The 138,849-nt window shown below is 43.2% G+C and overlaps 1 protein-coding gene and 1 long non-coding RNA gene across 7 annotated transcripts; one reads left to right on the forward strand and one right to left on the reverse strand.

Moving 5' to 3' along the window:
• Positions 1-491: 491 nt before the first annotated feature.
• On the reverse strand, positions 492-7,472 carry LOC149442436 (uncharacterized). Its single transcript, XR_016307191.1, has 3 exons — positions 7,254-7,472; positions 5,118-5,216; positions 492-675 (listed from the first exon to the last, which is right to left on the reverse strand). It is a non-coding gene; the product is annotated as an uncharacterized LOC149442436 (long non-coding RNA).
• An 18,204-nt stretch (positions 7,473-25,676) lies between these two features.
• Positions 25,677-113,238, forward strand: LOC149442437 (cytosolic phospholipase A2 gamma-like). Of its 6 annotated transcripts, none has more exons than XM_089656100.1 (18): positions 25,677-25,870; positions 40,115-40,153; positions 44,775-44,809; positions 52,618-52,702; positions 55,312-55,457; positions 57,665-57,866; positions 60,955-61,045; positions 62,156-62,296; positions 66,393-66,446; positions 73,512-73,565; positions 79,191-79,226; positions 83,250-83,303; positions 98,847-98,966; positions 100,965-101,018; positions 102,175-102,342; positions 105,122-105,267; positions 109,519-109,678; positions 112,942-113,238. In XM_089656100.1, the coding sequence occupies exons 1-18, from the start codon at positions 25,838-25,840 to the stop codon at positions 113,175-113,177; spliced, it is 1,854 nt and encodes a 617-aa protein (XP_089512226.1). In that variant the 5' UTR covers positions 25,677-25,837; the 3' UTR covers positions 113,178-113,238. The 6 variants fall into 6 exon arrangements, with proteins under 6 accessions (XP_089512226.1, XP_089512231.1, XP_089512228.1 ...); XM_089656104.1 differs by having other exon boundaries at positions 25,680-25,870; positions 102,247-102,342; XM_089656105.1 differs by lacking the exon at positions 100,965-101,018 and having other exon boundaries at positions 25,678-25,870; positions 102,247-102,342.
• The last annotated feature ends 25,611 nt before the right edge of the window (positions 113,239-138,849 follow it).

A 138,849-nucleotide genomic window follows, 5' to 3' on the forward strand; every position in this document is an offset into this window, starting at 1 on the left:
CCTTATATTGTAAAGCGCTGAGCAAACTGTAGGCGCTATATAAATCCTGTATAATAATAATAATAATACAAATCAAAGGGAATACAAAAGCAGCTTGGAGTCAGTTGATGCAGTTTAGAAGGAGATCAAATGCAGATCAAATACACTTGTCAATAAACTCAATCACCTAGAAGGCCTCTCTTTTCAAATGCAAATAGAAAACACATAAAAGCAAGCCCTATTTGCCTGTCCACACAAGCCATTGATTTGCCAACAATTTTAGTACAGGGACCACCCAAATGCATGTAAATTTAATGAATTGTCAAGTAGGCCCTCACCTGACATAGTTGTTGGTAAATTAATTTGTAACAACTGTTTCAATTTATAATGGTTTTATATACTGATGTGAATATACAATATAGGTATATAAAGCGCTGCCTAAACCGACAGCGCTATATAAGTACCTGTAATAAATAAATAAAATAAATTTCTTCAATAATTATGGTCAAGAATTAAAAGGAAACATTTTGTAAATCATTTTTTTTAGCTGCTTAATTATAAAATATTGACTAAAGAAAAGTATGTATTCCCAGATCCATGCAGCAGGTCAAGTTCATATCTACTTTTCACCTGTTCTCCTGTTTTCCTTTCACCCGACAGTAATAACGTGTTCTCTACAGAGCTCAACAGCGTAATCTGAAACAAACACAGGCAAGTAAATGAGTCAAAGCAGTAATTCCTCCCTTATCAGAGGTTTCAGACAAAGTAAGCCCAAACTAACTCATAGTGCTCCAGGAATCCATTGTCATATGCTAAATGTTTATACAAAGATTGTATATGTAGTAACAATACAGATATAGAACATCAGTTTAGTCATCATGCACTTTGGATGTTTTTACAGCGGCTGCTTTTGGTGTTTTTTTTCTACAGCCAGTAAACTCCCCAGCATGTTATCCTATGTGTCCATGCACACAGACTGTAATAAACTTTTTTTGGCAGGGACATTTTTTGTCTGGAAAAAAACCCCAGGACTAGTGGATTTCTAGAGGAGTTTTTTTAGCTGTAAATGCTGAAAAATGCAGCAAAACGCAGTACAAAAACAGCATAAAACAGTAAAAAAAAGTTTTTGGACGTTTTTTGAGCAAAACATATTTTTTTGTAAAAAAAGCTAAAAAACTTGGCAAAACGCCGCTAAACACTAATGCAAAAACGCTGAAAAACTCATGTTATTAATGTGATTTTACACAGCTAACATTACCAGAGTTATTAAAATGCTCAGTGTGCATGGAGCCAAAACATGAAAGCCCAGTTGAACTATTTACTACTGTGATCCTGTATATGCCCTGTCCCAGCTCCTGATAGAGTTTCCACCTCATCTCTTTAAAACCAAACGCATATTCTGGGGCTAATTCATTGCAGATAACGCACTATGTGAGTTTAATTACCACCTTAATCAGCCACAGAACCTGTGTAATTAATATGTGTTCGGGTTTTAAAGGGATGAGGTGGCAACTCTTGCTCCTGTCCTATTTACTACCTCTGTGATTGCTATGTCCCTTTTGTCTTAAAATGTTTTATAGATAAGTGCTAGGTCACTTAGATTTCACAGTTAGCTACACATGCATTTTATTGTGTATAGATTGTTGTTTGTACTTAACCACTTGCCCTCCAGAGGGTTTACCCCCCTTTCTGACCGGGCCATTTTTTGCATTATGGCGCTGCGTTACTTTACATGACAATTGCGCAGTCATGCAACACTGCACCCAAATGACATTTATGTCCTTTTTTTCCCACGAATAGAGCTTTCTTTCGGTGATATTTGATCACCTGTGCGTTTATTTTTTGTGCTATAAACAAAAAAAGACTGACAATTTTGAGGAAAAAAAAACAATATTTTTTGCTATTAAACATGTCCAGTAAAAAAGTTTAAAAAAAAAATCAAATTTCATAATAAATTTAGGCCAAAATGTATTCAGCTACATGTCTTTGCTAAAAAAAAAATCCCAATATGTGTAAATTAATTGGTTTACATGAAATTTATAGCGTTTACAAATGGCAGTATATACTGGCATTTTTTTTTTTACAAGTAATGGCGGTGATCAGCGACTTATAGCGGGACTGCGGCAGGCATTCTGACACTGGGTGGGAACTGACTTGGTGTCACTGACAGTGATCAGTGCTAATAAAAAGCACTGACACTGTACTCTACGCACTGGGCAGGAGGGATTAAGATGTGGGGCAATCAAAGAGTTAACTGTGTGCTGTTTTACACTGTGTGGCTCTGTTTGTGCTTCACTGTAAGCACACTGCTTTGCATGGCTGTGCTATGCAGAGTCATGCAAAGCAGTGTGCAGGAGCTGACAGGGGAGATAACTGTTTTGTTTACAAACAGTCCCCCCCCCCATCAAAGATGCTCTGCAGTCACCGGGCGCCAGTGAGTAATCACCGGCCGGAACCCAGTGATTGACAGCCGTGTCTGCGAATGGCGGCGTGGGTAGGGCACTCGTGCGCCCCCTACCTGGAAATGCAAAATCATGTATATATATATATATACACATGATTTTTCGCACCCATGCCGACCTGTAGCAGTACTTCTGCTATAGGGTGGACGGGGGGAGGTTAAGTTCACAGGTCCCTGAACTCAGATCCAATCACATACCTCAAAATTTTTGAACTCCAGAATGAGGGACACTTAAGGGAGGAAGTGACCTGCAGCGTGCATAGCATGCTGTGGCAAAAATGGGTGTGGCCAAATGTGTAACAGTGGAAGGGGCCTAAGGGGTGTGGTTAACCAAAACGCAGGCTTCCTTGTACCTATAAAATATGCTTTGATTGCTGTGCCACAAGCAAGAGTCTCACAGACACAAACCCCAGCACAATCATTTAAAAAAAAAAAAAAGAAGAAGAAAAAGTTTCCATTACAAATGGTTTTGCACAAACTGTGGAAGAGTGCATAACAAAGTGAGGAAGGATTCAGGAGTGCGTTACATACAGAGTGCAGAGTTCAGGAGTGCGTTACGTACAGAGTGCAGGGTTCAGGAGTGCGTTACGTACAGAGTGCAGGGTTCAGCGGTGCGTACGTACAGGGTGCAGGATTCAGGGGTGCGTTACGCACAGGGCGCAGGATTCAGGGGTGCGTTACGCACAGGGCGCAGGATTCAGGGGTGCGTTACGCACAGGGCGCAGGATTCAGGGGTGCGTTACGCACAGGGCGCAGGATTCAGGGGTGCGTTACGCACAGGGCGCAGGATTCAGGGGTGCGTTACGCACAGGGCGCAGGATTCAGGGGTGCGTTACGCACAGGGCGCAGGATTCAGGGGTGCGTTACGCACAGGGCGCAGGATTCAGGGGTGCGTTACGCACAGGGCGCAGGATTCAGGGGTGCGTTACGCACAGGGCGCAGGATTCAGGGGTGCGTTACGCACAGGGCGCAGGATTCAGGGGTGCGTTACGCACAGAGCGCAGGATTCAGGGGTGCGTTACGCACAGAGCGCAGGATTCAGGGATGCGTTACGCACAGAGCGCAGGATTCAGGGATGCGTTACGCACAGAGCGAAGGATTCAGGGATGCGTTACGTACAGAGAGCAGGGTTCAGGAGTGCGTTTCATACAGAGTGCAGGATTCAGGGATGCGTTATATACAGAGTGCAGGATTCAGGGATGCGTTATATACAGAGTGCAGGATTCAGGGATGCGTTATATACAGAGTGCAGGATTTAGGGATGCGTTATATACAGAGTGCAGGATTTAGGGATGCGTTATATACAGAGTGCAGGATTTAGGGATGCGTTATATACAGAGTGCAGGATTTAGGGATGCGTTTCATACAGAGTGCAGGATTTAGGGATGCGTTATATACAGAGTGTAGGATTTAGGGATGCGTTATATACAGAGTGCAGGATTTAGGGATGCGTTATATACAGAGTGCAGGATTTAGGGATGCGTTATATACAGAGTGCAGGATTTAGGGATGCGTTATATACAGAGTGCAGGATTTAGGGATGCGTTATATACAGAGTGCAGGATTTAGGGATGCGTTATATACAGAGTGCAGGATTTAGGGATGCGTTTCATACAGAGTGCAGGATTTAGGGATGCGTTATATACAGAGTGTAGGATTTAGGGATGCGTTATATACAGAGTGCAGGATTTAGGGATGCGTTATATACAGAGTGCAGGATTTAGGGATGCGTTATATACAGAGTGCAGGATTTAGGGATGCGTTATATACAGAGTGCAGGATTTAGGGATGCGTTATATACAGAGTGCAGGATTTAGGGATGCGTTATATACAGAGTGCAGGATTTAGGGATGCGTTATATACAGAGTGCAGGATTTAGGGATGCGTTATATACAGAGTGCAGGATTTAGGGATGCGTTATATACAGAGTGCAGGATTTAGGGATGCGTTATATACAGAGTGCAGGATTTAGGGATGCATTATATACAGAGTGCAGGATTTAGGGATGCGTTATATACAGAGTGCAGGATTTAGGGATGCGTTATATACAGAGTGCAGGATTTAGGGATGCATTATATACAGAGTGCAGGATTTAGGGATGCGTTATATACAGAGTGCAGGATTTAGGGATGCGTTATATACAGAGTGCAAGGTTCAGAAGTCAAACCGCAGAGACACCAATTAAACATACACTTACATTCTAAAATCTTGATTAACAGCATACAGGAGCCAAGGCAAGAATGCCGGCATCAGATGGATAACAAATGAGTGCAGCCGAGCAGGACCTGCAGCAGTGTAAACATCTAGCACAGCCAGGGATTGGCAAACCAGCCGGGGGGGGGGGGGGGGGGGAAGAGTGCAGCTGTCAAGTCCAACCTGTGATGTCAGGATGGGCGGGAACAATATGCATTTCAGGGGCTCCACCCCCTTTTAAAAACAACCTGTTCATAGGGAAACAGCCGGCATTTATACAGTGCCAATCGGGTAAAAGGTGGCAAGGGGCAGGACCAATTGGAATTACTACATGTGCATAATTCGGTGTATAATTCAGGTCTTCCCTGGCCAGCATTGTATAAATGCCAACTGTTTGTCTATGCAGTGCTTGCTTAAAGTGTTACTAAACCCACAACAGTAAAATCAGTCTGTATATGCAGCAAAGCATGCTTGTTATACTCACTGTGGAACCTATGGAGTTAATCCTCTTCATTGTGTAAAAATGTTGTTTGATCCTGTCTTCTGTGATCCTCCCCTTCTTCCAGTGTCCTCCTCTTATCTCCTAATAAGACATATTGTGTGGAGTCACTCTGCAGGCCAGCATCAGGTCATGACTGATTTAAAGAGAACCTGTCCTGTCTCTAAGCAAATGAAACCAGCACTCAGCTGCAAAAGAAGAGAGTTATTCTATTCTCTACATTGGCGTGGAACTCCTACTTTGGTCCATTCCCTTGCTGCGTCCACCATTAGTGTCTTCAACATTCAATACTACAAGGAGTGTTAAATGTTTTTGTCCACCCCTCCCCGCCCCAAAACATGCTACTTCACTGCCCCTTGAAGTGATACAGAAAGTCACAGGAAGGATCCATAATGTGTGGTGAGGGGATACATGCATCTAACAAACCAAGATACGTTGAATGCTGAAGACATTGAAGGAGAATGCAAGTGGAAGACATTCGCCATCAGAGAGGCAAGTATACTCCTTTTGCAGGGGAATACTGAGACCCACTGGTGGACACTGGAATTGCACCATTCCAGTTCAGAAACTACAGTGCCCCCAGCAGGTACCCTGGCTATCCTGCATGTTCTCTATACCTCCAGAGATAGGCTAACCCAGTGGTTCTTAACCTTGTTGGAGGTACTAACCCCCACCAGTTTCATATGCGCATTCACCGAACCCTTCTTAATTGGAAAAATAAAATATGATTTTTCAAATTCAAAACATAGGTATATATTTAGGTATATATTTATACATAGGTGCACAAAATGAACAAAACCATTAAGAACAAAGAACAAAACCATTAAAACATGATTTTCACACAAAAACAAAAACATAATAATGAATATTTACTGCACGAATCATATGAGTCGGGTGTGGGTCTTCACCTTTGCCGAACCCACGAGACTGACTCACCGAACCCCTGGGGTTCGATCGAACCCAGGTTAAGAACCACTGGGCTAACCCATGCGTGGGCAACCTTGGCACTCCAGTTGTAGTTAAACTTCAAATCCCATCAAGCCTCTAAGAGTCATGCCTGTGGCTACCAGATTCTTGCAATGCACCATGAAATCGATGGTGTCACTACAGCTAGAATGCTGAAGTTGCCTAGTCCTGGTAACCACTGGCGTCCTCTAGAACAATCAAGAAGGTGGTATGGGTAATCAGCCCACCGGAGTTCACCTGTGACTGAAATATCTCTGCTGGGTGGACTGACCCCAAGTAAATGACAGTTTCCAGAATCCTGCACAATGCCATCAAGAACGATATGTGCGCAATTCATACGCAGCATAAGGACGAGAAGTCCCAGAAGATGCTATCTCCCTGTATCTAATTATAATGTTTTTGCATAACATCACACAGTCACAGTTGTTCAGATTAAACATACAGTGTTTGGTCTCATGTAGATGTCACTGGAAAATCTATTCATTATTCTTTGAATAATGTCCTCCTGTCACTGGTGTGAAAGCATTATGAATACATCCTACATTATTAATGTCTCTTGAATAAGCATGCCTCCAGCTAACTCAAATGAAAGGCAGAGCAGGGATTGAGTATTGAACAAAGGCTCATTCTGTTCACCATTGGGATTGTGTAAAGGATAAACGTACCATAACCCCTAGCAACTTGTCAAAGATAAGCTCTCAGCAGTTCAGTATACAGAGACTTTGTACCCGATCTGTCATTTGTCTGTAACAGACAAGAAGTCTAGAACGTGTCCAGGTCTGATACCGCTGAGCAGATTGATGAGTCACTTTGCAAAAGTGCAGGGATTGCAATTTTTTTTCAGTAAAGCAGTTTTAAAATGTGCAACAATTATTCTGTGTAGATGGGCCACTATGGTGAGAAATATCCAGTAACACTCCTTGAACAAATAAATGGTTTTTCAAATTTGAAGGAGTGTTACTGGATATTTCTCACCATAGTGGCCTACATACACAGAATAATTTAGTACAGTATTAAAGCACAGCTCTTACTTGGCAAAAGCATAATAAATGTTAAAGATACCTATACTTTTGTTTATTTATCCTATTTAATTATCCTATTTAATTCTCTCCCCACCCCAAATTGCCCCCTTCCCCTTGCAGGTCTTATACTTACCTGTCCATGCTTCAGCAAGATCCATTCTGTGTGGCCCATGAAGGACTACAACAGCAAACTCTACATCATAGTTCTCTGCGTCTTCTGTAGATATAGATATAGCATCTAGAATGTATAAATATGATACCATGATAAGGAGCCTGTTTATAAGAATGAATGGGATTTTTCTGCACATGCCCAGAAGATCCAAGATAGAAGACAGTTATTTGCAGAGGAGGCTGTGTGGCTTGCCATGGGCCACGTAAACAGGGGGCATATATTCCATGTGCATCTTACTCTAAAAGCTAATTATAAATTGGGCTGGTTGCCCTGGCATGGAGACACACTGGACACCTTCAGCTGCCAATGGTGCATACCTTTACTCTATATCAGTGGCCTCCAAACTTCGGCCATTTGAATGCCATTATCCGGCCCTTGGGGCACTATTCCTCCTTCTGACATTAACAATGGGGCATAATTCCTGCCATTGACACCAGCAATGGGGCACTATTCCTCCCACTTACACCAATAATGGGGCACTATTCCTCCCACTTACACCAAAAATGGGGCACTATTCCTCCTACTGACACCAATAATAGGGCACTCTTCCGCCTAATGACACCAATAATAGGGCACTATTCCTCCTAATGACACCAATAATAGGGCATGATTACTCCCAATGACACCAACAATAGGGTATTATTACTCCCACTGACACCATTAATGGAGCATTATTTCTCTCACTGACACCAATGATGGGGCACTATTCCTCTCACTGACACTAATAATGCAGCACTATTCCTCTCACTGACACCAATGATGAGGTACTATTCCTCTCACTGACACCAATGATGGGGCACTATTCCTCTCACTGACACCAATGATGGGGCACTATGCTTCCCACTGATACCAATGATGGGACATTATTCCTCTCACTGACACCAGTTATGCAGCAGTATTCCTCTCACTGACACCAATGATGGGGCAGTATTCCTCTCTCACTGACACCAATGTTACAGAGAGGACATTTTCTACTCCCACTGGCCACAGTCTGGCTCTTCTAAAGTCTGAGGGATAGTAAACTGGTCCTTTGTTTAGAAAGTTTGGAGACCCCTGCTCCATCATGGAGACTTGCGTAGATTAGAATTAGGACCACACTATCCAAAAAGGCCTTGACCAGTCAGTGCGACTTCCACATATATTTTCATATGTTGTTCAACTAAAATCTCTGTTTTTAGTACAAGTTGCTGGACAGTGTTGTTTTCTTTGCTGGCTTGCTGGTAAGTGTTCTTGGAGAAAAAGTATATAAAACTTGGAACATAAAGGATAAATATATGAAACCATGGTTATCTTTGAAATTGAGCTCCAGGTAAACAGTTATATATACAGATAAAACACATACAGTATATAGGAGCTTGATTTACATTTTGTCCATCCAGTTCTGTGACTTACACATCCCTGCCAGTGACCTGATTTTGCTCTGCTGAAGCAAAGCTTGCCAACCTCTGCACTTGATTGGATAGTGAGAGAACAGCAGCAGATAATAAGGTCATTTTTGTCCTCCCCCTATTGGTATTATTTTCCTTGTCAACAGATGCAGCAAGTCTGATTGGCTCTTTGGCTCTCTGTCCCTCCCAGCCTGAGTGCTGCTGTATTGGAAATAACTAGTCAAATTTGGATATGTACACTAGAAGTATGTATTCATTTGTTTTATTGAAAACAATACTGAATTAACTGCCCAGTGTTCAGTTTTAGCTATGTGACCTAGAGCTTGTCAGAGAATGCAGATGTATCTAAATCATAGGGCTCACAATGTTACCCTATTGCTTCATCTTTCCCTTTGGGGTAGTTAGTGGTACTTCTCCAGGGGCGCAGTATTTTCGGTGACTTTTCTTTGGATTGTTTGCAAGACATGCTAGCCCATGGCTTGAAAGGGACCATACCGAGTGTCACGGAGCTGGTCCTTCCTTCCCCATCCTCCAGGTTTGCTGCCTGCCACCCCCCACTCCTCAGCAGCCCCTCACTCTTCTGTCCCGTCCATGCTGGGACTTCTAGTCCTCCGTGTCTCTGACACAGGCAGCCCTCAGCAGCCCCTCACCCCCCTGTCCCTGGCAGTCTGGCCCCCTGCTGAGGGAATCCACAAACAGGCCCCCTCCTCCCTTCCCCCTCATGCACATCTTCCCAGGCTCCGTGCCGAGGCCGTGTTCCCTGGGTGGGTCTGGAGGCCTGGGAGACAGGACCCGTTGCCATGGTAACCCGACAGGAAGTTTTGGGTTACCACTGCAGCAGCAAGTTGCTCCGCTCTCTACTTAAGAGAGAGCAAGGAAACCCCCCCTTGTGTTCTCCTGGCTGCGTGTGTGAGAGAAGGCTGTGCTGATTGCCAGCTTCTCTCATCCGACCATCCCCCGTCCTCCTCCTCATCTCCCTGGCTGACCGGTCTGCTACTGGATCCTCTCCGGTGTGTGGTGAACTCTCTGCTGCCTGGAACCTCTTCCCTGCCTGGACTTACCTCTTGTTCCCTGTGAGCCTGCGGGCTGGACATTTTCCCTGCCTGGACTTACCTCTTGTTCCCTGTGAGCCTGCGGGCTGGAGATCTTCCCTGACTGGAGCTGCCTGTGTGGATTAACCCTGTGTTGTCGGTGTGGACTGTAGCCCTTTGTGTCCGGCTCCCTGCATCCAGTAAGTGGACTAACCCCGTGCTGCCCAAAGGACTGAGCCCAATTCTCCCCAGGAACCCGAAGTTCCACAAAACCACCCTGCCCTTGCCTTACTGAACCCTGTGGATTACCATACCCCTGTTGTTCCATATTGCCTTCCCAAGAACTTTACTGTGTTACTGTGTCTGGTGTGGAGCTGAGGACTAACGGAACTGTTGTCTGTGCCCCAAAAACCACCCCAATAAAAGCCCGCACGTTGGGTTCCGTGCAATCTGTCTCCGTGTGCTCTCTGGTTCTCTTGACACTGAGTGCTAAAATATATCATTTTCCTACACCTAGAATGTCTTGGTGATTTGTACACTCAGCAGCCACTTTATCAGGTACATCTTGCTAGTGCCAAGAAAATCTGCCCCACACCATGACACCACCACCACCAGCATGAACCTTTTATTCAAGACAGGATGGATCCATGCTTTCATGTTGTTTACGTCAAATTCTGACCCTACCTTCTGAATGTCGCAGCAACCAGTCTGCCCATTCTCCTCTGACATCAACAAGGCATTTTTGTTCACACAACTGCCGCTCACTGGATATTTTCTCTTTTTTGAACGATTCTCTGTAAACCCCAGAGATGGTTATGCGTGAAAATGCCAGTAGATCAGCAATTGTTGAAATACTCAGACCAGCTCTTCTGGCACCAACAACCAAGTTATGTTCAGTCGCTTAAATCTTCTTTCTCCATTCTGATGCTCAGCAAGTTATCTTCACCACATCCAGATACCTAAATGCATTGAGCTGCTGCCATGTGATTGACTGATTAGCAATTTGTGTTACCAAGTTGAACAGGTTTACCTAATAAAGTGGCCTGTGAGTGTATATACTCATCACTGGTGAGCCAAAAGATCTGCCAGGCACAGATCTTAGAGCATTGTTCAGCAAAGTGGCCAACTCTGCAAGCCACCAGTGCACTACAGATGTTTAGATGAGACTTTTTTAAACCTTTTTAACATGCAGTAACCTTTAAAATAACTTTCCGGGCTCGAGAAACCCCTGCCAATCATTACTATAGCTACAGCTCACTGGTAAGAATGCTCCTTGCATTCAAGGTTAGACATCTAAAAGATCATTGATGTCAGTGGTTACCCATCTGAAAAGCAGAAGTTGCTCATTGCTCAAGGAACCCGTAGCCACTTTTTGTGGAACCCTAGGGCTCATGGAATCCTGATTAAGAAAGGCTGGTTTAGGAGCATCCTCTTACAGGTTGCCAAGTATTGTTCAAATTTGTGGTTATTTGAAAGAGTCATTCTAGATACAAAAAAATTGTGATGTCAGGTTCCTGTATACCATATAACTGCTTTACCCTGCAAAATGTGATGCACATTTTTGGGTAGTACATTGGCTCGTCTTGTGGCCTTGTAGCACGGGACTACTGAGTTCCATGTCCATATACAAACCTAGCTGCATGGAGTTTGTATGGTCTTCCCGTGTAGGTTTCCTTTCAGGGATGAAGTTTCCTCCTACACTTCAAATACTCTGGCTTCCATCCAGATTGGCCACAGTGTAGTTATTGTAGTAGGAAACAAGATTATACATTTCTTTAGAGAAAGGGTATTATGTGTCCCTGCAGGGAAGCTTAAGAAACATAAAGGGCCAGATCCAAGTTCAGCTTTAATCAGAAAAGTCATATGACTTCAGCTGCCGATTTTCTAATTATTAATGATATGTTTCACGTTAATATTTATAAGTGTTTAAATAAAAAGAGACAACTGTGCTTTTAACTAAAATCTTAGGGAAGGTTAACAGGATAAAGCAGCTTGAGTCAGCCTGGTTAATAGGTCAGCCCAAGTGATAATGAAACACATCCTTTGTAAGGAACAGTATAGGCTTTTGCAAACAGCTCATTTCTAACAAATGTAGTTGAGCACAGCTGGAGACAGACAGCTAACTGCAAAAAGGCTACAAAAGAAACCATCCAGCAGACTTATTATCTATGCAGTACATTAAACTGGCCAGAGAAAGACTAATGCATTGACAGGTCTTTCACTGAGAATCTGTCTATCCTCAACTTGACTGCAACCCTGATGGGAATTTTCTTAGATTTGGGTAATTTCTTTCAGGCTGGGTAAGCCGTAGAACAAAAAAATGTCAGAAGGAAGAGGGCTTACAAACCATTAGATGCCAAGAAGAATAGGAGCACAAATTCCTGGATGCCATGGGAAAGTTAGACACAAGCACAAGCCAAGTATAATTAAGGAACAAAGGCACTAAATTCCAGGGGGGGATATAGGCACAAAAACAATAAAAGCCAGGCAGAATTCAGGCAAAAGATATTAGATGCCAAGTAGAAGACCAGCACAAACCCAATAGGTAACTTGAAAAAAAGAAACCCAAAACTGCCAGATGCCAGGGGAAATTCAGGCACAAGGCCACTAGATGTCAGAGGAAATGCAAGAACAAAAGTACTAGGGGGTATAGAGACACAAACAAGCACTACATGTCAAGCAGAATTCAGGCAAAAGACATTGGATACCACAGAGAAGACTGGCACAAACCCATTAGATGAATTTGAGAACAGAGACCCCAAACTGCTAGATGCCAGGGGAAATGCAAGCATAAGATCACTAGTTGCCAGAGGCAATGCAAGAAGACTACTGTCACAAGTTAGCCTGCAGTTTCCTGCTTGTGTATTCTTACCTCCTTGCTGCAGTGATTTTCCTACCCTGATTCCTTGTATGGTTAACTGTGCTCACCTTTGGGCGTTGCCTTCTATTCTGTGGGCTTTTATTTCCTTCCCTTCCTGGCCCGCCTCCTACTTTGCTTGCTTATATAAGACATGCTTATTGTAGGCCACATTGCCTGAGAAACCTCACAGTTCTCTGAGCTCCTGGTCACATGTTACTTGTGTATCCTATGACTGACTACCTGTGTACCAATCCTGGCTTAGTTTACCGGATGTGCTTGTTTGCTGCCCATCCTGACCTGGCTTGTCTCCTGGATTTCCTTTGTCTCCTGCTGTGTGCACTCTGCACACGCGAGTGATCTCCATATCCTCAGCTGGGTGTACCTTGGGGCTACGACTTGGTTCCATCCCCACCATCAGGGGTTCTGGTGAAGAAACAGGCTGGGCTTAGACTCCACACTTTGGGAAACTCCGAGTTGGCTGTCTATAAGAGTTCATGTCCACAGGCGCTTGACAGTTTGCTCAGACAATGAGCTCCTCGGAGACACCGCAGCCGCTTCTGGAACAACTTCAGTGTTTGGTGCAGAGAGATGATGTCCAGCAGGCCTATCAAGAACAGATTATGCAGTGTCTGCAGGAACTTTCCTCCCATTTGGATCAGCTACAGGTTGTTTCCACTTCCTCACCCTCCATTCCGGCTCCTGTTCTGGTTCCTGCCACTCCGGCTCCCGCTGTCCCTCCAGGGGAGAGCAGTCCTTTGAAACTCCAGCTGCCTCATCTGCCTTGCTTTTATGTTGATCCTAAACCTTGTCTGGGCTTCATCAATCAGTGTTCGATTCACTCCAAGCTAACGGGCCACCATTTTCCTACTGATCGTTCCAAGGTGGTATATATGATATTGCTCCTTTCTGGAGATTTTCAGGCGTGGGCCTTGCCACTGTGGGAACATCAAGAGGCCCTTACTGCAACTTTTTGACAGGGTCTAGTGGATTGTATTAAAGATGAACCATACCCACAACCTGATCGCCCTTGGCGTCCAAATCGATGTCCGATTTCATGAACAAGACCTGGAAAGGGCTGGTCCACGTCACCCCTCAGTGGGTCACTAAGCTTCTGATGTCCAGAAATCTCCAGAACAACCTATCTCTGCAGTTATATCGCCATATAAAGAACTTATGCAATTTGGCCAGAGACGCCTCACTCCACAAGAGCGGTTGCATCTTCTGAGACTTGGCCTATGTCTTTACTGCGGAGCGGACGGTCATATAATAAGGACCTGTCCTGTCCATTAAGGAAACGTTCGGGTTCCTTGATTTATCATACCTGTCTCCCTTCATTGGGTACTGAACTCGTATCAAGTTTCTTCATATGTGGACTCTGGGGAACTTCATTGAGCAGTCCCTGGCTGCTGAATTGGGCATTCCTCTTCTTCCCTTGGCAATGCCTTTATCAGTATCTACAGTTGATAGCTTTACCTTGGCTTAGGACACCCCTCTAAACAACCTCCACCACTATGCATGTCTATTCTTCATTGTGAGGAAATCTCCTTCCTAAGTCTTCTAGTCCCATTATTCTTGGACTTCTGTGGTTACAGAAACACTCACCCTACCTGGATTGGAACTCTGGCCAAGTGTTGTCTTGGGGGTCGTAATGCCATCAGACTTGTCTCCCTAAAGTGCACCCACATCTCTGTGTACCTGTGGCAGTGGTCACACCTCTCCATTCAGGCTTTCCAAGACATTTTTTGTAAAGAAGCTGCTGACAGTATGCCTCCACATCTTCCCTATGATTGCACAATTGACCTCCAACCTGGGATTACTCCACCCTGAGGTCAAGTCTACCCTCTCTCCATCCCTGAGACTCAAGCCATGTCTGCATACTTCTGGGAAAATATGCAGAAAGGATTTATCCATAAGTCCAATTCTCCTGCTGGGGCTGACTTCTTCTTTGTGGAAAAAAAGGATGGCATGCTCCAGCCTTGCATTGATTATAGAGGTCTCAATGAATTGGTACCCATTACCCTTGATTTTTGAACTTTTTCACAGGCTAAGAGATGCTTGAATTTTCACTAAGTTAGACTTCCGAGGAGCATACAATCTGATTAGGATATGAGAGGGTGATGAATGGAAAACAATTTTTAACACTAGAGACAGGCATTATGAATACCTTGTAATGCCCTTTGGCTTGTGTAACACCCCAGCTGTCTTTCAGAACTTTATTAATGACATGTATCTGGATTACATACTCATCTTTTCTCCAGATTTGATGACACTGGTCATCAGCACGTATGTACAGTTCTTCTACAACTTCGGGACCACCGCCTGTATGCAAAGTTGGAGAAGTGTCTCTTCGAGTAAACCCAGGTTCCTTTCCTAGGTTACATAATCAGGAATAAAGGCCTGCTTGTGGATCCAGACAAACTTCTATCACCAGTTCATTCCTGATTATTCCTCTCTAGTGGCCCCAATCACTTCTTTGACCCGGAAGGGTGCTAATGCCAGAACCTGGCCTCCTGAGACAGTCGGGGCTTTACAGAAGCTCAAAATGGTCTTTCTCTCTGCATCTATTCCCATATGTCCTAACATTCTCCAGCCTTTCTTCTTGGCGGTAGATGCTTCATTTTTGGGAATGGGGGCTGTTCGTCTCCAAATGCATTATAGTAAACTTTGACCCGGAAGGGTGCTAATGCCAGAACCTGGCCTCCTGAGACAGTCGGGGCTTTACAGAAGCTCAAAATGGTCTTTCTCTCTGCATCTATTCCCATATGTCCTAACATTCTCCAGCCTTTCTTCTTGGCGGTAGATGCTTCATTTTTGGGAATGGGGGCTGTTCGTCTCCAAATGCATTATAGTAAACTCCGTCCTTGTGCCTTCTACTCTAAGAAGTTTTTGGATGTGGAAAGAAATTACACCATTGGGGATCAGGAACCCCTGACTATCAAGCTGGCACTGCAAGAATGGTGACATCTACTGGAGGGCTCTCCCCAAAGTATCCTGATCTGTATCGATCATAAGAACCTCCAGTATATGCAATCTGCCCTACGTTTGACTCCCAGACAAGCACAACTGGCTCTCTTCTTTAATTTTGACAACACCTTCCGGCCCAGTTTTAAAAATTCCCACACTGATGCCATTGTCTAGATCATTTGACATTGCTGACTCTGAGTGTCATGTTGAACTAAAACCTATTATTCCTTCCAATTGTATTCTGGCTTCCACCCATCTTCAGTCATCATGTATCCCGCCCAGAAAGACCTTTGTGGTGCCCTCCCTTCACTCCAAGCTTCTCAAATGGGCACATGACTCTAAACTCTCAGGACATCCTGGTTTGCAATGTACCTGTGCCTTCCTGCAGCATTACTATTAGTGGCCCTCACTTCAGAAGGATGTTGAAGAATATGTCCATGCTTGCTTCATTTGTGTACAGTCTAAGTCCTCCATGTCTGGTCCAGCAGGTCTTCTTTTTTCTCTACCTGTTCCAGATGTACCTTGGCATTGCATCTCCATGAACTTTATCTATGAGCTACCCTCCTCAGCGGGCTCCACCTTTATCTGGGTGGTTGTGGACAGGTTTTCTAAATTGTGTCACTTAACTCCACTTCCAGTAATACCCTCTGCTGTCACTTTGGCTTCCATCTTCACTAAGGAAATGTTCCATCGTCATGGTATGCCCTCACACGTCGTCTCTGACAGAGGAGTTCAGTTTACAGCCCGCTACTGGGTGGCTCTGGCCACATCCTTTGGAATCAAGTTGGACTTCTTCTCAGCCTTTCATCCACATCAAATGGGAAAACTGAAAGGGTCAACCAGAATGTATAATGGTATCTTTGCGCCTTTGTTTCTGCCCATCAGGATGATTGGGTAAACGTTTTACCCTGGACAGAGTTTATCCTCAATAACCACACTAGTTCCAGCACTGGTGAGCCTCCCTTTGTCACGGCTATGGTCGCCATCCTTCTGTAACATTTCCTGTTCCCATATCTACTGTGGTGCCTGTGGCTGCCGAGACGCAACAATCTTTTAACTCTATCTTGGCAGATGTTTCCAAGAATTTACATCTGGCAGCTTTCAGCTTTATTATATTATAATATATTTACTGAAGCTATTAAATCAGGAAAACAACCAGGGAACCAGCATTTTCTGATTTTCTGCAAGAAGTTGGCAATGAAGCTGATATAATTTTCTTAGCATAGGGTTCACCCCAAACCTGAGGTACACCCCAGACACCAATACTGCAAACCAAGATATCTCTATGTTTATACCCTGCATACTGCAGAGATGAATATATTACAAAATCTTTTGTACTCCATCCTATTTGTACATAAATATAGGTGCCCTTATGCTGTTTATTAAAGACTGACATGTGACCATGTTTAATGGAATGGTATGGAGAGTATATGTATGAGCATTATGACTATAGTGGAAAGATGCAATATGTGTGTTCACAGATTTGTACATTACATTGGATCCCTAAAGGTTACATAGTTACATAGTTAGTCTGGCAGAAAAAAGACAAAAGTCCATCCAGTTCAACTATTTAAAAAAAAAAAAAGTTATAATCCTATACCCATAGCTGATCCAGAGAAAGGCAAAAAAACCCAGCAAAGCATGATCCAATTTGCTCCAGGCCTTTTTTTAAAGCAATCCACTGAGCTGGCTAGAACCAACTCTTGAGGGAGTCTATTCCACATTTTCACAGTTCTTACTGTGAAGAAACCTTTCTGTGTTTGGAGTATAAATTTCTTTTTTTCCAGACGTAAAGAGTGCCCCCCTTGTCCTCTGTGATGACCTTAGGGTGAATAGCTCTACACCGAGTTCACTATATGAGCTACTGATGTATTTATACATGTTGATCATATCCCCCCTTAATCTCCATTTCTCATGAGAGAATAAATTCAGTTCCTCTAATCTCTCCTCATAGCTGATCTCCTCCATGCCTCGTATCAGTTTGGTTGCCCTTCTCTGTACTTTCTCCAGTTCCCCAATGTTCTTTTTGTGAATTGGTGCCCAAAACTGAACTTCATATTCCAGATGAGGTCTTACTAATGATTTGTACCGGGGTAATATGATATCTCTCTCTCTGGAGTCTATACCTCTTTTAATACAAGAGAGGATTTTGCTCGCTCTAGAAACTGAAGCTTGGCATTGCATGCTATTATTAAGCTTGTGATCTACCAGAACCCCCAGATCCTTCTCCACCATTGATTCCCCCAGTTGTACCCCCCTAGTATGTATGATGCTGCATATTCTTAGCCCCCAAGTGCAGAACCTTACATTTATCAACATTAAACCTCATTTGCCACATATTTGCCCAATTAAACAGTGCATTGAGGTCAGCGTGTAAGTTGAAGACATCCTGTAAGGATGTTATTTCACTGTATTTGTTTTTTCATATTTTTGGATGCTGATATTATTGTGTATATACTGTACTAACACTAGGATGTACTTCATGAGATAATGTTATAATCTGTTGTGTTTTTCCTTGTCCTGAAGAAGCAGACAAGATCCAAAGAACCACATAGTGTTTCCAAACCTTTTTTCAGTCAAGGTACACTTTGAATTCTGCAAAATCTTGAGGCATCCCATTCTAAAATGTAAGAACTAAACCAAAAAGGCGTACATAATGCAGCAACATCCACACATGCAAGACACCCAACGTTAAAGGTGATTTATTCTTACAAATGCACACTGGTACTGACTAGTATTCTAGTGTTTCTTTTCTCCCTCAGTTTCTCTCTCTCGCATAAGCTAATGTGACCCCAGTGCTGACTGACACGGATGGTGGAGGGGCAAAAAAGGATGCTGTGCAGGTGTCTGATGTCCTTCCTATCCACTGATGACATAATTGGTTGTTGGGATGCTGGTGGCTAGAAGGTTGTGATGGTGTACAATGAATACCTGTGGCTTTATATAACTAAAAGGCAGGCTTGTTCCACCCTTTGGCTTTATATACAATTTTTGGGATTTTTTTAGGCATTTTGCCAAGGCACCCCTGAAGAAACCTGAAGGCACCCACCTTGGTTGAAAAAGGCTGACATACACATATGGGATAGCTTTTTTGATGATGCATATTATATCTGGTATTTATTTCTGATTTAAATGACACTTTATGACTATCCTGCATCTAATTTACAGTTATGTGGACATTTCATGTATCCTGAAACAAAGCTAAAAATCTGTGCAAATGATTTTAATGTTCCGGGAAGTGTTCTCAACTCCCAGCCTTTTAGGGTTTTCATATATGGTTAATAAATGTGATGCATTTTTATTTTTGAGTTATTTCATAATTTTGTTCAATTGCAAGTGTTGATGTGCTTGATAACCTAATTTTCTGGACAAAAAAAACTGGCTTTAGTATATAGTACTTTGGAGGTGACCAACACAGCAATATAAGGGAATTAAGGATCACTAAACCAGTGTTTCTCAATCTTGTTACAGTCAAGGCACCCTTTACAATTATGGACAGTCCCGAGGCACCCTTTAAAATTATGGACAGTCCCGAGGTACCCCATTCTAAAATGGGGTGCCTCAAGACTGTCTATAATTTTAAAAGGGCATGCCATTCTTAATTTGAAAAACGATTCTAATAGTTTTATAGAACCAGCAACATCCACACATGTAGGACACCCAATATTGAAGGTGATTTATTCTTCCAAAGCAAATATAGTTTTGCACACTGGTACTGACAGCAACATCCGGACGTCCGGCGAGAAGGACGTGCGTCGGCGAGCTCCTGCTCCCCTGGCCCCAATCCGCTGCCATCTGGGCAGCAGCGGACCCTAACGGGGGCCCCACGATCCTTCGGTCCCTGCCCATCAGCCAGGTAAGGCCACTGCACCTTTTCCCCGGACCTCCGGGACTTGCGGCCTACCCGGCACCCGAAGCCGCGGCCTCGATTTTTGGCGCGGCCGACCCGGATCGCCGGGCATCAGCCCAGGCCGCCGCTGCTCTGTTCCCCGGTCCCCGCCGATCAGCCAGCCTCCCCAGGGCCCCCCTCACTGGCCCTGGGTCCATCCCGACCACCGGGTACCAGCTCGCCCGGAGCAGCCACGTGCTCGTCAGCTCCGGCGCCCCCGCGCCCGATCCGCTGCCATCCGGGCCCCTGAGCCTGCTGCCGATGTCCCCACCAACACCCTGAAGGGGACACAGACACTCCGTCCCTCCAGCGGAGCTCCGGCGGTCCGAAGCGGCTTGAGGCCTACCACGGCACCCGAAGCCGCGGTGTTTCCTGCCGGCCGTGGCTGGAATCGCAGCGGGACGCCTCCGCTCCTCCGGGGAAGCTACCACCACCAGCACCAACGGTCCTCCTAACATAGGAGGGATCCACCTCCACCCCGACGCTCCAGGACATCAGGTACTCCACCAGGGGCACCCACTACCCATCAGGGAGCCCAACCACCATCCCACCGCCAGCCACCAGGGATCCCACCACCCACCAGAAACCCTAACCACCAGGGACCCCTAACCACTATCCCTCCAGGGATCGCTACTAACCCACCAGGGATAGCACGGCCACCATCCCACCAGGGATCCCCTGCCCTCCACCCCACCTGGGACTACCAGCCACCTCCCACTGCGTTTCGGACACTGCTTCGCCATCCCTGACCAGCACCCCCTCACCCACCCTGACCCTTCCTGCACCCCGCTCACCCCAACATGCCGCCCGCGCTCCTCCTCCTTGTCCTCCTCTCCTCCATCCCTAAAACCGCCTTCCTCTACCCACCCACCCCCGCTAAGCAGCTCTATATCGCCCCCTCACTTCTCCCCTCTCCCCACTACGGCACCCACCACCTCCTCCTGCTACTCCACTTCCCCGCTGACCCACTTGCCACCACTTTCAGACCCAAGCGCTCCTACACCTCCCGTTCCCACGCCACCTTCCTCACCCTCCTCCTTCTCATATCAGCTGGGGACATCTCCCCAAACCCTGGCCCCTCACCACCTCACACCCCCCCTAGAGCCCCCCCTGCTCACGCCAGCCGACGCGACCCCCTCAACCTCATACATGTACCCCTCCTCCCCATATCTATCCCCCCTCTCTCGGTTGCACTCCTGAATGCTCGTTCGGTTTGCAATAAGCTTACCGCCATCCATGACCTCTTCATCTCTCGCTCCCTCAACCTCCTAGCAATCACCGAAACTTGGGTACAGGCCACCGACTCCACCTCCCCTGCGGCACTCACTCATGGAGGTCTCATCTGGACCCATTCACCAAGACTGAGCGATCGCAGAGGTGGTGGTGTCGGCTTGCTCCTGTCACCGCTTAGCACCTTCCAGGTCCTCCCTAACCCACCCTCTCTTTCCTTCCCCTCCTTTGAGGCGCACTGCATCCGACTCTTCTCACCCACCCCCCTAAGGATCGCAGTGATCTACAGGCCTCCCGGACCCATAGCCCGCTTCCTGGATGACTTCGCCGCCTGGCTTCCCTTCTTCCTCTCCTCTGAGCTCCCCACCATCATCCTCGGGGACTTCAACATCCCCATCAACGACAACACCCCGGCTACTTCCCAATTCCTCCACCTAACCTCCTCTTTCGCGCTCACACAGCACACTCAATCCTCCACCCACCTCGGAGGGAACACCCTGGACCTCGTCTTTTCCCACCTCTGTACCCTCAACCAGTTCGCGAACACCCCCTTCCCTCTCTCCGACCACCACCTCATCACCTTCTCCATATCCCCTTCCCCCAACTCCCCCCCTCAAAAACGCCAAACCATCACCAGCCGCAACCTCCGCAACCTGAACCCGGCCCCCCTCCACTCTGCCGCCGACTGCCTACACGACAGCATCCTCTCACTGTCATGTCCTGACATAGCCACCACCTTGTACAATGACTCACTGTCAGCTGCCCTAGACTCTCTGGCACCCCTTACCACACGCATCATCAAACCCAGACCGCTTCAACCCTGGCAGACCGACAGCACTAAACGCCTCAAACGTCGCAGTCGCGCACTGGAGAGACTGTGGCGCAAAACCAGGTCCCCTCATACTTTCTCCCTCTACAAATCTGCATTTCTTACCTACACCTCCTCCCTCCACGCCGCCAAGCAGGCCTACTTTGTTAACCTAATAAACACCCTCTCCTCCTGCCCCCGCCGACTCTTCTCCACCTTCAACTCCCTGCTCTCCCCCCCCCCTCCTCCACTCAGTACCTCTCTCACCGCCCACGAAATTGCCACCCATTTCCACAACAAGATTGACGCTATCCGTAAGGACGTCGTCAACTTGCAATCTACCTCCCCACCTAGCCTCCTCGCCCCCGTCACCCCTTCATCTCCCCCCTCCTCTGCCCTCACAACCGCACTGCCCCCCTCCTCTCCCAATGCCCCGCCCACCATAACCCCCCCCGCACTGCACTCCCTCAGCCCTGTCACTACTGAGGAAGTCGCCAAAGTCCTCTCAAAAGCCCGCCTCACTACCTGCCCCCTGGACCCTATCCCCTCTCAACTCCTCCGGTCACCCCCCTCTTCCCTCATCCGCTCCCTCACCCACATCTTCAATCTCTCCCTCTCTACTGGCGTATTCCCCTCCCCCCTAAAGCACGCGCATATCACCCCCATCCTCAAAAAGCCCTCCCTGGATCCCGCGGACCCCAACAACCTCAGACCCATCTCCCTGCTGCCACTCACCTCCAAGCTCCTTGAACGCTTAGTCTACGATCGCCTAAGCTCCCACCTTACTGACAATAACCTCCTTGACCCTCTACAGTCCGGCTTCCGTCCCCTACACTCCACTGAAACCGCCCTCCTCAAAATCACTAACGACCTACTCAACGCCAAAGCCAAGGGCGACTACTCTGTCCTCCTTCTCCTGGACCTCTCTGCGGCCTTCGACACAGTTGACCACCCCCTCCTTCTTAATAAACTACTCTCCCTTGGCATCGGAGATGCTGCTCTCTCTTGGTTCTCATCCTACCTATCCCGACGCTCCTTCAGTGTCACCTACAATGGTGCCACCTCCCCCTCCCTCCCCCTCTCTGTTGGGGTCCCCCAAGGCTCTGTCCTTGGACCCCTTCTCTTCTCCATCTACACCTCCTCCCTGGGCAAACTCATACAATCTCACGGCTTCAACTATCACCTCTATGCTGACGACACCCAAATCTACCTCTCCACCCCTCTATCTCCGCCCGCATCACTCACCTCCTAAATGACATCTCAGACTGGATGTCGCTACATTTCCTCAAGATTAACCTCTCCAAAACCGAGCTTCTCGTCTTTCCCCCTGCCCACACCCCCCCCCCCATCCTATCCATCATCACCAACAACTCCACTATCACTTCCGCCCCGCAAGCCAAAGTCCTTGGCGTCATTCTTGACGCGAACCTCTCCCTCCAACCGCATGTCAAATCACTCACAAACACATGCAGGCTCCATCTTCGCAACATTGCCAAGATCCGCTCCTTCCTCACCCCAGACACCACCAAACTTCTAGTACACTCCCTCATCATCTCACGCCTTGACTACTGCAACTCCCTCCTCACTGGCCTACCCAAGTGCAGGCTCTCCCCGCTCCAGACCATCCTGAACTCAGCTGCCAGACTCATCCACCTTACCACCCGCTCCACCTCTGCCACCCCCCTCTGCCTCTCCCTCCACTGGCTCCCGATTGCCCAACGCATCAAATTTAAACTCCTTACCCTGACCTACAAAGCCGTTCACAACACTGCCCCTGACTACCTCACCAATCTGATCACCAGGTACCACCCTACCCGTACCCTTCGCTCCTCTCAGGACCTCCTTCTATCCTGCTCCCTGGTCTCCTCCTCCCATGCACGACTGCAGGACTTCTCCAGGTCCTCCCCCATCCTCTGGAACTCACTGCCCCAATCCATCAGACTGTCGCCTTCTCTATTCACATTCAGGCGCTCCCTCAAAACCCATCTCTTCAGGGAAGCCTACCCCACCCTCACCTAACGGCCATCCTCCCTCATTCCTCCTACCACTTCATCCCCCCCAGCCACTTCCTACTGTACCTTTACCCCCTCCCTCCTAGATTGTAAGCTCGTAAGAGTAGGGCCCTCTTACCCCTCGTACGCTGTCTGTCTTTGTTGTACTGTGCCATGTATTGTCCCCCCCTATTGTACAGCGCTGAGCAGACCCTTTGGCGCTTTATAAACTCGATGTAATAATAATAATAATAATAATTTTCTGCTCCCTCGGTTTTTCTCCATCACTGAGCTAATGTGACCCCAGCACTGATGGAGAGAGGCAGGGGAAGATCAAACTACGATGCTGTGCAGGCAGCTGACATCCTCCTTATCAACTAATGATGTCATTGGCTGTCAGGCACCGGCAGCTAAAAGGTCGTTATGGTTCATAATGAAAACCTGTGGGTTTGTATAACTAAAAGGCAGGCTTGTTCCACCTGCTGGCTTGTATTTAAGTTTTGTGCAATTTCTACACATTTTTCCAAGGCACCCCTGAAAGAACCTCAAGGCACCCTAAGGTGCCTGAGCACCCTAGTTGAGAAAGGCTGCACTAGACTATTATGTATTCAGGGGATATCATATCACAAAGTCTATATTTCATTTCCATCACCTTCAGATCCTGAAGATAATCACAGTTTAAAACTATATCCTTACCTAAAGACTTCAGCTTCCCTGTGGTGTTAACTTAAATGAAATTTATATGCTGAAAATATAAAAGAATTCTTTCTACTGAAAACAGACAAATAGATTTTATAAATTGTGTACAATAATCCTAATATTATAGCTTCTGGAAAATTGCAGAGGAAAGCAATAGATTTTCTTTGAAGCAGAACTAGTCTTTTTTTTATTGCTAGTAGTTAGGCTTTTATTGTGCAAAATAGTTTGTGTCTCTTTTGTCATAGAAACCTCTGCCTTACCTGCTAGCAGTTTTCTTCTGACCGTACACTGAGCCGCGCATGTGCAGCTCTTTGTACAATCTTGGCATGGCTTGGATGCAGGAATTAATTAACTCTGGTGCACAACAATGGGAGTTACATCGTCCAGGGCAGCCAATGAAACCGGGAAGAGAGGTCAGCGGAGGCGATGAGGGAGATCGCAAAACATCGCCCCCTCCCTTGAGTGTACTGAGCATCGTCACACATAGTTGCACCCGCATCAATGCCTGTTCCTTGAATGGTCTGTTTTGAATAGTTTATCTAAAGCAGTGTTTCTCAATCTTTTTTTCAGTCAAGGCACCCTTTAAAATTATGGACAATCCCGAGGCACCCTTTAAAATTATGGACAGTCTAGAGGCACCCCATTCTAAAATGGGGTGCCTCAAGACTGTCCATTTTAAAAGGGCACCCCATTTTAAAATGTGAAAAACTATAGTTTGATATAACACAGCAACATCCACACATGTAGGACACCCAACATTACAGGTGATTTATTCTTCCAAAGCAAATACACTTTTGCACACTGGTACTGACTAGTATTCCAGTGTTTCTCTTCTCCCTCAGTTTTTTTCCATCACTGAGCTAATGTGACCCCAGCACTGATGGAGAGGGGCAAGAGAGGGTCACACTAGGATGCTGTGCAGGCAACTGACATCCTCCTTATCAACTGATGATGTCATTGGTTGTCAGGATGTCGGTGGCTAGAAGGTCATAATGGTGCACTATGAAAACCTGTGGCTTTGTGTAACTAAAAGGCAGGCTTGTTCCACCTGCTGGCTTGTATACAACTTTTGGGCAATTTTTAGACATTTTGCCAAGGCACCCCTGAAGACACCTCAAGGCACCCCAGGGTGCATGGGCACCCTGGTTGAGAAAGGCTGATCTACAGTGTTAAATAGAATATGGACTGTCAGAAGTTACCATCTGAGTCCCATAGCGAAGATTTCCTTGCATTGACTGCCCTGTACACGAATCTTCCCAAAATTAAGTAAATCCCTTCTTAGATAGCTGTCACTAGGCAAATGTCCTCATTGAAAGATTTCCCCTTTATTCCTGTTTTGGTGACAACAAAAACTTTGGATTTTCTCTCACTTTCTGACAGTGGTCACCAGGACAAATAAAGCAGATGAGCAGCTTTAAGATATAGCATCATAGTTGCCAAGTCCCATAACAACTTTGTCCTGGCCTTCGTCCCGGAAATTACATCAGGGCCCGGCCAGACAACAGGCAGTGGGTTCTGCCACTCTGGATTGCCTGTGGGCGGCCAGCACAACAAATCAGCTCACTGTGCTCACTGAAGGTTGTCACTTGTCATTGAGGACTCCGGCATCCCCGGCATCCCCGAGGTAGAGAGGCTTTGCAGTGTGAGTGGGTGCAGCCAACCTCAGATAATCGCGCCCAGCCCCCATGCATTCGTCTGGTGAAGTGTCAGCAATGGAGGTAAGCTCTGTGCCAGTGCTATGGATCTCCAGATGATCAGCAAAACTGCTGTTGAAGTGAAAAAAGTCTGCAATGGGCATCTCTCTTGTCTTTTCATGTAGCATTAGCAGTGACTGTGAGAAACCAGGTTTAAAACTACAATGTCCAGTTTCTCACAGTCGGGCCAGTGCTACATGAAAACTGAGGTTTTTTTACTTCTATCTAAAATTTTAGAAAAAGTGCTGTTAGCTGACAAAGATGGTATCTCCATTTTCATGTAGCATTGTTCTGACTGTGAGAAATTGGACAGTGTAGTTTTAAACCCAATTTGTCACAGTCAGTGCTTGCTGACACTATCACTAAGGCCCCGTTCACAACTGGGTATTTTGTATCTCCATCGCGATCCCAAACCACTCAGCAAAAATGACAAATCGCACCACGTATGTTCAGGTGCCATTCATTTTCAATGGCACCTAAACACAGTGTGGTTCTGCTGGCATTGTCATGCAATAAATAATGTTGCATTCGCAGCAAACCACATTACATGACGTTTGTCACCCAAAAAGGAGCAAAAGCTTCTTTTGGGAGATTAGCTTCGCACAGTCAAGTTTGCCACGATTTATCGCATGGCAATCACAACAGAACTGCACCGCATATAGGTGCCATTTAAAAAGGAATGGCACCTGAGCACATGTGCGATTTGTCATTTTTGTAGAGCATTTTTGGACCTGCCATGTGTAAAGAGCCTCAGGCTCCATTCACATCTGGGCATTTTGTATTTCGGGAAGAATTGCCACAATTCTGCCCAAGATGTAAAACCCCCAGATGTGAATGGGACCTGAGCCTACTTTCACATGGCAGGTCCAATCAAGTCTGTCTGTTAGCTTTTGAGGCAGACCTGATCAGACCCTCCATTCATCCCTATGGACAGGCCGATGTACACAGACTTGTGTCTGTTTACACCCACCTACCTCCAGTCTGATCAGGTCCGCTGAACAAAAAAAATGGGGATCCCTCCACTTCTGTTTAGGCAATCAGCAGGGGATCTGTCAGCTGATTGCCTGCTGACGCCTACATACTACAGACCTCTGGACACTGCCTTATATGCTACAGATCGTTTGGACACCACTCTACATACCACTAACCTCTGGACACCGCCCTATATCCTACTGACCTCCAGGGCCACCATGGGGAGGGGGGACAGCCCATACACATGTAGGGGGTGGAATGGGTTGGGGAATCTGCGTGTGCAGGTGCCAAAGGAGCATCTTCACCCCCAGACATCATGAATGACTCAGACAGTCTGGAGAGCATCTATACCACTCTAGCCCCAACCCAGCCTACACTCCAGCCACCTGCATGCAATGCACACCCTGCTGTAGGCAGCAGGGTGGCAGTTTTGAAACAATAACTGCCACAGCCCTGGGGGAGGCCAGCCTGAATGGGGGAGGCATATTTAGTGAGTGAGCCTTCTGCGCAGAGGACAGCCCCTTATCTCCTGCCCACCCCTTTTTGCTCTGCTCCTTCTTTTTCCGCTTTTTCTCCCCCTTTCTCTTTCTCTTCCTCCCTCTCTCTTCCTCCTTCTCATCCTGCTCTCTCATTCTCTCCCTCCTCTCTCATTCTCTCCCTCATTCTCTCTCTCCCATTCTCTCCCTCATTCTCTCCATTGTTCTCTCTCTCTCTCCCTTATTCTCTCATTTTCTCCCTAATTCTATCTCTCTTTCCCTTCCTCATTCGCTCTCTTTATTTCATGCTCTCCATCATTCTCTCTCTCACTCTCTCTTTTGTTTGCTCTCTCTCTCATTCTCTCCTTTGTTCTCTCTCTCTCTGGACTGGAGGGGGAGGAGGACATGGGATGGGGAAGGACATGAGATGGAAGAGATGAGACAGGAGGAGGAGGACATGGGATGGAGGAAATGGGACTGGAAGGAGGAGGAGGTCTTGGGATGGAGGAGATGAGACTGGAGAAGGATATTGGATGGAGGAGATGGGACAGGAGGAGGAGGACATGGGATTGAGGAGATGGGACTGAAAGCAGGAGGAGGAGGACTTGGGATGGAGGAGATGGGACTGGAGAATGGCATGGGATGGAGGAGAGAGACATGGGATGGAGGAGGAGGAGAATATGGGATGGGTGAGATGAAACTGGAAGAGGAGGACATGGGATGGGGGAGATGGGACTGGAGGTGCAGGAGGAGGACATGGGATGGGGGAGATGGGAATGGAGAAGGACCTGAGATGGAGGAGATGGGACAGGAGGAGGGCATGGGATGGAGCAGATAGGACAGTAGGAAGAGGACGTGGGATGGAGGAGATGGGCCTGCAGGAGGAGGAGTACATGGGATGGAGGAGGAGGACATGGGATTAGGGAGATGAGACTAGAAGAGGAGGGCTTGGGATGGGGGAGATATGACTGGAGGAGCAGGAGGAGGACAAGGGTAGGGGGTAGATGGGACTTGAGGAGGCCATGGGATGGGGGAGATGGGACTGGAGGAGGATATGAGATGGGGGAGATAGGACTGGAGGAGGAGGACATTGAATGGAGCTGATAGGATGGAGAAGGAGGGGGACATGGTATAAAGGAAAGGTAACTGGAGGAGGAGAACGTGGGATAGAGAATGTGGGATTGGAGGGGGAGGGGATGGGACTGGTGGAGGAGAAGAGGGGACTAGAGGAGGAGGAGGATATGGGATGGAGGATATATTATGTTTTAGGAGTGTTTAAATAAAAGTGGGTGCACTGAAGGATTTGATGGGATGGCCAGTGGGCGGGCCCTGGGGAATGTTGGTGGTAAGACCCAGGGGGACCCAGGCCTAAAACTGTGTAAGGGGCCCCAAAACATCTGATGGCTGCTTGCCAACCCCTGTACACTGCTCTACATCTTACTGACCTCTGTACACTGCTGTATATACTACTGACCCCTGTACACCCCCCCTACATCCTACTGACCTCTGTACACTGCTCTACATACTACTGACCCCTGTACACCCCCCCCCCTACATCCTACTGACCTCTGTACACGGCTCTACATACTACTGACCCCTTTACACTGCACTACATACTACTGACCCTTGTACACTGCTCTACATCCTAATGACCTCTGTACACTGCTCTACATACTACTGACCCCTGTACACTGCCCTACATACTACTGACTCCTGTACACTGCTCTACATCCTACTGACCTCTGTACACTGTTTCACATACTGCTGACCCCTGTACACTGTCCTACATACTACTGACCTCTGTACACTGCCCTACATACTACTGACCTCTGTACACTGCCCTACGTACAGTATATTTGACTATTTAACATTACCACATTCTCCACTATGTAAGTCATCTCAGACTCTGTTTAACCACACCCATTTAAGCCACACCCAATATTTTAGCATAATTGAAACCACCTCCATCTTTCGCTGAATTTTTTATGATTTATACTGAGCCACATCCACAATTGAACTCTCCACCCCTAATTAAAATGATACATTACTCACACTCCCTTTTTGGACAAAAAAAAGTGCTCCTAAAAATTTTTGGGAAATGTTGGCAACTATGTAACATAGGCAAATAAAAAGTAAAAAAACCAAGTATTTTATTTTTACAAATGTCACTTGTTTATGATACACAGTGCCTTAGCAAACTAAACGTGAATAAAGTGGAATTCCAGGCTAGATCTAACTAAGCTTAAAATTGCTCCCACCCCCTTCTAATATTACCCTGTAAAACGAGTGCTCAACCTCTTGAAGAGAGAGGGCCACTTAAATTATTTGGTAACTGGTTGCGGGTCTCATGGAATTGAAATGGTTCAGAATTTAAAATGGTTTATTTTGAATAGAATAATGAACAATTTCCTCCTGCAGCCACTGAATGCCAGTGGGAGGGAGAGGAGTAGAAGCCATATTTCAGCAAAATCTAGAAGAAAATGGAGAGGATTGGTTCCTGTATTTGCCACCCTTGCCGCCCCTCCTTTACAAGCTTCTGCTGGCTTCAGGCTGCTTGAAAGGTCCCAGGCACTTGATATCACTTCACCTGAGACAGGAGCTGGCGATACAGAGAAAGCATCAGCTTATGTGGCTCCTGCTCCCTTTGTGGCCTTCTGCATCTTGATGCATTCTGATGCTCTGGGATGGTGGGTTGGCAAGCCCAGATCCTGATCAATGCGTACAATGCACTGGTTTGAGGTCGAGGGACACATCGGAGGGGTCCAAGGTCACATGTGGCCTGCGGGCAACAGGTTGAGCACCCCTGCTGTAAAAGGAAGATGCTTATACTTACCTATTCTCAGGGTGCTCCGTTCTGGTCATATGATCTCCCCAGTGGCTAGCTTCAGGGTAGAGATCGCTGAAAAGGATGAAATGCCTGGATGGTGACATCACCCTTAGACTTATTGTGGAACATCCGTTATTGGCACTCCCTCCTCTCCCCTGAAGCATTCACTGGGAGCCGATCACATGATTGGAGTACCCTGAGAAAAGGTAAGTGTCTTTGTTCTACAGGGTAGTTACAGGGTAGGAGTGGGAAAAGTTTTAAGCTTAAGTTAGATCATGCCTAGAATTCCACTTTAAATATAGGTGTACATTTACTTTACCTGCTTGGCGACTGCCTACCGCAGATATACTGTGGCAGAGCGGCCAAGCTGCGTAGGATTATGTACATATACATGACTTGGATCTTCCAGGTAGCGGGCGTGTGTGCGCTTCCATCACCCCGGTTGTGCTGTTATTCTCTACAGCACAAGCCGATCAGTGGGTCCTGGCCAATGATTCATGGCTGGAACCTGCTGATCAGCTGAGCAAATTACAGTAGAGAGCCTTGTGTTGGTAAACACAGGGCTCTCTACAGACAGCAGCAATGTGACTGTTTTTATCTTCCTGCAAAGCAGGGAGATAAAACAGTGACATTGCTTAGTAAAATCAGCACACTTTACACACATTACATTTGTTACACAGTTAACCTTTTGATTGCCTCTAGATATTAACCCCTTCCCAGCCATTGTCAATAGGACAGTGACAGTGTATAGCAGGCGTATTGAATTAAAATTCAAGGAGGTCCAGTCACTAAAATTTTCTTCTGGCCAAGGTCTAAATCTCATGTTTGTGCTATGACTCAGAATGTAGTCATTGTATGTCTATAAAAAAATGAGAAATGCACAATTTCCATAGCAAGGAAGGGGTGGGTGGAAGGAAGGAAGGAAGAGTGGAAGGTAGGAGGGGTGGAAAGAAGGAAGGGGTGGATGGATGGATGGATGGATGGATGGAAGGAAGGGGGTGGGTGGAAGGAAGGAAGGAAGGGAGGGGTGAGTGGAAGGGAGGGGTGGGTGGAAGGAAGGGGCGGATGAAAGGGAGGGCAGGGTGGAAGGAAGGAAGAGGTGGGTGGAAGGAAGGAAGGGAGGGTTTGGTGGAAGTTAGGAAGGGGTGGAAAAGAAGGAAGGAGTGGGTGGAAGGAAGGAATGGGTGGATGGAAGGAATGGTGGGTGGAAGGAAGGAAGGAAGGAAGGAAGGGAGGGGTGGGTAGAAGGAAGGGAGGGAGGGGTGGGTGGGTGTAAGGAAGGAAGAGAGGGGTGGGTGGAAGGAAGGGAGAGGTGGAAGGAAGGGAGGGGTGGAAGGAAAGAAGGGAGGGGTGGGTGGAAGGAAGGGAGAGGTGGAGGGAAGGAAGGGAGGGGTGGAAGGAAGGGAGGGGTGGAAGGGAGGGGTGGGTGGGTGGAAGGTAGGTGGGACTCACGTGGCTCATTCAGATGCATCAGAGCTGTTGGCTGCTGTGCTCAGTTTCCTGCCCACAGATCCTCTGAAGCTGCACAGACTGGAGTGTGGGCGGGCTCAGGGGGAAGCAAAGCAGAACCAGCCTCTCTCCCCTCTTCTCCTATTAGTGTGGAGGATTGAAGGAGGGGCTGGGCATTAAGAAGAACACAGCGGCGGTGGGAGGGGGGGGAAGAAAGAAAAAAGAGCAGTCAGGTATGTTCTGTGCAGCGGTGGGGGCGGTGACAAAGCAGTGATCTCCTGTATGACTTTCAATGAAGCAGCTGGAAGCCGGATCTCCTCTCCCTCCCCGCGGCTTCCAGCTGCTTTATTGAAAGCCATACAGGAGATCGCTGCTTATCACTGCCTTCACCACCACCCCTCCCACACATCTCTTGTCCCGGCACTGCTCACCGCCCCCACTTGTGGGCGAGTGGAAGTTTGAGGGCTGCAGGGATGTTTGGCAATCACTGATCACTGTTTAGTCCAGTGTAAATACCATGTTTGTAGACGCTAAAACTTTCATGCAAATCAATCAATATTTTTTTTTACTAAAGACATATAGCAGAATACATTTTGGCCTAAATTTGTTAAATTTATATTTTTTTATTGGATATTCAAAATATTGCTAAAAGTATTGGGACACCCCTGAAAATCATTGGATTCAGGGTTCCAATCACCTCCATGGCCACAGCTGTATAAAATCAAGTACCTAGGGATGCAGACTGCTTCTACAAACATTTGTGAGAGAATTGGTCGCTCTCTGGAGCTCAGTGAATTCAAGCGTGGTACCATGATGGGTTGACACCTGTGCAATAAGTCCATCCATGAAATTTCCTTGCTACTGAATATTCCACGGTCAGCTGTTAGTGGTATTATAACAAAGTGGAAGCAACTGGGAACAACAGCAACTCAGCCACAAAGTGGTAGGCCAAGTAAAATAACAGAGCGGGGTCAGCACATGCTGAAGCACACAGTGCACAGAAGTCGCCAACTGTCTGCAGAATCAATAGCTAAAGACCTCCAAACTTCCTGTGGCCTTAAAATTAGCACAACAACAGGGTGTAGAGAGCTTCATGGAATGGGTTTCCATGGCAGAGCAACTGCATCCAAGCCTTACATCACCAAGTGCAATGCAAAGCGCCAGATGCAGTGGTGTAAAGCACGCCACCACTGGACTCTAGAGCAGTGGAGACGTGTTCTCTGGAGTGATGAATCATGTTTCCCTGTCTGGCAATCCAATAGATGTGTCTGGGTTTGTTGGTTGCCAGGAGAACGGTACTTGCCTGACTGCATTGTGCCAAGTGTAAAGTTTGGTGGAGGGGGGATTATGGTGTGGAATTATTTTTCAGGGGTTGGGCTTGGCCCCTTAGTTCCAGTGAAGGGAACTCTTAAGGCATCAGCATACCAAGAAGTTTTGGACAATTTCATGCTCCCAAAATTTGTGGTAGCAGTTTGGGGATGGCCCCTCCTGTTCCAAAATGACTGTGCACCACAAAGCAAGGTCCATAAAGACATGGATGAGCGAGTTTTGGGTGGAGGAACTTGACTGGCCTGCACAGAATCCTGACCTCAACCTGATATAATACCTTTGGGATGAATTAGAGCAGAGACTGCAAGCCAGGCCTTCTCATCCGACATCAGTGCCTGACCTCACAAATGTGCTTCTGGAAGAATGGTCAAACCTTCCCATAGACACCCTCCTAAACCTTGTGGACAGCCTTCCCAGAAGAGTTGAAGCTGTTATAGCTGCAAAGGGCGGGCCAACTCAATATTGAACCCTATCGACTAAGACTAGGATGCCATTAAAATTCATGTGTGTGTGTAAAGGCAGGTGGCCCAATACTTTTGGCAATGTAATGTATTTTATAGCAGAAAGTCAAAAATATTGTTTGTTTGCAAAATTTTTGGTGTTTGTTTATATAATAAAAAGTTAAAAACCCAAGGGTGATCAAATACCACCCACAGAAGGCTCTATTTGTGTGGAAAACAATTATTTAAATTTCATGTGTGTAAAGTGTTGCATGGCCGCGCAATTGCCAGTTAACGTACAGTGCTAAATAGCAAAAAATGGTCTGGTCACAAAGGGGCTAAACTCTTCTGGAACTGAAGTGGTTTACTAACACCTTTCTGTCTCATTTATATCCTTTTCAAATATTTTATCTCTTTGTGATCTTTGAAGGTATTATTCTTTGTACTTTATTACATAGCATGGTCTCATTATCTTAAAAATATTATAGGATAAGTTGAAAGAGAACCAACCATATAAAATATATATATAAATTTGGAGCAAGCAGCAATAAAAATAGGCGTGGATATTAACTAATAACGTCCTATGAGCACAAGATTATAAAACCAAAAAAATGCTATTTACTAAACCAACATAAGCACATTTGTAAATCTCATAACTTGTGACCAAAAATATCTATTTATTACAGGTACTTATAGAACACCATCAATTTACTTAGTGCTTTACATATATTATTATTATACAGTATTTATAAAGCGCCAATAGTTCGCTCAGCGCTGTACATTACAGAGGGGGACAGAACATGTGACAGAACAATACCAATACAATACATGAGGGGATCATACATTCACATCAGTCCCTGCCCTCAAGGAGAATGCAATCTAAGGACCCTAACTTACATTCATATATACACATATTAGGGCCAATTAACCTACCAGCATGTCTTTGAAGTGTGGGAGGAAACAGGAGTACCTGGAGAAAACCCACACAGGCATGGGAGAACATGCAAACTCCAGGCATGTAGTGTTGTGGTTGGGAATTGAACCAACAACCTTAGGGCGACCAGGCCGAAGTGCTAACCACATAGCCACCATCATATGTGAAGACACAGCAAATAACAAATTAAAGTCTCTTGTGTCCACAAAAGCTTGTCTGTTCAAATCCTCTGTACTCTGTGGAACCAATGTGGTTTTACTTTGTATCATACACAACAGTACTTTAAACTGCATCAAAAGTGTATGTTTTTTCTTCTTCTACCTAATTCATAAACAGAGTTGTAAACAGCCTTTAAACTTGCGCCCAATTCATGTACCTCTCAGGTAGCCTTTAGGACTTGGGCACTGAGGTTGGAGTATCAATACTGGACACTCCTTCCTCAGTGCACTCCCTGTCTGGTCGCTGCTGCCATCAACTGACAGGTGCATGACCGAGAAGTTTTTTTAGTAGGAGTGGGCAAAGCTTTCCACCAACAGCACACGGCAGTGGGCGAATCCATAGCCACTATTCCGTCCAGTGGCAGCTTTCAAATCCACCCACTGCCATCTGCTGTCAATCAGAAGCAAGGTGACTTGACGGGGACCTGGTCTCTTGGTTCCCCATAAGCTCTGATCACCCAGTTTCTCAACTTGTTTCCCAAATATGGATAATACCATCTTTGGGTAGTGACATAGCCAGTAGCCATGTCCCCTTTGTTTACATTCATCCATCTGGGTAACAGCTGAATGGGGCCAGAAATGGAGCCCTGTGCAGGTTGATGTCACATTTGTGACAACTTCCCAACACAGCACTGGTGTACCTCCATAAGCCAGCTCAAAGTTAGTCTTAATCATGACCAATTTACTAATCGACGAACATATCCCTAAAGTGGCAGTAGTAAGAACTACCTGAATTTGGCGCATATGCTGGTAATGTTACTGAAACTGGCACAAATGCTTGCCTGAATCAGGCACATATGGTTTTAAAGGGCACTACCACAGGCAGGGAACTACTGCTTTATTGAATTCCCCAGTCCATGCTGTGCCCAACACCTTCTATGATGAACTTGTAAGCAACCTGGGTTTTCTGCCACTTCTCGCCAAAGCTGGCCAGGGACCCCACAATGCATCTTCATGAGGTAGGGTATGCACATGTCTGTCTTTAGCAGAAACTCCGCCATTTTCTATCCCACATACTTTAGACCTTTCTTGCAGTACTCACATTTTTCTGGCTCAAGGCCCACCTTCTTGAATAAAGAATATTCACACAGGATGATTTTCAATGGTTTACTGAATGAGGGGGTCAAGAACTTGGTACAATAGCTTCTCAACATTATCATTTTCCATTCATAATGCAGAACGCATCAGTGCCACCAACTCAAACTCCTAAAGTCCAGTCATCTTTCCACATGCTTTCATGAGTCCCCCAGCAGTGGGTCCTCACATGAAGTTTCTCCCTGGGCCTAGACTCAGAAGGCCCACTGTTCTCTAGGCTAGAAACCTACAGTATATGCTGTAAGTTATGGGTAGCCAGGTCCTATACACCTTCCACTGTGAGTCTACCTGCTGTGTTTCTTCCAAAGCTTCCTGTCAGTCCAGCTCTGAAGGGATCTCTCTCTTGTAGGTCACACACCTACATAATGTAAATTAGGGGTGACCTGTTCTGCTGCTCCACTCACCATGGTTTAGAAAGGGGGTACCGATTCCACACACCAACCACTCAGGCAAGGAACCTTACTAAACCAACCCCTGCCTACAAACTCAAAAGAGCATATAGACCCTACTAGATATTCAGGTCAAACATTGCTTCCATACTATATCACACTCCTTCCCGATATTTTAACCATTGCAAAAGAAAACAAATCTCCATATAGCATAATCCTGTTATCCTTGTTTTATTAAAACACAAAGAGACAAGACAAAAAGAAGACAAGAATTAAATAAAACCTTTACAACAATTTTCTGACATTAATTATTTTGAAAGCTACCAGTGCCTACTTCAGGCAAGCCTTTGTATCAGTTTTAGTAACATTACCAACACAAGCCCCAATAGTTCTAATTACCACCACTTTAAGAACCTGTCTCTATGGCAGTGACAGATTCCTAAAGATTTACCACCAGTTCATATTAGAAAACTGGTGTCAATTAAGACCAGATCAGAGCTGTCATATGAAGGTACACCAGTACTCAGAGGCCCCATTCAGCCCCACACCAGTACTCAGGGGCCCCATTCAGCTGTCAGCCAGGAGATTTCCTGGTCCAAAGCTGAATGTAAACAAAGGGGATGGGATACTGACAATGTAATTACCCAAATATAGCAATGCCCATATGTGGGAAATGAGGAGCTCACAGAAGAGGCGGACCTGATGGGGAACTATTCCCCATGGCCACAGAGTTGTTGGGTGGGCAGAGCCTATTGGGGAACTGAGAGACTAGTTCTCCATCAGGTCAGCATTGCTTTAGATTGGGATCTCCAAACTTTTTAAACAAGGGGCTAGTATACTGTCCTTCAGACTGTAGAGGGGTTGGACTGAGGCAAGGGCGGACTGAAAACTCATGCGGCCCCCGTGCAATAGGGCAGTGTTTCTCAACTCCAGTCCTCATGGACCCCCAACAGGTCATGTTTTCAGGATTTCCATTATTTTGCACAGGTGATTTGATCAGTTTCACTGCCTTAGTAATTACCACAGCTGTTTCATCTGAGGGAAATCCTGAAAACATGACCTGTTGGGGGTCCATGAGGACTGGAGTTGAGAAACACTGCAATAGGGGATCATGGGGCCCCTGTGTCCTTGCCCAAACTCAAAAAAGCCTATGAAAAAGGTACCAGGGGCATCTCAGGGGGCCCCCTACTGACCCGACTTTCCAAATGGTCAGTCCACCCCTGGACTGAGGCCAGCGGGACTAGAAATTGTCCTGGTGTCAGTGAAACTAAACAATACCCCATCATTGGTGTCACTAGAAGGAATTATGCCCCTTCATTGGAGTCAATGGGAGGACATACACCTAATTGTGGGTGTCAGTGAGAGGAATATTGCCCCATCATTGGTGTCATTGGGAGCAATCATGCCCTACTGTTGGTGTCATTGGGAGGAATTGTGCCCTGTTGTTGGTGTCATTGGGAGGAACTATGCCCCTCCATTAATGGCAGTGGGGGATCATATGCCCAATTGTTGGTGTCAATGGGAGGACACAAGTCCAAGTGTTGTTATCAGTGAATGGCATACTGCCTAAAGGGCCAGATAAAATTAAGCAAATGGCAGCATCCGGCCCCCAGCCCACAGTTTGTAGACCACTGCTTTAGAATGACAGAAGTAGGAGTATTTGAAAATCACTATTGGACTGAATATCAGCTATGGATCCACCCATCATTGTGCACTGTCAGTCAAAAGGAAGGCAGACCTGATAGGAAACAGGTATTTTCTGTTTTAATGTGGAATTAAACATACTTCACCCCGTACCGCTAAGCGTATGAGCGTGGCCTCATGGAAGTTTATGTGTGCAGCTGCATATATGCTACTTTGTTTGTGCTGGGATCAAGCTGCTCAGTGCGCTCCCAGCACAGAGACTGAGCTGTCACCGCTAATTCTGGGTCTCATACTAACGATCACCTGATCACTGTGAAAACCTATGATTGGCTATCAAAGTGATTAGTCACTGTACAGCCTGCCCATGTTGTTTTCTCCTCTTAAATGGAGAAAAAAGATACGTTGTATCTTTTTCCACTGCTAGAGAAAAATGTAAACAAAAAAAGAACATGCGTAAAAAAATAAAAATAAACTAGCCAGATCAGGATTTGATCTAGGTCAATGTCAGGGTTACGATTGGGGTTAATGTTAGGGTCAAAGGTTATGCTTTGAGTCAAAGTCAAGTCATTTTAGGTGGGATAAAAAAACGCATTTTAAATGTACTATCATTGTAAGTTAATGTCCATGTCAGTGTGATTTAGGTAGGATAAAAAAAGGAAAATGTGCATTATTTTTTTCTGGGCCCTACTCTTGGTACAGACAAGAAACAACATACAGGTATGTCGCATCCCTGCAATCATTCGGAGTAGGAAAATTTGTTTTGGGTTGTTCTTTGGTGGTAGGTCATGGTAATAGCAAGACTGCTGAATTTTGTTAAATTATATTTTTTTACTATATTGAGCCAATTTTCCCTTGATAATAAAAAAAAAGTCAGGAGATATTCAAAACTATTTTACACCAAATGAAAGCCCAATTTGTCTGAAAATAAGAAGGTATAATTCACCTGGATAACGTAAGTGGTTGATATGTACAGTTTTACTAACACATATCAAAGTTACAAAACTGTAATCAGGCATTAGGATTTGTTTTACCTTCATCATGAAGTGGTTACAGCCAGGGGCGGACTGACCATTCGAGCACTCGGGCACTGCCCGAGGGCCCGTGGTCAGTAGGGGGCCCCATCTAATGCCTCTGGTACCTTTTTATAGAATTTTTTGGGTGTGCTTTGAGTGTGGGCAAGGACACAGGGGCCCCATGATCCCCTATTGCCCGGGGGCCCCATGAGTTGTCAGTCCGCCCCTGGTTACAGCATAAGTAAACCCTATTGATTCCCTGTGTCATACATTTTTCTATAAATCAGAAACGAATTCTCCTGCGCTCTAGAACCCAGGTGGGTGGCAAATGGATGGAACCAGACCTGGAAAAATCGACCACCAATGCATGTAGAATTGTGCAGCTCCAAACAAGGCTGGGGAAGCCCGACCAATACTGCAAAACAAAATGAAAACAAGAAGCGCACCAACCTTGCGCATTACCTCAGTAACCAAAATGTATTAATTATAAAATGATACTCACAAACAGTGAATAAAATCAGGCATGTAAGTCCTCAGTTTCAAAGGGCTCTGATGAAGAAGGGACGCCCTTCGAAAAGTGTCAGCTGTACTGAGTATCCACCCCCTTGATGGGATTCGCGCTGGCTCTTTATCCTTCAAGTCCCTCTGAGGACTTACATTCCTGATTTTATTCGCTGTATGTGAGTATCATTTTATAATTAATACATTTTGGTTACTGAGGTAATGCGCAAGGTTGGTGCGCTTCTTGTTTTCATTTCGTTATACATTTTTCTATGCCTCTCAGTGTTTGTGTACATTAGTTGTAAACCGTACATTGAGTCAGAACCCAGAAGGAAGACCAGGAGGAGATGGCAGCTCCTGGGACTGATGGGTGCGCTGACAGCGCAGTGCTTAATGTGATAACCTGCCAAGTAAGCTTGCCATAATGTGGTAATATGCTGTGTATTCTATTACATTATGACTAAAAGTTCCTGAAGCCCATTAAAAATTGTCTCCGTTTAATTCTGCTTTAAATCAATGAAAAACATTCGACTAGCACAGGAAAAAGCCTAATAACATTTGTTTTTTTTTGCCCCATTCACACAGAACCAATCTACATCCATTGCTATATGAATTTTTTACAAATAAACTCTTAAGTAAGATCACAATGGTTGCACAGAATACAGAGACAAGGAACTTTTGTAGGCACAAAAACCTTTCTTTTTTTTATCATACCTGATGGTATAAAGATTTTTTTTTGTTACAAGTTATGAGGTTTACAAATGCTCTTATGTTTGTTTAGTTGACAAGATAATAAAAGACACCGAAGCCTAATAATTGTCACTCTAACTGCATGACCATGATTCTGTCATTGGTTTATTATTAGCAAAGCCATTTGTCTCTGCATCTTGTCACAAGCATATAGGAATGTGTCCCGGAGTCTCCATGCTGAATTTTGGTTTTGGTGTAATTATTATTTTTATTTTTCTGGTTTTATGGAAGCTCAGTGGTGCAAGAGCAACAATTTTACCAAACAGAAGGGTGAGTGAGTGTACTACTTTATTTATTATCAGGTATTTATTTATTTTTTATTTTAGGTACTTATAAAGCGTCGTCAATTTACATAGCACTTTACATATATATTGTACATTCACATCAGTTCCTGCCTTCAAGGAGCGTACAATCTAAGGTCCCTAACTCACATTCATATATACACATACTAGGGCCAATATAGACAGGAGCCAGTTAACCTACCAGAGGACTTATTCTGCTAAACAGTGCAAAGTGGAATGTGTAGTGCCACAGCAATAAAAAAATCTTGTAGTCTTTGACATAATAAAGAAAGAAAAAGATGTACTATTTTAGTATATACAGTTGTGTTCAAAATAATAGCAGTCAGACATCACTAACCTGATCAATCACTGTTTTTGGTAGAAATGATATTTCTACATGGCAAATAATTTACTATCAGGTGTAGTAGAGTAATAGAAATCCAACAGACCCAACAGTCATGACATGCATGCTGCTGATTCTGTGTAATTGAATCACTAATTGAAAGGGGCATGTTCAAAATAATAGCAGTGTGGAGTTCTATTAGTGAGGTCATTCATTCTTTGAAAAACAGGTGGCAATTATTGCCCTTATTTAAGGAAGGAAGGCAGCAAATGTTGTACATGCTGGTTATAGTGCATTTCTCTCTGAAATTCTGAGGAAAATGGGTCGTTCCAGACACTGTTCAGAAGAACAGCGTACCTTGATTAAAAAGTTGATTGGAGAGGGGAAAACATATAAAGAAGTGCAGAAAATGATAGGCTGCTCAGCTAAAATGATTGCAAATGCTTTAAAATGGCAACCAAAACCTGAAAGACGTGGAAGAAAGCGAAAAACTGCCATTCGAATGGATAGAAGAATAGCCAAAATGGCAAGGACTCAGCCAACAATCAGCTCCAGGAAGATGAAAGAAGGTCTAATGTTACCTATGAGTACTGTTACAATTAGAAGACGCCTATGTGAAGCCAAGCTATCTGCAAAAAGCCCCCGCAAAGTCCCATTGTTGAAAAAAGACATGTGCTGAAGAGGTTACAATTTGCCAAAGAGCACATTGACTGGCCTAAAGAGAAATGGCGCAACATTTTGTGGACTGATGAAAGTAAGATTGTTCTTTTTGGGTCTAGTGGCCGGAGACAGTTTGTCAGACGACCCCCAAACACTGAATTCAAGCCACAGTACACTGTGAAGACAGTGAAGCATGGTTGCGCAAGCATCATGATATGGGGATGTTTCTCATACTACGGTGTTGGGCCTATTTATCACATACCAGGGATCATGGATCAGTTTGAATACATCAGAATACTTGAAGAGGTCATGCTGCCTTATGCTGAAAGGAAATGCCCTTGAAATGGGTGTTCCAACAAGACAACGACCCCAAACACACCAGTAAACGTGCAACATCTTGGTTCCAGACCAACAAGAGTGACGTTATGGAGTGGCCAGCCCAATCCCCGGATCTTAATCCAATAGAAAACTTGTGGGTGACATCAAAAATGCAGTTTCTGAGACAAAACCAAGAAATGGAGAAGAACTGTGGAATGTAGCCCAATCATCCTGGGCTGGAATACTTGTTCACAGGTGCCAGAAGTTGGTTGACTCCATGCAACACAGATGTACAGCAGTTCTCAGAAACAGTGCTTATACAACGAAATATTCATTAAGTGATTCAAAGGAAAGCAAAATCTTCAAACATTTTTCAGTTTATATAGTGAATGTTTGAGTTTGTAAAGAAGAATACAAACACTGCTATTTTTTTGAACAGTCTAATATTCACTTTTCTATTATTTTTTAGAGGAACAACACAAATTTGATATATTTTTCTTCATGTTTTGATTTGGAATAGAATATGTAGTGTTCCCAATGCATTTGTGTGTATGGAAATAAAAGCTATTTAAGGATTTTGAGCTTTATTCACTTTTTTCAACACACTGCTATTATTTTGAACACAACTGTATATATATATATATATATATATATATATATATATATATGCATTGCCAAACCTTAGTTGACCTTCCTACAAATGCTTGAGTTCAGGTGTGTGTGTTTTTTTAAGGTGTTAGTGCTACAGCATAAAAAAATATTTTAGAAAATTGTATGCTTCCAATCTTGTAGCAGCGGTTTGGGGTAGGTCCTTTTCTGTTCCAGCATGACTGTGCTCCGTACACAAAGCCAGCTCCATAAAGACAGGGTTTGATGAGTCTGGTGTTGGGGAATTCAAGTGGACAGCACAGAGCCCTGACATCAACTCTGCTGAGCACCTTTCAGATGAACTGGAACCCCAAATTTAATCCAGATCTTTTCCTCCAACATCAGACCTGACCCCACAAATGCTCTTATGGTACAAATTCCCACAGAAATCCTCCAAACTCATGTGGAAAGCCATCACAGAAGAGTGGAGGCTATTAGAGTCACAAGGGGGAGAGGAAGGCAAGGGGGTGGGAATGTCTTATTACTGCCCGTGGTTTAGGAACGAGAAGTCCACCAAGCTCATATGGGTGTGATGGGCAGGTGTTCACAAAATGTTTTTTTTTTTTAGTCGGGTAAATATGAACTGTTGTATATGAGTATGTCACGCTTACTTTTCCATACTGCAGATGTTGCTTCAGGCTTCATGTGTGCAAGGTTATCTTTACCTGTTTTTTCTGCTGTTTACAGAACTTAATCTTAAGCTCAAGTTTCAAGGAAACCATCGCCGGCACAGGGAAAACATGCAAACTCCAGGCAGGTGGTGCCGTGGCTGGGATTCAAATGAAACATGAATGTAGCTGTCCAAACCTAGGAGCAGATCTTAAAAATGATTATTAAAACTCCCTGCCACTATTTGAACTCTGTCAGTGTTTTTTGCCACCAGAGCACTCCTGGAATCAGAAACCAACTGCATGGCAGTTTTGCAATTTGCATTAGGCGGAATATGTATACACCTTGAAAATAATAACTGATGTAAATTCTATCAGGAGGTAAAAGGTATAATGTACTTTTACCAGAAAACTGCCTATGCAGATAAGGGGTGTGCAACTTTGACTTTAGGAGTAGGCCATTTTTTGTACCTAATGAAGTCTTACTGGAAAACTCCTATTAGAGCTCAACAAAAGCCTCCCCTGAAAAGGTAACAATCTTATCAGGTATACCTCTATGAAGCCATGTCTCTGTAAAAACAAGGATGTAACACTCTCCCAAGTGTCTTTGTTTGGCAATATAAATTTGTAGCTCCTCCATTTTCCCCTCCAGGGACACCACCTTTGCCAGAAATAAGCTGGAAGGTGGTGTAAGTTTAGGTCCAAGGCATCTGAGCTTTACTCTCAGTCCAGCTCTTTCTTCTATTCTTGGGTCTGACGCATCTCCTCTTCGGCTTCCACCCCCACCAGCCCCTACTCTTGTAGACCCTATCCTGGCCTCTGCTCAGCCTTATTTGTCTGGCTGGCACTTTGTACCCTGATCTATGCGTCTTCATTTGGCACTTCCAGACTAGCTCCAGTAGACTTAGCTATTTCGCACATAACAGCTGCTGCTGCCTTCCTCCTTTCCCATTTCCACAACTGTAACTTTTCTGATTCCCTGGCCAACTGTCGGATTGCTCAGAACACTGCTCACCACTCTCCAGATCAACTGGCACTACAGCTCTCTTGGCTCCTGCTTCGCTGTTCCTTAAACTCCAGGGTATCCAGTGGCTGTGACCATATTCCTCTGCAAAGTACACCCAGAGCTGCAGCCGCATCAAGAATGTCCACCCCCACAGTGAGTCCCACACAGCTGCCTCTGATATTTGCCTGTCCGTCCAACACAGTCCAAGCACCCTGAGGACACACATTAAAACAGCCACCCACCACCATAACTTAGGGCTACTGGCCACCATACATGCTTTCTTCACCATCTTGCTAAGCATTAGATTTCTGCAGATACACAATGGGATTTCCAGTCAGTGAGGCGCAGTGTACTACAGTATGTATTAAATGTTTATTTTTAAAATAAAGCTTTCATATAAATAATGAAAAAAATCAAACATCAGTTTGAAAATGTAAATTAATAAAAAACAGCCCCTAAACCATTAGAGTTCCCCTTTAAAATCTCTGAATGGATTATTCTTGAATGAAGATGAATGATAATGAATTAAAAACTACAGCAAAAGTTTTATAAAATGCATTGAAGTAAAGAAGCCTTTAAAGTGTATGAAAAGGCAAAACATGATATTTATCCCCATACAGCTGAAATGATATGCATCTTTAAAAAACTTCCTACTATGTACAATGTCTAATTTGCTCATTACCTTTTATTAATTTGTTTTGACTCTGGCTATGTTTCTTAACAAACTAATTTGACAAATAGTTTACAAAATAAAATGAAAGAATTCACCTGCATCAGCCCCCTGCTGGTGGAATCTGGTATTAACTCACGGCCATATCAGTGCAGTGTTCTCACCATTTCATCAGATATAGTTGCTGTAAACAACATTTGGAAATGAGACAACATGGGATCCAAGCTACAGCATTCTACTAAGGGGGTCCAAGGCAGCAGAGGGCTTATAGTTGACCTAAAAAATTAATTTTGTCCTTTGATGTGTGCTTTACAAGATTTCTTATAAACACCACCCTTGTCTTTTGTTTCTCTACAGAAAAGTCCTGACGTTACAGATTGTTCTCCTTCAGAGTGAGTAACTATTAATAATATTTAGATTTATTAGAGTATGTAACATCCTATAATTAACAAGAAATAGGTCACTTACTGCTCATTTGTAGAAAGTCCTTCTTTCCTTCCTTCCTTCCCCCACTTTGGCTTTAATTGACTGCCTTTTCAGTTTTAAACAGGGTGTTGTACTGCTATTACTGGCAAGGGCGGACTGACAATTCATGGGGCCCCCGGGCAATAGGGGATCATGGGGCCCCTGTGTACTTGCCCAAACTCAAAAAAGCCAATGAAAAAGGTACCAGGGGCATCTCATGGGGCCCCCTACTGACCCCGGGCCCTCGGGCAGTGCTCGAGGTTCCAAATGGTCAGTCTGCCCCTGATTACTGGGCATTGTATGCTTATTTGTAAAATAAAGATTTATGTACAGTATTTATGCAGGACAGACTTTTTACACATAAAGGTTTGGATAGTTGAATACCAAGTAATCTGCCTTAAAATTAAAAAGTCAAAAGAGCATGACAAAATGTGAGCATAAGTAGGGTTATGTAACATGCGTAACGCAATCAACATTTTCAGGCGCCCTGACTTGTGCATTTACGTGCGTATATATGTGGGGGTGGGAGAGGGTTACAATTTTTTTTTGGGGGGGGGTGTTATGTGCTTGGGTGTACCTCTTTATTTTGCAATAAAAACATTTTATTAACTTTTTTTTATCGCATAGGGGACACATGATGATTTTTGGGTGACAGGTTTTCTTTATTGAGACATGCAGGGTCTAAAAGACCCTGCATGTCTCCTTTGGCCTCCACTCAATGTATTGCTTTGCTTCTCGGCTGTGCTATCTGAGATAGTGACAGCAGTGACCCAGAAGTGACATCACACACATCACCTTCCGGGCCACAGAAAGAAGGGGAGGAGAGCGGACTCCTCTTTCCCCTCCATCTGCCAGCACCCGCCATGCATGGTGGATACATGGTGGGAGCATGCATGAGGGGGGGCACCGGTACTGGGGGCTATGGAAGGGATTGGGTGGCAGTGCAGCCACCCGATTACTTCCTCCTGACAGGCAGGAATTTTCCTGTCGTTTTATACACAATTCCAGTGGCCAAGGCCAAGGCCAGTGGCCAAAAACCCCCACTGTCTAGTACGTACGCCATGACTATGTGACAAATGATGTTTAATGTTGATAAATGTTAGGTTATGCACTTGGGGGCTAAGAATATGCATGCTTAATATTCTAGGATAGATGGTGGGCCCGCAAGCCTTTATTTTCCCTACATACCCCTCTGGCCCCAGTCTTTTGTAATCCTGAATTCACACCTGGTTTAACACCATCTGTGTTTCAATGGGGGATCAATAAGGGGTTTTTGCGTATCGGGGATTATTTGGAAGGACTTCGTCCATATTCTTTCCAATAATTTCAGACAAAATGCCACCTGTCTTTTAGCGAACTGTTTTGCTATCATCAAATCATGTCTTTTATCAAAAGCAAGCTTAAATTACTAACGAAACCCTGTATGCTCACCCCTCTCAAGGTCTCCTGTGGGGCTTCAGGGACAGTGAAAGGTTGTCTATCTAATATATATGCTTCCCTTTTTGGTCCAAATATTAAGCTTTCTTATATGGTGCACAAGGGATTTAAATATTTTTCTGGAGTTAGACACTTGGCGGAATACGGCTAATGCTTTATATAAATCTCAATTAACACTATACTCATTGAATCTAACTACAAAACGCTTCTTTGGTGGTATTTGGTCCCTACACGTCTTGCTAAAATGTACCCTTCTGTGTCACCCAGCTGTTTTCGACATTGTGGACAGGAGGGTACTATGCTCCATATATGGTGGAAATGCCCTGTGGTGACTAGGTTTTGGATCCGTTTATTTAATTTCCTTTACTCGGTAATGGGGGTTAATATTCGTAGATCCCCTGAAATAGCTCTATTTCATTTATTGCCTACTGATATTCCCAAGAAATCGGTTAAATTGATTCTTTATATCCTGTTGGCGGCAAGAGTTACGATAACCAAACATTGGAAACAGTCAGCAATCTCGCTGGACTTAGTCAAACAGAAACTTAATTGGATTGTGATTAATGATAAACTTACTAGTATACTTAACAATACTTCTAAATTTGAGAGCACTTGGAACCCATGGATTCGGTATATTTCTGTTATTTAACGGACTCTTGGCTGGCCCTCTCTCTTATTTCTTTTCAGGGTTTTATTCTTTACTTTTCTTCCTCAGTTCTTTCCTCACTTTTTGTTCTCTCTACGTTTGTCTACTATTTTAATGATATTATTTGTACCACTCTGTACATGATGCAATTTGCTCATAATCAATCAAAATCTTAATGTGCTACCAGTGTATTCCTCTCATTACGCTTCATTGGTCGATTTTGTTGTTGTGTTGCTACACATTGTACTTGAATATACTGTTTCATTGCTTGATGTTCTACAACTTGTCATGTTGGTGGGTTGCATTTCCTGTCTTTCTGTATGTTTCTAAAAATCCTTAATAAACATATGGAAATATAAGAATATGCATACATCATACATACTAGGGGGGTACAACTGGGGGAATCAATGGTGGAGAAGGATCTGGGGGTTCTGGTAGATCACAAGCTTAATAATGGCATGCAATGCCAAGCTGCGGTTTCTAAAGCGAGCAAAATCCTCTCTTGTATTAAAAGAGGTATAGACTCCAGAGAGAGATATCATATTACCCCGGTACAAACCATTAATAAGACCTCATCTGGAATACGCAGTTCAGTTTTGGGCACCAATTCACAAAAAGAACATTGGGGAACTGGAGAAAGTACAGAGAAGGGCAACCAAACTGATTAGAGGCATGGAGGAGCTCAGCTAAGAGGAAAGATTAGAGGAACTGAATGTATTCTCTGTTGAGAAGAGGAGATTAAGGGGGGATATGATCAACATGTATAAATACATCAGTGGTTCATATAGTGAACTCGGTGTAGAGTTATTCACCCTGAGGTCATCACAGAGGACAAGGGGGTAAATAGGTAAAGTTGATCCAGGAAATATCCGATCCGATATCCAATCAGGAAGGAATTTTTTTTCCCCTGCAGGAGCAAATTGGATCATACTTGCTGGGTTTTTTTAACTTCCTCTGGATCAACTGTGGGTGCAGGATTATAACTTTTTTTTTTTTTTTTAATGGTTGAACTGGATGGACTTTTGTCTTTTTTCAGCCAGACCAACTATGTAACTATGTATGGACCTGGCAACGAAAGGGTTAAATAGAACCTAAGCCTAGTCTATGCCACAGTCCCTAAATATACAAAATACTCCTAATTTCTGTGTCACAAGTGACACTTTCACATACATGCATAAACTTCAGGACAATGGATATTAAAAAAAAAAATACATTTCAATTGTACATGTTTTTGTGCACACAAAAAGGTTAGAGGGTAAGAGAGAGAGAGGAGGGAGAGAAGGTAGAGTGGGAGAGGATGGGGAAAAGAGAGGCGAGGGAGAGAGGTAGTTGGAGGAAAGAAAGGGGGGAGATAGGGAGATGGGAGGTAGGGAGGTGAGGGGGGGAGATGGGAGAGAATTGAGGAGAGAGGGGAAAGAAGGGGGTGAAAAGGGGGCATTAGGGAAGGTTGGAGGAAGGGGAAGAGAGTGGAGGTGGGGAAGGAGAGAGAGAGTGGAGGAGAACGGAGAGGGATAGAAGAGGGAAAGGGGTGGGGGGATAGGGAGTGAGAAGGGGCAGGGAAAAAAGAGAGGGAGAGTGTTTGGGTACCAAAGCCCTCCCAGGCTGGTCTCTCTGAGACTCAGGCAATGGCAATTAGCAGCCAGGATCAGCTGCATCCAATTAAATCTACTGCCCTGCACACATAGATCCCTATCACAGGCACAGTGCATATGTTAGATTAATTCATTGCAGGCACGGTTGGTGTGCTAGTTGGAGTGGACACAGGTGATAGGACAGGAAGCAGAGTGTGGGTCTGGGCAGACACAGGTGATAGGACAGAAGGCAGAGTGTGGGTCTGGGCAGAAACAGGTGATAGGACAGGAGGCAGAGTGTGGGTCTGGGCAGACACATGTGATAGAACAGGAGGCAGAGTGTGGGTCTGGGTGGACACAGGTGATAGGACAGGAGGTAGAGCATGGGTCTGTGCAGACACAGGTGATAGGACAGGAGGCAGAGCTTGGGTCTGGGTGGACACAGGTGATAGGACAAGAGGCAGAGTGTGGGTCTGGGCAGTCACAGGTGATAGGACAGGAGGCAGAGTGTCTGGCTGGATGGACAGAGGTGTCAGGGATCGCGGCTCCGTAGTCCCGGATCGCGGCGCCGTCCCCCACGCATGCGCACTGGCGGCAGATCACAGGCACTAGGTCCTGGCGAGCCGCGGCTGACAGGACGCCGCGCATGCGCAGTAGGAGCCGCGGGCGCGCCTCAGGCGTCCAATGACAGCCGGGGGCGCGTCCTAGCCGGCCAATGACAGTGCAGGGCGCACTATTTAAAGATGCCCTGCACTGTCACAGATTGCCGCAAGGTCTTTCTGGTCTTTCTGTGCTTCTGAGTTCCTGCACCCGTCTAGTGACCCTGATTGACCCTGACTACGCTGCCTGCCCCTGTGATTGACCCGGATTGCCCTGACTACGCTGCCTGCTCCTGTGATTGACCCGGATTGTCTTGACTACTCTGCCTGCTCCTGTGATTGACCCGGATTGCCCTGACCATTCTACGGACTGACTTACCCTGCTGATCCTGCGTGTGACCCGACTACTCTTTGCCCACCGATTCTGTACCCCGCTTACCCTCACGGGCCCACGATCCGTTACTACCCTGCCGGGGCCGCCATCCTCTTCACATCTGGCTCTCCCGGTACCTGCATACATCCCCGGAGGTCTCCTCAGCCACTGGTGGGCCTGCTCGGAGGTCGTGACCTGGCCCGGGACTGTTTCAAGTCCATCCCCACCATCAGGGGCCCTGGTGAAAGCACAGCCCGGGCTTAGACCCCATGCTTTGAGTAGGTCTGTCAGTTGGCAGCCTGAGGCACCACCTGGCGGATCATAACAACAGGTGATAGGACAGGAGGCAGAGTGTGGGTCTGTGCGGACACAGGTGATAAGACAGGAGGCAGAGTGTCAGTCTGTGCGGACACAGGTGATAGGACAAGAGGCAGAGTGTGGGTCTGGGCAGTCACAGGTGATAGGACAGGAGGCAGAGTGTGGGTCTGTGCGGACACAGGTGATAAGACAGAAGGCAGAGTGTCAGTCTGTGCGGACACAGGTGATAAGACAGGAGGCAGAGTGTGGGGCCGTATGGACACAGGTGATGGGAGAGGAGGCAGAGTGTGGGTCTGTGCGGACACAGGTGATAAGACAGGAGGCAGAGTGTGGGGCTGGATGGACTCAGGTGATAGGACAGGAGGCAGAGAGTCAGTCTGTGTGGACACAGGTGATAAGACAGGAGGCAGAGTATGGGGCTGGATGGACTCAGGTGATAGGACAGGAGGCAGAGTGTGGGTCTGTGCGGACACAGGTGATAAGACAGGAGGCAGAGTGTCAGTCTGTGCGGACACAGGTGATAAGACAGGAGGCAGAGTGTGGGGCTGGATGGACACAGGTGATAGGAGAGGAGGCAGAGTGTGGGTCTGTGCGGACACAGGTGATAGGACAGGAGGCAGAGTGTGGGTCTGTGCGGACACAGGTGATAAGACAGGAGGCAGAGTGTGGGGCTGGATGGACTCAGGTGATAGGACAGGAGGCAGAGAGTCAGTCTGTGTGGACACAGGTGATAAGACAGGAGGCAGAGTATGGGGCTGGTTGGACTCAGGTGATAGGACAGGAGGCAGAGCGTGGGTCTGGGCGGACACAGGTGATAGGAGAGGAGGCAGAATGTGGGTCTGGGCAGACACAGGTGATAGGACAGGAGGCAGAGTGTAGGGCTGGACGGAAACAGGTGATAGGACAAAAGGAAGAATGTGGGGCTGGGTGAACACAGGTGATAGGACAGGAGGCAGAGTGTAGGGCTGGGCAGAAACAGGTGATAGGACAAGAGGCAGAATGTGGGGCTGGGATGATGGTAGGATGGGAGGTGAAGCAGTCACAGCCTTCATCCTCTTCATGCAGCAGGCTGGGAGAGGGTGAAATTCTGTATATTCTGCACTGACAGAAGCTGCTGACAATGCCGGCACACTGCAGAGCCGCCGATCAAATATACTTAACCCTCTCAGAGTCTAGCCATTCTCCAAGAAATACAGCCCTGATGAAGGGGGAGGCAAGGCCCCTGAAACGCGTTGGCTCTACTTGTTTACTTTTATCTTCATTAAACAACTATAAAACTCATCAAGTGAGACTTATTTTGGACATCGGGCGTGCCTCTCTAATCACTCAAATTTTATAAATATGATGGAAAGTGGTTTGTGAATACACTCGCAAAAGTGGTATTTGAGAAAATGGTGCAAAAATGTCATGGTACCAGTTTTTCTTAAATAGGCCTCACAAATCCATTCACATCAGTCAGTGTCCCACTAGGGAGCTCACACTCATACAAATGCTAGGGCTTGTTTGTGCAGAAGTCAATGATCATACTGACATACTGTAATTCTGCATTGTGGTAGGTAAACTAAGCAGAAACTCTCAATGCCTACCTGAGAGGTGAAAATTGGAGAATATCATAATTCTGCATTAGGTGTAAGGAAACCTTTTCTCAGTTTCCCATTCCCATCAGTGATCATTTAGGCCGAAAAGTCAGGGCTGTAGATAAAGGAGTGCCACAAGTCCTCCTGTACAGGGCCCAGGCCAGCAGGGGGATTCACCCAGGCAGCTGGGTGAATCAAGTGTAGGCAGGGAGGGTGATTAGCATGGAGGGGGGGGCAATTACTGGAACGATCCCCTGTATGGCTCTCTCCGCAGCAGCTGAAAGCTGACTTCTTCTCCTCTCCCTGCTGCTGTCTTTCGGCTGCTGCAGTGGGAGCCATACAGGGGATCGGTTCCAGTAACTGCCCCCTGGTGCACCCATCACCCTCCCTGTGCATCATACATTTCCTCCTGCTGCCCAGGCCCCCCTGTGTGGCCCCACTCGCGCAGTGCTACCAGCTTTCCTCCCCTCCTTCCCACAAGCAGCTGCAAGGCCACAATAGGATCGTTCAGGATGGAGAGTTGGGGAAGGGTCCTCTAAATATGCCTCATTTGCCAGCCCCTTCCTTTTCTGAATGAACACAAGAAGTGATTGGTACCAATCACTCACAGTGTTCATTCATAACTGAAGCCTAGTAAACTGGTTTTTTTTGTGAGGGGGGTCCCTGTCAGGTTGGCTGTATGGGTCCCCATGGTTTCTAACAGCAACCCTGCATACAGTGTAACTTTATGGTTATTTACAAGACTATAGGCAGCAGTAGGGGCTGATCTACATAAGACATTAGTACACAACCAAGAACACAAAGGCTTCTGCTCAAGCACAGAGATATACATGCTTGAGTAATTTATGAGATGTTTATAAGATGAGTTATGTAGATGCTGGATGATGCCATAACAAAGATGGTGCTGGCCTTCTAGAAAGAAAAGCAGATAAAAGTATTGTCAAGAATTGTGAATAGTGTGAGAGATTAGAAATACTTTTGAGTGCACTTTCATATGAAAAAATATATACTTGAATGTAGGTCCTCTATGAGTGATTCAATCTCTACAAATACCTATTTACATTTTTCTTGCTTCAGTAAAGTCATTGAAAATTGTATCAATAAAGAAAATAATGTCCTTGCATGAAATAAAGTATGCTTTGCTGGGAAAAGCTACAAAACCTTTGCTTGTAATACTGTATTTTTTTACATGACTCTACATTTACCCTAAACAGATCAGAAGGGGAAAAATTATCTGTCCAAGCTAGGAAGAGAATAGTAGCTAAGAGCCTTTTATCCCAGGGCATGAATTCTGCAGAGGTAAGTGTCTACATCAGTGGGGATGAACCAAGTGATTTCAACATCATTTCTTATGAAGTCACATCATAAAATGGAAATAGGAGACTCTGAATTTCATTTATTGACTCACATATGTGAAATTTGTTTTGTCTACTCATTCTCTGCTTTTTTTTCTTTAGAAACATTGTATCGAGAATTGGGAATATATTATTGGTACACCCACAAACGAAAACCACAAATTATTTTACAAGCAATTAAAAAAAACAACAAAATTTTATTTTTACAGATAAAAAAAACACAGTGAAGGTGTCCAATATGAAAATCCCTATGTAATTAAAGGGCAACTCCACTTTCGTGGGAAAAGAATCACAAAAAAAACCCAAAACAAATAACAAAAAAAAATATATACAAAAAAATATATACAGTTGTGGCATATGTTGTATTGTAATTGCAGTGCTGTTTTTTTCTGGTAAATGTAATGCAATATGGCAACCTGGAGGCCTTCTGTACACAAATGGTGTACAGACCACCCAGTGGAGTATTGAGGTTTTGTGCTGTCCTAGGCAACACAAGAATCATCTGCCCCCACGGACACCGACCAACACCACCCCCCTTCCACCTCACGTGCAGAGAGCCTGCCATTGGCCAACAACACACCTGCCCCCCACCTGGGAGAGCCTCCACCCCCCGGTGATAGAGAAAAAGACACTCATCTTCACAGCTTCAGACATCCCCGGGAACAAGAGTCAGGCTCTGCATACACCACCAAACAGCCTGCAGCCTCTCTCGGATCCCACCTGGTTCCTATGGCGTGCGTGTCCCTTATTTCATCCCTTCTTCGGGGGAGAGGTGCTGCCCCCTGAAAGATGCCACCCTAGGAAAGTGCCTTGTTTACCTTGTAAATATGCCTCTGAGACCACCCCCCAGAAATGTTATGTCTTGCTTGTGTGATTGGCTTACTGATTTTCCCAGATGTCTGCATCAAGATACAAGTCAGCGTTTGGTCATCCCCTTCAAAACAAATTTTGTTTTTGGAGAGATACTCCCAAAGGGAAATCAAGTCTAAAGGGTTGCAGATCCCACAACGTTTCTCATTAGAAACCTGCATGAGCATCAGCTGATTGTTAATTATAAAATTACTCCCATTCACATTAACTTTGCACATGGACGCTGCAACAAAGTTTGTTAAAATCCTTGCAAAGTACATAGATCCCCCAGAGGAGAAAGTTTTTTTTTCTCAACAAAAGTGGAGTTACTCTTTAAGGTAGTTTAGTGTTCTTTGTGTTTGTGTGGCATTTTTATGTACTGTTGCTTTTAATTTTTTTTACATTTTTTTCTGTAAGGTAACTGTAAATAATTAAGTACTTTCTTTCCAAAAAAGGGGAGTTTGGGAGAGGTAAACCAGTCTGCCTGCAATTCTCAGATACCCACAAATCTACAGATCCAATTGTAAAAATGTGCCTAATCTTTCTGTATATGCCTAATGTTTTGCAGTAAGGAATAAATTAAAAATGTAACTAACACAAAGAATTATATTCTATTGTCTACCATCATTTCGATCAATCAAAATCTCAACAGACTTTTCCCTAAACAGGTTTTATATACGTTTTCATATTCTAGTTGAATATATATTCTATTAACATTTTATACATACATTACATTCAACAAGCAATACTAAATACCATAGAAAACAATTATTTGTATAAAAAAATGAGATAAAACAGAAAGAAAAAGAAAAGGAGGGGAAATGTTGTTTAAGTTAGTAAGTACAATATCCTTGGTCAGTACTAAACTTCCCTTAAATATCCTCCAACTTGTTCACAATTCCAGAAATCTAAGATTTATTAATGCACCTTCTCTATCTATAGGCATTAGTAAATTACCAAAATACTGCAGCATCCCACAGAAGGAACTCCACCTATAGAGATTATGCTCAAATAAGTTGTCAGTCTCCTAGACTCCTGTGGGTCCCCCAAAAGGACCAGGTTGAATGCACCCGTTGTGTCCTTCTTTTGACCAAGGCCACAAGTAACTCCATAGCCATTGCAATATTGAAGTCATCCACCCACTCTGCTAATAAAGGTGTTGTGTCCTTTGCATGATGTGAGATTACCACTCTAGTGGCCTACAAATACCATAACATATGTTCTTTTTACATTACTTTTACCTATTTTTTTTTGGAAATAAGATGATATCGAAAGAGGATGAGGCAACAAGAATCATTTCTTCCATTCCTCCACAGATAAAACCATCCCTAACTGGTTCTCTTGTTTAGCCATAAGAGGAGGTCTTTTTTGAGAACCCCCCCCCCCCTCCCACCACCACCCTCAAACAACTGTACAACTAGAATGTAGGCATATAATAGTCTCTAGGAATAAAAATTCCTCCAAGAAAGTGAGCTGTAGTCATAAAGACAGACAAGAAGGTACTGCAGAAGAGCCAATCTAGGGAATCCTATATTATATAGTAAAGGTCCGAAAGTCCTACAACGACCTGCATGATAATTCACCTTTACGAAAGGTAAGGTCATAATGTAAACAACTGCCTCGAGCTATTTGTACTTTCTGTTGCTTTGGTGTATTATTATAGACCAGCCTGTACTGAGGTTCTTTATCTTTGTTTTGCTATAGAATTTGGATCCCCCCGTAATTGCAGTTCTGGGGTCTGGAGGTGGACTCCGTGCAATGATTGCTTTTCTGGGTACCCTTTCTAAGCTGTCTGAACTGAAGCTTTTAGATGTTGTTACATATGTCAGTGGAACATCTGGATCAACTTGGTATGTACATCCATTGCACCTACCTAGTATTTGTTGAACTTTCAGCAAGAAAGTTTTTAGTAAGGGGCTTGCATTGAAAACAAATAAAAACTCCTTAAAAAAAAAAAATATATATATATATATATATATATATATATATATATATATATATATATATATATATCCCATATGATAAAGCATCCTCCTAACTCAACACATGCAAAATGTAACCTGAGTAACCTTACCCTTAATATGTATGTAAACCTAGGGTCTATTTTTCAGAATAGTTGAAAATCATGTCTCCCTGTATATTGTTTTCAAATAAAATGAAGCCTGTTTCAAACTTTTTTTACCTGGGGAACCAGGTACAGCACTTCCTGTTGCAAGCTGAACACATTAAACTACTGCCTTGTAATTAGTAGCAGTGTCGTTACCCTGCCATGTATGCTCTTTCCATTGTTCATCAAGCTGATTATCTTGTCTGTTGCATAGGCAACGCAATGGCCAACTGAAAGAGCTTAAAAAACAGGCTGACAGGCTGATCGCTCAGTTCTCAGTTGCTGCTATTTGTGAGGTAGTGGCTTAAAAGAGAAATATGGGCTAAAAAAAAAAGTATACTCACCTAGGTGGGTGCAACATTGGTCTGATGCTGCATCTGTTCCCCACAGGCATTTAAGACTGAAAACGGAGCATTCAAAGACAGCTGATCGCTCAGTTCTAAGTCGCTGCTATTTGTGAGGTAGTGGCTTAAAAGAGAAATATGGGCTAAAAAAAAATTATACTCACCTAGGTGGGTGCAACATTGGTCTGATGCTGCATCTGTTCCCCACAGGCATTTAAGACTGAAAACGGAGCATTCAAAGACAGCTGATCGCTCAGTTCTAAGTCGCTGCTATTTGTGAGGTAGTGGCTTAAAAGAGAAATATGGGCTAAAAAAAAATTATACTCACCTAGGTGGGTGTAGCATTAGTCTGATGCTGCATCTGTCCCCCACCGGCATTAAAAGAACTGATCGCTCAGTTCTCAGTCTTCAGTGAGCAGAGAGCTGGTGACAGTCAGTCATTGGCTCTCTGCTCTGCTCTGGTGCTAAACACCCCCATTACTAAACATGCATGGCATGTGGGCACCAAAACACTTACCTAGTCCTCAACACAGTGCTCTGGTCCCTCAGCACAGAATCTATGAATTTACAGCTTTGAGAAGGGAGAAGGAGAGGATGACTTACATGGACTGTGTGTTTGAATGGAAGCATTCATGCAAGGATGTCTCCATAGAGCCCATCAAGGAAAAAGAGACACCCTGAATCAGAATATCATGACTAGGGCTGGAAAACCAACTGAAGCAGTTTGGAAGAAACATTTTTCAACAGCAAAAGGCAACAAAAGGCAGAAGGTCAGGTGAATTTTATATTTGAGAAATTAGGCTTTAATATCACTTTAGCAATTGACCCCTAACACACTACTGCTGCATACTTATTGCCCTTATTTCCTGCATTGCAAGTAGCTGCATAAAGAACAAGCAGGTCCTGCACCAAAAATCTTGCCACATCTATTTCCAGGTGCCATAAGAAACTTAGAGAAAAGGAGAACAATTTAAAAGTAAGCCTGCAGAATTAAAAAGTTTGAATACTAAAATTATAGCTTAAGAGTAGGCCCCATAGGGTGAAGAATCATACATTTATGTTGTGGTAAGGGACATCATGGTGCTGAGATTTCTAGAGTTCTTATGCAAATGTCAACTTTTTGAAAAATACGCCCCCCCAATCAGGAAAGTATTATGGAAAATAGGAGGGCTGTTCAGGTTTTCTAGGAAGCTTTGGATGTGCTCTGAGAAGTCTTACTGATGACCATATGATATGTTTCTTACTGTTAACCTGCAATCTTATTTTTCAGTACACTAAGGTTCACTTTAAAAGCAACCTTTGCCAATAGAAATATGGGCACTACCATTACTGACTTGTTTTAAAAGGGTGCCAGATCCCAGGCTGCCATCCTGATTCCACTTTCACTATACCATTGAACTGAAATACTACCACAGTTAGAGTTTAGATGAAAGTGAAACCAGGTTTATCCCTGTAATCTGCATCTTTAGAAACAAGTCAGCAGTGCCTACTTATATATTTCTGTCCTCACAGGTTGAGCTTAAAGCCAACCCCATTAAACCAAATAAAAATATACATTGTATAATGGTTAAAAATATCAAACATTTAATAACTTTAAACCTTTTAGGTGTATGGCATCATTATATAACAATGAAAAGTGGTCAGACTTTTCATGCATGGAAGAAATGGAGAGGCAGTTATATGGTCGGCTTCAATCTACATGGGACTGGGACAAGTCATGGGAGAAGTTAGAGAAAGCATTTTTGGAAGAAATACACTCACTGACTGATTTGTGGGCCTATGTGGTTGTTTACTGGATGACTAATGAAGTAAGTACAAGTGATAATGTACCCAGAATGATGATTAAATTTGCATAGCTGATCATTAGTCTAGTATTAAAAACATTAAACTGTTTTGACGCAATTCGCCCCCTAATGGGGCATAATCGTAGATTGCTTTGCTTCAAGTGGAGTTCCACTCACCCTGTCAAAAAATAAAAGTCAGCAGCTACAAAAACTAGCTGCTGACTTTTAAAAAACAGCCACTTATCTGTCCCTCGGTCCCGCGGTGTGTCCCCCACAGCCTGCTTCACCGGCAGTCCTGAATTCCTGGAGGCCGCCATCTTCAACGTAGGCACCCGGCTGTGATAGCTTGCGGCTTCACAGTCGAGTACCCACTGCGCATACGTGAGTAGTGCTGCGCTTCATGAATGGTCCTGTAGTCTTCTGGGACCTGTCACGTGTCCCAAAAGACTACAGGGAGGGAGGGAGGACACTTTCTGCTTCAGGTCACCTAGGCGATCAGACTGGAAGTGGGAGCGGGTACCTGTCAAATTCGGATACCCACTCTCCCCCACCCCCCAAAGGTGCCAATCCTTAATGGGTAGCAGGGGATGAGTCCTTAAAGTGGAACTTCCCCTTTTGGGTGGAGCTCCGCTTTATGCTATAGTATTGTGGGGGGTAATGTGTTAGTGGGAGGACATGGATGTAGTGTTTCTGTCAGTGTTGTAATAAAGTTGTTCAGGCAGAGGGAGAAAGTTGTTCGTGGCTTCAAGTGTTATATGCATATGTTATGATGGGAAGTGATGACATTTGCTGGCACCCATGTGGGATGAGAAAGATGCATGACCTAGGAGCAGTATTAAAGTGTTAGAAATTCTGTATATAGATCTACAGAACAGACAGTGCACAGTCCGCATGAACTTTTTTTCTTCACTGCAACAAGGAAACAGGAAACTTTCTACAGAGAAAAGACATAGAGTTTACCATAGATGCAACTACAAACTTATAAACACTGCCATCTACTGGTTGAAGAATATATCTCTACTGAATACTGATATAGTTGTTGCACAAAATACATGAACACTGTATTCCAACAGAAAGATATGTAAGTGAGCTTCTTATTGGTCTGTTGGCTGCTAGAGAAGGAACCCTTTTTTCTTTGATTATGATTACCTCTCTCATTTGCTTTATAATCTGCTTACGGTTCCCTATGAGGTGTAAGCAAAGTCAGCAACCCCTCAGTACATCTCAAAGGGGGTCCAGAGACATTAGAAGATTATCAGCCAGTTTGATTTCTTGTAGTCAGATAGAGAGACAATTGTATGTCTATGGGTACTCCCCAACCTCTCTAGACTTCCCCTGGCTGATTGCCCTGAGGAGAAGGATCAGCTCTGTTGGATTTTCAATATATAACTATTGTTTTCCTGCATTTTAAGTTGATACAAGGGTAGGTATGTCATCCACTGTCCCTTCTTACTTTTCCATTGACATACAGTGAAGGAAATAGGTATTTGATCCCCTGCTGATTTTGAATGTTTGCCCACTCACAAAGAAGTGATCAGTCTAAAAATTGAATGGTAGGTGTATTGTAACAAGATCTCACCTCGTGGAGTGTCAATGATCATGAAAACAGTGAGGAATCATCCCAGAACTACATGTGAGGATCTTGTTAATGATCTCCAGGCAGCAGGGACCACAGTCACCAAGAAAACAATTGGTAACACACTACACCGACAAGGACTGAAATCCTGCAGTGCCTGCAAGGTCCTTCTGCTCAAGAAAGTACATGTCCGGGCCCGTCTGAAGTTTGCCACTGAACATCTGAATGATGCAGAAGAGGACTGGTTGAAAGTGTTGTGGTCAGATGAGACCAAAATCGAGCTCTTTGGCATCAACTCGACTCACCGTGTTTGGAAGAGGAGGAATGCTGCCTATGACCCCAAGAACACCATCCCAACTGTCAAACATGGTGGTGGAAACATTCTGCTTTGGGGGTGTTTTTCTGCTAAGGGGACAGGACAACTGCACCGCATCAATGAGACGATAGACAGGGCAATGTACCGTCAAATCTTGGGTGAGAACCTTCTTCCCTTAGCCAGGGCATTGAACATGGGTCGTGAATGGGTGTTCCAGCATGACAATGACCCAAAACACACGGCCAAGGCAAAAAAAGGAGTGGCTCAAGAAGAAGCACATTAAGGTCCTGGAGTGGCCTAGCCAGTCTACAGACCTTGATCTGATTGAAAATCTGTGGAGGGAGCTGAACGTTTGAGTTGCCAAACGTCAGCCACCAAACCTTAATGACTTGGAGAGGATCTGCCAAGAGGAGTGGGACAAAATCCCTCCTGAGATGTGTGCAAACCTGGTGGCCAAATACAGGAAACGTCTGACCTCTGTGATTTCCAACAAGGGATTTGCCACCAAGTACTAAGTCATGTTTTTTGAAGGGGATCAAATACTTATTTCCAACATGAACATGCAAATCAGTGCATAATTTGTTAGACATGCATTTCTTTTGAATTTTTTGTTGCTATTCTGTCTCTCAGTGTTACAATACACCTACCATTCGATTTTTAAACTGATCATTTCTTTGTGAGTGGGCAAACATTCAAATCAGCAGGGGATCAAATACTTATTTCCTTCACTGTATACATGCATATATAGGTGACATTTGCATGGGTGGTAATCTTGGATGAGGTAGATTTTGTCATGGTTGGATGGTAGCTATATGTTTGACAACCATCCGATCTCTTTGTTCTTGCTGTAAGTTATGTGCCCAATGACATTCTAGTTCATTCCTGCCACTTTTAGCTATCATCTACAGTACATTTGGCCTGAGTCTTGCCTTATCACGTCTTGTTTTGTAATGACTTTTCTGATGGTGACATTCATCTATTACCTATTTTTTGTACGTATTTATAAGTTTGTTAGCTTCACTCAACACTCATGACTTGTGCTGTGTGCTTCATGTTCTTCTTCGGAGTTATCCTTAATGGTTATATCATTTCCTGGAATGACCTGTTATAATTTTTTTCAACCTTTTTAATAAAAGCAATATAACCTAACAAAGACACTACAATATACGTGCTTGTTATAGACAGTTATTTTTGTATCATGTATGTCTCTCTTCCTCCAGATACATGAAAGAAATCTGTCGAATCACAAGGATGGGTGCGAGAATGGGGTAAACCCATATCCAATCTACTCTGCTATTGAAAAAGCAGAAGGTGATTGTGCCAAATATAAATTGCTAGTAAAGAATAAAAGCAGCCAAAGATGTTGAAACTGAACTTCAGGCAATTAGTTAAATCCTAGCTCTAAAATGTATATTTCTATCTGTCCAATCCTGAAATGTTCACAGACCTGTCACACAGCACAACTAGCTGGTGAGCTGACTTTTCTCTGCTGCAGTTAAAGAGGAACTATAGTTAAAACTTTTTTTTTGTTCATTTTGAGTAGAGTAAGGGAGGGTTGTAACCCCTGGCAGTTTTTTTTTTTTGCCATCTGTGTCCCGTTGGAGAGATTTATCTTCACTTCCTCTTTCATAGCCAAAGCAGGAAGTATAGGAAAATCCCTGCAAATTAAGGGAATTCCTTGGGGCCCCATTGAAAAATGTCCCCTTTATTATTTTTCTGGGGACAATCCAAAATTTGGAGTTTTCTTTTACTTTCATGCTTGAGTATAATGGAAAACAGGACAAATGGGGAGGGTGAATTTCCCTAACGGGGGCACAGACTGCAATAAAAACCTAATAGGTGTCCCAATCCATCACAAATCTGTCAAAAATAATTGCCTTTAGTTATATTGTACTTTAAAAAGGACCTTCAACCATAGAAAGATATTCGCCCTCCTGGTTCCATCAGGGCTGTCTTAATGCATGGGTATCCCTGGGCACTGGCCAGGGGCTCCAGGTACATAGAGCCCCCATCAGGGGCGGACTGACCATTTGGAAAGTCGGGCACTGCCCGAGGGCCCGGGGTCAGTAGGGGGCCCCATGAGATGCCCCTGGTACCTTTTTCATAGGCTTTTTTGAGTTTGGGCAAGGACACAGGGGCCCCATGATCCCCTATTGCCCGGGGGCCCCATGATTAGTCAGTCCGCCCCTGGACCCCATGATAATCTTGCATCACATCATGCCTAAAGGTACACAATCTTAGGTTAGTTGGTATAGGTTGTCTTTAGCTACTATCATTGAAATTAAAGAGGGTAAAACCTTTCAAATGAAATTCAGCATTTTCTCCCTATCAAGTAGTAAGTTTGAACGGTGAAAAACAACAATTGTATTAAATAATAAATCTCTGAATGAACAATAACTGAAGGAAATATTCTCATTTCAGGAACTTGGTTTGAGTTTACCCCACACTTGTGTGGATTTCCTGCTTACAAATGTTTTGTGAAGACTGAGTTTTTAGGCAGTAAGTTTGAAGCAGGACGTTTATTGAAGAAACAGCCTGAGAAGGACTTGTCGTATCTTAATGGTAAGCTGGAATATACATTGTTAACTAATACAGCAGAAAAAACAATATGCAGTACATGCGCAGTTAACGAGCAGCAAGTTAGGTGTCACGGGACAATTTTGGCACGGAAAGCAAAAGTACCATTGGTTGATACAGGAATTTGCATTTCTACCCTATGCCACTGACTCTAAACTTTTATGTGTTCCCCATAGGAATACATTCAGCACTTTCAGGGGGGTACTCCTGCCTTATGTTAGAGCAAGTTCTCTGTAACAATTTACAGCTTTAACAAATAAAATTTTTGATGTAAAAAAAAATCTTGCCAGGAATTTAAACACATAAAGGATTTGCACACATATATGAAGTGCTGACTGCTTGAGATAAGGCAACCCACAACAACAAAAATGGAGCATACTCAGGTGTGAGCTCCAATCAAAACTATGTCACTGTAAAGCTAGGTACACACTATAAGAAGATTGGAAGAAAAATTATGTACAAGGAACGATCAGTCAATTATCTGATCGTTAGTATAGTGCTTTTGACAGACAATTCTTGAGCTAAGGCAACCCACAACATTGGTCAATTATCTGATTAGCATTAATATCTGATTAAGCATCAATTATCTGATTAAGCATTAGTATAATGCTTTTGACAGACGATTCTGACTGTTCAGACAAAAAAAAACAAAAAAAATGTGCAAGCAAAATGCATGATCAGAATCAAAGAACGGCCCAGAAGAAGAAGGCAACGAACATAGAAACCCTATACATGAAAAGAGAGAGGAAGGGATATAATACACAAAGTGCCAACATCCCTAACGAATACAAGATGGAGAAAGTCCTCTTTTTTGGTGGGACTTTAACGGCACAATTTAATTGTATGATAAATTTCAACAATTCAAAAGAGATTTTTTATAAAAACAGTATGAGATTTTATTTTTATAATCTTCAAAAATAAATATAAAGCTACAATACATATTGCGGCAGTGTCACCAGAGATGGTATTGCAAATCTAATCATGGATCATGCATGGTTCGCACTTGACACGTTTCGAGATCAACAAAAATCTCTTCTTCAGAAGTACTCAAGAAGGCATGACGTCTGATTCCATGTGAGGTAAAAACCACCAGGTAATATTAAAAACAAATTGTTATGTGAACACAGCCACGGATTTCTCATATATCTCAGGCAAAAACGATGAAACAAAAATTAATAAAGAAAAAGCTGAGACCAGTGGATGAAAAATGCCGCCCAAACGCTTCCTGAAGGGGCCCCGCCCAAATGCACCATCAACAAGATCACCTTCTGGTTGGTACTGATAGGGCTGTGTATGAGTGCAAAGCGATGGCCACAAGGAAGTGTTGATGACCTGATAAAAATCAGGATTGAGATGTGAAAGACAGCTCAATATGGGGCAATATACCAGGTCTATCCCAAGAAGCATGCTTGATGGCTGTGAGCCAGAAATCCTATACATGAGAGAACGTTTGACTTTGTCGTTTGAGACTTTTCATACAAGTTAATACCATTCTGGGTTACATCTTGATCCGCACCTTCGTGAAAAATCAGAGTGTATGTACAGGCTTTCTTTTAGTTTTAGATAGAGTAGGGCAGGGGTGACAAACTGGTGGCCCTCCAGCTGTTGCCAAATTACAAGTCCCATCATGCCTCTGCCTTTGGGAATCATGCTTGCACCTGTCAATCTTGCAATGCCTCATGGGACTTGTAGTTTGGCAACAGCTGTAGGGCCGCCAGTTTGACACCCATGGAGTAGGGTAAGGTTGGACTCGGTCAAGTTTTTAAAAGTTTCATCTTTGCTCTGGATAATTTCTTCCCTCTATTTGTACTGGTGACCATTTTCACTGAGACAGTGAGAAATCTAAAAATTTTGAGTTTTCATAAGTGCATTTTTTCCCCTAATTTCCTGTCCAGATGACAGGTGTTGGTACACCACTGTCTTATGGCCTTTCAGGAGGTTTGAGTTAAACTATTATTACTTGTCTACAATTAGAGATGAGCGAATCGAACTTGGCGAAGTGGAATTCGTTTCGAATATTAGGAAAAATTCGATTCGCACCGAATCCGAATTTTAGCAAACTTCGGATGCACGAATCAAATTTTTCCCGATCAGCCGGCAAAAAGTGTCACTGCAGAGAGCTCCGCTATTTCTGACAGTTCTCTGACAGTTCCTTCACATTTACAGCGGTTGAAACATTGTATCTATTTGTTTCCATTTAGGATACAGATGTTTTTATTCGGAAACAAATAGATACAATGTTTCAACCGCTGTAAATGTGAAGGAACTGTCAGAGAACTGTCAGAAATAGAGGAGCTCTCTGCAGATACACTTTTTGCTGTACTGGAATTCTTCTTCTTTTCATTCTTCTTCTTCTTTTCATTCTTCTTTTCATTCTTCATCTTCTTCTTTTCATTCTTCTTCTTCTTCTTCTTCTTTTCATTCTTCTTTTCATTCTTCTTCTTCTTCTTTTCATTCTTCTTCTTTTTCTTTTCATTCTTCTTTTCATTCTTCTTCTTCTTCTTTTCATTCTTCTTCTTCTTCTTTTCATTCTTCTTTTCATTCTTCTCATTCTTCTTTTCATTCTTCTTTTCATTCTTCTTCTTCTTCTTTTCATTCTTCTTCTTCTTTTCATTCTTCTTTTCATTCTTCTTCTCATTCTTCTTTTCATTCTTCTTCTTCTTCTTTTCATTCTTCTTCTTCTTCTTTTCATTCTTCTTCTTCTTCTTCTTTTCATTCTTCTTTTCATTCTTCTTCTTCTTCTTTTCATGCTTCTTCTTCTTCTTTTCATTCTTCTTTTCATTCTTCTTCTTCTTTTCATTCTTCTTTTCATTCTTCTCATTCTTCTTTTCATTCTTCTTTTCATTCTTCTTCTTCTTCTTCTTTTCATTCTTCTTCTTCTTTTCATTCTTCTTCTTTTCATTCTTCTTCTTCTTCTTTTCATTCTTCTTTTCATTCTTCTTCTTCTTTTCATTCTTCTTTTCATTCTTCTTCTTCTTCTTTTCATTCTTCTTCTTCTTCTTTTCATTCTTCTTTTCATTCTTCTTCTTCTTCTTTTCATTCTTCTTCTTCTTCTTCTTTTCATTCTTCTTTTCATTCTTCTTCTTCTTCTTTTCATTCTTCTTTTCATTCTTCTTCTCATTCTTCTTCTTCTTCTTTTCATTCTTCTTCTCCTTCTTTTCATTCTTCTTCTTCTTTTCATTCTTCTTTTCATTCTTCTTCTTCTTATTTTCATTCTTCTTCTTCTTCTTTTCATTCTTCTTTTCATTCTTCTTCTTCTTCTTTTCATTCTTCTTCTTCTTTTCATTCTTCTTCTTCTTCTTTTCATTCTTCATTTCATTCTTCTTCTTCTTCTATTCATTCTTCTTTTCATTCTTCTTCTTCTTCTTCTTCTTCGTCGTGCCCCGTGACTGCCCAAATGAGTGAAGTGTGCGGTGATTCTAAGATCGACGGCACTCATCTGCATGTCATACTGACTGACAGTATTATTTCTCTTCCCCAGCAGACTCCAAGGGCATTTAAATTAAAGGTACACTGTTCTGCACTAATATAAAGGCTCTCTGAAGCCTAGAAACCCTTTTAATAAGTTAAATTCGCAGCGAATAAATTCGCATCGAATCGAATTTCTCCCGCAAATTCGGCGAATCAGCCGAATCGAATTTTTGAATAATTCGCTCATCTCTATCTACAATATTAACTAATAAAAATCTCATAGCATATAGGCAAACAGCTTGGCCTCGCCACCTTCACCTTCTGAGCTTCTCTATTGTCTTTCTTGTGGTGGATGGCCTCACTGACCAAGATGGAAAGACACGTGGGGCCTAAGTAAGTTTCTACTAGAAGACATAAAAACTGCTCACAAATTAAATTGGGTCCATTGACCAACATAGTTTTCAATGAATGCAACATTAGCCTATACATTTATCATCATATGATCACTGTGAATTGCACAGGTTTGTGATAGGTATGCTCAAATTATTTTCTTAACAAATACAGTGGAAATGTTAAAGTGGCTTCCACACCATGCCTGTTAAATTGATGTAGTCATCTATGCAAACCAAATTGATGAATAATACAAGTGGATTTTTCGGTTATTCCACAGGACTGTGGGGCAGCGCGCTTTCAAGTGATGATCTCATTCGTGAAATTACTGAAAGTAAGAATCTTCAAAATAACAATGTTAATTGTATGCAGACATGTTTAATGGAGGATATTAAAGACAATTTTCCAGTTACAAACTAAGATATTATAGCCCAGGGGGTTTAAGACACACATCTCCTCCACTACAAGTATATTCAATTTATATGGTAATTCTAGTTATTATTGACGTTATCTCATTTCACAGAAGTCTCTGACTTGAATGAGGTGACACAAACATATGTTGCAGACTGGTCTACATTGTTCACTAGGTGATCTGACATTTTCCCATGAACTGTAATGATGCCTTGACAATCAGACAATCGTATATCCATGAACAACTATATATTCTTTTAACCTTAAGGTTTGAGTAGCAAGGTCCTGCCTTGAGTTCATGTAGCAATGAACCCCTAAGAAGAAGTTTGACAGACCCCCCCCCCAGGCCTTGCTACTGGTGATCTGGCCACAGTTACTCCATAGCACTCACTGACCCACCGTTAGGCAACCAAATGACCATAATCCATGCGGTCAATCTTTGCTTGCAGGTTGTATTGGCTCAGTGTGCAGGAGAGAGATGACGAGGGTTTACAGGATACTAAAGCAGTAGCAAAAATCCCTCTACTCAGATTAAAATAACTTCAGTCCCTCTCATAGGTCAAGGATGTACCTTTAAACTGAGACCAGCAATTTCACAGTGTGAGTCTTTTATACCAGCAATTGACTGAGCAAGCTTTCTGAAGGTGCCCACGTTTTCTAGCCACCTTCTTAGCTTTCTTGCCGTAGCATAGTCTAATTTCCGGTTCCCTGGGACTGGATTCTAAAGCCGATTAGGCCTCCCAAGATATTGGGCATGAGAGGTAAGAAGGCTTCTCACTGTGGATTTCCTCGCCAGACATTGCATGGGAGGCAAAGACCCTTCTAAAAAGGCTCCCCGAATATTTGATTCCATCCCTAGCCCACATCACTGGCATTAAACCTTCCTGAAATAAATATTCATAATTCACAACACTTTATCTTCAGCTCTATCTGCAGACAGGCAGAAGCAAACAATGCTCTAGACCAGTGGTCTCCAAACTGTGGCCCTTTGCTTGTCTTTATCAGGCCCTTGGGGCACTATTACTCCCACTAATATGATACACTATTCTGTGAACACCAACAGAGGAGCACCATTTCTCCCACTAACATCAACAATGGGGCATTATTCCTCCCCCTAATACCAAATGTGGTGATATTTACTCCCACTGTTGCCAGGAAAATTTCCACTCCCACTGGCCCCAGTCTGGTTTCTTAAGTCTGACGGGCAATAAACTGTCCCCTTGTTTAGAAAGTTTGGAGACCGCAGCTTTAGACTTAGGAGAAACCCAACAAATGCAGAAAACTAAAGGATAAGTTCACCTTTTGACCAAAAATAATACATGCACATTTTTTTGAAGGTAAAAAAATGTGCATTTATTATTTTTGGTTGGAGGACCCCATAAGGCATTGGACCAGTGGTCAGCAGATTGCTGGTGCCATGCAGATCTCCTGAAGACCCCTCAGTAGTATATCTGCTTGCCTCTACAGGATGTATGGGAAACAGATATACTGACAGGAAGATTCAATGAACTACCACAGCGCTCCACAGCACCATGGTAGTTCATTAAGAACCAAAAGCAGACTGCTGCTAAGGCTGTCAGAACTTGTAGTTCATTCATTCACAGAACACTGTGAATGAATGATGCGGCCATGTAGGCGAAGCCCCGCACGCCCCCACTGTTTTTAAAAAGTGACAGCTAGCACGGGGAATTTATCCCTATACTGCAGTCACAGGGAGGGGAGGCAGCAGCTACAGCATTGGGAGCATGTCACATATTCCACCCTAAAAGGGGTGAAACATGTAACATGTTCCCAAAGGTGAACTTATCATTTAACATAAGTAGCACTTAGGCTGGATATAGTCTAGCTACAAACACTAAATTTGGACTAGAGGCATTCCAGCTTCAGCAGGGCTGTTACACTTGTGCTCTAATAACTCTTAATATCTGGAGTAGCTGGACCAGCACAGAGATTAATAAGGCACTTCTGAAAGAGGGGAGGACTGTGACATACAAGAAGGAAGTGGGCTATGCTAGGGAAATGACTCTCCTGCAGTAATCAAAATTTCTAGCAAGTCCAATGGAAGTGATTACCTCTTTCCCGCCGGCCACACACATATATGTGGCCGCATATATGCGTACCCAAAAAAAAAGAACTGTGCTGAGAGCACACACCGTGCGTACTCCCGACACAGTTAATGTGTTACTAAACCCAGGACCCTGCATTCACTATATCTGATCTCCCACAGTACACAGAATATGGAAATGCAATTATTACAGTAAATATAAAAAGCTAAATACCTTTTCTCATCAGCAGTTTATTTATTTATGGTACTTATATAGCGCCGTCCATTTAAGCAGCGCTTTTACAAATATATTGTACATTCACATCAGTCCCTAACCCTCAAGGGGCGTACAATCTAAGGTCCCTAACTCACATTCATACACATACTACGGCCAATTTAGACAGGAGCCAATTCACCTACCAGCATGTCTTTGGAGTGTGGGAGGAAACCCATGCAGGCACAGGGAGAACATGTAAACTGCAGGCAGGTGGTGCCGTGGTTGGGAATCGAACCGACGACTCTAGTACTGCCAGGCGGAAGTGCTAACCATTTAGCCACTGTGCTGTGCTGTGTATCCACTTACAAGTTACCATCTCCTGGACCATCATAATTCTAGCTGCCCAGTTAGAGCAGTCTTGTGAATTCTATCAGTGTCCAGCTGAGCACTAGCTAAAGCTTGTAGGAGGAGTTCCCTTTCTGCTCTAGGAGGATGCAAAACCCCTGACCTCTGTCTGACCAGTGCTGATTGGCCCTGTGCTCTCTCCCAAGAAAAAAAAAAAAAAAACCTCTCTAGCAATACACACCAAACTGAGCATGTGCAAAATGCCTATAGTTCAGTCTGTCTTATCAGGAGATAAGAGGTGGTCACTTGAACAAGAGGAGGAACAGAGCACTGAGGATCAAAGGGCCTTTTTACACAATGCAGAGGATTAACCCCTTAGATTCCACAGTGAGTATACCAAGCATGCTTTCCTGCATATACTGCCTGATTTTACTGTTGTGTGTTTAGTAACACTTTAACAGCGGCTAACGGAAAGCTCCAGATCTTTACCTGTGATCGGGAGCTTTCCGATCATGTGGTCCCTGTGACAGCCAATCACGGTGGTCACATGATGACAAACCCTGCCCGCCTCCCAGCATCTAAAACCCCTTAAATGGCTGGGAGGCGCTGACGCCACAGGGTTAAAAAAATAATTTATAAAAATGAAAAATGCTGGAAGCAACCATTGTAAATACCGGATTTTTATGTGCATTTACCTGTCATTTTTAAGTTGCTTACAGAGTTTATTTAATCGGAGATTCACCTCAACTTATTGTATGATTATAGGTACTCTGTGACTAAGGTTCTAAATCACGGATGTCAAACTGGCGGCCCACCAGCTGTTGCCAAACTACAAGTCCCATGAGGCATTGCAAGATTGACAGTTACAAACATGACTCCCAAAGGCAAAGGCATGATGCAGGGGCGGACTGACAACTCATGGGGCCCCCGGGCAATAGGGGATCATGGGTCCCCTGCGTCCTTGTCCACACTCAAAAAAGCCTATAAAAAAGGCACCAGGGGCATTTCATGGGGCCCCCTACTGACCCCGGGCCCTCGGGCAGTTCTCGAATGGTCAGTCAGTCCCTGGCATGATGGGACTTGTAGTTTTGCAACAGCTGGAAGGACGCCAGTTTGACACCCCTGTTCTAAATCCTTTGCTGAACTTTGATTACCTGGCTGCCTGACCTGGCTTGTATTAGGAACTGTTCTGTCTAAATGAATCTGTTATCCCCCTATTACAAACTTCAGAGCAGCTGACAAACCTCCTTCCACTGCTGGAGCCTTCACCAGATCCGTTGCGTCTGCAGTCACCTTCCTGAGTGGGCAGCTGTGACTTATTTGGCAGATGGCTTACAGACCAGTCAGTGTCAGATAAAGTTGACCTCTGTCCCTCATATTGATTCAGCTGTGGCAGTTTCCATATTTTCCATTTATTTGCATATATCCCATGCTGACAGATATCTTTTAAAGGACTGACTGTACATTCCCATCATCTCTTTTTCCAGCTGCTCTTGGCAGGACACAATCATCTGATATTATCTGATATTCAAAGTGGTCTTAGTTAATCCCTTCATAGCTTTGCAAACCCCATACATGAAATAAGAACAAAGTATATCATCCTATAATGTGTACTTGTCTCAAGAGCACTAAGTGTCATTTCTGTCTTCTGCCCCATTCCTCTGTTATCTACATGAGTCACTTCTGACAAGTTTTCCTGACACCAAGAGAAAAAAGACAGGGAGGGACTTTCAGCACACAGCCTGTGTTTGACAGCCTCAGCTCTGTTCCTGTATGCTGTATGAGGGGGGGGGGTGTCCCTTTCCTCCAATCAGCTCTCAGAGCCCCCTTATTGAGCTCTGCAGAGTGTTACTTCAGCTCCCCACCCTCTGCTTTCTGATAGCACAGGCAAGTTGTTTAAATTCTGGACTTTGAAAGGCTGTAGAGGAGAGAGAGCTGCAGATAAACCGGTCAAAATCATGTAGGAGGATTTGTTTAGTCTCTGTGTATCACCTGAGACCAGGCTTTTCACTGGGTATATGGAAGGGTTTACAACCTCTTAAAGTGTTCAGCCACGTACATATTAACTCAACTTTGTAGGTGGACTGCATGTGTATAAAAGTCTCTGATGCAAAGTGCATTTGAACTAATAGCCCCAATGTGAGCAATCTGTACTATAATACACAGTATATATGCTACTCTTGTAGCTGCCACTGGATAGGATGTATACGCTGTTCTTTGCCCTGATCTTTTCTAGAACCTCAGACCCTGTGACACACCAAGTTGAGTGTACAACATATAATATCACAGGAAATCATTGAAAGTAATACTCAGTACCCAATAGTAGTACTATATCAAAGAAAACGAGAAAAAGAAAAAGAGCACCAAAACCAGGTAGTAACGGTAAACCTAATATATTGTCACCCAATATGGTTTCTAACAAGGCAAGCACAAAATGGAGTAACAATATAATAACATAATTTAGAATACAAAGCGATTAACAGTAAGGATTAGGCATAAAATGACATTTACGTTTTCAAATCAGCATAAAGAGTAGCAAAGCCACTTGAAGTGCAGCAGTGAACAGTAATAAAGTTTAATCTACTGAGTGCTGGAACTATACTGCCAGAGGACATTTATGGCAACTATGTTAACCCCTAGGCCAGGGGTAGGCAACCTGCGGCTCTCCAGCTGTTGCAGGACTACAAGTTCCATCATGCCTCTGCAAGTCATAGCTGTAACTGTTAGTTTTGTAATGTTGCAATGCCTCGTGGGAAATGTAGTTCCACAATAGCTAGAGAGCCACAGGTTGCCTACCTCTGCCCTAGACCAACTGGGTATGCACTGTCCAAAAGAAAAGTAGGATGGCAGCAGAGGTGGCAATGGAACAAAGGGGGCTTGTAAAGTAATTACTATGCAAAAGGCAGCTCTTGAGATCTTCTTCTACTAGCTATCGTTGGAGCCCTTTAAGAGCGTTGGTGCACTTAATGACAGTCCCAGCAAGCAGTATGGGTACAATATAGTCTTGGCACAGGTGCAAGGTTGATGTGGTTCAGATGTGGTAAAGGTTCAGTATAATACAGTATAGGGTTGTTATAGGTGCAGTATAGAGTGCAGTATGGATTGGGTACATTTGGTGTACTGCTCTCAGTGGCTCAGTCCCTGCTATCAGAATCAGCAAAGGGCGAATAGCCCTCTCATCAGTCCCTGAAATACTGTGATGACCTCTCGCTGTAGAAGGGCCCCACTTGGTCTCTCCCGAAGGCCTCCAGTGATCAGCAGTGGGTAGTAGAGGGTGAGTGGATGCTCCAGTCTCCAACAGTGGTGCAGGTGCTGTGATGTCGGCTGTGTTGTGCTCCCCCCAGGCCGGACAAAAGGGGCAGCTACCCTAGGCCCATTCACTTTTGAGGAGATCAAAGCAACTGCCCCATATTTGCTAAATGTCCTGGTTTACATACCCTTGTCCCCTGAAATCTTCCTCCTGCACTGTGTCCATCCACATGATGTAAAAGAAAACGTGATTCATCAGACCAGGCCACCTTCTTCTATTTTTCCGTGGTCCAGTCCTGATGCTTATGTCTCCCATTATAATGTACAGCGCTGAGCAAACTGTTGGTGCTATATAAATACTGTATAATAATAATAATAATATATGCCCACTGTAGGCACCTTTTGGCTTGGGCACCCTGACCAGTCTTCAGCTATGCAGTCCATACTCAACAAACTGTGATGCCCGTTTTTTCTGTTGTCAACACATCAACTTCAGGGACAACATGTTTACTTGCTGTCTAATATATCCAAGAAGCAGAGGTATTACCGCTCAGGCATACAATCCAAGTCAAACCAAGGCAGGTGCAGACTCTGGCTCACCACCACACGTGATGCAATAGGAAGAAGGGTTAGCCCCACACCTGAGGATTGATGAAATGTAAAGAATATTTATTGATACATAGGACGCACAAAACACCAGGACATCACGTGCTTATTGATCGTGTGAAACGCGTTAACAAGTTCTGTACATATGTCCTGGTGTTTTGTGTGTCCTATGGATCAATAAATATTCTTTGCATTTAATCAATACTCAGGTGTGTGGCTAACACTTCTTCCTATTGCCTAATATATCCCACCAACTATCAGATGCCTTTGTAACAAGATAATGAATGTTATTCACTGTACCTGTCAGTGGTCATAAAGTTATGTTTGATTGAGATATATATATATATATATATATATATATATATATATAAAACAAGGAAAAAAATATAAAAAAAATAAATAAATTGGTTTATCATATATATTGTGTTACTATTGAGTTTTGTATAGAATTATGATACATTAAATCACAATTGCGTTGTATGCAGAGCATCATTCTAATTAAAGCAAATGTATTTTGTTTTCCTTAGAATTCTGGGGCAGCGCACCTTCAAGCAACAATCTTTTTCATGATTTTATTAAAAGTAAGAATGCCCAGAATGACACTGCTGATTGATATACACAAAATGATGAAGGACAGGGATATGAATGCCTAGCAGTAAACAAAGACCCTGTGTGCACAGGTGGTACTCAAGTTGCCGATATCCACTACACCAAGGTTACCAGATTTTCAAAATTAAATCCAAAGACACCTTACTGACCACGCCTACAAAACCACACCTGCATTTGTAGGCATTTGTAGTCACTCCCACAAATTCACACCCTCATTTTTAACCACTTGCCCTCCAGATGATTTACCGCCATTCCTGACCAGGCCATTCTTTTGCGATACAGCACTGCGTTACTTTAACTGACAATTGTGCAGTCATGCAACGCTGCACCCAAATGAAATTGATGTCTCTGAAATCTCATAAATGTCCAAACAATTTCTTTTCCACCTCCAAATCACATCGTGTCACGCTGTTAATGGTAGTCCAACGTATTGTATCCCAACATTCGTGAACCTCAAAAAAAAAATATATAAACTAGAAATAGTGTATTACCTTTTTTACTGGACACACCAGTGCAACAAATAGTGTGTCATGCACACTGCATATCATGTGTACAGTAAAAAAGGTAATACACTATTTCTAGTTTATATATTTTTTTGAGGTTCACGAATGTTGGGATACAATACGTTGGACTACCATATACAGCGTGAAACGATGTGATTTGGAGGTGGAAAAGACATTGTTTGGACATTTATGAGATTTCAGAGATATTTATGGGACTTTATGTGAATTAATATCTATACATATATATATATATTTTTTTTTTTGATGTGCAGATGATGGGATTGGGTTAGATTATATTTGAAAGAAGAGCTCACAGATTGTATTACTTTCAAGGGTGAAAGGTTTTCTCTCTCTTTTTTGGGGGGGGGGATAGGAGTTATATTGTCTTAGTTGGGAGTGTGCACAGCTATTGGTTATCAAATGAAATTGATGTCCTTTTTTCCCCACAAATAGAGCTTTCTTCGGTTTGTAATTGATCGCATCTGCGTTTTTTATTGTTTGCGCCATAAAAAAAGTCCGCCAATTTTGAGAAAAAAACAATATTTTTGACTTTTTGTTATTAAACATGTCCAGTAAAAAAGTTTAAAAAATCTAATTTCTTCAAAATTTGGGCCAAAATGTATTGTGCTACATCTTTGCTAAAAAAAAATCCAAATACGTGTAAATTAATTGGTTTATCTGAAAGTTATAGCATCTACAAATGGTGGTATAGATGCTGGAATTTTTCTTTTAATACTGTATATACTAATAATGGCGACGATCAGCAACTTATAACGGGACTGCAGGACTGCGGCAGGCATTCTGACACTGGGGGGAACTGACTGTCACTGACTTTCCAGTGACACTAATACAGTGATCAGTGTTAATAAAAAGCACTGACACTGTACTAATGGCACTGGGCAGGAACGGGTTAACGTGGGCAATCAAAGGGTTAACTGTGTGCTGTTTTACTGTGTGTTATGTGTGCGCTTTCCACTGTAAGCACACTGCTTTGTATGGCTCTACTATGTGGAGCCATACAAAGCAGTGTGCAGGAGCTCACTGTTTACATACAGGTCTCTCCCCTGTCGGTGATACACGGCGATCGCCGGGTGCCGGCAGGGAATCACACAACAGGTGAAGCCGCCAATGGTGGCGCGAGTAGGGAGCGTGTACGGCTTGCACGCACCCCCTACCTGGAAATGCAGAATCACGTATATACGTTAGGTCCATATATATTTGGACACAGGCACAATTTTAGGTTTTTTCAGGTATTTACCAAAACGTATTCAAGCTATAGTTCTTTAATGGATATGGGTTGAAAGTGCACACTCTCAGGTTTAATTTGAGGGTATGTACATCCAAATTGGAGGAAGGGTTTAGGAATTACAGCTCTTAAGAGTAGCCATTCCCCCCTTTTTCAAGGGACCAAAAGTAATTCAACAATTGAATATAATCATAAATAAAATGTTCATTTGTAATATTTTGTTTGAGAATCCTTTACTGGCAATGACTGCCTGAAGTCTGGAACCCATGGACATTACCAAAGACTGGGTGTCCTCCTTTCTGATGCTTTGCTAGGCTGTAACTGCAGCTGTCTTCAGTTCTTTGTTTGTGGGTCTTTCTGCCTTTAGGTTTGCCTTCAGCAAGTAAAATGCACGCTCAATTGGATTGAGATCAGGTGATTGACTCGGCCATTGCAGAATATTCCACTTCTTTTCCTTCAAAAGCTCCTGGGTTGCTTTTGCAGTGTGTTTTGGATCGTTTTCTATCTGTACTGTGAAGTACCGTCCAATCACCTTTGCTGCATTTGGCTGAATCTGGGCTGACAGTATATCTCTAAACATTGCAGAATTCATCCGGCTGCTTCTGTCACATCATCAATAAACACCAAAGGCCCAGTGCCACTGGAAGCCATGCATGCCCATGCCATCACACTGCCTCCATCATGTTTTACAGATGACGTTGTGTGCTTTGGATCATGAGCTGTTCCAAGCCGTCTCCACACTTTTTTCTGGTACAGATTCATCCAAAGAATGTTTTCCAGAACTGGCCTGGATTTTGAGATGTTTTTTGGCAAAGTCTAATCTGGCTTTTCTATTCTTCAGGCTTAGGAATGGTTTGCACCTTGTGGTGAACCCTCTGTATTTGCTCTCATGAAGTCTTCTCTTGATTGTAGACTTTGACAATGATACGCCCACCTCCTGGAGAGTGTCCTTCACTTGTCTGGATGTTGTGAATGGGTTTTTTTACCATAGAGAGGATCCTGCGATCATCCACCACTGTTGTCTTCCATGGACGTCCATGCCTTTTTATGTTGCTGAGCTCACCATTGCGTTCTTCTTTCCTCAGAATGTACCAAACTGTCGATTTGGCCACTCCTAATGTTGCTGCTATCTCTCTGATGGATTTGTTTCATTTTTGAAGCCTTACAATGGCCTGTTTTACTTGCATGGACAGCTCCTTTGAACGCATGATGTAGGTTCCCAGCAATAGATTCCAAATGCAAATACCACACCTATGGAGGCCATAGATGGGTCGAAAATCGGCCGATTTTTGCACCGTTAGTGGGTTAATTGGTCGGCCATTTTTTCGGGGTTTTGACACTATTTTTTATCGGTCATGTTGGAAAATTTGCAGCCGATTTTGACGATCGGCCAATTTTCCCGGCAATGATGGGCAAATCGGCCGATTGTTTTACCGATATAAAATCTGCGCATGAGCCGTGACCTGCAGGAAGAAGAAAATAATGAGAAGAAGAAAAATAAGAAGAAGAACAAAGAAGAAGAAGAATTCCAGTCCGCTATTATATTTTATATGAAAAAGTCTTGCGGTTGCAACCAACTACCGTTGGTGGTAATGTCGGCCGATCGAACGACCGCTTTTTTTTTTTTTTTAAACGGACAGTTTTCGACCCGTCTATGCTCAACGTTAGAATCAACTTCAGACCTTTTACCTGCTTAATTGATGAAGAAATAATAAAGAAGTAGCCCACACCTGGCTATGAAATAGCTTTTGATTCAATTGTCCAATTACTTTTGGTCCCTTGAAGAAGGGGGGATGGCTGCTCTTAAGAGCTATAATTCCTAAAACCCTTTCTCCAATTTGGATGTACATACCCTCAAATTAAACCTGAGAGTGTGCACTTTCAGCCCATATCCATTATATAACTATAGGTGAATACGTTTTGGTCAATATCTGAAAATTCTGAAATTGTTCCTGTGTCCAAATATATATGGACCTAACTGTGATTTTGCACACCCCTACCACCCTATAGCAGTATTTTCTGCTATAGGAAGTCAGGAAAGCGGTTAAACATGCCCTGAAACAACAGATCACAGACTTTTTGGAACAAGAGGCAGGCTTTGGATGTATAAGACAAAGGGGTCACTACACTGAGAGTTAAATAATGACTGAAAAAGTGCTGTAAAATAATGCATGTAGTAAATTGTTTGCAAATGTGCAATTCACTAAGAATTTTGTGGTAAATAACTCCCTAGCTGGTTGTTAAGGAAGTCAATGTTGATTGAGATAGTGAAGTTCAGCTTTAAATTGCACTCTATAATATTCCCCTTTACCTCTTCAATAACAGCTGCATAAAAGATTATGTAGGGAGGGGAAGGTTCATGAGCTGGGCCAGCACATTCAGTAATTCCAAAAGAGGAGAGGACTGTGCTAGGGAACCAACTCCTACTGGAGAGGTCAAATTCCCTAGCAAATTCAAAGGCACTTTGCAAATATTAATATTTTTTATTTTATTTTTTTCTTCATACGATGGTCTAGATTTGGTCAGTAGAGACAAGATCCAGACCCTCCCCTTCTAATAGTGATCTATTGCTGGCTTCGGTCAGCCTGCAATGGGTTACTGTAGCAGTGATCTACTGCTGTTTGTAGAGGAGGGACAGACACTTGTGACATCACTTTCCTTTCTGATGTACAGTAAATACAAAACAGAAGTGTTCTGTTTACTTTCGATTGTAGAGCGTGCCCCTATTTAGTGGTCTGTAAAACAGTCGGAAGGCCAGGAGCTGACTGTTTCAATCTTTGGGCTTATTGCAGGACCCCAGCTGTTACAGGGCCTCTGTGCTTCTTTATGCAACACAGACAGACCATGGCTGGTGAAGGGGCCAGAAGGGTGCTATACCTAGCATCCTGCCTCAGTACTCCTCTCATCAACAGCCCCCAGCAGGGGTCTATTTACCACATGGCAAACGAGGCACTTGCCTAGGGCGGCATTTTTCAGGGGGTCAGCACCTCCCCTCAGAAGAAGGGATGAAAGAAGGGACACGTGTGCCATGGGAACCAGGTGGGATCCAAGAGAGGCTGTGGGCAGCTTGATGGTGTATGTAGAGCCTGACTCCCATTCCCAGGGATATCCGGAGCTTTGAAGATGAGTGTCTCTCTATTGCCGGAGGGGTAGTGAAGGCTCTCCCGAGTGGGGGGCAGAGGTGTTGTTGGTCAGTGTCAGACTCTCTCCGCAGGAGGGGGAAGGGGGGGTGGTGTTGGCTAGTGTCCGTTGGGGCAGACGATTTTTGTGTTGCCTAGGGCAGCACAAAACCTAAATACACCACTGGCCCCCAGCCCTGATGCCAGTGGGTTGTCCAAATAATTAAATGCCTTGATGGGTGGATTTTAATCTGGGATAGTGTGTGTTCCTAGGCAGACTTCATTTGCATGCAGACTGCCCTAGCTAACACCCACATGTGATGCTGAGCCTACATATTAATGGAACTGAAATCCAATAAATGACTAGGACAGGTCAAGGACGGTAAGGCTGGTGAGAAAAGATTAGATGATTCTGGATGTCCTGGAGCCAGAAAATGAGGTAAGCTTGCTGCATCGTCTAATGCACACTGTGCACAGGTCACAGTGTGCAGTAAAATCAAGAATTTTAGTACAAGAGAGGAGTCTTTACAACTGTGCAAGGCTGAAGGTAAATCTGGAGTTTAGCTTTAGGTTGTGTTTTATTTCATATATATTGGTTAAATATTCCTACTTTTGTGCCTTTTGTATTCTATGACATGTTTTATTTCCACTGTTGTTATTGTTTGTATATTTTGTCTTCTACTCCTTACTTTTTCAATAAAAGATCAGTAAAAATGTATTGTTTTTCAGAAATCTTTCACGAGTTGATGTCTAGCAAACCTAAAGGTGAGAATTGCACCCTCAGACCGTTTGACAAGTCTAGATTGCTGTGGAGCAGTTATATGGAGCACAAAGGGGACATTCTATTTATGGGGACTTACAGCATTTTTCTCTCTTTGCACCCCATGAGACGTGGAGTATTATTTCATTTCTGTAATGTCTCAGTTCTCACCTTGTAACTGATGTGGTCTACCCAACATATTCTACAACTTTTTTTTTCCAGGTCAGATCGAACGCTAATTTGGTTTAAGATTTACAGAAATACACATTTTATATCCTATGTTTTTAAGAGGTAGAAATAGAAAAAAAAAAAGGATATCACAGAAATGTGATTTTATGTAATATAGAAAAACAGCCAAATACAAAGTTTGATTTGTAATTTTGGAGGACAAATTTCCCCTTTCAACATTGCAGATCATTGAGAAAAATGATCTGTTTGGGAAAATTGTTAGTATAGTAAAAAAACACAATTTTTTTGTTATTTATTTAAAGTGGTTGTAAACCTTAAAGATGAAAAATGAACAAATGATATCCCTCCATAATGTGTACTAACCTCAATCCAAAGCACTTAATGTGGTTCCAATCTGATCTCTCCTCCCTCTGCTATCTGACAGTCTATCTTGACAGCAAGTCCTGCCCTCCACCCCCTCCAGCACACAACAAGAGATTGGCAGCCTCAGCTGTGCATGTTTTACTATGAGTGAGTGTAGAGGGGGAAGTCAATTTCCTACACTCCAGTCTCAGATTACACTGAGCTCTCCTCTCATGCTGTGCAGTGTGCAATGTCAGATCCTCGCCTCCTGCCTTCTGCATCTGACAAAAAAAGCCTTTGATGTGTGTTGTAGGAGGCTGTAGAGGGCTGCAGATAAATAGGTACAATTTATATAGGGGGATTTGTTTAATCTCTGTGTAGCATCTGAGGCTAGTCACTTCAGTGAATATATATATATAAGGGTTTACAATCACTTTAACTCCCCAGGGGACCATACATATGTAGTGCTCGGTGCTGTTCCCTAAAAACACCTCTATATGCTGGCTATATCTCCACTCCCTTTTGCTGGGTAAATTATGGGCATTCTGGTGGGGGGTGTTAGGCCAGCACAGAACCCCATTGACTGAGCTGTGAATGTTAAAAGCAGCCCAGGTATATGCCGCCTGAGTGGTCTGTTTTTGTAAATGAAAGATCTGGTCTCCAGAGCGGCCCCTGCTGCCAGAGAACAGAACTGTCAGTCACCAATCCGTCTCCTTCCTAGTAGCGTTGTCGGTAAGGGAAGTGGGGAAGGAAACCTGTCTGACCATGCTGCCTAAAAATGAACGGACAGATTTGAAATGTGTAATGGTAGATCTTCTTTAAGAAAAGATCACATCAGGTTTGCATACAGAAATAAGCATGAAGGGATACATTTGTGCCGGTTTGTGGCTGTAAAAAATTGGAACGACAAGTGTTTGACACTCCCTGCAGTAAAGACAAATGTCATCCAGATAATCTGACACATTTGTTGGAACCTGGGGGTTAATCGGGACAAGGAAATTATTTTGTGTATTTACTGTATTATTTGTAATTTTAAATGTGTTTTACTTTTATTTTTTTATTTACACTTTCTTCATGGGGGTAAGGGGTCTGGCTCAGTGCAGTGGAAACCTGATTCCCTGAAACCCTTCAAGCATCTTCTTCTTCTTCTTTTGCTTCTTCTTCTTCTTAATATTATTATTATTATAATACAGAATTTATATAGCGAACCCTCTTGTATCACATTGTATTGTTACTGTACTGTCTCGTGTATTGTCCCCCTTTGTAATGTACAGCGCTGAGCGAACTATTGGCGCTTTATAAATACTGTATAATAATAATAATAACAGTTTACTGTTGTAAAGCATTCTGCAAGCATGGTTGCAAGCCCATAATCTGATTGATTAAGCTCCCAGGCTTAATGTTGTTCCTTAATGTTGCCACCCAGGTAACGCATATATGTGGTGGCAAAGAGGGTGGACTTTAATGCCCACATGGCACACATACACTATATTGCTAAAAGTATTGAACTTTAATGGCATCCCAGTCTTAGTCTGTAGGGTTCAATATTGAGTTGGCCCACCCTTTGCAGCTATAACAGGACTCTGTGCTGGCCAGTCAAGTTCCTCCACCCCAAACTCGCTCATCCATGTCTTTATGGACCTTGCTTTGTGCACTGGTGCGCAGTCATGTTGGAACAGGAAGGGGCCATCCCCAAACTGTTCCCACAAAGTTGGGAGCATGAAATTGTCCAAAATGTCTTGGTATGCTGATGTCTTAAGAGTTCCCTTCATTGGAACTAAGGGGCCAAGCCCAACCCCTGAAAAACAAGGCCACACGAAGTTTAGAAGTCTTTAGCTATTGATTCTGCAGACAGTTGGTGACTTCTGCACACTGTGCGCTTCAGCATACGCTGACCCCACTCTGTCATTTTACATGGCCTACCACTTTGTGGCTGAGTTGCTGTTGTTCCCAGTTGCTTCCACTTTGTTATAATACCACTAACAGTTGACCGTGGAATATTCAGTAGCAAGGAAATTTCACAGATGAACTTATTACACAGGTGGCAACCTATCATGGTACCACACTTGAATTCACTGAGCTCCTGATAGCAACCCATTCTTTCACAAATGTTTGTAGAAGCAGTCTGCATGCCTAGGTGCTTGATTTATACACCTGTGGCCATGGAGGTGATTGGAACACCTGAATCCAGTGATTTGGAGGGATGGCCCAATACTTTTTACAATATAGTGTATGTCTCCATGGGTCGCACAGGCGTCTCTGCTGAGAGAGTGCTCGCTGCTTGCTCCCAGCACAGTAACAGAGCTGTCAAACACAGCTCCCGGTCTCTAGTAATGATTAGGAGTAAGTGGACCAGCTCCCGATCCTGTGACCACTGTGACAGGCAATCACAGTGGTCATGTGATCAAGCAGACCTTACCTGCCCCACCAAGGGCACAATAGACCAGTTAAAGTTATGCCAGGACTGAACAGGAAGGGACTCACCACAGGCTCTAAGACCGGGTGCGATTTTAAAAAGTCCCTAGAACAAATATCTGCTGAACCAGAATTGTTTTAAAATAGCACACGGGTTTCAAGTGATGTGGACCATGGATTTTTAATTAGCATGCATGATAAAATATTCAAAGTGATGATTTAACTTTGATTAAATTAGTTTAATTGAATTAGCTGCTTCTGCACTTCAGAAAATCAGAAAACGTCTTTAAAGCAAAATGTCAATGTTCCAAATGCTAAAATCTGGGCTTATATCACAATAAGTTTATACAGAATTCTATCTATATCTACCATTGATATATACACTCACTGACCACTTTATTAGGTACACCTGTTCAATTGCTTGGTAACACAAATTACTAATCAGCCAATCACATGTCACCAACTCAATGCATTTAGGCATGTAGATGTGGTGAAGACAACTTGCTGAAGTTCAAACTGAGCATCAGAATGGGGAAGAAAGGGGATTTAAGTGACTTTGAACGTGGCATGGTTGTTGGTGCCAGATGGGTTGGTCTGAGTATTTCAAAAACTGCTGATCTACTGGGATTTTCATGCACAACCATCTCTAGGGTTTACAGAGAATGGTCTGAAAAAGAGAAAATATCCAGTGAGCGGCAGTTGTGTGGATGAAAGTGCCTTGTTGATGTCAGAGGAGAATGGCCAGACTGGTTGCTACGACATTCAGATGGTAGGGTCAGAATTTTGTGTAAACAACATGAAAGCATGGATCCATCCTGCCTTGTATAAATGGTTCAGGCTGATGGTGGTGGTGTAATGGTGTGGGGGATATTTTCTTGGCACTAGCTAGGTGTACCTAATAAAGTGGCCAGTGAGTCTATGTGTGTGTGTTTAGTAACTTAAGATAATATTTCCTTAAAATCCACAAATCGGGTCATTCTTAGTAATTTAGATGTGCTCATACTCATATTTCATGAATTTACAGAATCACCATGTGTTTTCGTCAATCTGAAGTTAATTTTTACTTGGTTCTTCTTGCCTAGGGACATCAGAGGAACCCAATCCAATTTCGGGGCAGAAGACAACATTCGCACGCGGTACATAGTAACTCATTTTTCAAATTATATATTATTGTAGATATATATAGTCTCAGCACACATATGATTACTTTTTAACCTTTTTCATTTTTTTTAAATAAGAAAAGTTATAAAAATGTTTGCTTCCTCTTCCCCCGTAGATAGTGAGAGTCCATCCTGCCAGGCAAGTGGGATTGTATGTCCACGGATACCCTGTGCCTAGAGCACCAAGCTTCTACTATTATTATACAGGATTTATATAGCGCCAGCGCTTTATAATATAAAGGGAGACAGGACAGTTACAATACAATAAAAAAATAAGAGGATCAGGAGGGCCCTGCTCATAAGAGCTTACAATCTAATAGGGTGGAGCAAGTGGTACAAAAGGTTATAACTGTGGGGACGAGCTGATGGAAGTGATAAATGTTTGATTGGAGGTGTGATAGGCTTCCCTGAAGAGATGAGTTTTCAGGGATTGCCTAACTCTACGTTCACACCTATGCAGGTTACATTTGAGCCGTTTACGCATTGCGTTTTGCGTTTTTGCACCTGCGTATTTGATGCGTTTCTTATGTGTTTTGTCTTTTTTAATTGATTTATTTATTTATTTTCTTGTTACTAGGAAGATTTATAATGCAAAACGCACCAAAAACACAGCAAAAATGCAATACGTGCTTTTCTGCAGCATTTCCATTGCATTCTACATAACCAAAAACACAGCTTTTTGAGTTAAAAAAAGTCCCTAACTCTTTCCAAAAAATGCACTGGGTGAAAACGCGCAGATGCGAACATGTCCCATAGGAAATCATGTTAAATGGACTAATAATGGAAATCCTCCTGCGCTAATAAGGAACCTAAATAAATAAGCAGCTAACACCCTATCCTCTACCTATATGTGGACAAGTGTAAATAATAATAAAAAATGGTGTAGCGCTAAAACTAGATGTACAAATCACACAATAAATATAATGAAAAAATGAAACAGATAAATATATTAGTGATAGATCCTTCAAGATCTAATGATAGGTGTCTAAAACAGTGATAATAACACAAAGTGCATATGATAAACTGGTCCTGTTCAGGGACCCTCATAAAGTGACAATGACCAATTCCAATTGGGACGAAACCCCCAAACACTAGGTGATTTATAAAGTGAATCCCAAATTCGGGATATATGACTAATAAAGTGACTGGTGCTAAATACCCAAATAATATACACTCTCATAAATAATCAGAAATACACATAAAACAAATGCATAAGTGTCCAAAAAGGATGCAGAAAATTACAAAAATTGCAATAAATGCAAAGAGGTGCCTTTATCTTCAAGAAATGTGCTTCAGTGCTAGTGCAGATGGTGAGCATATATCCTTAGATGGCAGGCATGCCCCCTCACCTCCTGGACAGGACTGAAAGCCAGAGGACATGTTTGCAGGAGCCTGATATTGCACACTACTGATCATGGGTGCAATGTTTCCCAGGCTCCTGTGGGAAAAAATAATAAATGCACATTTTTTTTCTCCAAAGATGGTCTTAGCTTTTAAGGTGGACCTTTCCCTCCTTTCAAAAATTTTTTTCTTCACTTTTACTTGTGATTACTGTTTTACCACTTCTTGTTTCAGTGAGGCACTGGTGATGTAACCCTGGCCTCACAAGTGTATCCTGGGAAGTTCCTGCCACATGCTCCAGGAGGCAGACCCAGAGTTCTAGGCAGAGTACCAGGAAGTAAAGGGAGATTAGTTCATCTGCCCTTAGTGAAAATGGCCACCATGAGAAGATTGGAGTGGGAAAGAAAAATAAGGTATGCAGTAAAGTATCTCTTACTGTTATAAATGTACCTTTGTTGTCATTATTATGAAAGGATTAAGTTCTCTATTAATGGGCAATGCAGAGGTTCACTTTAGAAGTTGAATTTGATAGCTGTGTTTTTTGTTATATTATATAGTTATAAAACATTACAATGGACAACACAGAGTAAATGATAGAACGTTGATTTATACACAATATCCAAAAGAATGTATAAACTATAAGTGGTATATACAATGCAACCTTGACTAGGTCAAATGCATTGGTTTTCTTGTATACTTGTATATCTAAAAGACTTCTGCTATAAAAAAGATAGTTCCGATTATTCGAACACATAACGTTCACTGGCTCATTCTGCTATGTGTTCTAGTTTATTTGCGCCTTATGTAATAGGTATACAAACTGCTGTTAGCCTGTACAACTATATTGCCAACATGACGTCCATAGTGCTAGAAATAAGAAAGAATTCTTTTAAAAAGTATTCTATTTATTCTAGTCTTTTTTTTTGGTAACTGAAAAATAGATCTAAAATAATTTACCTCTCTTTCCTTCCTCTGGAACTCTCAACCTCAATCTGTCCATCTATCCCCTACTCTGGCTGCCTTTACCCTAGGTTTACACCTAAGCATTTTCTGCAGCGTTTTTCAGAAACTCAGTACAGTCCATTTAACATAATAATAACAAATGGTGTAGCGCTAAAACTAGATGTACAAATCACACAATAAATATAATGAAAAAATGAAACAGATAAATATATTAGTGATAGATCCTTCAAGATCTAATGATAGGTGTCTAAAATAGTGATAATAACACAAAGTGCATATGATAAACTGGTCCTGTTCAGGGACCCTCATAAAGTGAGAAAAAAGGGAAAACAATGACGAAGGCAAAGAGTGCCTGGGTCAAGCGGGTCCAAAAAGAGGTCAAACTGCTGCTTGTAATAAGAATAATGTATAAATCTATCTAAATAATTTAAAAAACACATGAATCAAAGCACATGATAAAACAGAACAATAATGAAAGGAGTGAACCTCACCATTACCAAAGAGAAAAGTAGAAGAGAATGTGATGGTCGTCCAGGTGACGCCGCGCATGCTGTAGTCCAAACACCAGGAAAGAGGTTATATATAAACCAGATGGAATGGGTGTAAGATATTGGGAAAGGAATGGTACCAGATAAAACTGTAAAAGAGAAATCTAGGCCATGGAATTGATTATAACTCTACATCCTCTTATGCCATTAACAATAGCCTGAATTACATATAAAAAAATAGGCTAATGACAATCATAGTAATAAAGGCATATGACCAAAAAATTGAAGGTGAAACAAAAATTGATTCTCTGGAACGTCCTCAACGCTATATATCAGTGATGGCGAACCCGTGGCACGCGTGCCACAGCCGGCACGCCGAGCCTTATCTGTGGGCACGCCAGGAGAATCCAGCGGCGCGCTGTCTTCCCGGCTGTAGTGTGCGTGACAGCCGGGTCCCAAGTGCGCATGCACAAGAAGCAGTGCTCTTTGTGAATGGTAAGGCGGTACCTGGGACACATGACAGATCCCAGAAGCCGCCGGACCAATCACAAAGCGCAGCGCTTCTCGCGCATGCGCACTGGGCATCCGGCTGTCCGACGAGCGCCCACACTACAGAAGCCGGGAAGACAGCGCGCGGCTGGATAAAGGAACAGGTAAGATAAAAAAAAAACTCTGCGGAAGTAAAAGCGGGTACCTGTCAAATTCAGGTACCCGCTCCCCCTCCCTCCCCAAAGGTCAGCAGTCATCTCTGTACTGTCCGCAGTCTCTGGTCATCCCTGTGCTGTCCGCAGTCTCTGGTCATCCCCTGTACTGTCCGCAGTCTCTGGTCATCTCCTGTACTGTCTGCAGTCTCTGGTCATCCCTGTGCTGTCCGCAGTCTCTGGTCATCCCTGTACTGTGTCCGCAGTCTCTGGTCATCCCTGTGCTGTCCGCAGTCTCTGGTCATCTCCTGTACTGTGTCCGCAGTCTCTGGTCATCTCCTGTACTGTGTCCGCAGTCTCTGGTCATCCCTGTACTGTGTCCGCAGTCTCTGGTCATCCCTGTACTGTGTCCGCAGTCTCTGGTCATCCCTGTACTGTGTCCGCAGTCTCTGGTCATCCCTGTACTGTCCGCAGTCTCTGGTCATCCCTGTACTGTCCGCAGTCACTGGTCATCCCTGTACTATGTCCGCAGTCTCTGGTCATCCCTGTACTGTCCGCAGTCTCTGGTCATCTCCTGTACTTTCCGCAGTCTCTGGTCATCCCTGTACTGTCCGCAGTCACTGGTCATCCCTGTACTGTGTCCGCAGTCTCTGGTCATCCCTGTACTGTCCGCAGTCTCTGGTCATCCCTGTACTGTGTCCGCAGTCTCTGGTCATCCCTGTACTGTCCGCAGTCTCTGGTCATCTCCTGTACTGTCCGCAGTCTCTGGTCATCTCCTGTACTGTTCGCAGTCTCTGGTCATCTCCTGTACTGTGTCCGCAGTCTCTGGTCATCTCCTGTACTGTGTCCGCAGTCTCTGGTCATCTCCTGTACTGTCCGCAGTCTCTGGTCATCTCCTGTACTGTCCGCAGTCTCTGGTCATCCCTGTACTGTGTCCGCAGTCTCTGGTCATCCCTGTACTGTCCACAGTCTCTGGTCATCTCCTGTACTGTGTCCGCAGTCTCTGGTCATCCCTGTACTGTGTCCGCAGTCTCTGGTCATCTCCTGTACTGTGTCCGCAGTCTCTGGTCATCTCCTGTACTGTCCGCAGTCTCTGGTCATCTCCTGTACTGTCCGCAGTCTCTGGTCATCTCCTGTACTGTGTCCGCAGTCTCTGGTCATCCCTGTACTGTCCGCAGTCTCTGGTCATCTCCTGTACTGTGTCCGCAGTCTCTGGTCATCCCTGTACTGTGTCTGCAGTCTCTGGTCATCCCTGTACTGTCCGCAGTCTCTGGTCATCCCTGTACTGTGTCTGCAGTCTCTGGTCATCCCTGTACTGTGTCTGCAGTCTCTGGTCATCCCTGTACTGTGTCTGCAGTCTCTGGTCATCCCTGTACTGTGTCTGCAGTCTCTGGTCATCCCAGTACTGTGTCTGCAGTCTCTGGTCATCCCTGTACTGTGTCTGCAGTCTCTGGTCATCCCTGTACTGTGTCCGCAGTCTCTGGTCATCCCTGTACTGTCCGCAGTCTCTGGTCATCCCTGTACTGTCTGCAGTCTCTGGTCATCCCTGTACTGTGTCCGCAGTCTCTGGTCATCTCCTGTACTGTGTCCGCAGTCTCTGGTCATCTCCTGTACTGTCCGCAGTCTCTGGTCATCCCTGTACTGTCCGCAGTCTCTGGTCATCTCCTGTACTGTGTCCGCAGTCTCTGGTCATCCCTGTACTGTGTCTGCAGTCTCTGGTCATCCCTGTACTGTCCGCAGTCTCTGGTCATCCCTGTACTGTGTCTGCAGTCTCTGGTCATCCCTGTACTGTGTCTGCAGTCTCTGGTCATCCCTGTACTGTGTCTGCAGTCTCTGGTCATCCCTGTACTGTGTCTGCAGTCTCTGGTCATCCCAGTACTGTGTCTGCAGTCTCTGGTCATCCCTGTACTGTGTCTGCAGTCTCTGGTCATCCCTGTACTGTGTCCGCAGTCTCTGGTCATCCCTGTACTGTCCGCAGTCTCTGGTCATCCCTGTACTGTCTGCAGTCTCTGGTCATCTCCTGTACTGTTCGCAGTCTCTGGTCATCTCCTGTACTGTGTCCGCAGTCTCTGGTCATCTCCTGTACTGTGTCCGCAGTCTCTGGTCATCTCCTGTACTGTCCGCAGTCTCTGGTCATCCCTGTACTGTCCGCAGTCTCTGGTCATCCCTGTACTGTGTCCGCAGTCTCTGGTCATCCCTGTACTGTGTCCGCAGTCTCTGGTCATCTCCTGTACTGTGTCCGCAGTCTCTGGTCATCCCTGTACTGTCCGCAGTCTCTGGTCATCTCCTGTACTGTGTCCGCAGTCTCTGGTCATCCCTGTACTGTGTCCGCAGTCTCTGGTCATCCCTGTACTGTCCGCAGTCTCTGGTCATCCCTGTACTGTGTCTGCAGTCTCTGGTCATCCCTGTACTGTGTCCGCAGTCTCTGGTCATCCCTGTACTGTGTCCGCAGTCTCTGGTCATCCCTGTACTATGTCTGCAGTCTCTGGTCATCCCTGTACTGTCCGCAGTCTCTGGTCATCCCTGTACTGTGTCCGCAGTCTCTGGTCATCCCTGTACTGTGTCCGCAGTCTCTGGTCATCCCTGTACTGTCCGCAGTCTCTGGTCATCCCTGTACTGTGTCCGCAGTCTCTGGTCATCCCTGTACTGTGTCCGCAGTCTCTGGTCATCCCTGTACTGTGTCCGCAGTCTCTGGTCATCCCTGTACTGTGTCCGCAGTCTCTGGTCATCCCTGTACTGTCCGCAGTCTCTGGTCATCCCTGTACTGTCCGCAGTCTCTGGTCATCCCTGTACTGTGTCCGCAGTCTCTGGTCATCCCTGTACTGTGTCCGCAGTCTCTGGTCATCCCTGTACTGTGTCCGCAGTCTCTGGCCATCCCTGTACTGTTAATTAGTTTGCACTACTGTACGAGTTGTTTATTCAGGTTTCATTGCAGTGTTGGCACTTTGAAAGAAATAAGTTGGTTTTGGGTTGCAGTTTGGGCACTCCGGCTCAAAAAGGTTCGCCATCACTGCTATATATGATGCAGGCCTGAATGTAGATATTTCTCCAGGTATAGCAATATATATCCCAAAATGACCAGACTGTATTTATGCTTGCAAGGTGGATTTCACACTAGTGTGTGTGGTATAAAGATAATGTTCCATAAAAGGTGGATAATGGCAGTATAGGTGACGGCTAGAATGCCGTATAGATTGCTTCATGCAGCCAATATGGAACACTTCAGCAGCCACAAAATGCACATTTCAATGAGAGATCAATAAATCATAGATCATAAGATCCCGCAATATTCAGCCTATATGTATACTATATGACAGTCAATTTCACAAAATTCTTTTTTAATTTATAGTTCTTTATAGACTCAACTATCATTACTGTGTGTGTCCCATCATACATTGCTATTCACCCCTTCCTTTTAATATACTGGTGATGCATATCTATATAATTCTGATCATTGAACTTTTGGTGGATGTATAAGACTAAAAGAGATACTTCTACTTCTGTCCCTTCTCTAATTGTTTTATAATTCACTTGTGTATAACACTCTTACTTGAATGTAATTGGTCTATGTTCATGTCAGTCATGAGTATTTATCTGTTGAGATCTTATCATTGGCCAGAAGGAGTCTTATCTCTAGTATAAAAAGACTCCAAAAACATGGCTGCCAGTATCTGAAGAAGCCCACGTGACTCGGTTGCACCTTCAATTTTTTGGTCATATGCCTTTATTACTATGATAGTCATTAGCCTATTTTTTATATGTAATTCAGGCTATTGTTAATGGCATAAGAGGATGTAGAGTTATAATCAATTCCATGGCCTAGATTTCTCTTTTACAGTTTTATCTGGTACCATTCCTCTTTCCCAATATCTTACACCCATTCCATCTGGTTTATATATAACCTCTTTCCTGGTGCTGGGACTACAGTATGCACAGCATCACCTGGACGACCTTCACATTCTCTTCTACTTTTCTCTTTGGTAATGGTGAGGTTCACTCCTTTCATTATTGTTCTGTTTTATCATGTGCTTTGGTTCGTGTGTTTTTTACTGCAATTAAAGATTTATACATTATTATTATTACAAGCCGCAGTTTGACCTCTTTTTGGACCCGCTTGACCCAGGCACCCTTTGCCTTCGTCATTGCTTTCCCTTTTTTCCTCAAGTTAGTTTTTGGGCCCTGAGGATACCACATGGTTATTTCCATGTGAGTCAGCGCTATATATATGCGGGGGCCACTATTTGGTCTACATTTAATTATTTGACCCCCTCCCCTTAAGGTAGTCCCTTTATAGTCCATATGTGGTAGTGTCCCGGTTATTCCATTTTCTATAAGACCCTCATAAACTGACTTCCTCAGGAAGGAAATCACGTGTACATGACGCAACGCGTAGATGCGACGTGGTGACACACTTCCGGCGGAGCGCCATCTTGGTCCACCAGGTTATACACAGTACACCCATACTTAGTGGTGTGACAGCCTGCTTTGATCTACCTAAATGCGAGTGCATAACTTGGCATTTTTACATGTTTTCACTATAATAAACAGTGTTGCACTATGGGAGACCTGTTTTTTGTCCTTTCATGGCCTTAAAGTGGTACTCATTTATTGGCCTGCACTGCGTTTATCCGTGTATGGAAGAGTGATCAATATTGGAAGGAAGTTACCAGTGAGGGTCAGTGAAACCAGAGAGGCCTGGAGAGTTGTTTCCTGAGTAGGATCCAGGGTGATCCAAAAGGCTTGTTGACCCGGTTGGTTCACATCAAGGGGGTGAGGGGGCATGCTTGCTGTGACGTTCGCGACGTCAGACCCCAGCCCTTCACACCAAACTCATAAACGAAGGACTAGCCAATCTAAAACCGCGATGTCACGTGCGTAACAATGCCACGCCCAGCTGCACCCTGCACAACGACTTTCAAGCTGATGGACCACAATCGATGTACCGGCAGCCTGATCTCGATTGTTACAGGGTCAGGTTAATTACGCAATTAACCCTTCACACTGCCACCACCTCCTTTTTGTACAGAGAAAGAGGAAACTCGGAAATATCAGCAATAACACTTTGATGGTTGAAATAATTGTCTGTATAGCACTGTCACCGCAGACAGGTTATACAGAGGGTTAAACACACACAGTAGCGCTCTTTATAGGCAGGAATTCGTAATTTACATTAAAGGCGTTAGAAACAGTTCAACACTTTCAGAAAGTAAGATTTATTACTAAAAGGTCAAAAGGGTGCAATAAAAAAATATTTACAGAAAAAGATGTAGCCAATATATATATATAAATATACAGAGAACAATAGCACAGCAAAGAGATAACAGAAAGGAGTTTAAAGGGTTAAAGTACTTGCCAATCAGCCTTGGTTTAAGCAGTTTCAAGTCTTATGAGCTCAAAAAGGATTTCTTGTCTTGCACTGTCAGTTTCGATGTTAAACGGGAGACTCTTCTTTCTCTCACACACTCCAAGCATAACAGCCTTTTTCTAGGATCTTAGCAGGGTGTCTCCTTACAGAGAACCAATTGCCTTATTTGGGGAGGGGTGTTGGGCGGAGACCTAAGTTATAACCAGAAACTCTCGTAGCTTATATTTTGGCCCATAACCTTGCCTAGGTGCATGTAACATTCCACCCATGGGTAGATTAATATGCAGAATCATCTGCTGAAGATCTACATATGAAATATAACATATCTGCTGGGATGATTAAGGAGATTTTATTTTCTGCTCTCCTGTTGATCTCAGCTAGGGAATGTAATATACCAGACGATTTGTCTTAACGTGACCAATCTGAAGATATGCCTGTTTTTTGTGTAAGTCCATCATATTTCACGATATGAAATCATAGGGGGAAAATGGATTTTGAATGTGGTGTCTAGTTTATTACTTCTCTGGAATGTCTTTGAACTCAGTGAAGGGCTTGGTTTACGCTTTTACGATATCCCAGATTGCACATCTAGCAGACAGCTAGACCCCAGCTCCATTGGGGGTTTTATAGCTCAGAGCTCCCTACTGTGCTTTGGCTGCCTGTGACCTCTGCCATCACTCAGGCCACATGTCACCCCACAGCGAGGGAGGGGGATGAGCAAAGAGGGGGAGAGAGATCTACAAGATGGAGGGTTGGAGCAAAATGGTTGAACAGCCCCCATCTCTGTGGGTACGATTGCTACACCTGCCATCTAAGGATATATGCTCACCATCTGCACTAGCACTGAAGCACATTTCTTGAAGATAAAAGCACCTCTTTGCATTTATTGCAATTTTTGTAATTTTCTGCATCCTTTTTGGACACTTATGCATTTGTTTTATGTGTATTTATGATTATTTATGAGAGTGTATTTTATTTGCACCAGTCACTTTATTGGTCATATATCCCACATTTGGGATTCACTTTATATATCACCTAGTGTTTGGGGGTTTCATCCCAATTGGGATTGGTCATTGTCACTTTATGAGGGTCCCTGAACAGGATCAGTTTATCATATGCACTTTGTGTTATTATCACTATTTTAGACACCTATCATTAGATCTTGAAGGATCTATCACTAATATATTTATCTGTTTCATTTTTTCATTATATTTATTGTGTGAGTTGTACATCTATTTTTAGCGCTACACCATTTTTTATTATTATGTTAAATGGACTGTACTGCGTTTGTGAAAAATGCTGCAGAAAACGCTTAGGTGTGAACCTAGGGTAAAGGCAGCCAGATAAGGGGATAGATGGACAGATTGAGGTTGAGAGTTCCAGAGGAAGGAAGGAGAGGTAAACTATTTTAGATCTATTTTTCAGTTATCAAAAAAAAAGACTAAAATAAATAGAATACTTTTTAAAAGAATTCTTTCTTATTTCTAGCACTATGGACGTCCTGTTGGCAATATAGTTGTACAGGCTAACAGCAGTTTGTATACCTATTACATAAGGCGTAAATGAACTAGAACACATAGCAGAATGAGCCAGTGAACGTTATGTGTTCGAATAATCGGAACTATCTTTTTTATAGCAGAAGTCTTTTAGATATACAAGTATACAAGAAAACCAATGCATTTGACCTAGTCAAGGTTGCATTGTATATACCACTTATAGTTTATACATTCTTTTGGATATTGTGTATAAACCAACATTCTATCATTTACTCTGTATTGTCCATTGTAATGTTTTATTACTTTATAATATAACAAAAAACACAGCTATCAAATTCAACTTCTAAAGTGAACCTCTGCATTGCCCATTAATAGAGAACTTAATCCTTTCATAATAATGACAACAAAGGCACATTTATAACAGTAAGAGATACTTTACTGCATACCTTATTTTTCTTTCCCACTCCAATCTTCTCATGGTGGCCATTTTCACTAAGGGCAGATGAACTAATCTCCCTTTACTTCCTGGTACTCTGCCTAGACCTCTGGGTCTGCCTCCTGGAGCATGTGGCAGGAAATTCCCAGGATACACTTGTGAGGCCAGGGTTACATCACCAGTGCCTCACTGAAACAAGAAGTGGGAAAACGGTAATCACAAGTAAAAGTGAAAAAAAATTTTTTTGAAAGGAGGGAAAGGTCCACCTTAAAAGCTAAGACTATCTTTGGAGAAAAAAATGTGCATTTATTATTTTTTCCCACAGGAGCCTGGAAAGCATTGCACCCATGATCAGTAGTGTGCAATATCAGGCTCCTGCAAACATGTCCTCTGGCTTTCAGCCCTGTCCTGCTGCACAGAGAAGAAAGACAAGAGCAGTATTTCAAATCCCCAGATCGCTGGAGCGGCTAGAGGAACACTGACAGCTCAGTATCGCTGGAGGAAAGTAAAGTCGGGAGCGGGGGGGGGGGGGGGGGGGGGTTGGTATTGAGGGTGTACAGTGCTCAGCTTTACATTTTTTCTGTAAAGGTGCCCTAACACTTTAAGCAAACCTGTAAGGGTCTGCGTTGTTGAGTTTTGGGCTTGCCCCAATAGTTATTACAATTTGACATCAGTTTAAGATCATTCAGAATTCCTTGACAGGTGCCCCTGAAGCAGTATTAAACCCAGAACCAACAATGTAATATATTGCCTGTGATGGAGGTGTAGGTGGGACAGAACACACACGGAGAGCAGTGGGACACACAAGGCTTTTATTGAGTGATTCTGAGTATAGCAAGGTTCTGGCAAAACAAAATTTAACTCTGTACCACAGGGTGGGGAATCCAACAAGGATCACTAAGTTCTGGTAGGCAACAAGGGGGGTTAGTCTGTAGCACTGTCTGGGCCCACAACAGGGAGGCGGGAAAATATTAAGTCCAGGTTGGGGCGCAGCAGGGAGGCAGCCTCTGGCAGGTAATGGGTTAAGTCCAGGTGGGCCCACAACAGTGAGGCAGCCTCTGGCAGGCAATGGGTTAAGTCCAGATGGGCACACAACAGGGAGGCAGGTTCTGGCAGGCAATGGGTTAAGTCCAGATGGGCACACAACAGGGAGGCAGGTTCTGGCGAGCAATGGGTTAAGTCCAGGTGGGCACACAACAGGGAGGCAGCCTCTGGCAGGCAATGGGTTAAGTCCAGGTGGGCACACGGCAAGTAGGCAGACTCTGGAAGGCAATGTGTTAAGTCCAGGTGGGCACACAACAGGGAGGCAGGTTCTGGCGGGCAATGGGTTAAGTCCAGGTGGGCACAAAACAGGGAGGCAGGTTCTGGTGGGCAATGGGTTAAGTCCAGGCGGGCATACAACAGGGAGGCAACCTCTGGCAGGCAATGGGTTAAGTCCAGGTGGGCACACGGCAAGGAGGCAGACTCTGGCAAGCAATGGGTTAAGTCCAGGTGGGCACACAACAGGGAGGCAGACTCTAGTAGGCAATGGGTTAAGTCCAGGTGGGCACACGGCAGGGAGGCAGACTCTGGCAGGCAATGGGTTAAGTCCTAGTTGGCACACAACAGGGAGGCAGAACTCTGGTGGGCAAGGATTAAGCCCAGGTTGGGTCCTCAGCGTAAGGGGTGGCACACAGCAGGGAGGCAGAGCAGAGAGGGTTAAGTCCTTGGCACAGGGTAGCAATTCAGGGACTCACCAGCCAGCAGTGGCCCCAGCAGAGGAAGTCTAGACAGATAGGCACCAACTCCTCACGGGTCTTCAGAGGACTGTGTGTCCTGGCCGCAGCTTCAAGACCACACAGGCAATGTAGAACCACAAGTTCCAGCAGTGCACAAAGCAAAGCACAATTCAATGCATCTCCTAGCAAGGCCTGCAGCCAGGAGCGGCTCTGTACATCCTGACTAAAGCTCTGCCCATTCTTCCCCCATAGGGACATTATATTGTTCTTTCAATTTGACCAAGCCCCCGATGCCTACACGTCTGGCTTTTCACATCCACAGCACACCATGCTGTCTGTACCCTTGCTGAGATGAACCTCATCTCCCACCCCCTGTGGGGCACAGGAACTCCAAGATTTAACTAAGTAGGCAAGCTGACTGCTTGACACACTTGTTCATTTCAACAAACAGCACAAAAATAAAATAATATTTCTGCTCTCCATCACATTGCCGTTTACCAATCATTAGATGTGAAGGCTGCATTAGTTTTCTTTTTTTAGGCTTTTTCCTGCTCTGTTTTCACGTGATGATCCAGCCAGTACCACACCTCCTGTATTAGAGTGCCTCCACTCTGGATAAAGAAGCACAGGGGGCAGATTTGGACAGCAGCATTGTCAGTCTGAGAAGAGGGGAATGTTAGATGTACTAGCAGATTTAAATGCAGTAACAAATTGAAGCCAAACTCCAGCTAATACTCTCTAATCAGTTACTGCAAACAGTTTTTTCTCTTTTTGGATAAAGGTTTTACATGAATAAATAAAAGCTGATCATTTTAAACACAGCTGCCAGTGTTAAAGGGTTTTTCTCAACTCTGTAACTGCAAACCTTTTTTAATTCAGAAACAACAGACTTAGTGGCTGGATCACAAAATGAAAATAAATGAAAGAAAGCCTAAAAATTAAAACTAAAGCAGCCATCACATCTACAAATTGGTTAGCTGCAAAATAATAAATCATGGGTCTCCAAACCTTCTAAGCAAAGGGCCAGTTTACTGGCTTTCAGAATTTAAGGGGGCCAGACTGTGACCATTGGGAGTAGAAATTGTCCTGCTTCATTAGGAGTAAACAATGCATCTTTGGCATTAGGGGAGGAATAGCGCCCTATTCTTGGTGTAAGTTGGAGAAATAGTGCCTCATCGTTGGTGTCAGTGGATAGAATAGTGCCCCGTTGTTGGTGTCAGTGGGAGGGATAGTGCCCCATGGTTTGTTTCAGTGAGAGGAATAGTGCCCAACTGTTGGTGTAAATGGGAGGAACAGCAATCCAACATGGGTGTGAAAGGGAGGAACAGTGCCCCATCGTTGGTGTGAATGGAAGGAACAGTGATCCCACATTGGTGTGAATGGAATGAACAGTGACCCAGCGTTGGTGTGAATGGAATGAACAGTGCTCAACTGTTGGTGTGAATGGGAGGAACAGTGATCCAACGTTGGTGTGAATGGGAGAAACACTGCCATATCATTGGTGTGAATGGAACAGTGCCCCATCGTTGGCATGAATGGGAGGAACAGTGCCCCATTGTTAGTGTGAATGGGAGGAACAGTGCCCCTTCGTTGGTGTGAATGGGAGGAACAGTGCCCCATCGTTGGTGTGAATGGGTGGAACAGTGATCCAACGTTGGTGTGAATAGGAGAAACAGTGCCATATCATTGGTGTGAATGGGAGGAACAGTGCCCCATCGTTGGCATGAATAGGAGGAACAGTGCCCCATCGTTGGTGTGAATGGGAGGAACAGTGATCCAACGTTGCTGTGAATGGGAGGAACAGTGAACCAATGTTGGTGTGAATGGGAGGAACAGTGCCCCATCATTGGTGTGAATGGGAGGAACAGTGCCCCATCATTGGTGTGAATTGGAGGAACAGTGCCCCATCGTTGGCGTGAATGGGAGGAACAGTGATCCAACGTTGGTGTGAATGGGATGAACAGTGCCCAATTGTTGGTGTGAATGGGAGGAACAGTGATCCAACGTTGGTGTGAATGGGAGGAACAGTGCCCCATCATTGGTGTGAATGGGAGGAACAGTGACCCAACATTGTTGTGAATGGGGGAAACAGTGCCCCATCGTTGGTGGGAATGGGAGGAAGTGTTCCAACGTTGGTGTGAATGGGATGAACAGTGATTCAACGGTAGTGTGAATGGGAGGAACAGTGCCCCATCGTTGGCATGAATGGGAGGAACAGTGACCCAATGTTGGCGTAACTGGGAGGAACAGTGACCCAACGTTGGTGTGAATGGGATGAACAATGCCCCATCGTTGGTATCAATGAGAGGAATAGTGACTGTTGTTGATGTCAGTAGAAGGAATTATGCTCCCTTGTTGGTGTCAGTGGGAGGAATAGTGTCTTGTATCTGTGGAAGAAAAAATGCCCCAAGGCCCGGATAAGGGCAAATAAAGGGCCACATCCGTCCCCTGGGCCGTAGTTTAGAGACCACTGTAATAAATGCTTGCTTTTTGTTAAATACTGCTTTAAAGGTCACTTGACCTCTTTCTGCCCTGCATTTCACCTGCTTTAAGTTGGTTTGCATTCCCAAAGACATGTAATGGTTATCAGGCCCGAATCTAGGGGTGTGGGCTGTGCTGTACAAAATTTTTTTGTGACCCCTCCCCCCCCCCAAAAAATCAGACTTTCAGGAGGCAGGAGTATAACCCCTTGAATGCCTGGCAAATGTTCCTGTACAGCTCTCTGAAAAGCGATCTGCCACAGATTGCTTTTGCAGAGGGGCTGTAAGGGCTGTCACAGGTGTGAACAACCTCTAAAGATTCTGTTAGCTTTATACCATCATTTTATGGGTAGAAAACCTTTATTCTTGTGTCTTGTTTATCATTGTGTCTTTACCATCCATGCTATTAAAATGATGGTCAGTAGGCAGTGCAAACTGACATTCAGATCTCACTGTTTACAAGGAGCTGCTTTGAGACAGAAGTACATACAGTATAAATACGTTTGGAGGATATATATCACAAGAATGATGTTTTATTGATGGTGAGTGATTTCTTTACTACAATATTAGTCTATGCTCTTTCCCGAGTAGGGCAGACCTGTTCATGCAGAGGATGTATAAACATAGAATGTCGTCTGGCACATGACCTGACGGGGAAGTCAGAAGAATATAAGAAGAAGTTCTGGAAAGATTTTGCTAAGGACTTAGAAGGTATGTAACTTGTTTGCATGATGAACCAGGATACCTGACTCATTTATAAAGTGCAAGTTTATGCTGAAAAAATCCCCTCCAGGTCAATTATGTACACTGCAAGAAAAAGCCAAAACCTTTCATTTTGATCAGTAAATTGTTTAGTGGAAAATTGTTTGAAAGAAATACCTTTTTTTTACTTAGATGGTATCTTTTTGCTGTTTTTAATGAGTGTTAAATGAGTGTCGTTCAGGCTATTTTTTTCCCACATGAATGCTCTATTATTATGGGCAGTAGCTATGGGCTGATATCTTGTGGCCATAATACCACATTATGGCCACTAGATGGGGCTGATGAGCATAGGACATAAGTCTTTGTAACAATAGGTACAATGTAACATTTCTTGGGAATATTAGACGGGATTGGCAAATAAATGTTATTATTGGTTTCATTTATTTGCTAATTCCCTCTAGCATTCTCTAGAATTGTAAAACATTGGTGTACTTTTTTCTTGACACTCGTTTCCACCTGAGCCCCCTAATGGATACAGTGGGGTACTATAATACATTTTTAAGGGGATCTAAACTGACAAAGTAAAAAAGTGCAAACAGGCAAGCTTGATTGCAGAAGAGACAAAATAAACTTACTTGCCTGTTGACAATCTCCTTAACACTGAGTTGTATGTGTGCACTGTACATTACCTACATACCTTGGTTCCAGAATGGGTGAACTCCCGCGTGCATGCTATGTCATCCTGCACCCGCTGTCAAAACAGATGAATACGCCACATTCAGAAAAAACCTTATATATAACATAATATAATTCACACGGTGGTGTTAACATGCTTTTATTAGTTCAGTCAATACAAAACTGGTATTTCCATTAGAGGTGGAGTTTGGTGGGCTGTGTCAGCATCTATCCAGCATCCACCCAAACGTAACTATCGGTTTTGCAAATGTAGTATCCTCCTAGATAGATAGGGGGTGCTAGAGGTAATTTTTAGTAAGAAGGGCTGAGTAGCAGCCCAGGTGAAATAGTCAGAGGGGTCAAATTTCAGTCAGGGTTGAGAAGCTCTGCAGATCAGCTCTGTGGAACTTCCCCCTGCTCTAGAATTTTGGAGAAGATTCTAGAAGCAGTGAGCAGGAGTGAGGAGTGGCTGGTCTGGTCTCTCAAGGGATCCTGGCCAATCCCCAACAGGAGGCTTGGCATGGGGCCAGGACAGACCTTAAGAGTGTTTGAAGTTGCGCAGTAGCAGGGAGAGTTTGGGTAAAAGATGGAGAAGTGAGAGGCTGGAGAGAAGGAGCCTGGGAGGGAGCCCGGATAGTAAGAGGCTCACCTACAGGCAGCGGTGATGGAAAGGAGGAAAGCTCAGGACCTCATCGGCCCCCAGAGTGAGGACCATGTGTGCAGCCGGAAGGAGTGGCCCAGCTAGAAGGCCTGAGAGCAGCCACCGGCCCATCAGCTCAGAGACCTGCACCCCCTGGGCCAGTAAGGGGAGGGAGCACTCTAGTGGGAAACTGGATTATCTTGCTACCTGGGACTGTCTTACCCTTAAAGTGACAGGCACTGGATCCCCTGCCCAGGGATTCACCCAGTACAGCTGGAAGAAGGAGTATCTGGGGTCTGGGGTGGTACACCAGGAGATGCTGGCTAGCTCTCCAAGAAGAGCATTTTGCTGTTTAAAGAGACTTGTACAGGAAGTTGTTTTCTGTTGCTGTCTCTTGGGCATCCCATACACCCCATACCCCATCCAAATTCAATTCCCCTAGTAAAATCACAAAAACAAGCTCAAGGACTGGCTACTGTTTAATGGATGCAAGTCTGTGTGAAGGAACTGCATGTTGCCTGGCTGTGCAGGACTATAGGGGACCCAAACTTCAGCAACTCCTAAGGGGGTAGTGCTACACATAGAATAACCCAAATGCATTTCCAGTAGAAATAATACATTTCGTTCGTTTGTTCTATGCTAACTGTATGGGTGTGACTGGTACTCATGTTATCTGGATTCATTTTATCCAGAGGCCAAGGAAATCACACCAGAGACGGAGAAGGATACCCTCTCATTAATATCGGGTAAGAAAAGCATTGCAGCGATGTTATACACAGTTATCATTTATGCAGTATAGAGGTCAAGAGACGTATATTATTCCTTTTTTCCGATTTTTATTTTTTGGTAAATGTGATCAGCTTAAAGTGGAACATTCCTTGCAACATATGGTATGTCCTGTCTTCATGAAATTATTCATATCTGATTGTTTGCACTGCACATTAAGTACAGTATACAATTTCTGCATCTGCTGAGATCAATGAGCTCCCATATGTGCCCAAGAGTGACATCATCTCGGCCTTTAAAGCAGAGATAAATTCCACTGCAGGGTAGGTGTGCAGATGTCCACAGCAACCTTATACATTATGGCACATTTACCTCCTAAGGTGAACTCTTCCAGCAATGCAATGTCTGCAACTTCCCTCATCACTTCGTACCAACTGTGAAGCATGGTGGTGGGAAAGTTATGCAAAATTACGTCACCACGTGCCGGAAGTGACGTGATGCCCCCTTAACAACACTGCCTTTTCTTTGACAGCCAAATGGACTTTTTGAATAGGAGTACTTTGCTGCAACCACAAGCCTGGCATTTGATTTGTGGTTGTGTCACAGCCCTATTCACTTGACTGGGTAGCATTCAGCGGCGGTACTGCCCACTGATTGCGACAGGTGGATCATTTTTGCTGTATCGTAGCATATGTACAACCTTGACTGGCTGCCTTTGCAACTTAACCCATTTACAACTGCTGTGTTCATCTATCTGGTGGCATGGCAGTTGGGCCTTATATACTGTATATCACTATGTAGTTTTAGGGCACACTTACTCAGCACCCCCCCCAAGCTGTGATTGACTGCTAACGCTCACATATCTTTGACTAGGAGCCAATGGGATGGGCTCCTGATGATGTCAGCACTGTGCAGCCAATTAGGGTTCAGAAAGATCAGGTGTTCTCCTACCAGCTTTGGGAGTCAGATCCCATTTAAAGAACATAAAGGAGTTAAAGGGGCAGTAGAGGGTGATAAAACTACAACTGTCTATTTTTACTGCCCTGAACTGCAAGTGTACACTAATCCATAGTTAGATGGGACGAAAGGTGTAGGTTGGGGGGAGGGGGAAGCTTGGAGTTCAGATTTTAAAATCTTTGTAATCTAATGCTTGATTTTTTTATACCTCTTCTCTAGGCATTTATAAACGTTTTACTAAAGTGTTGAAGAGCATTGCTAGGCGCCTTACACATTTTTTCACTTCTAAAGGTACTTGTAATACCAGTACGGTGATAAGGAACATTGCTGTATGCCTTGCAGAATGGAAATGGGGAACCACAAATAACTTTCTCTACAAATGGAAGAGTGAGTATTGATGGGCAATGTTTGTTTGATTCAACCTAAGAAAAAGCTTAAACCTCAGAAACCTTTACTAGTTAATCCAGTGGACGGCCAAACCCCCTAATAAAGTATGATTGAACTGGCTCCAGCTTCTTCCCGACAACCCCTCAAGACCAATGAGCCTATTATGTCGCTCAATATTCCTCCAAAGGATGAGATCCTCCTCAGCAGTAGCGTTGGGACTCCCTCCTCCTCTGATGGGTAGGTATCCAATAGTGACTCCTGATGCTTGGACAAGTGACACTCCGTACACATCCCCAGTAAAGCAAAAAATCCAATATAGTGTAAACCCGTTTATTTATAAAAATAATACATAAAATAATCCTACTCACATTCAAATAGATGTAAATCAGCATTTACACCACACTATGGGTGTACTGCATGTGTGGGTAATGCTGGGGTGCACCAAGATGGTGCCCGCGCCAGATCTGACATCACTACGTGTGCCGCTCAAGCCCCTCCTACTGGCATATCTACGCGTTACGTCACGATTAATGCACATGACTTCCTCAGGATAACCGTTTTTTTGGTGCCCAGGTTGTGGCATTTTAGTGCTGGCTGCTTAACAGTCTCTTACATATAATAGCGCAGGAGTATCTTTTCATTTTCGTACACAGATGTCCATGCAAGCTGCACATAAAATCTCTAAAAATAGTGCAGGAACCTTTTCAAAATCAGTGCCACACCGCAAAGTCAGAGTCGCACCGAATTAAATGGTTCTATAGGCACAAATAGGGTGCAACTTCTCATGCAATTTTGAAATGTCAAATCGCATGACAAATCGCATTGGTGTGAACGGGGACTAATGCCAATCTTGTAGGATTCAGAAAAAATTGCAGCTGGGTTAACCATTTACTATCAAAAGTTTACGTATCCAATTTAGAGCGTGTGGAACAAGATATACAGGTCAACAATCAGCACTTAATTGTAAGTCTCCTATTGAGGTCAGTTCACAACTGGATGTTCGGTGTGAAATGTCTTCTGCTTTGTGGGGGGTGTATTGGGAAATGGATCCTCTTGGTGTATACGGCAATTTTCATGTCAGATAGAAGACAGAGAAGTGGTAGTTATTGGGAACCATTGATGGGTGGAGGTAGGCCATATCCTCTGATTAAGAGTTGTACAAAGTGAGGATGGGGTGGAGGGGGTGCAAATAAAATAAAGGAGAGAACTGAGAAAAAGAAATGAGGGGAAAAATGGTGAGGAAGGAGAAGGAAAAAAGGGGTGAATGGGAAAAGGGAGGGGAGGGAGAGGGGATAAAGGGAGGATGATTTCCTCTCAACACCCCAAGGAGCAGGCCATGGACTGTGATTTATTGGTTAGGAATCCCATGTCTGGTTGTGGCTGGGCATATGTTATTCAGGGTTGTCAGATGTGTAGGAACTTTGTATGAGAATCTGGGAATTTTCGAAAATTTCTTGATTAACAATATGCCAATCATCTTCTTGAGAAGATACAGGGGTGCTTTTTCCAAACATTTCTACCACTTGTTTGACTTGTTTAATTCTTGAAAGCTATAGGTGCCTTTAGAATTGAGTCAATTGTTGGAACTGTGCAGGAAAATGCATGAAGGTCAACACCAAGGAGGAACTATGAATTATGCCAAAAGTGTATAAAATGATTGGTGTTGATTATTTTGCTGGAAAATGTTATTCTCTGTCATGTTTGTAAGGAATATTTCAGCAAAGGGCTTAGATGGGTAGGTCTATCTGAGTGGAGAGTCTATGGTAAGGAGCTTAGGAGGATTGGGTGCAGGGTCGGGACAAGGAATGGGTGGGGGACGGGTGGGAGGTGCGGCTGCCCTGGGCACAATAGTATACTGTAGGGATGGAGGCACTTCTTTCTGTTACAAGGCTGACAGGAGTAGTGACAACAGCATTGATTATGAAAAGTGAGTATCTGCTCGGCCTAGGATCTCCTAAGCTTGCACATCAGGATGCAGGAGGGTGGGGGGCAGTTTGGCCTGGGCAGTGGATGGCCTTGTCCTTTCACTGACTGGGTGTCAAGTATTTCTAGGCAAAGTCCAAGTCTTGCATCTAGCTGTAAGAATCGTATCTTTTCAATATGGAGTGAACTAGTCTGTGCATAGTGTGAAGGGTGTGGGAGGGGAAAAGACCTGAAGACACAAAAATAATTAATAACTTGTGGAGAAAGCACAATGTTCTACAACTGGATGTATTGTTTTTTATAATTGTAAGCAATTGGGTTTATTTTGTGATGTCAGTGCATATCTAACCCTCCTTGAAGAAAATCCACTAAGTCTGGTAGAATCAGTTTCTGTAGAAGGCTATTTATTCCCCATGTTTACAGTTCTTAAAGTGAAGAACCCTTTCTATATATGAAAGTCAAACCTCTGTTGTTCCAGTATCAAAGTATACTCTTGTGTCCCTTCTGGTGACCATAAAGTGACTCTTCACCCCCCAAAAATTTGGCCAAAGCAGATTGCTGCAAATGAGGAGATATTATATTTACCTGCCTGGAGACTCGTTTCTCCTACCTGTTTAAGCGTTGCATCCTCCAACAGACTGAAGAATTTTACAATTCCAGGAGTGTCAGATGCCTATGTCTATGATTCCATCTCTTGGCCTTGTCACAACTTCTGTAGTAATGTAGGGGTCAGAAGACAGAACCCCAACCCACAGTGAAAGACATGGACAAATTTAAAACATTTAAAAGAAATGAATTGATTACATTTTAATGACTTGACTATATTTTGTATGTTTTTATATATTAATTGTTTTAGGTAATATCCCACTCTCCAGTAAAGAGCACATCTCTTTAGTTGATGCTGGCCTGGATATCAATATTGCATTTCCACTAATGTTACCTCCTCATCGCAACATAGACCTCATACTGTCTTTTGACTTCAGTGAAGGAGATCCATTCGAGGTAACCATACTCATTTTAATGCAGCACACTCTAAGACAGAAGCTGGCACTTGAAGTTTTTGGTGTCATGCTTTTGGCATTGGTTCCTGCTGCTAGTAGATTTTGGTGTTGGGGATTTGGGATTGGTTTCTGACACTGGCATTTTCTGGTGTTGGGCTTTTGGCATCGCTTCCTGGCACTGGTATTTTTCTGGTTATGGACTTTTGGCATTGGTTGCTGCTGCTGCTGTTGCTGGTAAGTTTTGGTGTCGGGTTTTCAGCATTGATTCATGATGCTGGTGAACTTAGTATTTTCAGTGCTGATAACAAAAGCATGCACAAAACATCTGCTTTCTCTAACCTATCACAGTTACCCCGAGCCTAACATATAACCGAAACTCCTTCTAACTCCGAACCCACACAATCAATCACTAAATATGAATGGTTAATTAAATTTTTTGGTAAATAACAAAGTGTGATGGGTTATAACTTCAATCATGTTTTTATCCTCTGTGTGTGTCCTGTTGCCTTTTGTTCCTGGTACAGAAAGCAACGTTTTTGCGTTGTTAGAAAAACAGGAATAAACATGACATACAGTGAAGGAAATAAGTATTTGATCCCCTGCTGAATTTGAATGTTTGCCCACTCACAAAGAAATTATCAGTCTAAAAATCAAACGGTAGGTGTATTGTAATACTGAGAGACAGAAAAGCAAAAAAATCAAAAGACATGCATGTCTAACAAATTATGCACTAATTTGCATGTTCATGAGGGAAATAAGTATTCGATCCCCTTCACAAACCATGACTTACTACTTGGTGGCAAATCCTTTGCTGGCAATCACAGAGTTCAGACGTTTCCTGTAGTTGGCCACCAGGTTTGCACACATCTCAGGAGGGATTTTGGCCCACTCCTCTTGGCAGATCCTCTCCAAGTCATTGCGTTTGGCAACTAGAACTTTCAGCTCCCTCCACAGATTTTCAATCGGATTAAGGTCTGGAGACTGGCTAGGCCACTCCAGGACCTTAATGTGCTTCTTCTTGAGCCACTCCTTTGTTGCCTTGGCCATGTGTTTTGGGTCATTGTCATGCTGGAACAGCAATCCACGATCCATTTTCAATGCCCTGGCTGAGGGAAGAAGGTTCTCACCCAAGATTTGATGGTACATTGCCCCGTCCATCGTCCCTTTGATGCGGTGCAGTTGTCCTGTCCCCTTAGCAGAAAAACACACCTAAAGCAGAATGTTTCCACCACCATGTTTGACAGTTGGGATGGTGTTCTTGGAGTCATAGACATCATTCCTCCTCTTCCAAACACGGCGAGTTGAGTTGATGCCAAAAAGCTTGATTTTGGTCTCATTTGACCACAACACTTTCAACCAGTCCTCCTCTGCATCATTCAGATGTTCAGTGGCAAACTTCAGATGGGCCTGGACATGTGCTTTCTTGAGCAGAGGGACCTTGCGGGCACTGCAGGATTTCAATCCTTGTCGGCGTAGTGTGTTATCAATTGTTTTCTTGGTGACTGTGGTCCCAGCTGCCTGGAGATCATTGACAATATCCTCACGTGTAGTTCTGGGATTATCCTCACTGTTCTCATGATCATTGACACTCCACTGTGATCTTGCATGGTGCACCAGAGCTAGGGAGACTGATAGTTGTTTTGTGTTTCTTCCATTTGCGAATGAATGCACCAACTGTTGTCACCTTCTCACCAAGCTTCTTGGCGATAGTTTGGTAGCCCAGTCCAGCCTTGTGTAGGCCTACAATCTTGTCCCTGAAATCCTTGGACAGCTCTTTGGTCTTTGCCATGGTGGAGAGTTTGGAATCTGATTGTTTGATTGCTCCTGTGGACAGGTGTCTTTTATACAGGTAACAAAATGAGATTAGCAGCACTCCCTTTAAGAGACTGCTATTAATCTCAGCTTACCTGTATGAAAGACACCTGGTAGCCAGAAATCCTGCTGAATGATAGGGGATCAAATACTTATTTCCCTCATGAATAAGAAAATCAGTGCATCATTTGTTAGACATGCATTTCTTTTAAATTTTTTGTTGCTATTCTGTCTCTCAGTGTTACAATACACCTAACATTCAATTTTTAGACTGAACATTTCTTTGTGAGTGGGCAAACATTCAATTTCCTGTTGTAGGGTGGCTACATTTGTTCCCTATGGTCCCAATGTATGTACGAGGGGCATTAAAGTAAAACCGGGACTTTAAATGTTACAGGTATACAAAGGGATGGCGGTACTACACACAGTAGTAAGTGGCAAGTGTGTCCTATTACTGGTAGTCAGTGCACATGTCGCGGCCCAGTCCAGAGACCATAAATCAAGATGGCAGACAACAGTATTAGTGCGTGCATGGAACAGCCCGTGGTGATGAAGTTTCTTGTGAACAAAAGTGGAAAACTGGTGGATATCTACAGAAGACTTCAAGCACAATGCGGTGATGAGACGCTAAGCTGCAGTAAGACATGTGAATGGTGTAAACGTTTCAAAGATGGCCATACATCATCTGTCAGTGACGATCCCGGCTGTGGTGGTTCCCAGCTCACAGCAGTCATTCATCTGAACATTCAGCGTGCGGAACACCTGATCCTGGATAATTGACACATAACCTGTCCTGAAATTGCACAAGAGGCAACTCTTTCTATGGGCACAGTAAACACAATGATGACGAAGTGAAGAAAGCTGTCCTAAAATGGTTCAGGCATACTGACAAATCTTTCTATGCCAAAGCTTTCCAGGCATTAGTTAAACACTGGGATAAGTGTAAAAAGGTATCAGGGGAGTATGTCGAAAGATAAATGCAGATTCCACTCCTTGAATTTTGTTCTTTTATTTTATAAACTCAAAAGTCCCAGTTTTACTTGAACGCCCCTCGTAGTAATTTAGCCATTCTCTCTCACTCCCGAGTTGGAATATGGCCTATGGGATGTACAGTGTGCATAGAGCAGTAGACATGACCGCAACTAATGTGCACTGCTTGCTCCAAAAAAAATGGAAATAGACATTACAAGCAGGCAGAAAAGCAGCAAGAAATGATTTAATGAAAAATAGATTACATGGCCATTAAGTTGTGGATGTGTATGGATTGTTTTTGAAGAATACGGATATAGCTTAGTGTCACTTCTAACCATTACACTATATCTAATGCCAAAACCTATTTTAATTATGGATAGAGAATAGTAAGGATACAATTTTTTGCTATCTGTGTCCCATTATGGAGATTTTCCCTGACATCTTACCTGTCAACAGTAAGTGAGAGAAAACCTCTATAAGTCTAGGTTCACACCTATGCAGGTTGCGTTTCTGCATTGCCTTTTGCGTTTTTGCTGAGTTTTTCTTTTACAAAGAATTTTATTGCAGAATACTGTAGATAACATCAGAGAATCAGTCAAAAACAGATGCACTGACCAACAGGAATAAAACATAAAAGATTTTGCTGAGTTTTTGATTCGTTTCACGTTTTAAAAAACAATTTTTTACATTTTTCTTGTTGCTAGGCAGATTTAAAATGCAAAATGGATCAAAAATGCGGAAAAAATGCAGCAAAAACACAATACATGCTTTTCTGCAGAGTTTCCATTGAAGTCTATAGAAATAAAAATGCAACTTTTTGTGTTCAAAAAAGTCCCTGACCCTTGCCAAAAAACGCACCGGGTGAAAACACACAGGAGTGAACATGTCCCATAGGAAATCATCTTTCTGCAAAATGCTACAGAAAAGCTAGGGTAAAATGAACCTAGGGTAAAATGAGGAAAATCCCCTTTTACCCTAGGTTCACACCTAAGCATTTCCAAAATGCTGCAGAAAAGCATGTATTGTTTTTTTTAGTGCATTTTTGCTATGTTTTTGTGTTTAAATGTGCCTAGCAACAAGAAAAAAAAAAGCAAAACGCAAAAACGTGTCAAAAACTCATCAAAAACGCAAAATGCAATGCAGAAACAGCTCAAACGCAATCTGCATGTGTGAACCTAGACTTAGACAGTTGTCAACTGAACAGTGGATTTTCCATCACATGTAGCCCTTTTGACAGTAGTCCTCAGGCCAAAAAGAGAAGGAAAATCTCCTGAAAGGGGATACAGATATCACTAACAACCAGAAAGGGTTCTAACCCTTCATCACTCCTTTCAACAACAAAAAAAAGTTTTGGCTTTAGATGCGCTTCATTCTAATCCTGGTTGCAGTAAACCAAAGGACAGTTCTGGGGATGTCTAAAATTCATTCAGTGTGCTATAACGGAAATATTAACTTTTTGTTGAATCAGACACTGAGAAAAACTGCTGAGCAATTTCCCTTTCCGAAGATAAACATAGAAGATAAGGACGAGAAGATTCCATCAAAAAGCTGCTACATTTTTGAGGGAGATGGTGACGGGATACCTGATGTGATGTATTTCCCACTTTTCAACAACCAAACATGCGAAGGTCAGTTTACACCTAGAGAGCTCTGATTAGTTTATTTCTTAGGCCTCATTCACTTGGACAAGGACATACCATACATGTGAATATATGCATTTATAGGACATTTCATAACCCCTTGATGACCGCCTAATACATATGTGTGTAGGGCCCCCCTGAAGACAGGATGATACCTCCAGAGGCAGGGAGACTTTTCAAAGTTTTGATGTTGAACTTAGAAAGGAGGTAGAAGGAGAGAGGGTGAGGGGTTCCAGATACCAGCAGCAGATCACTTAGACTCCTTGGATCCAAAACAAAGAACAGAACCTTTGAGCCAACCTGGGAACACTGCAAGCATGTTTTCAGATTCAGGTGCGCCCTCCAAGCGAGTCACCAGGCCCTTCTGAGAGTACAGCCTTCATCCTGGCTCTCTCCAGCAAGGGGCCTCCTCTGGAACTTTTCCCTTTGGTTCAGCTTCCTCCACGCCAGGCAGGACAGTGTCAGGACCACCTCAGAGCAGATAGGCTTCTGGGTCTAAGCACAGAGCTCCCTGCAGCACCACCTCCCTATGCCTCAGCCTGAGTCTAAAGAGTCAGCACATGGCCCGCCCTGCATATTTATATCCTCTCCCAGTATGAACCAATGGCCATGAACCTCTTACTGTGCAGACTAAAAGAAATATAAATATTTATAGCACTGTTTGTGCAACCTCATCTTATGACCTGTGGTATCAGTGACACCTACTGGTGAAAGTAAGAAATGCACAACCCAACTGAGCTTAGGGGAAGGCCAGATATAAATTGTACGATCGGTCTGAGCTGCCTACAGCCCAGCCAAAAACTAAATTGGCATAGTAGCCCCAGTTTAAAACCAGGGAGATACATGTGCGACAACAAAAAGGGTGAGGTTTAATGCCCACATGCCGCACATATGAGTCCCTAGGCGGCCAATATTTTGTGCTGAGAGCACACTCACTGTGTGCTCCCAGCACAAAGAACACTGTGTTCAGGTGAATTCAGTTTAACTGAATTTATAAAAAAATTGAAATCTGTGCATCCAGGGATAGGTTAGATACTCTGAACACATCTAAACATGTGTAAACACATAGAAAAAGATTTATATGTAAATGCATGTACATTTTGAATATAAATGCAAAACAAACCCAAATCAATTCCTCCTGTGTTCAAATAAAACAAATGCAGTAGGCCCATGTGAATGAGGCCTTAGCCTGTTTGGATTACTTACTGTCCATCCTACTAAGAAGTTCATTCTAACTTGTCATATTGACATGTTTAGACATCATGTCACATAAGACAAAGGACAGTCAGGAGAATTCAAGAAAGCAGTACCACATTTCTGGTGGTAATTTCCTTTAAAAGTACTTCAGCTTAATTCTGGCAAGCATTTGCACCAGTTTTGAGAACTTTACTGATACAGATGACACATTCAGATAGTTCTGACTACTTCTACTTTAAGACTTACTGCCAATTCGCAGATTAGGGAACCAGCGTAATTAAAGTGGACCTTCACCCTAAATCAGTGTTAATTTTTTTTCTGCCTCTTCTCCCTTTCTATCTCACAATTGGACACAATTTGTTTTATTTTATTTAAATGTAATGGATTGTTGAGCTAAAAAGAACACTTTCATATTTCTCCCGTATGTGAGGATGATATGAGGGTAAGTCCAACATTTGAGTTGCCAACAAAGCAAGATATAGAGGGGAAATTTTCCAATGGGGACACGACACACACTTCCTGTTGAGGTTACAGGACAGGAAACAAAGGAAAATCTCCCTTCAGAATTACAGATGTCATAGAATTACTGATCTTCTCCTACCCTATCCAAAATGGAAGACAAGTTTGCCTTTAGATATACTTAAACTAAGCCATGGTAATGAATAAACCCAAAAGAGCTTCCTTTACATACACTATATTGCCACAAGTATTGGGACACCTCTCCAAATCATTGGATTCAGGTGTTCCAATCAAGTCTATGGCCACAGATGTATAAAATCAAGCACCTAGGCATGCAGACTGCTTCTACAAACATTTGTGAAAGAATGGGTCGCTCTCAGGAGCTCAGTGAATTCAAGTGTGATACCGTGATAGGTTGCCACCTGTGCAATAAATCCATCCGTGAAATCTCCTTGCTACTAAATATTCCACGGTCAACTGGTATTATAACAAAGTAGAAGCCACTGGGAGCAACAGCAACTCAGCCACCAAGTGGTAGGTCACATAAAGTGATAGAGCGGGGTCAGCGCTTGCTGAAGCGCACAGTGCACAAAAGTCGCCAGCTAAAGACCTCCAAATTTTGTGTGGCCTTCAGATTAGCACAACAACAGTGTGTAGAGAGATTCATGGAATGGGTTTCCATGGTTGAGCAGCTGCATCTAAGCCTTACATCAAGTGCAATGCAAAGTGTCAGATGCAGTGGTGTAAAGCACGCCGCCACTGGACTCTAGAGCAGTAGAGACGTGTTCTCTGGAGTGACAAGTCATGCGTCTCTGTCTGGCATTCCGACGGACATGTCTGGGTTTGGCGGCTGCCAGGAGAACGGTACTTACTTGATTGCATTGTGTCAAGTGTAAAGTTTGGTGGAAGGGGGATTATGGTGTGGGGTTGTTTTTCAGGGGTTGGGCTTGGCCCCTTAGTTCCAGTAAAGGGAACTCTTAAGGTGTCAGCTTTCCAAGATATTTTGGACAATTTCATTCTCCCAACTTTGTAGGAACAGTTTGGGGATGGCCCCTTCCTGTTCCAACATGACTGCGCACCAGTGCACAAAGCAAGGTCCATAAAGACATGGATGAGTGGGTTTGGGGTAAAGCAACTTGACTGACCTGCACAGAGTCCTGACTTCAACTTGATAGAACACCTTTGGGATGAATTAGAGCAGAGACTGCAAACCAGGCCTTCTCATCCAACATCAGTGCCTGACCTCACAAATGCGCTTCTGGAAGAATGGTCAAACATTCCCATAGACACACTCCTAAACCTTGTGGACAGCCTTCCCAGAAGAGTTGAAGCTGTTAAAGCTGCAAAGGGCGGGCCAACTCAATGTTGAACCCTACGGACTAAGACTGGGATGCCATTAAAGTTCATGTGCGTGTAAAGGCAGTTGTCCCAACATTTTTGGCAATATAGTGTATATGTAATTTGACAATTTGTATTCTGTATCTCTCAGAAATGCAACCTGTTTACCATTGTTAAAATCTCAATATTAGGAATAGTAAATAACATTTGCAGCCTGGATAATATGCCATGGGTAAACATGTTTCTTTTGCTTGCAGGAAAAGTAGATGAAATGAGGGAGAAGTATGCTACCATCCACACCTCCTATGATGAGTCTCAGGTGAAAGATCTCCTAGAGGTATCGAAGAGTAATGTGGAAAAGAACTACACCCAGATACGAGAAAAAATAAAGCAATGTGTTCAGAGGTGTAACCTGAGGAGGGCAGGGGAGGCAGCTGCCTATGGTTTATCGAGTACAAGGGGAACAGTGGAAGAAAAAAGCAAAGATAACTAAAACATCCATGTGTTTATGTTCTGCATGTGGTTTACAATTAAATAGGATGTTTACGCAAGTACCTATGGGTATTTTGTATATTGCATTCTGTTCTGCAAGCTGTTATACAACTTTAATAATTTCATTATCACATACTGTATATCTCTCACCTTGTAGGTTCAGTAGTACGGCGGCAGTAGTAGTAGTAACATAGCCTAAGAAAAGGTCAGCATTCCTTATAAAAATTTAGCTCTTTTGCATGACATGCCTTGACAAAGAGGGCCTACATGCCCTCGAAATGTGGTGTTGGTGATTGGCCTTTTCTTATTCTCTATGGTGTAACAATAACCATAGAAATCTGTGATAACACAAATCCAGTAATGTACCATTAAGGTTTGCAGAGGTGATAATGACCCTGTAGCCAAGAGTTTCTCAGTAGGGTTCAATGGAGCCCTAGGGTTCTTCCAGAGGTTGCTGGGGGTTCCTTGACCAATGAGCAATTTCTACCTCTCAGATAAGTTCCCACTGACACCATTGATCTTTTTTAGCTATACAACAAATAGGGCAAAAGACAGAAAACGGGTTTCAGTGTAACGCATTTTGTGGATTGGCCGTCTTCTGCCCTACTTGTAACAAGTTGAACAATAAAGACTCTGGACTCAAAAGGATTTTTCATTTGGCACTTTCTTTGACTTCTTACACATGGATTCCTCAACTCAGGTGAATGTTCTCTCCTGGGGGTTGCCTATCTCTGTGGTGAGTAGGCCAATGGGTTTCAAGTGAAGAATTTGTCTACATTCTGATAACCTGTGAAAATCCTTCTCCAGTCCCCTCTACCACTACCTCAAGGAAAATTTGCTTAGCTGTTTTAGTGATGTAGATTTATTTTAGTTTTGAATAAAACACACAGTTCAAAGAAGTTTATACTAAGGTTATAGAGTAATTGCGTGCAAGAGTACTAACATTTATGTCATAATATAAAATATGTTGGTGATTAGTATAGCTACTACAAGACTGTTTTACTGACTGCTACACCACCTCTTTCAGCACTTGCTTGTCGTGATGGTGGTTGGGGCTGGACTGGCTTAGAGTTTATACTGGAGTCTTGCAATTTGAGATGCTGAAAGAGCCTGGAGAGCTACTCAGGACAATGTAGATAGCTGGGAAATTAATGTTAAAAGTGAATTCCCTGCACTGATTCCCACCTCTTACCTCACAACCAGGGGCGGACTGATCATTTGGAAACTCGGGCAATGCCCGAGGGCCCAGGGTCAGTAGGGGGCCCCATGAGATACCCCTGGTACCTGTTTTCATAGGCTTTTTTGAGTTTGGGTAAGGACAGGGGCCCCATGATCCACTATTGCCCGGGGGCCCCATGAGTTGTCAGTCCGCCCCTGCTCACAACATTTGTCCACAGATGTGGTCCCTATGTAGTACTGTACTGACTGTGCTGACAGCTCTCCTGCTACCTATCATTGATTTATACATGCTTGATGTTAGTGTTACTAAACCAACAACAGTAAAATCAGTCTGAATATGCAGTAAAGCATGTTTGCTATACTTACAGGGGAACCTAAGGGGTTAATCCTCTGCATTGTGTTTGATCCTGTCTTCTCTGATCCTCACCTTTTTCCACAGTCCCCAATCCAGCTGCTGATAGTACAGAGCCCTGAGAAGCACTCTGCACATGCTCAGTTTTGTGTATATTGCTGGAGAGCGTTTTTTTGGGAGGGTGCATGTGATCGGCACCAAACCACTTGGTGCTGTCTAGGCAGAGGGTCAAGGGTCATGCAACCTCATAGGACAGTCAGACGAGGATGAAAACTCCTCCTACAACATTAACCAGTGCTTAGGTGGATACTGATAGAAGTCACAAGACTGCTATACTGTATATTGCTGATAAGAAAAGGTATTTAGCAGTATTTGTTAAAATTATTGCATTTACATGTTCCATGTACTGTGGTTGACTAGATATATTGAATGCAGGGTCCTGGGTTTAGTAACACTTTAAGATCAGTGACAGTGGACAAGGAGGTCTCTAGAAGGCCCTCATCAAAATGGGCACTATGATCTGTTACAGCCCTGCATGTGTCATTTAAAAAAAAGTCAAGTAGCTGTCCTGAAGTTTCCCCTAAGAAACCTTTAGGCTGCATTCACACCTGAGCGTTTTGTAGCGGGAAGCTCCAAAATCAATATTACTCTATGGAGATGGTTCACATCTCCACTCCAAGTCACCTGAAGCAGAACGCCTAAAGCTCAAAACAGTTTTGGGAAGATGTGCGCATTTTAGGTGCGTTTTTATTCCCATAGAAAAGAATAGAAATGCGTGATTGGCGTGTTTGTGTGTTTTGTGCGATTTTCTGCTCAAATGAAAAATAAAAAATAGTAACAGTATATCATTAAATAAATATAAAATAAATACACATATAAATAAAAATCTTGAAGCGGCTCCGGTCCGCTCTCCTGCAGAGCCCTCTGTGTGCAGGAGAAAGCCAACAATGGCTGGGAAATGCCTGGGAAGTGACGTCACCCGTAAACTTACAATGGGGCTTCTGTTGCTGGCTGCTTCTCCTACACACTGCTGCTGACAGCTCAGCCTGGGACTGGACCAGAGCAAACGCAAAATAGGTAAGTATAGCAATCTTTTCTTTACAGGGATAGATAGATTAGGCTTAGAATGCGGGTGGGAGTAGGTTTCCAGTTAGTTAGGTTTTGCCTTTAGTTCCACTTTATTATTTTTATTCAGATTTTAATTAGAATCATTTTCTCTTTTTCAAAACAACATAGAATAGTAACACAAACAGACCATACATACAATATTCGGTGCGCAGGGTGTCACAAAAAAAAAAAGAAAAAGAAAAAAAAAACCCTGCACAGCTATCATAATAATAACGCTTTGGAGCATACTGTATGAAAATATTTATGGAGAGTCACAGCCGTAAAATGACTTCATCTATAACTGACCATAAAAACATAGCATCTATAAAAAGAAATATCTTGTTTCCCCATACATAGACACCAATACCTAATACAAAAAATGATCCTAATCCCATACGGGAGACATAAAACTCAAGCCATTTTGACCAAATGGCATCAAACTTCCACTTTGACTCAAAGATTCCTGCATACCTGCGCTGTGGAATCACCCTTTCCTACACACAAGAAAATTCTCCAGAAATGTAATTTCCTGCTGCTGTGATTGGCTGACTGTTTTTTTTTCAGAAGTCTGTACAAAGATACACGTTCCAATCTAAGTGACTTAAAGTTGCAGTGACTTTATAAAGGTTCCTGCACTACTTGGATATGACTTTCTTGTGACTTGAGTGCTAGAGTGTAAAATTGAATCGAAGTTGCACTCCAAGGTTGCACTCGAAATCGCACAATTTTGGAGTATATGGGGGTGAACGCAGCTCAAAAAACAAAACCCAGGAGTCAGAAAACAACGTGTGTGTGTGTGTGATAGATGGCCTCAGCCATAGCTCTGGCCACGCCCTTTGGCGTGTTTCGCCCAGCCCATAGGGGGGCTTGGTCACAGAGGCTTAGGAAACAGACAGCCTGAGAGCTAGATATAGCATCATAGGCCAATTATGCTATATTTAGTTGGCCAATGATGCTATATCTAGTTCTCAAGCTGTCTGTTTCCTAACCCTCTGTAACCAAGCCCCCTATGGGTGGTGCGAAACACGTCAGAGGCATGGCTGGAGCGACGGCTGAGGCCATCTATCACACACGTTGTTTTCTGACTCCTGAGGATTGGTTTGAGTGGCGTTCACCCCCATATACTACACCAAGTCTCTGGAGTAACTTGGGAAGCTGCTCCCTCTTTTTTTCTCTGCCAACAGGGTGATTATCATTTACATACAGCCTCGAGCAGCACCACAAGCTCCTCAGTGGTTCACATAACTTTGGAGTTGCACTAGTGCAGGGGTAGGCAACCTGCGGCTCTCCAGCTGTTGCAGGACTACAAGTTCCATCATGTCTCTGCAAGTCATAGCTGTAACTGTCAGTTTCGTAATGTTGCAATGCCTCATGGGAAATGTAGTTCCACAACAGCTAGAGAGCCGCAGGTTGCCTACCTCTGCACTAGTGGGAACGGAGCCTAAAGGGATGCAGACACTGCAGCTTTCCTTTTTAGATCACTTGAGATTTGTTCGGGTGATTATAATGAGTGATCACCCTCCCATTCAGGAATCAATCTTGAAAGCACATAGTAAAACAAACAGCTACTTCTTCAGAAAAGAAAAAAGACAGGAATTTGCAAATAGGAATTAATAAAGGTTTATTATTAAAATCTTTGCAATGAACAATGATCACCCTCACTGATTACCAAAAGACTTATACTACATCAAATGTTTCAAACAACCTCCAAAACTATAGCATTTTTTATTTTGAAAAGCTAGTATAAATAGTCAGGGTTAAAAAAGCACTTGTGGGTATTGGTTCTCCACATAACTGGGGACGTGGCATCCTTTGCATGGTACTGGAAGGTGTCCCTCTTTTTTATCTCAGAAGTCTGGAAGGTATAACTGTGACCAATGAAAACTATTCATTCTCAGCTTGCAGCCATGTGAGTCTGTTTACAGCAGTTATCTACTGATGAAAACAACTGAATTTAAATTGATCTAAAAAAAATAGACAGGAAATTCCACGCACAAATCTGTTGCACATTTTACTGCGAGTCATACCTTCAGTAAACCCTCTTCATCTTCATACACACCAGACACCCACTAATCCTAACATCAATGAGGACAATTCCTTGAGATTCATTTGTATCTGAACCTACACACAGACACTCAAGGAGATGCAACAAGGGAGTGGAAAGCACAGTAATCCAAAGCAAAAAATCAGCCGTTAATTATCAGCCATCTGACATCACTGGTACAATGCAATTTGATTGGTCACTGTTAGTAAGTCCATATGGCACTATTTCAGGTTTGGCCTTGGACTGCATACCTGAATCCATATTCATTCTCTTGATGCTTTCAGGCAGAACTACTCGGTGAACTATCACTTTTATGTGTAGCTGCCCTTTAAAAGTCCAAAAGATGACAAATGATTTATTGTAAATCTGTGGCCAAGAGCATGTCAAACACAAATCAGTAGAGCATATAATAAAAACCCATGGAAGAAAATAAGAGGTTTGTATATATATAAATTATACTCTGTCTATCTATCTATCTATCTATCTATCTATCTAACTATCTATCTATCATTTTTTTTTATTTTAATTTAAACTTTTATTTGACTTTCCAGTACAAAAAGAACAGCAACACATTTGAAAAACTTATTTCACATGTACATATTTCCATTTACCCCAATATTACCGCCACCCCAACCCATTTTCCCCATCCACATCCTCTTTCCTGAACTATATCTTCTCTCATATTTATTTATTCATCTATCTATCTATCTATCTATCTATCTATCTATCTATCTATCTCTGATACTGCTCTCTCTCTCTCGGATTCTCAATTAAGACTCTCCTGACTTCTAAACTTCCCCCTCAATTCTGACCAGTTCCATTTATCTTTCAGAGGTTTTAAATTTCAACCAACTACTCCACATTTTCCTGAATTTTTCCATTTTATCCTCCTCCATGAGACATAGCTCCTCCATCCTATAGATATTTTCAACTCTATTTATCCATTCGTTAATTCTTGGTGCTTCAAGAACCTGCCAGAACTTGGGAATCAAACCCTTAGCCGCACAAATTAAGTGATAAAGCACCCTATTTTTTATATAATTTTGCTAAGGCTCAAAGTTATAAAAGAAACACCTCCAGGGATCTCTCTGTACAGTTATCCCACATATTTCCTGAATGTATTGGATTATTTCCCTCCAGTAATCCTGTATTTTCAGGCAACCCCACCATATATGTGCCATTGTACGCCTTTCTCCACATCCTCTCCAGCACAGAGGTGAAGTATCTACTTGTTGCCTGTAAGCTACATTTGGTGTAATATACCATCTAGTTAAACATTTATAGTTTATCTCCACTGTGCTCATATTTGTCACCTTATGTGTTAATTTGAAAACTTCATTCCATTGCTGTGCATTCAATTCTGTTCCAATCTCCTTTTCCCATTTTTCCAAGAACCCCAGAGGATCAGTTCCTTCCATAGCCATAAGGATCTTACAAATCCTAGAAATAACACGTTTTGGGGTTAATTTTTCATTTAACAATTTTTCAAATGGATACATGTCCTCCGACGTCCTCAGTGGTTGTGGGAGACTTGAAACGAAATGGTTTAGTTGATAGTACCACCACTCAGCAAATGTGATAAATAAATAATTTTTCTTCTTTAAATTTTGAAAAGTGTGCAAATTCTCTTCATTCAATATATCCTTCAAACATGCGTTCTTATCCTTTATCCATTTCCCAAACATATTATCCTTCCCTGGGGGGAATTACTCCCACCAAGGGAGTCAATATTGAATTATATTTCCATCCTTTTTGACTATACATTCTATCCCATATATTTAAAACTTTCCTTGTCAGCGAATTAATATTAACATGCAATGTGCGAAACCTATGTGGTATCCATACAATCTTCTCTAACTGTGCCTTACTTAAAATCCCCTCCATATTTACCCATCCTTTCCCTTGTGAATTAAATGTCCAATCTATTATTGATAAAATCATTGCTAGATATTCCTTACATTGGGTAAGCCCAAACCCCCATTCCCTTTTACTCTACTCAGGACCTCGTAACTGATTCTCGGCTTCTTATTTCCCCATATAAACTTAGTAATCATCTCCTTTATTATCCCGAAAAAAAGACCCTGGAAGGTGAACTAGGAGCATGTGGAACTTATACAGAATTGCTGGCATTATCACCAACTTTACCAAATTTATATGTTCTAGCCAAGAGGCTTCTCCACTTGAAAGTCATCTTAGCTCTTCCTTAATTTCATTTATTAGCGGGATATAGTTTGCCTGATATATACCTTTTGTTGAGTGGGTTAATTTTACTCCCAGGTAACCTATTTCCTTTTCCCTCCAGATAAATGGAAACTCTTTTTGTAGACTCAACTTCTCTGACATTGGGAGGTTGATATTTAATATTTCTGATTTTACCGGGTTTATTTTCAGGTTTGATAGTACTGTTTTAATACTCTCATTAGTTAGGCAATGTTATTCTAGGTTTAACAATATAAAACAACATATCATCTGCGGCTACTTTATGTTCCACTTCACCTATCTTTATTCCCGCTATATCTACACACTTCCTTACCCTTGCCAGAACAGGTTCCAAAGACAATACAAACAAGGGAGAGAGGGGGCATCCTTGACTAGTGCCGTTGTGCATAAAAAAAAACTGAGAAAGCGATCCATTAACCTTAACCGCTGCTGACGGGCTATTATAGAATCCTTTTATCCATTTTAGCATTTTAGACTCTATTCCTAATGCCTCTAGTGTATCAAACATGAATCCCCAATTAACCCTATCAAAAGCCTTCTCGGCATCGATCGATAGGAGTATTTCTCTCTCTTAGCTCTAAGTACAAGAATCTCAAAACATTATCCCTTCCTTCTCTTCACGGGATAAAACCCACCCGATCTAGATGTACCCATTCCTGCATCAAATCCTTCAGTCTCGTTGCCAGCACCTTAGCATATAGTTTAGTGTCTATGATTAATAATGATATAGGCCTATAACTGGCACACTGTGAGCTATCCTTCCCTTCTTTAAGAATAATTATTATATGAGCTTGCAGTGACTTTCCCCTCTTTTCCAACTCTTACCCCAGCGCGTTCATATACCTACACATTTTAGGGACAAGAAGATCTCAAATTTTTTTTAAAATATCTCACTGTGTATCCATCTGGCCCTGGGCTTTTACCTCCCAACGTGTTCTTTAAGGCTAAGTTTATTTCCTCCAGGGTAATAGGTCTCTCAAGGGTCTCTAGTTTTTCCTGTGCTAATCATGGCAACTCCACCTCACTTAAATATTTCTGCCTGATTATTTTATTTTCCTCTTCCCTTTCCTTTTGATCACCACCGCTCACATCAAAAAGTTCACTATAATATTTTTGAAAACTATTAGCAATATCAGAAATAGCATGCAATATTTTTCCTTTCCCATCTCTAATTTTTTCTATAAAATTTTTGGATTTCTTGCTCTTTAACCTTCTCATTAAGTATTTTCTAGGTCTATTCCCCCACTGGTATCTTTTCTTTGAGACCCTATTAAATATCCTCCTCGATTATTGTTCCTTAAGATCTTTTAACTCATCTCTTTAAGTATTATCTTCTGATATACATCTGTTCCTCTCTTTTTTTTTGTAGCTGTTCCAACAATCTATCTATCTATCTATCTATCTATCTATCTATCTATCTATCTATCTATCTATCTAAGGCAGTGGTCTCCAGACTGCGGCCCTTTGCTTGCTTTTATCCGGCCTTTAGGGCACTATTCCTCTGACTGATACAAGACACTATTCTGTCAAGTGACACCAACAATGGGGCACCATTTCTCCCATTGACACCACCTGTGGGGCACCATTTCTCCAAATGATACAAACAATGATGAACTATTCCTCCACCTAATACCAAATGTGATGTTTGCTCCCACTGATGCCAGGAAAATTTCCACTCCTACTGGCCACAGTCCGGCCCCCCTAAAGTCTGAAGGACAAAACACTGTCCCTTTGTTGAGAAAGTTTGGAGACCCCTGATCTAAGGTATATGTGTATGTAAAGTATGTATTTCTGTGGTCTGTAGGCAGAGGGTTAAAATGATATGACCCTGTTAGCTATTAGGAACCATTGCTACATGAAATTGTGGGATCATTTGTGAAACTGCATTGCAAGGGTGCTCACGATTGGCTAGATGTTGAAACCAAACTATGCAAGTCTCTGCCCCACTTTTTCTTGGCTAGGACAGCTACCCACCTGCTGTAGATAGAACCCTTTGCCATATTTGTCACACTCCTGGTCATAGGCCCACTCACGGCATTCCCAGCCATAGGCCTTAAAAGCTAAGTTCATATTGTTTGTTTGTTTTTTTAAGTAAAATCCAGCTCCCCTATGCACCAATATACTATTCATGTACCTCAGTTGCAAAAATATACAAGCTGTCTTTGATCTGGAGAACAAGGCCTTACCTTAGCCTTTGGTAAATTTCTTAGAAAGCTTTTTCAATTCCTGGAATGTAGACAAAGAACAAAGGGGCTAGCAGATTACCAGCTGATCTCATTAGCACACACATCGTGCACTAACCTTATTAGTACACACCCCTCACCTATCAACTAGGTTTCACAGCGTCCCCAGGATCTCTCTCCATGTGCATTTGCCTGGCTACCCCAGCATCTCTACAGACAGCCTCAGGTTGAGTGATTGGATAGATGCTGTGCCTCCTATTATACAGTTTTGTTAAATCTAAAGGAGATCGTACAGAGATTGTACAATCAGATTGTATAGTGTATGGCAACCTTTATACACTTATATACTTGTATACACTTAAAATTACCTAGTTGTGCTCTCAGTGTAGTTGATTGTTAATGGCACGCCAATCACAGAAACAAGCACGTTTTGCCACATGAAAAAATGGATGACAAATGCAGCAAAACGCACAATAAAAGATGCATCATGCCAAAATGTCCCATGGGCTCTTTTTGTCCCATGTAGCACAGCCCATTGAAATCAATGGGCTGCCCTATGTATGTCACTGGAAAAACGAGCCAAAAAACAAGTGCTCCCTCTACTCTAGGTGTGAATGGGGCCTGAAAGCGAAATTGGTGCGTTTACACAGAACAATGAGGCTCCATTCACATCTGTGTGTTTCCGAATGTATGGCAATCTGCATAGAAAATGCACTCTTTGCCATGCGTTTCAGAAACACGCTGCAAATGTGCATCGTCTTTGTGTTGTCACTACATGTTAAAGGCACCCCAAGTGCAGCAAAAAGCACCAAAAACTGCGATAACGCACAGTGCTTCATTCCAAAAAAAGTTCTGGAACTTTTCTGGGGCAATTGTTGTGTGTGGGGCAGCTAATTTAAGTAAATGGGCTGCCTTATGAGTGACGGATGAAAACGCTCCAAAACGTCCAAAACAAATGCATGCGAGAATGTGAGTCTTCACTATGTGGATATGTGAATGGGGCCTGACAACTGAGTGTCTCAGTCCACTCCCTCCTATGTACTTGTATAATGATAACCATATACTCTGCAATCTGATTGTACAATCTCTGTACAATTTCCTTTAGATTTACCAGAACCATGGAATAGGAGGTCACACCTGAACAATCTATTTAATTTGTATCAAATCAGACAGGCCCTTGTACTACATAGCTGATGGGAGATCTAAAGGAGATTGTACAATCAGATTGTAGATGAAGTTGGTGGAAGGTAGTATTGTAATGAGGGAGGTGTGGTCCAGAGTGGTGGATACACTCTGTGATTCTGTGATGCAACAAGGAAGTGAAGGCTTCTGGAAGTTGGCCTACTGGAAGTGAATGCTGAGAGACCATCTTTCCATTGGAAAACGCTTCTATGTATTATGAAATGTGAAATTCTGTTCAAAAAGATGACCTTATCCTTGAATATTTGGGAAACAAGGAAAGTCCACTCACAAAATGCTTTTTCCACACTTTGCTGCAATGTTGCAGGATATCCATGACACTGCATTGACACACTAATAGAATTCTTTGGTGTGGAACACGATACACAGGAGTAGACATTCTGTAGTTGTCTTTTAGGTGCAGAAGGCCGACACATAATTGTGTTAGTCCTCTTCCCTTAAATCCTCCTCTCCGTGGGAGCACCACAGAGTTGGGACCACTTTCCCTATGTATTCTAAGTTCAAAGCATTCAACTTTCTTCACTGAAGAGAATGAAGGTACTCTCCTTATTGCAGTCTCTCCCAATGTCTCTTCTAGACACACTCCTAGATGGCAAACTCATTCCCAATTGTCACCAGTACTCACATCAGACTCCGGTCTGGCCTAAAAGCCTTTTGCACAATGAAAAGAGTCAGGACAACTACAGCTGTTCCTTCTGAGTTCTGTCTCACCTCGCCTTGGACTTCAGCCCTACAGAGAGACCTTAGGTCATTAGCCAATTACATTCCAGCAGCTCTGGGGTGATTGGCACCCATGTTCCATCTCACAAGGCCCCTCATAACCTGGCACGTACAGTATATGGGCACTGACTACACACACAACATCACTAAGGAGAAACTGTAATAGAAAGGACCTAAGAGCCAATTACATAATTCTCTTTGCCATTCCATATTGGGAACAGAACCATCTAGTGAAAGACAAGCTAACTACACCTGCCAATAGGCAGTGCCTCCATTCAAAAGGCCCTCAAAGCATATGTCAAGGTAAATAAGAAAAAAATCAGTACATCTCCAGAATACATGCACATTTCCCCATGTTTTATCCCTTGAGCCACCTTGAGTCTCCAGGCCTTTTTCTACCTAAACCCCTTTGAGTCCCAGAGTGTATAGTTTGATGATGTCTTGGTTTCACTCTTTTTATATTTTTTTTAAGATCTGCAGTCTAGGACGTTGGATTGGTTGCAAATTTGGATACATTTATTTTTGAGTTCGTTGGCTTGTATTGGGAATAACCAGATAGAGACTCCCATAAACAAATGTTGGTATTAAGTGTATGGAAGAGTTTATGTTGGCATGTAAGGGAACTGATGGTTCTACTGCATAGAATATACCATCATCAGTGTCTACATTTCAACCCTTGCAACACCTACCTCTTAGGAAGTAGCTCAATTCTCTGTATTATGATGCCGAACTTTTTACTGAGCAAGGACTTACCATACCTAGCTTCCCTCTACCCCAACAAAAACCCCTTTTCCCACAATCCTCTCATCCAATTATGTCTCCTTTCCCCTCTCCCTTCTCAAGCCAATCATACCTTAGGATTTGTCCTATGCATTTAATGACAATTACTAGGTGAATCTTCTCAGGTTGAATCTTGCCAAGGCAACTCTTGACAGATTCTTCCCTCCACCCCAACTATCTAGCCTAGCACGCCAAGCATTTGACTGGTATCCCCAAAGCAAGGCAACATCGAGTGTACAGCTCCCCTGCAATGTTGATACCAACCCATATGCCACTCAGAATTGTTGGGGAGTTGTGCTATGATGTGGGTCCCCTATCCCAATGCTGGCCAGGTAGGGTGTTGCCAAAGGGGCTCATATTTCATCCACCTGTAAGTAGCAGGTCGCTCCCTACCTAGTGAACTGGTTTTAGGTGTCCCTCAGCCCACTAACAAGTCCACCAGTGCAAAAAGTAGACAAATGTTGTGGGAAATTTAGAATGAATTTACATTCACTGAGTGATAAATAGGATAAGTACAGAAAATCACTTTCCGGTAGAAAAATGTTGGGTGAATCCTGTTTGAATACATTTTCACATAGGTGAAACTTGTATGATGATATTTTTGAACTTTGTTAAAAAAAACAGGCACAAATCAATGTGATAAATAGAGGCAATATGGAAAATGTAATATTGGTAAAAAAGAAAAAAAGGGCAAATAATGGATGAATATTGGACGAAGTTGAAAAATACACCCCTACATGTCCAGATTTACAAATTAATTTCTCATTATTAAAGGGCACCCAGAGTTACTCTTTCTTACAGTTTGGTTCATTTTTGCTTGTCAGTGATCTGCTAAAACAAGACTTTTCGAAGGAGTGTGATATCCTATTTCTAGTGTGACACCTCCCCGATCTCCTGCAAACAGACTATCATTACAGAACTGACCATATGTTTGGATGCCGTCACCTCCTAATATGACAGAAGCTCCCTCAGCTGTCTTCACAGACACTTCTGTGATAAATGACACACAACTTTAATCAGATCCTGCATGAAAATGTGCATCAGCAGCCCTGTGACCCAAAGACCTTTTTCCAGCAGATAGGGTTAAAAGTAATAAGCATGAATGTGCCCAATGACAATAGTCACCAACCAATCTACTCACTATAAATGCATAACTCGAAACATACTGAGATGACAAAGAGGGGCGCCTTCAGCACAAAGGGGCGCACCCTCTACCACACCCCCCAGAGATGGAGCATGCAAAATGAATGAATAAAAAATTAATTTCATTTATGTACAGCATTGCATGACCATGCAATTGTCAGTTAAAGTAATACGTGCCATATGTAGCATCATACATACTAGGGGGGGTACAACTGGGGGAATCAATGGTAGAGAAGGATCTGGGAGTTCTGGTAGATCACAAGTTTAATAATGGCAAGCAATGCCAAGCTGCGGTTTCTAAAGCGAGCAAAATCCTCTCTTGTATTAAAAGAGGTATAGACTCCAGAGAGAGAGATATCATATTACCCCTGTACAAATCATTAGTAAGACCTCATCTGGAATATGCAGTTCAGTTTTGGGCACCAATTCACAAAAAGAACATTGGGGAACTGGAGAAAGTACAGAGAAGGGCAACCAAACTGATACGAGGCATGGAGGAGCTCAGCTATGAGGAAAGATTAGAGGAACTGAATGTATTCTCTTTTGAGAAGAGGATATTAAGGGGGGATATGATCTCCATGTATAAATACATCAGTGGTTCATACAGTGAACTCGGTGTAGAGTTATTCACCCTGAGGTCATCACAGAGGACAAGGGGGCACTCTTTACGTCTGGAGGAAAAGAAATTTAATCTCCAAACATGGAAAGGTTTCTTCACAGTGAGAGCTGTGAAAATGTGGAATAGACTCCCTCAAGAGTTGGTTCTGGCCAGCTCAGTGGATTGCTTTAAAAAAGTCCTGGATTCTTTCTTAGATACACAGAATATAACTGGATATAACATTTATAGGTAAAATTGATCCAGGGAATATCTGATTGCCTCTCGGGGGATCAGGAAGGAATTTTTTCCCCTTCAGGAGCAAATTGGATCATGCTTTGTTGTTTTTTTTGCCTTCCTCTGGATCAACTGTGGGTGTAGGATTTTTTTAATGGTTGAACTGGAGGGACTTTTGTCTTTTTTCAGACAGACTAACTATGTAACTATGTATCACAAAAAATGGCCTGGAGGGCAAATGGTTAATACTTTTTTTTTGGGAGGGGGGTGGGATTTTTACTGACACATGATGCTCACACAGGATAGGGAAAGGGCCCAGTCTGCCAGGGAAATACCACATAATGGCCATTAGATGGAGCAGACAATCGTAAGAAAAAAACAATTTTACATTACATTTACAATGATAATCAGCACCATCTAGTGGCCACAATGCGGTATTTTCATGATTCACTATATTATTTAGGATTGGATAACATTCAACCTGGAGAGAACGTAGCATTTGATTTTGTCCCCATTCTCACAGAATGAATGTAAATGCAGCTTTGCAGGATGAACAGCTCTGCAATTTTTTTTTTCCAATTGCACCCCTATTTTATATACTATATATATATATATATATATATGTTTTTTTGTGTAGAGGTCTATAACTGAAACTAGGAAGAGGGACATTTTTATTCCAATATAATGACAGTCCCTCCAAATTGGGAACAATTGGGAGGTATGCAAATGTAATAAAATATAAAGAACACTTGTCATAGGAGGAATAGCTGCACTGCTATTGCTGACTTTCTGAAAATGCTTTGGCTGTTGTGATAATCCTCACACTCCAGTATTTTTTCAGTTACTGACATGGAAGAACAAGTATGTCCCAAAGATGTACTCCAGGCAGATTTAAAAAAACACAAAATAAAGCAGGTCTGTATCACTAAATACACCATTAAATGTATTTATTTTACTTGAAACTGACCTAATATCAGCCTACTCCAATCCTCTGTACAGCAGAACTCAGACCGGGAGAGGGAGAAGCAGGGCAAGGAGTCAGTCTGTTCTACTGTAGTATTTATGTGCTAACAAGGATCATAACGAAGAGAAGAGAAAAGTGTGACAGAGAGATGAGTCCATCAGTCTGCTGCTACTTCTACTTCTGCTGTCCAGTCATAAGCTGGGGGAGGTACAAGACCTGTGTGTTACTGAACTGCAACAGAGGAAAGTCAGGTCTCCTACCATGCCAGACAGGGCTCTGTTGTTTGGCAGATCTGTGTAAATTTCAGGACTGGATGAACAGAAATAAAAATCCTTTGGCAGCCATGTATATAAATTGAATTTGTTTCCCTGGAGTTTAGCTCTGGGCTGAAAACAGACTTTTGCGTCGCAGCGTGCAGTAGTGTGCCATTTTGAGTCATGCATTGTATGATGCATGTCCTTTTTTTTAACAAGTTCTGCATGTCCATTTTTATGACCATTTTGGTGCAATACCATCCCATTTATTGAAGTTGGCTGCCCTAACTCAATTCACGTTAATGTGGGAGAAAAAATGCACGTTAACACATTAGGACGCTAAGGTGTAAAAGTCAGAACACCTCTTTTTTTGGTAATGTGTTGGTCAAAGTATAGAGTGCACAATAACATCCAGGGGCGGACTGACAACTCATGCGGCCCCCGGGCAATAGGGGATCATGGGGCCCCTGTGTCCTTGCCCAAACTCAAAAAAGCCTATGAAAAAGGTACCAGGGGCATCTCATGGGGCCCCCTACTGACCCCGGGCCCGCCCGAGTTTCCAAATGGTCAGTCCGCCTCTGATAACATCAGTTTTCACTTATGATCAGGTAACCATTCAGCTGAATGATAGCTCATAAATACAGCAAATGAGGACACATGCAACCAAGGGGTTAAACAGTATTTATTATTATTATTATTATTATTATACAGTATTTATAAAGCGCCAATAGTTCGCTCAGCGCTGTACATTACAAAGGGGAACAGAACATGTGACAGAACAATACCAATACAATGCAAAACATGAGGGGATCGAGGGCCCTGCTCTTTCGAGCTTACAATCTAGGAGGGAGGGGATGGTGGCAGACGAGGAGATAGCTGTGGGGGATGGAGTGGTAGGAAGAGTGGAGGAGGTCGGCAAGTTAGCAGGGGGCGGGGTAGGCTTCCCTGTAGAGATGGGTTTTCAGGGTGCGCCTAAAGGAGAGGAGAGTAGGTGATAATCTGATGGGTTGGGGCAGGGAGTTCCAGAGGATGGGTGACACCCTGGAGAAGTCCTGGAGGCGGGCATGGGAGGAGGAGACCAGGGAACTAGAGAGAAGGAGGTCTTGTGAGGAGCGGAGTGTGCGTGCTGGGCGGTACTTGAATATTAGGTCAGTGATGTAGTTCGGGGCAGTATGGTGGACGGCTTTGTACGTCAGTGTTAGGGTTTTGAATTTGATCCGTTGCCCAATCGGAATCCAGTGGAGGGATTGGCAGAGTGGGGTGGCGGAAACGGAGCGGTTGGAAAGGTATTGAATGAGTCTGGCAGCCGTATTCAGAATCGACTGAAGCGGGGATAGCCAGCGGCGAGGCAGGCCAGTGAGGAGGGAGTTGCAGTAGTCGAGTCGTGATATGATGAGGGAGTGGATGAGCTGTTTAGTGGTTTCTGGGGTTAGGAACGTGCGGATTTTGGCGATGTTGCGGAGGTGGAGTCTGCATGAGTTTGTTAAAGATTGGACTTGGGGCTGGAAGGATAGGTTGGAGTCCAGTATCATGTATCTGCACAATGATATAACTGTCTTGGACGCCCTGTATACAAGACTGCACAGAGTACAGGAAATTGTCTTCATTTTGAGTAATAAACATATTTTGTATTGTGTGTTTGCCTCGTCATTTATAATCATGTCTACTTCCACATACCTCCCATCATAGGAACATAATATAAAAAGGAACTGGGTCAGTGTTTTCAGGTTACTAATAAAACTAAGAGAACAAAAAAGCATAAAGAAAAGTAAGTCAGACCATCATATTGTAAAAATATTAGAGCCCAACTAAATCCAATTTTTAATTTGGATAGAATGGGGAAAATTTAAACAGCATGTCATAGTTAACCACTTGCCCTCCAAAGGATTTCCCCCAACCCTGACCAGGCCATTTTTTTGTGTTACGGCGCTGTGTTACTTTTGCAATTGCGCGGTCATGCAACGCTGCACCCAGATGAAATTTACGTCCTTTTTTCCCACAAATTGAGCTTTCTTTCATTGGTATTTGATCGCTTGTGCATTTTCTATTTTTTTGCGCTATAAAAAACCCCCACAATTTTGAGAAAAAAACAATATTTTTGACTTTTTGCTATTAAACATGTCCAGTAAAAATATTTAAAAAAATCAAATTTCATCATAAATTTAGGCCAAAATGTATTCTGCGACATGTTTTTGCTAACAAAAATCACAATACATGTAAATTAATTGGTTTACATGTAAGTTATAGCGTTTACAAATGGCGGTAAAGATACTGGATTTTTTTTTTTAATTTTTACTAGTAATGGCGGCGATCAACGACTTATAGCGGGACTGTGGCAGGCATTCTGACACTGGGGGGAACTGACTTGGTGTCACTGACATCCCCAGTGACACCAATACAGTGATCAGTGTTAAATAAAAAGCAGTGACACTGTACTAAGGTCACTGGGCATGAAGGGTTAACATGAGGAAACAATCAAAGGGTTAACTGTGTGCTGTTTTACTTGTGTCTGTGCTTCACAGCCACCCAAAGCAGTGTGCACGATCTGACAGGGAGGAGAACTGTATTGTTTACATACAGTTCTCCTCCCCATCGGAGATGCTCGGCAATCACTGGGTGCCGGCGAGTAGTCACCGGCCGGGATCCAGTGATTGACAGCCGCGGCCGCGAATGACGGTGCGGGTAGGTCACTTGCGCGTGCCTCCTACCCGGAAATTGCGAAATCCTGTGTATATACACGTGATTGTGCACACCCATGCCGCCCTGTAGCAGTATATCTGCTATAGGGTGGATGGGAAGCAGTTAAAGTAGAACTAGGGAAAACTAAAGTAGGGAAAACTTTTTTTTCATTTTGGATAGAGTAAAGGGGGGGGGGGGGGAGGGGAGCTTATAACGCCTGTCAGTTAATTTTTTCGCCATCTGTGTCCCATTGCAGAGCTTTCCCTTCCCATCCTGTCCCATAGCCAAACAGGAAGTGGGAGAAAATCCCTTCAAATTAAAGGAGTTCCTTGGGGACCCCCAGGTCACTAGAACCTGTGTCCCCATTGGAAGATTTCCCCTCTATTACTTTTCTAAGGACAACCCAAAATTTTGGATTTTCTTTTACTTTCACTTTCAATGATAATAGTAAACAGGACAAATAGAGGGGGTGAATCTCCCTAACGGGGACACAGACAGCAATAAAAAACTGACAAGGGTTCTAAATCCTCTCTGCTTCATCCAAAACTAAAAAAAAATGTATTACCTTTAGTTATACTTTAAATAAAAAACATATTTAGTACCTCTCTGGAATAGGAGCACATTTTCCTATGTTTCTTCTCTCCTTATCTCTTCCCCATCTCCATAACCCCTTTTTAGCTCTATATACCCTCCTTATTTCCTCCCCTCCCACCATCTCCAAAACTAAAGATGCTCTATGCAGGCATCCAACTTCTCCAAGGATGCTCCGTACAGGTAGCTGAGTTCTCCAAAGATGCTCCATACAGGTAGCCAATTTTTCCAAAGATGTTCCATACAGTTATCCAACTTTTCTAAAGATGCTCCATACAGGTAGCTCACTGCTATAAAGATGCTCCATACATGTGGCTCACTGCTCTAAAGATGCCTTTTCCAAAGACATACAGGTATTGTCTAGGAATGCTTCCTACAGGTAGCTGACTTCTCCAAAAAAGCTCCGTATAGGTAATATATTTCTCCAAAGATGCTCCATACAGGTATCTGACTTCTCCAAAGATGCTCTATTCAGAAAGCCTAATCTATAAAGATGTCCCATACTTCTTCTCTACAGATGCTCCATACAGGTATTAGATATCACCAAAGATGCGCTATTGATATCTGATTTCTCTAAAGATACTCCGTACAGATACCTAACTTCTCTAAAGATGCCCTATACATTTCCAAACATACTCAATATAGCTATCTAACTTGTCTAGGGATGCTTCCTACCGGTAGTGACTTCTCCAAAAATGCTACATACAGGTAACAGACTTCTCCAAAGATACTCCATACAGGTAGCTGACTTCTCCAAAGATGCCCTGCACAGGTTGCCGACTTCTCCAAAGATGATTCATACACATATCCAACTTCTCCAAAAATGCTTCATACGGGCATCTGACTTCTCCAAAGATGTTCCATACAGGTAGCCAATTTCTCTAAAGATGCTCCATACAGTTATCCAACTTCTCTAAAGATGCTCCATACTGGTAGCTCACTTCTCTAAAGATGCTCCATACAGGTAGCTCACTTCTCTAAAGATGCTCCATACAGGTAGCTCACCTCTCTAAAGATGCTCCATACAGGTAGCTCACCTCTCTAAAGATGCTCCATACAGGTAGCTCACTTCTCTAAAGATGCCCTATACAGGTATCCGACTTTCCAAAGATTCTCCATACAGGTATTTGACTTGTCTAGTGATGCTTCTTACAGGGGCCCCATGATCCCCTATTGCCTGGGGGCCCCATGAGTTGTCAGTCCGCCCCTGCTCCATACAGGTATCCAACTTTTCTAAAGATGCTCCATACAGATATCCAACTTCTCTAAAGATGTTCCATTCAGGTATCCGACTTCTCTAAAGACGTTCCATACAGGTATCCGACTTCTCTAAAGACGTTCTATACAGGTATCCAACTTCTCTAAAGATGCTCTATACAGGTATCCAATTTCTCTAAAGATGCTCTATACAGGTATCCAATTTCTCTAAAGATGCTCCATACAGGTATCTGACTTCTCCAAAGATGCTCTATTCAGAAAGCCTAATCTATAAAGATGTCCCATACTTCTTCTCTACAGATGCTCCATACAGGTATTAGATATCACCAAAGATGCGCTATTGATATCTGATTTCTCTAAAGATACTCCGTACAGATAGCTAACTTCTCTAAAGATGCCCTATACATTTCCAAACATACTCAATATAGCTATCTGACTTGTCTAGGGATGCTTCCTACCGGTAGTGACTTCTCCAAAAATGCTACATACAGGTAACAGACTTCTCCAAAGATACTCCATACAGGTAGCTGATTTCTCCAAAGATGCCCTGCACAGGTTGCCGACTTCTCCAAAGATGATTCATACACATATCCAACTTCTCCAAAGATGCTTCATACGGGCATCTGACTTCTCCAAAGATGTTCCATACAGGTAGCCAATTTCTCTAAAGATGCTCCATACAGTTATCCAACTTCTCTAAAGATGCTCCATACTGGTAGCTCACTTCTCTAAAGATGCTCCATACAGGTAGCTCACTTCTCTAAAGATGCTCCATACAGGTAGCTCACCTCTCTAAAGATGCTCCATACAGGTAGCTCACCTCTCTAAAGATGCTCCATACAGGTAGCTCACTTCTCTAAAGATGCTCCATACAGGTAGCTCACCTCTCTAAAGATGCTCCATACAGGTAGCTCACCTCTCTAAAGATGCTCCATACAGGTAGCTCACTTCTCTAAAGATGCCCTCCGTATACAGGTATCCAACTTTTCCAAAGATGCTCCATACAAGTAGCTCACTTCTCTAAAGATGCCCTATACAGGTATCCGACTTTCCAAAGATTCTCCATACAGGTATTTGACTTGTCTAGTGATGCTTCTTACAGGGGCCCCATGATCCCCTATTGCCCGGGGGCCCCATGAGTTGTCAGTCCGCCCCTGCTTCATACAGGTATCTAACTTTTCTAAAGATGCTCCATACAGATATCCAACTTCTCTAAAGATGTTCCATTCAGGTATCCGACTTCTCTAAAGACGTTCCATACAGGTATCCAACTTCTCTAAAGACGTTCTATACAGGTATCCAACTTCTCTAAAGATGCTCTATACAGGTATCCAATTTCTCTAAAGATGCTCTATACAGGTATCCAATTTCTCTAAAGATGCTCCATATAGGTATCTGACTTCTCTAAAGATGTTCCATACAGGTATCTGACTTCTCCAGAGGTGTTTCACAGAGGTATCCAACTTCTCCAGAGGTGTTTCACACAGGTATCCGACTTCTCTAAAGATTCTCTGTACAAGTAGCTGACTTCTCCAAAGATGCTCCATACTGGTAGCTCACTTCTCTAAAGATGCTCCATACAGGTAGCTCACTTCTCTAAAGATGCTCCATACAGGTAGCTCACCTCTCTAAAGATGCTCCATACAGGTAGCTCACCTCTCTAAAGATGCTCCATACAGGTAGCTCACTTCTCTAAAGATGCTCCATACAGGTAGCTCACCTCTCTAAAGATGCTCCATACAGGTAGCTCACCTCTCTAAAGATGCTCCATACAGGTAGCTCACTTCTCTAAAGATGCCCTCCGTATACAGGTATCCAACTTTTCCAAAGATGCTCCATACAAGTAGCTCACTTCTCTAAAGATGCCCTATACAGGTATCCGACTTTCCAAAGATTCTCCATACAGGTATTTGACTTGTCTAGTGATGCTTCTTACAGGGGCCCCATGATCCCCTATTGCCCGGGGGCCCCATGAGTTGTCAGTCCGCCCCTGCTTCATACAGGTATCTAACTTTTCTAAAGATGCTCCATACAGATATCCAACTTCTCTAAAGATGTTCCATTCAGGTATCCGACTTCTCTAAAGACGTTCCATACAGGTATCCAACTTCTCTAAAGACGTTCTATACAGGTATCCAACTTCTCTAAAGATGCTCTATACAGGTATCCAATTTCTCTAAAGATGCTCTATACAGGTATCCAATTTCTCTAAAGATGCTCCATATAGGTATCTGACTTCTCTAAAGATGTTCCATACAGGTATCTGACTTCTCCAGAGGTGTTTCACAGAGGTATCCAACTTCTCCAGAGATGTTTCACACAGGTATCCGACTTCTCTAAAGATTCTCTGTACAAGTAGCTGACTTCTCCAAAGATGCTCCACACAAGTATTTAATTTTTCTAAAGGATTCTTGTTCGGTCAAAATCCAAAGCTCATATTTAGTGCCCCCTGATATCTTCATAAAGAGAAATTATCACCTAAACGATGTTATCACATAAGAGGCTTATCAGCCTCTGTGTAATAGTTATGTATTTACATAAAAATGGAAAAAAAATTTTAAATGAACATTTAACAAATAAAAAATTTCCCAAAAAAATTTCAAAAACCCCCAGCTCCAGCATACAAACACAAAGGAACCAAAACACATATAAAAAGCAATTACACATGTTGGACATTGATGCGCATGCTGGAATAAAAGCATTAATTACTATCATTCACTATTAACTGTAAGCTGATGACCTAAGATAGCTTTTACAGCTTTGCCTATGGACAATTTGGGGTACAGATGTTTTTCGCGGTTTTACAGGCCCACACAATTTAAAGCTTAACATTTTTGGTATCTATTTACTCAACACAACCTCATCTTTTACCAAAAGAAATAATATTCTATTTTGTATGTTGTGGCTTTAGTACTTTACTAAAAATATGGGTTTGATAAACAGTTGCACTACTATTGTGTGACAAAAAATGAAACTGTAGCAGTCATGCACACAGAGAGGGACGCGGTCATCCATTTTGCTCCAAACCCCTCCAACTTGTATCTCTCTCTCCCAAATCAGATTCCTCCGATATCCCCCCTCCCTCTCTGTTGAGTGACATGTGGTCTGGGTGATGACAGAGATCACAGGCAGCAAACTCATTGGGAGGGCGTCATGGCTATAAACCCCACTAGCTGGTGCCCCTATGTCTGCGAGACTCTTGCTGGAGAAGGGATCGTAAAACCATAAACCAAGCCCTCACAGAGCTTCAAAAACATTCCAGGTAGTCGTAAAAACAGACTTACATTTAAAAACTCACTTTTACATATAATTTTATATCTTCAAATAGGACATAATTACATAAACATGGAGCACATATTCGGACGGCTCAATCTAATACAAGTCGCCTGGTATATTACACCCCCTAGCTGGCATATACAGGAGAGCAGAAAATTATATCTCCTTAACCATCCAAGCAGGTATGTCATATTTCATACCTAGACGTTCCGCATGTGATTCTGCATATTAATCTACTAGTGGCAAGGCTTCTAAATGCACCGAGAATAAGTTATGAACCATGACATCAACTGGGAGAGTTTTTGGTTCTAGCTTGGGTCTCCGCCCCAACACCTCTCCCTAAATAAGGCGATTGGTTCTCTTCCTTAAGGAGACACCCTGCTGAGTTCCTAGAAAAAGCTGAGCTAAGCTGAGTTAAGTGAAGTTGAAGATGCTACTTTTAACATCGGAACTAACTTTTGGAGATAAGGCATCCTTTTGGCTCTGAAACCTGATCTGCTTAACCCAAGGCTGACGGCAAGTACTTTATCCCTCTAAACTTCTTTCTGTTATCTGTTTGCTGTGCTATTGCTCTTTGTATATTTTTATATATATATTGGCTACATCTTTTTCTGTAAATATTTTTAGTGCACCCTTTTGACCTTTTAGTAATAAATCTTACTTTCTGAAAGTGTTGAACTGTTTCTAAAGCTCTTTAATGCAAGCTAAGAACCCATGCCTCTGAAGAGCGCTACTGTGTGTGTGTTTTAAACTTTTGTATAACCTGCCTGCAGTGACAGTGGTATACAGACGCTTATGCAAACATCATAGTGTTATTGCTAATATTGCCGAGTTTCCTCTTTCTCTGTAAAAAAAGGAGGTGGTGGCAGTGTGAAGGGTTAATTGCGTAATTAACCTGATCCAGTAACAATCACTCTCAGGCTACAGGTACATAGGTTGTGGTCCATTAGCTGGAAAATCATTGTGCAGGGTGCAGCTGGGCGTGGCATTGTTATGCACGTGACAGCGCGGTTTTAGATTGGCTAGTCCTTCGGTCACGAGTTTGGTGAGAAAGGCTGCGGTCGGACGCCGCGACCGTCACAGTAACTGCCTCAATTTTATTTTCAAGGGTCTCTACTTTCAGAAACTACCATATGCTATGGAGGATAGAGAGGATCTTCAATAATTACAAAAAAAGTCAGCTGCTACAAATACTATAGCTGCTGACTTTTAATATAAGGACACTTACCTGTCCAGGGATCCAGCACTGCCTTCACGTGGGTTGGTCCCTTGCTAGTCTTTGGGTCCCTGGTGCCACCAAGTTTACTGTAGGAAGCCAGCTGTGACTTCCTGTGGCTTCACAGCCAGCCAGCGAGCAGTGCTCTGTGAATGATCCTGAAGCCTCCTGGGACCTGTGACATGTCTGAGGACGTTTCGGGATGGAGAGGGGGATAATTCGGCTGGGATCAACTAGAAGGGAGTGCAGATACCTGTCAGCAAAAGGATAGCAGTAAAAAAAACTGCCAAAAGTTAAGGAAGAGGGGAATCAGCGGAACCTCCCTATTGATGTAAAGTTCCATTCTAAGTAATCTTCAGTCCTAAAATGTCCATAAAAATAAATCTGGCAGCAAAAGGGTTAAGGGTAGAAGATTAAAAAGTATGCAATAGGGGAAGTCCCGACATCATTTGTTGCTGCAGACATGGGTGGGGCTTGGGATTCCAGGGTGGAGATCTCTCAATGTACAGGAAGCCAGAGTGTAATCTCTATCATCACACCTGTACTGGGAACAACACACTGATACATTGTACAACATTTCCATCATCAGACAACTGTACTGGACACATCACACTGATACATTGTACAACATTTCCATCATCAGACAACTGTACTTTACACATCACACCGATACATTGTAGAACATTTCCATCATCAGACAACTGTACTGGACACATCACACCGATACATTGTACAATGTTTCCATCATCACATATCTGTACTGGACACATCACACCGATACATTGTACAACATTTCCATCATCAGACAACTGTACTGGACACATCACATCGATACATTGTACAACATTTCCATCATCACATATCTGTACTGGACACATCACACAGATACATTGTACAACATTTCCATCATCACATATCTGTACTGGACACATCACACAGATATTGTACAACATTTCTATCATCAGACAACTGTACTGGACACATCACATCGATACATTGTACAACATTTCCATCATCAGACACCTGTACTGGACACATCACATCGATACATTGTAGAACATTTCCATCATCAGACAACTGTACTGGACACATCACACCGATACATTGTACAACATTTCCATCATCAGACAACTGTACTGGACACATCACATCGATACATTGTACAATGTTTCCATCATCACATATCTGTACTGGACACATCACACCGATACATTGTACAACATTTCCATCATCAGACAACTGTACTGGACACATCACATCGATACATTGTACAACATTTCCATCATCACATATCTGTACTGGACACATCACACAGATACATTGTACAACATTTCCATCATCACATATCTGTACTGGACACATCACACAGATATTGTACAACATTTCTATCATCAGACAACTGTACTGGACACATCACATCGATACATTGTACAACATTTCCATCATCAGACACCTGTACTGGACACATCACACCGATACATTGTACAACATTTCCATCATCAGACAACTGTACTGGACACATCACACAGATACGTTGTACAACATTTCCATCATCACACACCTGTACTGGACACATCACACAGATACGTTGTACAACATTTCCATCATCAGACACCTGTACTGGACACATCACACTGATACATTGTACAACATTTCCATCATCACACACCTGTACTGGACACATCACACCGATACATTGTACAACATTTCCATCA

This window comes from Staurois parvus, unplaced genomic scaffold (assembly GCF_062004578.1).
Source record: "Staurois parvus isolate SC_StPar_1 unplaced genomic scaffold, SC_StPar_1.0 ptg000886l, whole genome shotgun sequence".
Lineage (NCBI taxonomy): Eukaryota > Metazoa > Chordata > Amphibia > Anura > Ranidae > Staurois > Staurois parvus.

Bases quoted from the DNA above. Each gene is read 5' to 3' on its own strand.
- LOC149442437 (XM_089656100.1), top strand. From the start codon at position 25,838: ATGCATTCGTCTGGTGAAGTGTCAGCAATGGAG. The intron at 61,046-62,155 runs GTGATTGTGCCA...TTCTCATTTCAG, and splicing joins TGCTATTGAAAAAGCAGAAG to GAACTTGGTTTGAGTTTACC. The intron at 109,679-112,941 runs GTCAGTTTACAC...TTTTGCTTGCAG, and splicing joins CAACAACCAAACATGCGAAG to GAAAAGTAGATGAAATGAGG.